At 42.4% G+C, this 120,185-nt stretch overlaps 1 protein-coding gene across 2 annotated transcripts; it reads right to left on the bottom strand.

The window, feature by feature from the left end:
• Positions 1-13,266: 13,266 nt before the first annotated feature.
• Positions 13,267-101,802, bottom strand: DRAM1 (DNA damage regulated autophagy modulator 1). 2 transcript variants are annotated; one of them, XM_030763478.2, is made up of 7 exons: positions 101,142-101,802; positions 78,667-78,734; positions 72,935-73,077; positions 68,571-68,748; positions 64,526-64,584; positions 60,495-60,587; positions 13,267-15,080 (listed from the first exon to the last, which is right to left on the bottom strand). In XM_030763478.2, the coding sequence occupies exons 1-7, from the start codon at positions 101,270-101,272 to the stop codon at positions 15,063-15,065; spliced, it is 690 nt and encodes a 229-aa protein (XP_030619338.1). In that variant the 5' UTR covers positions 101,273-101,802; the 3' UTR covers positions 13,267-15,062. The 2 variants fall into 2 exon arrangements, with proteins under 2 accessions (XP_030619338.1, XP_022455699.1); XM_022599991.3 differs by lacking the exon at positions 13,267-15,080 and adding an exon at positions 59,366-59,922 and having other exon boundaries at positions 101,142-101,796.
• Between the last annotated feature and the right edge of the window lie 18,383 nt (positions 101,803-120,185).

Below are 120,185 nucleotides of genomic sequence, written 5' to 3'. Positions count from 1 at the left end.
AGGTATAAATGGGATATGAGAAAAATAGAAGAATCTTTTCAGAGGTTTGGCTGAGAAGAGGAAAGGATAAAACAACAGCTAGGAGTCAAGTAGGGCAGAAGGGACATGGGAGGGTTTTAGCCATATGAACCTTTTATTTTTTTTTTTAGCGGTGGTAGATACCTGAATAGAAAAAGAGGAGAATTGATGGAGGAAGTATGTTCTGAACGTGGAAAAGACAGAATCTAGACCTTGGGTGGAAGAAAGACATAAACATGTAAATAGTTGAATAAAAGTAAAAGGCTACAAATATAAACAACTATGCAAGAATTCCTGTTTTTTGGAGACTGTGGGATTTGAGCTGGGTCTTAAAGTATGTGTTAGGTAGATGGAGAAGCAATGGGAGGGCATTCTACATGAAGGGACTGCCGAGGTAGTGCTTTGTAATAAAAAATAATTTAAAAAGAGCCCCTGGATCTTTTTCAAGCCATGCTTCAAATTTTTCAAACGGAAAATTTCAGCCATTGTTTCTTTTAAATATTTTGTCTGTCTCCACCTGCCTCTCCTTACCTTCTGGAACTCCAAGTACACATATGTTAGGCTGCTGGTTGTTGTCCCATAGCTCACTGATGGTCTGTTCATGTACTCCAGTCTTTTAGTCTTTGTGTTTCATTTTGGGTAGCTTCTATTGTGGTCTTCAAATTCACTGATCTTTTCTTCTTGCCATGTCTAATCTGCTGTTAATCTACGCCCCATCCAGTTCACTTTTTTTTTTTTGTAAGCTTTTTTTTTTTAAATTAATTAATTTATTTATTTTTTGGCTGTGTTGGGTCTACATTTCTGTGCGAGGGCTTTCTCTAGTTGCGGCAAGCAGGGGCCACTCTTCATCGCCGTGCGTGGACCTCTCACTATCACGGCCTCTCTTGTTGCAGAGCACAGGCTCAGTAGTTGCGGCTCACGGGCCTAGTTGCTCCGTGGCATGTAGGATCTTCCCAGACCAGGGCTTGAACCCGTGTCCCCTGCATTGACAGGCAGATTCTCAACCACTGTGCCACCAGGGAAGCCCCCAGTTCACTTTTCAACTGTAGAGGTTTTACTTGGGTCTTGTTCATACTCATGCTCATGCTTTCCTCCAACTCCTTGAACATATGGGATATGTTTATAGTAGCTGTTTTATGTCTTTGTCTACTAACTCCACTATCTATATCATTTCTAAGTGTGTTTCTATTGATTTTGTCCTCATATTGGATCTTATATTCCTGCTTCTTTGCATGTCTGGTAATTTTTTATTTAATGTCAGACATTGGAAATTTAACTTGTGGAGGGTACTGGATGTGTTTGGAATCCTTTAAATATTTTTGTACTTTGCAATAGGATGCAGTTAAATTACTTGGAAACAGTTTGATGTTTTCAAGACTTGCTCTTAAGCTTTGTTTGGTGGGTGCAGAACAGCTTTTAGGGCTAATTTGACCCTTCTATTGAGGCAATATGCTTCTGAAGTCTCCCTCAGTTTCTTATGTGTTTGGAAGCCTTCCTATTCTAGCTAGTGGAAACAAACTATTCCCAGATCTGTGTGTACTCCAAGGATTGATCCACCAGCTCCTTTCCAGTGGTTTCTTCTCCAGTCTTGGTAGTTTCCTGAAATCTATGTGCCAATTATTATTCAACTAAAGACTCAAGGAGAACCTCTGTGTATATCTGGAGCTCTCTCATTGCAGCTGTCTTCTCTCTAGTACTCTGCCCCATGAGGTCTAGCTGCCTTAGCATCCCTGAACTCTGAACTCTGTCGCTCAACCCAGGAAGATCACCAAACCTGCTGGGATCACTTCCTCTGTGCAGTGGCCTGGGAACTCCTCAGGCAGTAAGCTGAAGCATTCATCAGGCTCATCTTGGGCATTTTTGCTCCTTTTTTGCAGAGATCTCTCTGTCCTGAACTGCCTATTTTCCAGTGTCTGAAAACGAGTTTCATAGATTTTGACCAGTTTTTTAGTTGTTTAAGGAAAAAGGGTACATGTGGTCCCTGTTATTCCACCACAACCATAAGTGGAAGGTCAGTGTGTCAACTTTAGGCCCTTAAAGTTAATTATGTTAGCTCCTGGAAATTCAGCTAGCACCTAGAACAGTGCTTAGCACATAGTAGGCATTCAATAAATTTTTTTTAATGAATGAGATCCTGTTTCCTCCCAACATTGTCCTCAATGAACTTTTCCCTTTTAATTCAAACCATTTTCCTAGTATGCCAAAAACATTATTGATTCTCTCCTCCGAAATACAGACTATCCTTTTCTATATTCATCTTGGTATAGTTAACATTCATCCATATCATTTCTAAAATGTTTAGGAAAAAAATAAAAGATCCTAAGAGAGGGCCTACATAAACCATAAGTGCCTCTAGTTAACTTCATCTCCTGGTAACTCCTTGAGCAAAATTTCTAATCAGTTGTGTACCCATCAAATGGTGATCTAATCCAATGGAGTAAATTCTCCTCAGAGGAAATGCTTCATATGCCTCATCTGCCAAAATAATTTAGCCTGGCCCTGGTCTAACTCTGTAATTTATGGCCCGAAGAGTAGGAAGTGCCAAAAAATGGCTAGTGTTGGCACATTGACTCTGTTACTTCGAGGCTACCAGGCTAAGTGCTAAAAACAAATGTCTTGAGTGAAATCTTCTCCTAAACCAGGTCCTCTTTTAGAAGGAGAAAGTAAATTAAGTTCAAAGCTAATAACTGTATTAGTACGTAGTGGGCATTTGGGCTTCTTCCATCATCCCTACAGCTGGGCTTCTTTCATCTCTATTAGCACATTTGCCCTTTGAAAAGTAGCATGATATGACAAGAGTGGAACTACATATAACATTCCAGCACTAAGAGGAAAAAAATCTTATTTTCCCCCATTTTTTATAACTCAGATGTGGAATTAAATGGAAATACCTTTTTAAGTGAAAATAATTTTGGGGGGTAAAATATTCTCCCCAAATTAGAATGGAATATGGTGTTAGGTAAGAGTGCCACCTAACAAGCCACAGCTTATGTGACTTATTACTGCTGCTTTTAAAGGGAGCATTTCCCAACTTATTGCCCTTGTTCTACATCTGTTTTTCACTCTGGAATAATGAATATGGATCCTTTAAGTCCTAGAAGAAATTGGCACCACTTAAAGTAATTTTGCTGACAGTCCCAGACTCCTAGGGCTTATCACTAGCAAGATAGATTCATGCCTAGAAGAATGGTAAGTTTGAAAGGGTTTTGGATATTTCTTTTCAGATTTTGATGGAAAGAGCAATGGGTCTGTTTACTTAGGCTCACCGTTGAGTCAAAATTAAGCCACAGGGGCTTCCCTGGTGGCGCAGTGGTTAAGAATCTGCCTGCCAGTGCAGGGGACATGGGTTCGAGCCCTGGGCCAGGAAGATCCCACATGCCGTGGAGCAGCTAAGCCCGTGCACCACAACTACTGAGCCTGCGCTCTAGAGCCCGTGAGCCACAGCTACTGAGCCCTCATGCCACAGCTACTGAGCCCTCGTGCCACAACTACTGAAGCCCATGCACCTAGAGCCCATGCTCCGCAACAAGAGAAGCCACCACGATGAGAAGCCCGCGCACCGCAACAAAGAGTAGCCCCCACTCGCCACAACCAGAGAAAAGCCTGCGCACAGCAATGAAGCCCCAACGCAGCCAAAAATAAAAAATAAAATAAATAAATTAGTTAAAAAAAAATTAAGCCACAAATCTATTTCCTGATTTTTCTGGAGGATAATATGTTAATATTTGAAAAATTTCTTCTGTATGAGCTATCAAGTCAAAAAGTATTTCTCATATACACAAGCCTCATAATACGATACATTTCTAGAAGTCCATGCCTCTCTTCAAACTACTCCCTTTAGACATTAGAATCTGAATGGGAAAAAAAGTAATTTCATAGAGTTTCTTTCCTTTAAGTAAAAGAATTTAGGGCTTTCCCTGGCGGTCCAGTGGCTAGGACTCAGCGCTTTCACTGCCATGGGTCTGGGTTCAATCCCCGGTTGGGGAACTGAGATCCCGAAAGCCATGTGGTGCAGCCAAAAAAAAAAAAGAATTATTTTAAAAATTATGGAATACTCTGCCCAAACAGGGCAATAAAGCAATGAAAGTAGTAGCAAAACAAAGCTCTTTAAAAATTAATTATTAGATGGAAATATAGTTTCATTTTACAGATGAAAAGTTCTGAAACATTTTGACCACAGCTTGTGAGGTGAAGAAGGGGAAGTAACATGAGAATGAGAGGGCTGAGTTTAATTTATTTTCCCCTCATTTTGTTTGCACTAGTAATTTGAGGGAAGAGTTTTTCAATGCTGGCTGTAATTATTAGGCCAAGAGATTTTAGTTGACGTAAGGTTGCAACATTCAGTATGCAGGAAAAACAGAACAAATCAAAGTCAAAATAAGTTTCTCCTCCTGGAGCTATTAGATGAGTGGGAACAGCTTGTACACTAATTGCACAGATGAAGTCATCTTTGTTGTACCAATATTAAAGGCTTGACATAAGAATCTTTCAGTTCCATCTCGCTCTGCTGTGTAATGTTAGTGACAGGTATTTAAGAACTGCCTGTTCTGTCCAAAAGGTCCAGTGACTACTGAGTACTATCCAGAGTGTCTATGTACATAGTTAACACTGCTCCCAACTGCTTTGAAGCACAGCAGAATGTCCATGTGGCAGGCACAACTCAGGTTGTAAGTCTCCCCTTTGGATTTCATAGTCATCATTTAACTTTTGAAAAAAAATTTTTTTTCTCACACTTCAAAGACAGTGAATAAGATTTTGCTTTTTTTTTTTTTTAAGAGGCCACTTTTATTTAAAAACAAACCTACTTGCTTCCTAAATGCAAAGGGACTTACAAAACATAGTAAAATATTTTACATGATGTCTCAGAACCTCCTTAAGTTTATTTTCTTTGTATAATCAGTTCCATTTGGTGGAGATTCCTTGATGTTATTTCACATTCTGTTAAGTGCTAACACACACCAAATTTATAGAATGATAAGGGGTTGTTGGTGTGAAGCAGGAAGATTCTGCAAAATTAGGCTAAAGTTCAGTATTATGATCAAATGTTTACAATTTCCATTAACCCACAAGGAAAAAAAAAAAATTGAAAGCCCTGCAGTTGAATTCAGGAATGCCCTTTCTGAACAATTACTTGCTGTTCACCAATGTGAAAGCAAAATGATCCTTCAAGTACTCTGGTTTGAGAATTTGCAATTGTTATTTGGTGTTCTAATAGAAGAGATATTGGCTCCAAGCTTTGCAAGAGGGGGGTATTTTGCAGTAACCTCTTCTTTAGAAAGGTTGAGTCTATTTAAATATGTCAGACTACAACTTGCCATGATATGAAAGATATTAATATGACACCTTCTCTGCTCCTTATCTTTCTTGCTTTTTAATAACCTCAAGTAATAAACTCTTTCAAATTTTTTATATATATAATTTTTATAATATGCAAACTGTACAGAACACCATGGCCATTAAAACAAGCTTACAGGTGCACTAATCTCCCTGGAAACATTGAAAGGCAGATAAACAATTCTGGACAATAGACATGAATACATTAACCTGTTTGAATTTCTTCCTAGCACACATGTTGACAGCTTCCCTACAAGAGAAAGGTTCAGAAAAATCAGAGGAGATAGAAATATTTTATTTTTGCAATAGAAAATAACACTGAACTTTCTATAGTAGTTCTGTCCAATAGAATAATATAAGCTACATAAAATTATTTTAAATTTTCTAGTAGCCTCATTTCAAAAAGTATACTTTAATAATACATTTTATTTAGTCTAATAAATCTAAAAACATTATCAACATATAACCAATATAAAAAGTATTTACAAGATATTTTATGTTATTTTTCTCATACTAAGTCTTTGAAATCTGGTGTGTATTTTATACTCACAGAAAATCTGAATTTGGACCAGTCACATGTCAAATGCTTAATAGCTACACACGCCTAGTGACTACGGTGTTGGACAGAGCAAGCCTATAGCGTAGTACATATTCACTGTATTTAAAACAAGAAATAGAGTCACTTCAATGGAGATCTCTTGCAGATTTTCCTTGAACTTTTCTGAAGCTCCATTGGTCCCCCCAAGGACTTGACATATTCCTGTCCAGAATAATTATGCCTCAGGGTGCTCTGTATGCTATAAGGAACCAGGTCAACCTGAAGCTGGTGGTATTTTGTTGGGTCTCTGTGCGAGGGTTTTCTCTAGTTGCGGCAAGTGGGGGCCACTCTTCATCGCGGTGAGCGGGCCTCTCACTATCGCGGCCTCTCTTGTTGCGGAGCACAGGCCTCAGACGCGCAGGCTCAGTAATTGTGGCTCACGGGCCTAGTTGCTCCGCGGCATGTGGGATCTTCCCAGACTAGGGCTCGAACCCGTGTCCCCTGCATTGGCAGGCAGATTCTCAACCACTGCGCCACCAGGAAAGCCCCAAGTAGAAGTTTTTTTAAAGGTGTACTTGAAAGCTATTTGAAAATAAGGATGAACAGCTTTTAATATAGTCATGTCAAGAAGGGACTAAAAATAAGATGTTGACCTTTTAACTTCTTTTTGTGAGCTGAGTCCACATAAGCCCTCATTTTGTGAGTATTTGTTATTCCTTTAGTGTTTTTCAGGGCAGTTTCCCATTCATGCTTTTTACAGCAGAGCTATCAACAATTCACTCTCACATCTCAGCATGTCCCAAGTCAAACTCTTCACCATCTCTTTAAATCCATTCTTTTGGACTCTTCTAGTTCATTCTGGAAAGGACATCACTTGGAGTTATACCCAACGTGTCCTTCTCCATTGCTCCTGACAACAAATAAGTTGCCATATCCTCTTATTTACCTCTACAGTGCCTCGGACAATCATTCCCGCTCTGCTATTCTCACTGACAACATCCTAGTTCAGGCCCGTGTTGCCTCCCATATACCCTTGGAATCACCTCCAGTCCTGTTTCCCTTTAACTCCTAGATTCCAACATTTATCAAGATTCCTAAAGCCCAGCTCAAAGCATGTCACCTCCCAGCTCAAAAACCCTCAGTTCCTCCCCATTACCTAATAAAGTCCAAATTCTTTAGCCTGACATTCAAAGCCCACCCATGCTCTGACCCCAGTATAATGTTATAATGTTGTCTCCTTACTCCCCTACACGTACTACAGCCAAAATATACTAATTGTCCCCCCAATACGCCCTGCCCATCCTAGCATCTGGCCTTTGTCTGTGGTGTTTTTGTCTCTTCTTACTTCCCTGACTGCTTGCTGATTGAAATATGACCCCATCCTTCAAGTCCCAGTCAAAACCACTACCTCTTCCATGAAGTCCTTCTGGATTTTCCAGCAGGAAATAATCTTTTGGTCCTTGTGTATACTTTTTTTGTATTTTTATTCTGGTCCTTACTACAGCTTACATTGTAAACTTGTTTGTGTGTGTATGTGTGTCAATATCTTGTATATTCTCAGATTATAAAGTTCATTTCATTGATGAGCAGATATTTATTGAGTACCTACTAGGTGCTAGTGCAATACAGAAAACAGAGAGCAAGCTGGACATAGAGTATCCATTTTGAACGACCATCCTACAGCACCTAGCATGTACGTTGCACTTTGTAAGCACTCAATGAATCCTTGTCGAATACATGACTAAATTCCTAATTTTACTGAAAAATACATTTCCAGAAAGTTTTATTTTCAGACCAGAAAAGTAAGAATAGGAATTAAATTGAAAAGGCTTCAGAGAGGCTGAACTAGGAGTTCACAACATATATGTGTTTTGTCTCTTGCACAGTTTAGCCATGGAGACCCTGGCAAGCCCTCACACAGAGCCCTTTGCTCTCTGTTTACACACATCTTTAACAATAATAATCATGACAACAACCACAGCGAGCTTGAGTATTTGATTTCCAAGCTCGTTTCAGATGAGAAGCAGCAAATTAGGAGCAGGGAGTAGAAATGGCACAATCAGTCACACTGGCATCAGTGAGACTGACAGTCCAGCAGCAAGGGATGACCCAAAAAGGCTAAAAAACAAAACAACAATTAAAAAAAGAAACCCAGCAATCTGCAGCCATTTAGAATAGGGACAAACAGTTCTGCATACCTCCAAAGGGCCGTAGGGCTTCTCAGTGTTATAGCACAATAGTACTTTTAATGACAGCCTCAAGTCATCAAGCTGGATTATGTTTATAATGCACTATTTTAGAAGGCAGGGAAGATTAATATATTGGAAATGTTTCCATTCAAGATAATTAAAACTCAGCCATCTATTAAACTCACTTATCCAGAACGACTCTCTCCGACCCCCACCCGCAGGCTCTGGAGCCAGGATTTTATTGTACTTCCTCGCATTACTTGATTCATTTGCCTCAGAACATTCGTTGGCTCTTGCATCTAGTTCAATTTTCATTCAATAAGTTTTATTCCCATTCTATTTGCACATTCTGCAAGGGCCAGTGGAGGACACAAAAGATTTGAAAAGTCTAGACCCTAGGCTTGTCTTGGAGATGCTCAAGGTCTTGTTGAGGAGATAAGACCTACATCCTTGAACCAACATAAGGACACAATAGAGAAATGCAAATAAGTGTATTGTGAAACAAACTTTGCAATGAAGGGTCATTTGGGACTTGATCCTTCTTGACTAGAGCTAATCAAGATTTCTTAGATATGAGACTCTGAGCCAGAAATGGAAGATTTAGGGTAAAGAAAACAGCACAAAGAGGAATGCAGACCAGAGGCGAGAGAGAGTAAATTGTGTGCTGGCGATTGTCAAGAGCCCACCTGGCAGACTGAGGCTGAGGGCCCTGCTTGGGAATAATATGAGATAAGTTTGAAGCATTCCACCGTTTTGTACAAATCCCTGTCATCTTTCTAAAATCACGTCTTAGTCTGCTCAGGCTGCCATAACAAAATACCATAGACTGGGTGGCTTAAACAAAAAAATTTATTCTCACAGTTCTAGAGGCTGGGAAGTCCAAGATCAAGGTAGAAGCCAATTTGGATTCTGGTGAGGGCCGCTTCCTGCCTTGCAGACAGCTACGTTCGGGCTGTGTCCTTACATGGGGCAGTGAGAGAAAGCTCTCTGGTGTCTCTTCTTATAAGGACACTAATCCCATCATGAAGTGCCCACCCTCATGACCTCATCTAACTCTAATTACCTCCCCAAAGCCCCATCTCCAAATACCATCACATTGGAGGTTAGGCCTTAAACATATAAATTTGGCAAGGGTAGGGGGTTGTGGATGGGGACCCAACATTCAGTCCAAAACAGGTCATATGAATGTAAATCCCTGCATCTTTTAATTTTTTTGGGGGTGGGGGCTGCATTGGGTCTTCGTTGCTGCGTGCGGGCTTTCTCTAGTTGTGGTGAGCGTGGGCTACTCTTCATTGCAGTGCGTGGGCTTCCATTGTGGTGGCTTCTCTTGTTGCGGAGCATGGACTCTAGGCGTGCAGGCTCAGTAGTTGTGGCTCGTGGGCTCTAGAGCGCAGGCTCAGTAGTTGTGGCCCACAGGGCTTAGTTGCTCCACGGCTTGTGGGATCTTCCCAGACCAGGGATCGAACCCGTGTCCCCTGCATTGGCAGGCAGATTCTTAACCACTGCACCACCAGGGAAGTCCCCCTGCATCTTTTGAAAAGCTCAAAAAATGAAGTTTGATATACAGATTGGTATTTGTCTTCACTCATGTCATTTTACTCGAGAGTTTACATAACAGCTAGTTGCAAGCTACAAAACTGACTTGATTTGCTTTCTCTACATTCATTTTCCAAAAAAAAAAAAGAAGAAAGAAAACCAGAAATGTAAAGTTCTCCTTTGGTTAGAAGCTCTGGAAGTATTCTACTTTTAGAAGACATCATCCAGTGTATCTGAAGCTTTGGATAATGGCTAACAGATTGATGAGTAATTGCATATAAACACAAACAATGGGCTGAAACTTTCTACAGCTTGTTAACTGGTAAAGACTGGAGATTTATCAGCCTGTTAAAACGAGGTTCTGATAACTGTGCTTTTACCTTTCTCACTAGACTATAAACTCTGGGAGGATGGGGTACGTGTTTTCCCCAGCATCTAGACCATCACCTACCACAGAAATGGGACTTAGTGTTAAGTGAAAAACTAAATAAATGATTGGATGCAAGACAAATTAATTTGTTAACATTTGACTAAAGTAAACATATATTTCTCAGAATTAACTTAGCCTGAATTGGCTGAGATGCTTATGACTGGTGGATTATGCCTATTTAACAAATTAAAAGCAAACCACAAAATCAAGGATTTTAAACTAATTTTTTCCCAGACATGTTCGTTGTAAATCCAATACACGTACTCTGTTGAACTGGCTGCTTTGTGTAATTGAGAGCCAATTTCAACGTTCACATGACAATGAAAACCTCAAGCTTAAATTTATTAATACGTTGCCTTGGCAGAACACCAGGCCTCTTAATAGCAAAATATGGAGAGAAAGGATATTAGTCTCCAAAGACTTGAGTTTGATTTTGAAAATAAACTGATGTTGTTCTTTAAAGATCATTCATAAGGAGACATAACTGTGGAGATGTGGACTATAAAGAAATTTAAATGAAAAATAATTCAAAGTACAGAGAATCAGAGCTTCAGCATGGTATTTGGTTGGAAGGCCCAGGGATCAAAATATTTAACTGTTTTAGGTCCCACCTTAGCAATTCAAATCCTGAATAGTTGCTAATGCATCGATCTGATAACTCCTAATCTAGACATACTTAACAAATAATTTGCCAAACACACTAGGATATGGAACAGAAGAACTACATATTCAACCAGGTGGATCCCAGAAAAGAAGACTTCATCATTTCTAATAACCATGGTTGCCATTTATTTAGCACATACCAGGTACCTGTCTAGCACTATGTCAAGTGACGTACAGACTTATCTAATCCTTACAAAACCCCCATTGAGCAGATGAGGAAACTAAGGCTTAAAAATATGTTAAATAAATTACTCCTTAATTGATTACTCCAAATCAACAAACCTGTAAATGGCAAAGGCACGATTTTAGCCTTTGCTATTGACCACTCCGTTTTGTTCCACTGCTCCTCAAAAGATGGTCCATGAACTGGCAACATGAACATCACCTGGGAACTTGCTGGAAATCAGTCCCGAACTCCACACAGGCTTACTGAATCAGAATCACTGGCTGTGGGACCTAGGAATCTGTTTTAACCGGCTCTCCAGGAGATTCTAATGCACACTGAATTTTGAGAAGTACATCTCTATTCTACTCTATTTCTCCAAACTTTAGCAAATATTTATATTTCACTTTTCCAGTGCAGTTTCTTACAAAACCCAGAAAATTAATATCACATTCCTTTCTTTGTTTGAATTATGTGAACAATAGTCACTGGACTAGAAACCTTAATTCCTACAAATAGAATATATAAAATGAGCCCCAAGGAAAACAACCCAATGGCATTATTATCCATCTAAAATATGAACAAGGGCTACAGTGATTGGAATTCTTTCAAGACCTGACTACACATATTGGTTTAGGACTAAAACAGTAATCACTTAGCTCATTCTAAGCTTTAAGAGATAAAAGAGATTTTTAGTATAAGCTCAGAAAGAGTATCTTGCCAAGAGGGCAAGAGTAACCATCCGGTGTGCTGTGACAAAAGTGAAATACAATATATGTAAAGGGCAATCAGAATTCCAATCTATTGCTATGAATGATTGTCTTGCCAGGTAATGAAATGTATTGACATTACTGCTGAGCTGTCATTGGCATGTTATACAGACATTGAGATTTTCTAAGCAAAGTTACTGGAAGTCATTCAAATATTTATAATGGTGTAATGGGTGAAATGGAGACTTTCTCTTTCAAAAAAAATTTCGTTCCAAATTCCTTGATGAGAAAATATTTGGAATAAAGCACAATAGATTTATATACAGACTTATATGGATGAAATTGATTTTTGTTTCCCTGGGAATTTAAGAATCTTTTTAATAGTTGAGAGCTGGTGTACAGCTGCAAGAGGTTGGCTTAATACGGAGCCAATATTTATGCTTTCTTGATAGAACAAATGAGAGTTCTCGCTCTGTTTTCTATCTTACTTTTGTTGAAAGCCTGGCAACACTGGGATATAATACTTGCTTCTTCAAAATGTTTCTAAGTTGTTCACTGTTTTGTATTTAATCTTGAAGCTGCTTTATTTATAATATTATTAAACCTCAAAGAAACACATGGTGGAAGAGAATGGAGAAATTCTGTGATTTCACTGTTTTATTCTTCTTTAATAGAATTTATGTGAAACCGAAAATCATTCAAGTTTGTGTTTTTATTTTCAAGGAGTGTGTCCATGCCTTGCAACAGGATGCCTTAAACAGATGAGTAAATCACAGTACACAATAAATTTTATGGCTGGAGAAATTATTTCTGCGGAAATCTCCCTCTAACAGGTGAGTGAAGATTTATGTAGATATTTGTTATCTCTATATCTAAATAAAGCAAGCACAGTCTTGAAAAAATACAAACATATTTTTGTCCAAATGCAGATCCAGCACAATTGCAGCCAGCACCCTCTACTTCTTAATAATTTCTAGGTTTTCTCTAGCCTTACATATTTATTCTTACTGCTTACCATTTGCCTACTATATTGAGGATCTACTAAAGGCCAGTATTATGCTTGTGTTTTACCTGGATATCATATGTACAGGTGCAGTACTCTGACATATGGTAAGCACTCAAGCAAATATTATTATCTACATACAACTGCTGAAAACAAAATTTGCCTGTAGACAAAGTAATTGATGCTTCTTGGGTCCTAGGTCTCACTAGCAGAGTTTTGACATCAGGTAATACCATCTTTTAGCGTGCATAGCAGGAATCCAACTGGTCAGTGTAATGTAGTGGTTAAAATCATGGACACTGGCACCAGACAACCTTGGTTCCAGTCCATGTTCTACTGCTTATTACCTACGTGACCTTGAACCAGACGTTCAGCTTCCTATGCCCCTGTTTCTTATCTCGTAGAACTGTTGTACAGATTAACTCAGAGAGTGCTTGGAAAAGTGTTTGGTGTGGGGTAGGTGGACAATATATGGTAGCCATCATTGTTATTCTCTGGGCCCATTTCATCACCTGTAAATGGATGCAGTAAACAAGCAGACCTTATGGAATTTCTGTTATGTGGAAGTCTAGAGGTTCCATAAGGTCAAGAACCATGTATGTCTTTTCACTATTGGATCCTAGCACATAGCATAGATTCCTGGCATACAAATAAAAATTTAAGCGAATGAATAAATGAAATAAATAAATAAATAAATAAATAAATAAATATATATATATATATAAAACATTCGGCACAGTGCCTGACACATAGCAAGTATTCAATAAATGAGGGCTGTTTTAAGTATGCTTAACTATCTTGTGGACTCCCTTAATACAGTTTAGTTCAAGCCAGACCTCTGTCCATAATACTGGGAAATTTTCAGTGGGAAGTCTTCACTCCCTGGAACTAAGACCTCCAGGAAGCTCTACCCAGTGACTTTATGGAATAGCTCCTTATGCCTTGACTAGAAAGGAGTTAGTGGTAAGGGCATTGGGCCAGAAATCCAGGTCAGGTCCTGGCTTGACGATTTCATAGTTGTGTGGCCTTCACCAAGTCATTTCACCTATTTGAGTCTGTCTCCTCAATTGTAAGATAAATGGTTTGGATTGAAAGATCCTCTTCTAATTCTGGATCTCTGTAATTTCAGAAATTATATCATAACTCTTTGTTCCTGAATATGTGAACAATTTTTATGACTTATCTCTCACGTATGTAGCATGCCTATTATACACACACACGCACACACACACAAATGTGTATATATGAGTCAGCAATGCCTGCTGTGAATTTTTCATCCAATACAGGAACTTCTCTTCTGGAACAATGAATTCCTCTCTCCATTTGTATCTTTCTTGTTGATGCCTGGTTGTGAATTAGACAGATTTGGCATCCATATTAGATTAGGACTGAGAAATGTTCTAAAAGGAAGCCTTGATTAAGAAAAATTAATGACTTATTTTGTCCATTCAAGCCCAATGTAATTTTCCTCCTCCATACTTATCCAGTTTTTCTTGTTTGTGCCAATTATATGCCAGATTTTGAACCTGAGTCTCTCTCATCAGAGTCAGTGAACTTTCTACTCTACACTGTCTTTCAAACAGCTGCTTGCCTTGTCAAATCCCATCAGTCTAAACATCTCCCTGGAAGCAGATCTGTTTATTATGTTTATTTGAATTCCGCCCTTCCAAACACACACACACAGTTGTGAACATAATAGGTGCACAGTAAATGTATGTTGAGTAAATGGAAGATAAAAAGGACACACTGGGCCTTCTTCAGTTTTGTGGCCTCATTTCTCTCCTAGAATTCTTTTTTTGGATCAAAACAGGAAGTGGTAAGGTTGTCACATGAATACAAATCACTGAGTTGTGACAAGTGCCAAACTGGCTCTAAGGCATCAAGGAAGTCAAAGCTTAGTCCTCTCTGTTTCTTTCCCAGCATTCACAGGCCTGAACATCAATCACCCCATCCTATGCAGCCTCTGTAGACAGCCGCCTGGTTAGCCTGGCCCTAACCAGGCCCAGGGATCCCTGAACTTTTCATATTCTACACCAAAGAGTTTTTGCTGGGCTTATTAAAGTATATTTTGGGAGAGGTTGATTAGCTCTTTGGTTTTGTTACCACTCATATATATTTCGAAGACTGCAAAAATAAAAGATTGAACAAGCCATTATTTCTGATCATGGAGATGAGAGAGCTCATGCTTAAACGAGAATAATAAATGCAATTTTGGAATCTACTGGATACTCTTTTGAAAAGTAGGTAGTCATGATCAATCTAGGAAGGTTGCATTAAACTTAGCATTTGAATTAGGCAAGTTCAAACTGACAACTGTAGTAAGCAGTCTTCAACTTCCAGAAGCTTTACATAATAAAAGTTTATTGCTGACTCATGCAATAGTGTAACGCAAGTATTCTTGGTTAGCCAGTGATGCCCCAAATAGTATCTCAGGGATCCAGGTTCTTTCCTTTTTGTAGTGCCACCTCTTCTAGATCTTCAGGCTTCTCCATTAAACTGCAGGAGGAAAAGAGAGAGATTGGAAGAGTGGAATATTAAGCAGAAAGTTTTTGTAGACCAGGCTTAGATACATATCACTTCCTGCCCACATTTTATTGGCCAGAATTCAGTCATATGGTCACACCTAACTGCAGGGAAGGCTAGGAAAAGCAGTCTAGCTGAGTGCCCAGTAAGAAAAGGAACTGGGGTAAAGTGAACTCACAGCAGTCTTTGCCACAGCTCTACATGTGTACTTCCCATCCAACATCATGATGTTAGCAGTGTTCCATGTAAAGGGCCAATAAATGGTTGCTCTTTTTATAACTAGTACATCTGATAAAATCTAATAACCATTATCCGAGAATATATGGAGCAAAGCCAAGTGCTAATTGTGGGCTATGATAAATAAGACATGACCTTGGCCCCTAAGAATTTTGTACTGAAATAGAACTGTCAACCAACTCTTTCTTCTTTTTCTTTTCTTTTTTTTTTTTTTTGGCTCTGCTGCGTAGCTTGTGGGATCTTAATCCCTGGACCAGGAATCGAACTGGGGGCCCCAACAATGAGAATGCCGAGTCCCGCCAGGGAATCCTCTTTTTATCTATTTTTTTCTTTTTTTTCTCAAGCAACTCTAAAATGGAGAAGAGTAAAGTAAGGATAGAGGTGAAAGTCTTTTGTAGCATACATCTTATTATATGTCTGTCTACCATAACTTTAAGCCACTCAAGACAGACCCGATAACACGCCTTTGTGTTTATGGTCTTTATTCATTGCCTGGCATACAGCAGGTATTATAGAAGTGATTTTCTTTTTAATACAAATTATTTATTTATTTATTTTTGGCTGCGTTGGGTCTTCGTTGCTGCGCATGGGATTTCTCTAGTTGCAGCGAGCAGGGGCTACTCTTCATTGCGGTGCACGGGCTTCTCATTGTGGTGGCTTCTCTTGTTGCAGAGTACGGGCTCTAGGCACACAGGCTTTAGTAGTTGTGGCTCACAGGCTGAGTAGTTGTGGCTCATGGCCTCTAGAGCACGGGCTCAGTAGTTGTGGCCCACGGGCTTAGTTGCTCCGCGGCATGTGGGACCTTCCTGGACCAGGGCTCGAACCCATGTCCCCTGCATTGACAGGCGAATTCTTAACCACTACACCACCAGGGAAGTCCTAGGGCAATAGATCTTAACAGGGTTGTGTGTATGCATGGGAAGAGGGGGATCTGTCTGATTTACCTCTTATTGAGTAACAGCTACCCCCAAACTTAATGGTTTAACACAATCATTTATTTTGCTGATGATTTTGTAGGTCAGGAATCTGGGAAGGACTAGGCTAGATAGTTTTGTTCCACATGGTTTTAGCTGTAGTGGCTGGGCCTAGAGGATCCACTTTCAAGATGGTTCCTTATTTACACAGAGTGCCTCAGTGTTCTACACATGGGGTCTTATACTTTGAGCTGCTCCGTATGGCTTGGGTTTCTCCTGTCATGGTGGTCTCAGGATATCTAATCACATTTCTTACAAGTGGCAGAAGTTAAAGTTACCAGGTCAGTAAAGGGCCATGCCCAGAACTGGCAGTGTCACTTCTATTACATTTTACAGGACCTAACCACATTCAAGAGGTTGAGAAATAGATTCTACCTCTTGATGGGGAAAATGGCACAGTCACACTGGGGAAGGGCATGTCGGATGGGAAATATTGAGGATCATCTTTGGAAAATACTAACTGCTACAGGAATGTCCATCCAAGTCACCTGAGGAACTTTTTCAAATTATGGCCATTATGCTTCCAAGTTTTAAATAGGTTCCGTGGGATATTCTGATACCTATCCCCAGCTCAGACCCAGTAGTGTAGAACAGAAAGAAAAAGTGGCTCAGGACCGAAATGTAAAAAGAACAACTCTGAATAGGGAGTTCCTGCTGATAGACCAGAGATGAAATAAATGAGCTAGAGGCATGATGGGAGCCAAAGGAGGAGATGGTTTCAAGGAGGGTGTGGTCAGAAGCACCAAATGCTGTAGAGACGGTGAGAATGAGGAGAAATAGGCAGAGGCTGACAAATATGGCTTTGAAATCTCTCCAAGAGTCTCTGAACTCTGTTTCAGTTGGGATTGGAATCCAGAATCAGAAGCTTACAAACTGAGTCTGCAACCAGAATAGGTTCCATTTTGTCCCCCCAGTAGTTTGGCTATCCTCATGAAACCCTATTTGTAAGGACTGAAATAGCAGTTATCTGACAGCAGTACACAATCTGCAAATGAGAAAAATTGTGACAGACTTTACAGGTAGTTAAAGTGTGAACTTCAGGAAAATGGAGACATTTCCCTTCTGCTCCTCCCTTTTATCTTTGCAAGTAAGCTCTTTGGCAGTTAGTTTGGTGCTTTTCTTTGTTTGGGATATAAGTCAGAATCAGTGTATCAGCTAGCTCTTGCTGTATAACAAGTCATCCCAAAGTCAGTGGCTTATAATCAGGGGTCTGCAAACTACAACCTGTGGGCCAGATGCCTGTCTTTGTAAATATAGTTTTATTTAGACATGGCTGTGTCTGTTCATTTACATATTATCTGCCTTATATGTTTATCTGTTTTTTGTACTACAGTAAACAGAGGGGAGGTACCACAGAGCATATGCCTCATTAACTTATAATATTCACTATCTAGCCCTTTAAAAAAAAAAGGTTTGCTCGATTCTGCTTAAAAAATATGTATTATTGCTAATGAGTCAGCTGGGTAGTTTTTCTGGTCTCAGCTAGGCTCATTCATGATCACCTGTGAGCTCTGATGCTTAGGCTAGGTTCTGTCATATGTCCTGGTTGACTGGTTGTTGGCTAGTCTGACTTTAGCTGGAGTAACTGGGATCTTCCCCTGTGACTTTTCATTCTCTAACAGGCTAGTCTAGGCTTGTCCTTATGGTGATAATAAGATTCCAATAGAATAAGTGGAAACACGTAAGAACTCTTGAGACCAAGGCTCCAAAGTGGCACACCATCACTTCCACCACATCCTACTATTCCACTACATGTGATATTGACCAAAGCAAGTAACAAGGGCAGCCCAGATTCCAGAGGCGATGAGAGAACCTGCTAAGTTATAATTGCAAAGATGTTGATATAGGGAGGCATGAAGTATCTGGGCCATCTTTGCAACCAATCTACCGCATACAGTATAGAAAGCACACCAGGCTGGACTTGAGAGGACTAAGGTCAGATCCTGACTTGGCTGTAAACTCACTCTGTGACCTTACACAAGTCACTGAGTCTCTCTGGGCCTTAGACTCCTTAGCTCTGAATTCTACATTCATATTAAAAAATGCCATATCCTCTTCTTGTTTGCATTCAACAAATGTTTATTTTCTTGAAATATTTTTTAACGAGACTCAAAAATACTCTCTGTTTTCTAATGTGGTATTACTTGGGGCCAGCATAAGCGAAAAACATCTGCTTTTATTTCATTCCTTTGACAGGGATTCTAAATATTTGTAATTTACATGAAAAAAATTACAAAGGTCATACTGGGTTTCTTTCAAATATGAAGAAAGAGAAAAGGTTTTGCAAATGAAAGTGATAGAAGCCACCTTAGCAGGAAAATAATCTGAAGATGGTGTTTGCTCAGAATGACTCAAAATCCCCAAGTCCTTGCCTTTACCAGGAAGTCCTGATAGGTAACATAAGAGAGATTTAGGTTAATAAACTCTCTGGAAAGTGCTATAAGAAGGGTTATGATGACTGGGTTTGCTTTATGCTTGTCAATCCCTTTCCAAATGAAGCTAGTAAGAGTGGTGTAAGCCCGGATATTCCCGGATCAGCCATTGGGAAGGTCCTCAAGCAGTATCCTTCCTACCCAGCCCCCAACAGGGCTCTCCAGGCATCTGCCTTCAGCAAGGCCAAGGCTAAAACAGAGTTTACACAGCTGGACCTGGGTTTCATGTAGATCTTCATTCTTTGTAATCTGGTTCTCAGCGCTACTTTGGGATACTTCTGAAGATGGGGAGCTAATTTAGCTCCAGTCATCAAGCAGATTACTAATCAGCCCTCCCATTTCCAAACCCAGGCCCTTTTACTTCAGCCTGGTCCCTTCCTCCATCTCCCTAGCTACTACTCGCTGTCCATTCCCAGCTTCATGTCTTGTTCATATTTTCCCTTCCTCTTCTTTCTCCTTCTGTTCCTCTTATTCAGATCCTAATCAGAGGACTTCCCTGGTGGCACAGTGGTTAAGAATCCACCTGCCAATGCAGGGGACTCGGGTTCGATCCCTGGTCTGGGAAGATCCCACATGCCACGGAGCAACTAAGCCTGGGCTCCAAAACTACTGAGCCTGTGCTCTACAGCCCGCATGCCACAACTACTGAAGCCCATGTGCCACAACTACTGAGCGTGCGCTCTAGAGCCCGTGAGCTACAACTACTGAACCTGTGCTCTAGAGCCCATGCTCCACAACAAGAGAAGCCACCGCAATGAGAAGCCCGCGCACCACAACGAAGAGTAGCCCCTGCTCACCACAACTAGAAAAAGGCCGCGTGCAGCAACGAAGACGCAACGCAGCCAAAAAAAGTCCTAATCAGAGTTCAGAGCCAGGCCAAATTCTGCTTCTCCCTGGAGCTTCCCCTGCCAACTTGAGGCCTCTGTGACCTCTCCCACAAAGGCATGAGTTACCCAACAGGCAGGCTGAGTATGTGCACAGAGCAGTTGTAAGTCAGGGTTCTCACCCCCCACCTTAACACACACACACACACACACACACACACACACAGAAAACCTCAGATTCAGTGAATGTATCCAGAATTTTGAAATGGAAAATCTAGAAAAAATTTATTTTAGCATATGCAACCTTTGTGACATTTCAAGAAATAACATTTATTCTGCATTACGTGGGGAGGAGGGGCACAAAAAGGGGTACTTTTTTCAGTTTAGGGTCTTTAGAGTTCTTAATTTTGTACTGATCTCTCCTCTGAGATTAAATTGAGCTTACTGTGTTTTCCACAGACTTTGGCATTTACTCGTATGTGTATGACCTAGTGGCTGAGTATGTGGAATCTTAACTCTATCGCCCACTAGCTCTGTGACTTTGGGCAAACTATCTGTGGCAGATAGTCTCCAATCAAGGCTGTCATCAACCTCTTCCCTCCCTGCCACTCCTCCATTGAGAGGTGAAACTTGTTTCCCCTTCTCTTCAATCTTGCTGGGCCTGTAACTGCTTTGACCAACAGATCATAGCAGAAGTAACATTCTGAGACTTCTGAGGCCAGGCCTTAAGCAAACTGGAAGGTTCAATTTTTTTCCTCTTGCAGTGCTCCTTCTTGGAGTCCAGCTGCCATCCCAGGAGAGGCAATGGAGGAGCATGGATGTACTCTGGTGAGCAGTCCCAGCTCTGCTCCCAGCTGACATCCAGCACCAATTGCCAGCCCTGTGAGCAAACCATTTGGATGTTCTAGCCTAGTCGAGCCTCCAGATAAATGCATATGGACATAGGCAGACAACATCACATGGAGCAGAAGAACTGCCCAGCTGAGCCCAATCAACTCAGAATCATGAGATATAATAAAATAGTTGTTGCTTCAAGCCACTAAGTTTTGGGGTGGTTTGTTATATAGCAATAGATCATTGAAATAGTATCTAACCCAAACCTAGATTTGGTTTCTTCCCCTGTAAAATGGAGTCAATAATAGTACCTATTTCATAGGATTGGTTTAAGGATCAAACAAGATGAAATGTATGGTAAAGTGCTTAGTGATGTTATGCTATCTATTTATGTTATGTTCTAATTACTACATTATTTAATTTATTTATTCATTTATTTATTTATTATTTATTTGCTGTGCCACATGGCTTGCAGGATCTTAGTTCCCTGACCAGGGATGAGTCCTAACCACTGGAATGCCAGGGAATTCCCTGTTTTTAAACATGCAAGGAGAGGCTCTGCCACTGGTTAAAAGATTTCAAGAATCAGAGTGCAGGAGGTAGTGGGGCAGGAGAGAAAAGGAAGATATAGAAAATAAATGGTACTAATATTTATTGGTAACCTACTACGTGCCAGGCCGCACACTAGGTTTTTACATATATGATCGCACTGGCTCATCACAGAAACCTTGTTAGGCACATGTTTTTGCCTTTTATACCGTTCAGTGGAGGTTCAGAGAGGTTAAGTAATTTACCCAAGGTCCCACAGCTGGGAGTGACCAAAGAGGAGTACAACCGGGCTTCAAAGTGTACTGTCTGACGGCAAAGCCCATTCTTTTTTTTTTTTTTTTAACCCTCCTACAGATCTTGGACAGAGGGGCTTCCTGAGATCTTTCAAAATATAATTATTGTTTTCAATGAGAAATTAAACATTCAGTCAGACTCTATTCAATCCAACCAATATTCTGCTTCTGGTAGGAATATTGATGAAAATTTAAAAACAACCCCCAAAGTCCTGTACTTCCGGTAATAAATTATTACAAACCTACCATCAAGAAATCTAGATAAATCTTTCATGATACTAGTTATTTTTACCTTATGTCATATCTCTGAGAAACAACTTCCAGGCATGTAAAATTGTACTTCCTTTTATTTTTTTTCTAAAATATCACCTTTAACCCTCTAGGAAGGGCTGCCCCATTATGCCTGTATACATTAATGCTTAATTTTTTTAAACATCTTTATTGGAGTATAATTGCTTTAAAATGTTATGTTAGTTTCTGCTGTATAACAAAGTGAATCAGCTATATGTATACATATATCCCCATATGCCCTCCCTCTTGCGTCTCCCTCACACCCTCCCTATGCCACGCTGCTAGGTGGTCACAAAGCACCGAGCTGATCTCCCTGAGCTATGCAGCTGCTTCCTACTACCTATCTGTTTTACATTTCGTAGTGTATATATGTCCATGCCTCTCTCTCGCTTTGTCCCAGCTTACCCTTCCCGCTCCCCATGTCTTCTAATCCATTCTCTACATCTGCGTCTTTATTCCTGTCCTGCCCCTAAGCTCATTAGAACCATTTTTTTTTAGATTCCATATGTATGTATTAGCATACAGTATTTTTCTCTTTCTGACTTACTTCACTCTGTATGACAGCCTCTATGTCCATCCACCTCACTACAAATAACTCAATTTGGTTTATTTTTATGGCTGAGTAATATTCCATTGTGTGTATGTGCCACATCTTCTTTATCCATTCATCTGTCCATGGACACTTAGGTTGTTTCCATGTCCTGGCTATTGTAAATAGTGCTGCAATGAACATTGTGGTACATGACTCTTTTTGAATTATGGTTTTCTCAGGGTATATGCCCAGTAATGGGATTGCTGGCTTATATGGTAGTTCTATTTTTAGTTTTTTAAGGAACCTCCATACTGTTCTCCACAGTGGCTGTATCAATTTACATTCCCACCAACAGTGCAAGAGGGTTCCCTTTTCTCCACACCGTCTCCAGCATTTATTGTCTGTAGATTTTTTGATGATGGCCATTCTGACTGGTATGAGGTGATACCTCACTGTAGTTTTGATTTGCATTTCTCTAATGATTAGTGATATTGAGCATTCTTTCATGTGTTTGTTGGCAATCTGTATGTCTTCTTTGGAGAAATGTCTATTTAGGTCTTCTGCCCATTTTTGGATTGGGTTGTTTGTTTTTTTGATATTGAGCTTCATAAGCTGCTTGTATATTTTAGAGATTAATCCTTTGTCAGTTGCTTCGTGTACAAATATTTTCTCCCATTCTGAGGGCTGTCTTTTCGTCTTGTTTATGGTTTCCTTTGCTGTGCAAAAGCTTTTAAGTTTCATTAGCTCCCATTTGTTTATTTTTCTTTTTTTTCCCATTTTTCCAGGAGGTGGGTCAAAAAGGATCTTGCTGTGATTTATGTCATAGAGTGTCCTGCCTATGTTTTCCTCTAAGAGTTTTATAGTGTCTGGCCTTACGTTTAGGTCTTTAATCCATTTTGAGTTTATTTTTGTGTATGGTGTTAGGGACTGTTCTAATTTCATTCTTTTACACGTAGCTGTCCAGTTTTCCCAGCACCACTTATTGAAGAGACTGTCTTTTCTCCATTGTATATTCTTGCCTCCTTTATCAAAGATAAGGTGACCATATGTGTGTGGGTTTATCTCTGGGATTTCTATCTTGTTCCATTGATCTATATTTCTATTTTTTGCCAGTACCATACTGTCTCGATTACTGTAGCTTTGTAGTATAGCCTGAAGTGAGGGAGCCTGATTCCTCCAGCTCTGTTTTTCTTTCTCAAGATTGCTTTGGCTATTCGGGGTCTTTTGTAGTTCCATACCAATTGTGAAGTTTTTTGTTCTAGTTTTGTGAAAAATGCCATTGGTAGTTTGATAGGGATTGCATTGGATCTGTAGATTGCTTTGGATAGTAAAGTCATTTTCACAATGTTGATTCTTCCAATCCAGTAACATGGTATATCTCTCCATCTGTTGGTATCATCTTTAATTTCTTTCATCAGTGTCTTATAGTTTTCTGTACACAGGTCTTTTCTCTCCTTAGGTAGGTTTATTCCTAGGTATTTTATTCTTTTTGTTGCAGTGGTAAATGGGAGTGTTTCCTTAATTTCTCTTTCATATTTTTCATCTTTAGTGTATAGGAATGCAGGAGATTTCTGTGCATTAATTTTGTATCCTGCTACTTTACCGAATTCATTGATTAGCTCTAGTAGTTTTCTGGTAGCATCTTTAGGATTCTCTATGTATAGTATCATGTCATCTGCAGACAGTGACAGTTTTACTTCTTCTTTTCTGATTTGGATTCCTTTTATTTATTTATTTTTTGTTCTCTGGTTGCTGTGGCTAAAACTTCCAAAACTATGTTGAATAATAGTGGTGAGAGTGGGCAAACTTATTTTGTTCCTGATCTTAGAGGAAATGGTTTCAGTTTTTCACCATTGAGAATGATGTTGGCTGTGGGTTTGTCATATATGGCCTTTATTATGTTGAGGTAGGTTCCCTCTATGCCTACTTTCTGGAGAGTTTTTATCATAAATTGGTGTTGAATTTTGTTGAAAGGTTTTTCTGCATCTATTGAGATGATCATATGGTTTTTATCCTTCAATTTTGTTAATATGGTGTATCACATTGATTGATTTGCGCATATTGAAGAATCTTTGCATTCTTGGGATAAACCCTACTTGATCATGGTGTATGATCCTTTTAATGTGCTGCTGGATTCTGTTTGCTAGTATTTTGTTGAGGATTTTTGCATGTATGTTCATCAGTGATATTGGGCTGTAGTTTTCTTTTTTTGTGACATCTTTGTCTGGTTTTGGTATCAGGGTGATGGTGGCCTCATAGAATGAGTTTGGGAGTGTTGCTTCCTCTGCTATATTTTGGAAGAGTTTGAGAAGGATAAGTGTTAGCTCTTTACTAAATGTTTGATAGAATTCGCCTGTGAAACCATCAAGTGCTCGACTTTTTTTTGGTGGAAGATTTTTAATCACAGTTTCAATTTCAGTGCTTGTGATTGGTCTGTTTATATTTTCTATTTCTTCCTGGTTCAGTCTCAGAACATTGTGCTTTTCTAAGAATTTGTCCATTTCTTCCAGGTTGTCCATTTTATTGGCATAGAGTTGCTTGTAGTAATCTCTCATGATCCTTTGTATTTCTGCAGTGTCACTTGTTACTTCTTTATCGTTTCTAATTCTGTTGATTTGAGTCTTCTTTTTTTTTTTGATGAGTCTGGCTAATGGTTTATCAATTTTGTTTATCTTCTCAAAGAACCAGCTTTTAGTTTTATTGATCTTTGCTATCATTTTCTTTATCTCTTTTTCATTTATTTCTGATCTGATCTTTGTGATTTCTTTCCTTCTGCTAACTTTGGGGTTTTTTTGTTCTTCTTTCTCTAATTGCTTTAGGTGTAAGGTTAGGTTGTTTATTTGAGATGTTTCTTGTTTCTTGAGGTAGGATTGTATTGCTATAAACTTCCCTCTTAAACTGCTTTTGCTGCATCCCATAGGTTTTGGGTCATCGTGTTTTCATTGTCATTTGTTTCTAGGTATTTTTTTATTTCCTCATTGATTTCTTCGGTAATCTCTTGGTTATTGTTTAGCCTCCATGTGTTCGTATTTTTTACAGTTTTATTTCCTGTAATTGATATCTAGTCTCATAGCATTGTAGTCAGAAAACATACTTAATATGATTTCATTTTTCTTAAATTTACCAAGGCTTGGTTGGTGACCCAAGATATGATCTATGCTGGAGAATGTTCCATGAGCACTTGAGCAGAAAGTGTATTCTGTTGCTTTTGGATGGAATGTCCTATAAATATCAATTAAGTCCATCTTGCTTAATGTATCATTTAAAGCTTGTGTTTCCTTATTTATTTTCATTTTGAATGATCTGTCCATTAGTGAAAGTGGGGTGTTAAAGTCCTCTACTATGATTGTGTTACTGTCGATTTCCCCTTTTATGACTGTTAGCATTCACCTTATGTATTGAGGTGCTCCTATGTTGGGTGCATAAACATTTACAATTGTTATATCTTCTTCTCGGATTGATCCCTTGATTATTATGTAGTGTCCTTCTTTGTGTCTTGTTATAGTCTTTATTTTAAAGTCTACTTTGTCTGATATGAGAATTGCTACTCCAGCTTTCTTCTGACTTCCATATGCATGGAATATCTTTTTCCATCCCCTCACTTTCAGTCTGTATGTGTCCCTAGGTCTGAAGTGGGTCTCTTGTATACAACACATATATGGGTTTTGTTTTTGTATCCATTTAGCCAGTCTGTGTCTTTTGGTTGGAGCATTTAATCCATTTACATTTAAGGCAATTATCAATATGTATGTTCCTATTACCATTTTCTTGTTTGGGGTTTGTTTTTGTAGGTCTTTTCCTTCTCCTGTGTTTCCTGCCTAGAGAAGTTCCTTTAGTATTTATTGTAAAGCTGGTTTGGTGGGGCTAAATTCTCTTAACTTCTGCTTGTCTGTAAAGGTTTTAATTTCTCCATCGAATCTGAATGAGATCCTTGCAGGGCAGAGTAATCTTGGTTGTAGGTTTTTCCCTTTCATCACTTTAAATATGTCCTGCCACTCCCTTCTGGCTTGTAGAGTTTCTGCTGAAAGATCAGCTGTTAACCTTATAGGGCTTTCCTTGTATGTTATTTGTTGCTTTTCCCTTGCTGCTTTTAATATTTTTTCTTTGTATTTGATTTTTGATAGTTTGATTAATATGTGTCTCGGTGTGTTTCTCCTTGGATTTATCCTGTATGGGACTCTCTGTGCTTCTTGGACTTGATTGACTATTTCCTTTCCCATGTTAGGGAAGTTTTCAACTATAATCTCTTCAAATGTTTCCTCAAACCCTTTCTTTTTCTCTTCTTCTCTGGGACCCCTATAATTCGAATGTTGCTGCATTTAATGTTGTCCCAGAAGCCTCTGAGACTGTCCTCAATTCTTTTCATTCTTTTCTCTTTATTCTGCTCTGTGGTAGTTATTTCCACTATTTTATCTTCCAGGTCACTTATCCATTCTTCTTCCTCAGTTATTCTGCTATTGATTCCTTCTAGAGAATTTTTAATTTCATTTTTTGTGTTGTTCATCATTGTTTGTTTGCTCTTTATTTCTTCTAGGTCCTTGTTAAATGTTTCTTGTATTTTCCCCATTCTATTTCCAAGATATTGGATCATCTTTACTACCATTACTCTGAATTCTTTTTCAGGTAGGCTGCCTATTTCCTCTTCACTTGTTTGGTCTGGTGGGTTTTTACCTTGCTCCTTCATCTGCTGTGTTTTTCTCTGTCTTCTCATTTTTTTTAACTTACTTCGTTTGCAGTAGGCTGCAGGTTCATAGTTCCCGTTGTTTTTGGTGTCTGCCCCCAGTGGATGAGGTTGGTTCAGTGGCTTGTGTAGGCTTCCTGGTGGAGGGGACTGGTGCCTGTATTCTAGTGGGTGGGGCTGGATCTTGTCTTTCTGGTGGGCAGGTCTGCATCCGGTGGTGTGTTTTGGGGTGTCTGTGAACTTAGTATGATTTTAGGCAGCCTCTCTGCTAATGGGTGGGGTTGTGTTCCTGTCTTGTTAGTTGTTTGGCATGGGGCGTCCAGCACTGGAGCTTGCTGGCTGTTGGGTGGAGCTGGGTCTTTGCATTGAGACGGAGATCTCTGGGAGAGCTCTCGCTGATTGATACTACGTGGGGCCAGGAGGTCTCTGGTGGTCCAATGTCCTGAACTCGGCTCTCCCACCTCAGAGGCTCAGGCCTGACACCCGGCTGGAGCACCAAGACCTGTCAGCCACATGGATGTGTTACAGCGCCTTTCTCCTCCTAGGGACTCAGCCAGGATTTCAGGCAATGGGTTCTGAGTCCAAAAATTGCCTCTATTTGGGAACTTGCCAAACACGACACAGGAGAGGCTTCAGTATTTTCTTGGAGTTGGATTTGCTCTCTTGTACTTCTCCCATTGCCACAAAAAATCTTTCCCTGAGTAGCTGCTGCTCCTTTCACTGCTTAATTTTTAAATGAGAAGTTAACTTGTCTTTTCTCACAGAAACAGTTTACTTGGTTAGGTCAGCAAAATGCTGATAAGAAAACCTATATGAGGCCCCTCAGACCGGGCCTCTGAGATCCTGGCTGAAAGTTCACCACAGATCTGTGTCCAATAATAAAATCCTCCTCGAATCTGGGAGCACTCAGCTCATTCCTGCCTGTTCAGTCTTTTAAGTGCCTCCTTCCCATGCTCCTTCTTTTCCTTCCCCCAGTCTCTCACAAAATCTTGTTCCAAAATGTCAGTCAACCATCAGCTAATGGGTTGCCTCACAGTCAGAAAACCTCCTGGTCCCTGGCCCAAGTGCCCCCCATTACATCCAGTGTCCCAAGATGACCTTCCAGTCCCCATGACGTAAGGAAACATTTCAGAGCAGCTTTACAAAATGAGAAACTCATTCGTTATCTTTTTCAAGGGACCAAGAAAAGAAAATGTTATGAACAAGGAAATTGCTGGTGGGTCACTGGCCAGGACACTGGAATGTGAACATCGAACAATTAATTTAAGGATAATATAAACAGGTTTCATTATACGGAGTTTAAGAATATGATTGGAATAGTCTGTTGTTTTGAATTCTAGAATGTTCCTCTCCCTACTGCACCCCTGCCCCCACCCCGGGCCTTCTTACTATGAGTTGGCATTCTCCCTCCCCCTGGTTGTTTTCTCCATCTCCATCCACTGTTATAGCACAGATGAACTCACTCTGTGTTTGGCTTCATGTGGTTGCCTTGCCTACATTTATTCTGGTTTCCTATTGTGTCGCCGACGCACATTTTTAAGAGTTCCATTATGTGGAATGGTTTTTTTTCCTACTCTCTTCAGAAAAATTGACTTTTCAAAGGAATATTAAAAAAATTTTTTTGTTTAAAGAAATAAGGTTATTTCTAGTTCTTTGTCCTCTTTCACAATTACAGCCATGTACTCCATAAGGAATCCATTAATGTGTAAGATGCTTTGAAGCTGCTGGATGTGTGTGTGTGCGTGTGTGTGTGTGTGTGTGTGTGTGTGTCTGCGCGCACACGCATGCGTGCACTGTTCTTTTTCTTTTTCTCTCAGAATCTTGCCACTGCCAACCACTGATTTAGGAATGTTTAGGGGTACATGCCAACTCAATAATCAAAATCATTTTGGTACTGGGAACCCAACCACAGTCTCTGTAGACCACTGGAATTTATTGCTTGCTCCAGTTTATTAAGTAATAGTACCAACAACATTTTGAATAAAGAAGAGTCTGATAAGATATGATAGAATGTCAGGATAATTCATTTTGACCATAAAACAATGCTTGTTTTGAATCTGAAATACTAAAACATTAATAGCCTGATGGTCCACGGCTTCCTTCCCTTGACCTGATATAGGAATATGATTCCTAGCTCACTTTAGGAAAGAGTCTCAGGACAGACTGCTGGTTTCCTGCTATATCCATATCCCTGTTTTCATTCCACAAATACATATCTAGTACTGACTGTGGGCCAAGCACTGGCCTAGGCATTGGGACCACAGTGATGAACAGGATAAATGCAACTCCTGCCACATGGCACTTTCTGAAGGAAGATATCTTGGCTGCATAGATTACTGTCTGTTGAGACATTTGAGGCACATGCAAAACAGACTAATGGTGAAGCTTATGGTCTGTGTTCGGATCCAGGCTATACCACCCAAGCTGTTTTATTTTGAACAATTTATCTGGCCTTACTAAGCTTCAGAGTCCTAAATTGCAGTGGTACTTACCTCACAGAGTTATTTTGAGGGTTAAGTGGAAAAGTCCTTGTACAGCTTTTACGTAGTGCCTGGCTAAGAGCCATGAGTAGCGGTGGTGGTAGTATAAGTTTATTTATTTTATGTTATTTTTCTATTTTTGGCTGTGTTGGGTCTTCGCTGCTCCACGCAGGCTTTCCCTAGTTGCGGTGAGCGAGGGCTACTCTTCGTTGCAGTGCATGGGCTTCTCATTGCAGTGTCTTCTCTTGTCACGGCGCATGGGCTCTAGGCACGCAGGCTTCAGTAGTTGTGGCACGCAGGCTCAGTAGCTGCGGCACGTGGGCTCTAGAGCGCAGGCTCAGTAGTTGTGGCACACGGGCTTAGTTGCTCCACGGCATGTGGGATCTTCCCAGACCAGGGCTCAAACCTATGTCCCCTGCATTGGCAGGTGGATTCTTAACCACTGCGCCACCAGGGGTGTCCCAGTGGTGGTAGTAGTAGCCGTAAGTGGACCATATTGTCCCTCAGCAGAGAAGGTCGTGGCAAGTCCATGGGTCCAACCATCACTGGGGGGGGGGTCACAGATCCATCCCACCCTAGGAGTCTCTTAAGTTTAAGGGAGAAAAAAAAAGGCTTGCCCAATGCTCAGAACCACATCCTCTTCCTTCTCAAGCTGCAGTGCCTCCTGCTGCTCATGGAAGAAAATGCAGCTCCTTCCTCCCCAGGAGTGTGTTTGCCAGCCTGCTGTGGCAAGAACCCCTCACACTGAACCCTGCCATCTCTGACCCCAAAAGATGCAACCCCTCCCGTCACCCCTGAGGCCTGCCAGCAGTCACTGCAGCTGTGGGAGCCTGCCATTCTGTGGTGTGGGCTCTTCCCACGCACTGCCCCCCTCAGAGCCCCTTCCTGCTCCATGTTGAGTCCAGAGTAGCAGGTCCGGAACTTCTGGGGATGCTTGGGCCTCAGGGCTCATAAGAAACTCATCTTTCTGATGGATCCTTGTGGGTTTTCCCCCTTCATTTATCTCCAAAGGAGCACTGAACAGTTTCCATATGGCTGCCACGTGCCCCGATGTTTTGGTCGAGACAACGTTATTGCCATACCTCACTAGACCTCTCCCAGAATGGTCACAAGGTTCTCCTGGGCATAGTAGGGGCTGCTCTGCCCAAGCTATGACACAGAACAGAAAACTGTGCCACCTAGTTGCTCTGCACCTATGTCTCTCCAGAGGCTATGTCTTCTACCCAGCAAGAAAAAGAAGTTAATTTGTTTTTCATTCTAGGGATCTAGGTGCAAAAATAACCCACTGTAGCTAATTGGCCCACTCCCTTCCCTGTGAAGTGGGCAGGCACAGAAAATCCCCGACCCTGCCCAGCTCATCATCTACCCCTAAGGGGCCTTGCCATAGCTAGCATGTGGGAGGAGAGCAAATTTAAATGAAATCAACACGAGTTTCCTCCTAACAATAATAGTTCTATTCATTCAACGCTTACTGAGTGCCCAATTACCTACTTGGTGCCAGAGGAGAGACAACCCCAGCCTCCCTTGCGGTAGTTTGGCAAGAGGCTGGCTGAGAGGGTCTGTGTTCACTTGAGGGAAGAACAGCCTTATGCCAGGGGCTGAGCTCTGGAGGCTCTGCCTTTGAACAAGTCTGCTTCCTCAACCAGGAAATGCCCAATATTACATACTACACCAGATCTTCTCTGCCATGCTTTTCCTATAAATCCGTCGAGCAGTACAGAGTGGGCTCCTTCCCCTGAAGCCCTTTCCCGTGTGCACTCAGCTTTGGTCGATCAAGCACACTTCTCTCTGTCGGATGGTGGCAGCCCAGGGTACCAATGCATTCTCCTGCCTCTCTTCACGGAGGCTTCCCCAGGAAACCATGCTTTGCTTCTTGCTGCGTGTCACCAGTAAAATGTGTGTCTGTGCCACTTTGGCACGACAGCATGCAGGTGTGAGGAACACACAAGGAGCTCACAGCATTGTGAAAAAGAAATCAAAGGCAATAACAGATGCAAATACACTTATAGACACATAAGGCAAGAGGGGACCCTGACAGGCCGTAACTGCACCCCCGCTCCAGGCAGCAGATTAGTCTTAGTGAAAATGTGTACTTCTGCCTGATGATCAAAGTACTGGAGGGCTGCGTGTAGGGGAGGACCCTTATTTTTACTCTCCAGGGAAAAAAAGAGTGTATCTGACAAAAACTTCCCCTAGGAACAAACCCCAAAGGAGGAGATGTTTGTGGAGAATGAACTAATTTTTGTGAAGAATGGACCACACACTCTTTACTTACATTGACTCATTTAAGAAAATTAACAAAAAAATTAAGTTTTTGCTACACACACAAGGAATGCTTCAACATAAGCAAGTGAGTAGAAACATAGCTGTCAGCCCTTTGAAGTGAGATGGCAAATACTCAGGCGGGGGCCGCTGCGTTCAGGTGAGGCCTTACACACGAGTGCAGGGCTGAGGGGAAGGATGGTGGTGAAATCTAGCCTTTACTCCTCTTTCAGCCTGTGTGGGTGCAAGTACCCGAGGACGGGGTGCCATACTTTTGTTCCTCACACAGACACTATCTACCTACAAAGCCTAGAGAAAACCACTTTTCCTAATTCATCTACCTGAAAGGGCTCCTTTTTATAAAAGGTATAATTTGTATGTGCTCAACTCAAAGCCCTTCAGGACTTGATAGGTCTGAGGGCAAGTGGGGTACAGGGCACCTGACTACTAAATAGTTTGTAGCCTCCATCCCCCATTTGGAAATGGCAACTTCATAAAGCCCTTGGACTTCCTTCAGACTGATCTTCTCCCAGGGGTAACTAGGGAGCTTTAGAGAATAACTGGCCCTGTTCATTAAGGTTTGGGTTGTTTTGTTTTGTTTTTGAGATAATTGTAAATTCACATGCAGTTGTAAGAAATACAGAGAGATACAGTGTCTTCTTTACTAAAGGTTTAATTTTTTATTTTTTAAAATTTATTTATTTATCTGTTTGTTTGTTTTGGCTGCATTGGGTCTTTGTTGCTGCACGCGGGCTTTCTCTAGTTGTGGTGAGCGGGGGCTACTTTTCGTTGCAGCGCGCGGGCTTCTTATGGCGGTGGCTTATCTTGTTGAGGGGCACAGGCTCTAGGGCATGCGCGCTTCAGTAGTTGTGGCTCACGGGCTCTAGAGCACAGGCTCAGTAGTTGTGGTGCACGGGCTTAGTTGCACCACGGCATGTGGGATCTTCCCAGACCAGGGATCGAACCCGTGTCCCTTGCATTGGCAGGTGGATTCTTAACCACTGTGCCACCAGGGAAGCCCAAAGGCTTAATTTTTTAAACCAACATTTACTGAAAATTTTTTCTGTGCCTCAGGAAAATAAAGATGCCTCAGATGAGACGTCATTCCCTCAGCACCTTAGATTCTTGTGATAAAGACACACACAACAGATCTCTTTGAAAAAGTTCATCGTACAAATTGCCAAGGGGCAAGTGAGCATCTTGGACAAAAAGTCCTGTGCAGTGTCTTGGGGACTGAGTAAAAGTGGGTGATGGAAGGGCAATCTGGGCAGAAAACACAGCACGGGCAAAGACTCAGAAGTATGAAATAGCATGGTGTGTGCTGGGAGCCATTCAAGTAATTCGGCATGGATGGGAACAAAAAATTCAAGGAAGGGAGTTTAGCGGCATCCCGGGAATGAGAAGGGAATGTTGTGTGATCCTGGCCTCCCACATTCTATGCTGGGGGAATGAAAAACAGATGGGAAATATGCTCCCAAACATGGCCCAAGCATGGCTCTTGGAGAAGCAGAAGCGAATCTTGCTTCAGTTCGAGGAGCCCACTGAACCCTCACTTCCAATCCTTGGGCTGTGGCCCACTTCCTTCCATGACCTTCACCCAAGGCCAAGGGCGGAAGTCTAGCTCACATCCTTCTCTTCTGCATAAGGCCAGCAATTGGAATGAAACAGAGTCCCCCCTCTACCAATCTGGGCTGCCACGTGGGACATGGCTAAGCCCAGCTGTCCCCAGTTCCCATCTGGCATGGAGATTATCAAGAAGTACCCCCCAGGGTCCAGTGAAAGGCACAGAAGGTAGTCGATGGTGCTGCTGGCAAGCTCAGCAGAGGGTGACCAAAGTGTGGGGGCTGCAGGGCAGACCACCTGAGCTGACAATCAAATGGAAATCCCAGCCATTCTTCAAAGAGATACACAACCCCAGAGAGCTGAGATGAGGCAAATTAACTAGGAGGACTCCAGGCCCTGACGAATGGAGAAACAGCAGACCTGGAGTATTCTATCCCCAGCTGTCTGCAGAAGGTGCTAGCAGAGGGAAGAGTGACTAGGTACATAGGGAAATCATTCTTCAAAGACAGTGAAGATGCAAGGAGCAGCATGGGATCCGAGTTTTCACATGCCCACCTCCACAGCGACACAATAAGCAAACCCTTGTTACTTCCAGGCATTCTGGAGAAGACAGGGAGGGGATACTGAGATACTTAAACATGAGTTTTCTTGTGACTCAGCAGGCTGGGCTCATAAGGAAGATTATATCATTTATAGAAAGCTGAGAAAGCCACACTTTCTTTGAATAAATGAGTATATTGTGTGTAAATGATCAACCCCTCTATATGTGGCTTACGGACATCCCCGGCCAGGTTTTGGATGAAACAATTCTATTTTAATTTGGAATGATGAGGATTCAGTGCTGGTTGGTGATTTGTGAATCATGCCATACTCTGTACCAGGGCTAAAGTACTTCTTACTGAGGAAGAGATGAGCTCCCTTTTTACCTGTCCTCAGGTCCAAAGATATGACAAGCCTAGTTACATCCCCAGAAAATGGGGATATAGCCGTCATAAGAGGACTGGGGTAGCCTTTGAATCTGTGAACTAGTTTACTTCGGGACAACCTGCTTTTGTAATATTCCACCTTGTAATTGAAAGGGAGGGAGGAAGAAAGTCTGGTGTGGGAATAAGAAGACAGCAGTATCCTTTATGGGCAGGACTTAGAATTGGGTGGCTTAAGAGTCACAGGTGGCCATATTTTTAGGTATGTCTTTTAAAGTAGAACAAGGAATTTTCTTGTAAGGTTTGCTCTGTTAACAAACCCTGCACCTCAGTCTCAGCGACTTATTACAACAGTGGTTTATCTCTTCCTCATGCTATCTGGAGGCTGAGGTGGGCTGTGGCTTTCACCAGGCCCTGTAGGAAAAGCTCACTCTTCCTCTTGTGTGTCTCCCCTTTACTATCATACCACAGCCACACTCACAACACTTTTGACACCAGATGTGAGGGTCGGGGTGTTCCTGCACCACTGGTTCTACAACACCAGCTGGATGTCCCACAGTTCAACTCAATTCTGACTCTGTCTTCCTGGAAATAGTGTCAGATCCTATAGGCTAAGGGCTCAGTCCCGCAAAACAACCCCTTCCCCCCACCACTTCGGATGCCAGTCAAAAGTCCGGGTTGTCACCTGTGCTGCTGACCAATCATCCATAGATCAGGTATTCCCTCCACCCCCTCCTCGGGCTCAATTAATGTGCTAGAGCAACTCACAGAACTCAGGAAAGCAGCTCCCTTACTGTTTACCAGTTTATTCTAAAAGGATATGATAAAGGATACATATAAACATCCAGATGGAAGAGATGCATAGGGCAAGGTATGGGGAAGGGGCTCGGAGCTTCACCGCCCTCTCTGGCCACTGTCCCAGCACCTCCACGTGTTCACCAACCCAGAAGCTCTCCAAACCCTGTACTTTTAGGATTTTTATGGAGGCTTCATCACATAGGCATAATCAATGATTAACTCCATTTCCAGCTCCTCTCGCTTCTCTGGAGAGTGGAGGGGAGGGTTGAAAATCCCAAGCTTCTAATCATGGCTTGGTCTTTCTGGTGATCAGCCCCCCCACCAAGAGTCACCTCATTAGAGGTAATACATTGCTATTACCCAGGAAATTCCAAGGAATTTAGGAGCTCAGTGTCAGGAACCTGGGTCAAAGACCAAATATTAGAACAAAAGATACTCCTAGTGCTTTTATCACTAAGGGAATTACAAGGGTTTTAGGAGCTCTGAGATAGGAGCTGGGAGCAGAGAAGATATATATTTTCTATTACCTTATACCCTGGGCTTGTTCTGTCTTCTGATTTCAGGACCCAGCCTCTACATAGGACATGTCTGGGAAAGAGCAAGAGAACTGGCCAAAACTCAAGATGAGTCATAGACCTTCTGCTGCAACATGGTAAATGCCATATTTACTCACATTTCATTGGCCAAAGCATGTCACATGACCAAAACCAAATCAAATGAGGTGAGGACATAAAATCCTCCCATAGGAGGCACAGTGGATCACCTGACAATGGACAGGGAGGGGTGGGTAGTGATTGGAAAGAATAATATATTCCACCATGATAATATAAACTCATTATAGATAATTTAGAAAATGTAGAGAGGAAAGAAGAAAATCAAAATTACCTGTAATCTCACTGTTAACATTCTGATATATTTCCTTCCAGGATATATGTCTGTGTGCTTGCTTGTTTTGACAAATTTAGGATTACATAATATATACCAGCTTTATAGGCTGCTGGTTTATATAGAATTATAATATATAATGAACTCTTTCCCATATAAATAATCATTCTTTTGAAATGTCACTTTAATGCCTGCCCAATTTTCATATTAGTTTGGATAGACCAGATTTTGTAGCAATAAAAAAACCCTCAACTTTGTTGCCTGGCTTCGAATCACAAAAGTCTATTTCTTATTCAAGCCACATGTCCAATGCAGGTTGACATGGAGACTCTGCTCATCTTGATCACTCTGGAACAGAGGCAGACGGAGCAGCTACCATCTCAAATGTATCTGGCTATTGTATAGGAAGGAAAGGAGAATATAGGGTAGTATGCAATGGCTCTTAAAGCTTCTGCTCCCAAGGCTTTCACATTTTGTTAGCCAAAGCAAGTCTCACGGTGTGATATATTTTTTTTTAAATGGCCACAATATTTTGCAGATCCTCCAATCAAGAATTGAGTCTGTTTCTCCACCCCTTGACTCTGGGCTTAGCCATGTGACTTACTTTAGCTAATAGCACGTTAGCAAATGTAACATGAGCAGAGGCTTAAAATATGCTTGTGCATTAGGGCTTGATCTCTCCTAGTGCTTTTAGAACAGCCTGAGATTGACCTAGAGGATGAAAGACCATGTGGAGAGAGAGACCATGCTGTCCCAGCTATTACAGCCATCCCAGATATGTAAGCAAGGCCATTCTCAACCATCCAGCTCCAGCCAGCCCAGACCAGAACTGTTTAGCCAATCCACAGATTTCGAGTGTTGTCTTAAGCCACTAAATTTTGGGGCAGTTTGATATGCAGCAAGAGCTGGCTTATATACACATCCACATCTAGTTTCACCTGGGAGGGAGCCATGATCTTTTTTTTAAAGTCTAAATGACTACCTCAATATTAAATCATAAGGATGTGCCATCATTTATTTAACCATTTTCTTATTGTTAGAATCGCATTGCTACCTAATGTGTTACATCACATTTACTACAACTATAAACAACACTACCGTGAATATCTTTGTGTATAAATATTTATCCACGTCTCTGATTATTTAATTATAATCAATTGGTGGAAGAAGAATTACTGGGTCAAAATTTAAACCTCTTAATAATTACCAAATTATGAGACAAAAGGACTGCACCAATTTATATATCTAATGAAAGTATGTGAGTGTTCTCATTTCACTGCACCCTTACTCACCACCGAGTGTGAGCTTTTAAAAGCATCTTTACTAATCTAACGGGAAAATCTCATTTAAATTCTAGTTTCTTTGCAAATTGAGGTTGACTTTTTCTTTCAAATATTGTTAACAGTTAAAAATTCTTACATAACACTCAGAGTGTATATGACAGTATTTCCTTATTTTTCTATATTGAATTAAATCCAGCCTGAGTGCCCCACAGGACTAAATTGGCCGGAAGCTTGATACCAGATATCTTTCCCAGTTTCCTTTCCCTCTCTTAGATAAGTCCATCTGGGTTCCCACGGCCTTGAAGTAGTGTCCAGTTCTCACACTTAGACATGTCTTATTCAGGTCCATCTACCTCGAGGGCATTAGAGTCGGTGCAGGGCCCCTCCTGCTCAAATTTTTAACCACCTGTTGTTTGCCCAATATCATGTTCTGTCAGCACCACAGGAAGGCAAGATGCAGACCTCTAGTTCCCTTGATTTGGCAAAGTTATCATTTGAGAAAGCTTAAATGTGGCATGTGGGGGAGGGGAGGGGAAGGGAGGTGGCTGGGATGACCAGAGGTTACATGTACTGCAAAATGCTTTTCCCAGTGGAATGAGCAGATGTCTCAGAAGACAAGCAGTGTAACTATTCGGAGCGTGATATAAATGTCAAGAGTCTAAGAAATCACACATGGAATTATTGAACCATAAGTCATCATATTTCTTCTGTAACCAAAAAAAAATCACATTTTTACTGAGTTAGAAAAGAAATACAAAATCAGACTATGAATACTGCTTCATGAACAGACTTACTACCAAGACCCTCTGTATTCACACCTCCCAGCTCCACTGTTTTTTCATACGCTGCTCTTTGAAAAAGCTGCACTTTCTACCAAATGTCAGGGGATATAGCTTCAGTCAGTCAACTGTTCTCGTCAGTCGGGGTGGTGGGGTGGATCCCAAACCCAGTCACGTTGCTGGCCTCTAAGGAGCGCATAGTCCTGTCTTCCAATCTTCTTTTAGGTAAGGCAGCTGAGTGAAAAAGCCAAGTCCCTATAAAACCCACTAACGGACTACCCATCAGCCCCTGTGCCAGTGTTATAGGGGCCAGTGTAAGGGCCAGCTGCCCTGCATCTAAGACAAATGGAGAACTTGCAAGAAAACACACGAAGGCTGCTAATGCCAAACACGTTACAAGGCAACATTTGCCTGTGCAATCTGTGTGTTATGTCTTCTATAAAGGAATGCCAGTGAAGGAAGGAAATGAAAACCATTCCCAATATGGGCAACCTCCCCTCCCCCACACATGCTAGAGCTGAGGCAGTGGATACAAAAGTTGGCAAAGGAGCAGTGAGGGGGAAGGGACCCTGAGAAGGCAGATCAGAAAGGTCAGCTCCTGTGCTTTGAATTCGTTGCTGGAAAAGAGAGGAGTTTTTAGATGGGACCCCCACAGAGCCGTTTTACTGTTCCAAGTCTGCTTGGGGTCCTTTTGATGTAGTTACTCTACAAAATCTCACATCTCCTTTAAGATTCAACTTCAGCTAAGGGCCCTGAAGAAACAAGGCCTCTTTTGAAAGAACAGAAGAGTCCAGAAGCTTCTGGGTTCAACAGGCCACTGTCTAAACTGACAACCTGCTCTCTAGCCTGAGGGATGATAAAACTTCACAGACTGGGAGAGAATTCCACGTCAAGAATGTCTGCTTCTGAGAGCTCACTCTGATTGCCCTCATCCCCATTAACAAAAACAGATGTGTGTTCATGAGTAAAGTAAACATTCAAGGTCAATATACGTTCCTCTCCAGCAATCTAGTTTGGCACTTCAACATGAGCAAATAGGCTATGAAGCTGAGTGGAACTTTTCTATAACATTGGTGTCGAGTGACAGGATGCACATCTGTGTATTAGGTTAACTGTTACATTAAATATCTACAGAATAGACTTTTTCTGTTTCGTGGGAAATGGTCTGAGCTACGGCAAATCTACTGACATGGAATAGTTATTCTCTATGAGAGAAACAAGAGAGTATGATATGTACGAGCCTGAGTCTGAATGCTAGTTCTAGTACTTACTATCTGTGTAACCTTGGGCAAGTCATTTAACTTCGGTTACTGTCTCTAAATGGAGGTTTCAATAGTGTGTATTTCCTGCCTTGTCAGCACTAAGCATGTAAAAATGTGAGCTTATCCTAGGATTACTCCAGGACACTGGGGGGAAGTAGTATGCAAGAAGTCTCCATACCTAACCTTGTCTTCATTCATCCTTTCATCAAATATTTATTGAGTACCTACAATGTGCCAGCTAAAGATGCAGCAGTAATGATGAAAGACACACCTGAAAGTAATCGTGGAGTTTATGGTCTCCTGATTCATCTGCCACCCTCCCGAGACGTGACCCTCCAGTATCACTCAGCACCCTGAGTGTGATGTTTCTCAGATTTACTTGAACCTAAGAATCACCTGGCACTCTTGTGAAAAAAACAGATTCTAAGATCTCACCTCATCCTACTGAATATCGCAGGGAGACTCTGACTTCCTTTCCTCATTGGCAAAATAAGGAGCAGACACACCCTACCACCGTCTCATTATGTGTTCCCGGAGAAACAGCATATGGGAAATGTCTTCAGAAACCATGAAGTCACTTTCCAGCATGTGGCATCTAGGTTCTCTCTGGAGGATCAGAGAAGCCAGCCAAAGGCCACTCAGTGCCTATAGTCTGTCCTGGTGTCCTCCCAGCCCACCTCCTCCTTCTGGACTCTTTGGAGACATGAATCAGAAGCCACCGTTTTAACCTAATGAGTTAATGGGTCTCATACAGGAACCAGCCTCAAGTCCACCACCAAGGTGAACACTTGCATTGTATTCTGGGAATGCCTATTACAAGGCTTCAGAGGTCCAGTCAATGGCCATAACTGGTGGTTTTCAAGGGACATCCTTGCCTTCCCTTGGCACCTGCTAAAATGGGAGATGAACCCAAAGATTAGAGGGGTGAATTGTAGGATCTTGGTAAGTTCTCATCACCCAGCCCCTGCCCACCTCTCCAGCTCCATCTCCCACTCCTCTTCCATACGTCCACTAGCCCTTGACTGCCTCTCCCCTTCTTTCAGTAATCAAACACTCCAGTTTCAACGGGTCACAAAAACATCCAGAATAATGATGATATTTCCTAGCCCTCTTGCTATTATGATCAATGGGTTGTAAGCAGAAATGTCATATGGCCACACCCAGGAACAGTCCACAATAAACAACTGGCACGTGTTTTATCCCTGTTCTATCCTACGCCTTCCTCCATCCTGCTGCTTGGAAAGCAGAGGTAACAACTGAGGCTCTAGCATCTGTTTTAGATGTTGGGAATGAGACAACATGTTAGGAGTTCTGGGACCCTGAGCACTGTATGGCACAGAGCCTCTGCTTTAGTCCTGAACTACCAACCTCTGTGCTTTTACATAAAATGGAAGTACACCTCTATTTAATTTAAATCAGTGTTATTTTGAGTCTCTATTACATATTCCAAAGTGAGTCTTTACTGATACGGTGCTCAGGAGGATGGATTCTGGAAATACACTGCCTAAGTTCAATCACTTATTAGCTGATAGCCACGGTATATTGCTTCACTTCTTGGCCTCAACTATAAAAGGTAGATGCTAAAGACAGCATCTACCTTCTTGGATTGTTGTTAGGAATGAGCTAATAATATATGTGAAGCTTAAAACGTGTAAGGCCTGACATAGGGTAAACACCCAGAATAAAAGTGTGCCCTAAGGGAGTAAGATTGAAGGTTGTTCTCTCAAATCAGAGGTAGGCTTTTTTAGTGCAGCAGCAATACCAATATGTTAATAATAATATCTTTAAAAATTTTATGGATTACTTTGCAGGAACCTTTTCAACAGTTATGTATGAACTGTGCATTATGTATGTATGAGTTACGTATAATGACTTTCATTCCACAGAGAAGAGAATGCAAGGTTAGAGAGGTTAGGTTAACATGCCCCAAATCACATAGCTAGTAAGGGTCTGTGATAGGATTCACATGCAGGTTTTTCACTTCCAAATTCCATACATTTTCTGAAAACCTTCACTTGCTCCTAAATGCAAGTTGTTGTACTGCTATGCATCCTCTTTTCTAGATGCCTGATGCACATACATTTTTTGCAAAGGGATTCCCAGGCTAGATTTTTCTGTTCGCAAATAATCAAAAAGGGTGCCCAAATTCCCCATGTAAGAAATTTTGTTTTCTGGTCGGCGACAGCTCAAATGTGAATAGGCCGTGTATTTGATCCCATAAAATGTTAGCCCTAGACTATACTTTGAAAAAGGGGATCCGATCAGGGCTCACCTCAGGCATGGGGGTGGAAGAAAAGCCTTGATCCATCCCCATCCTGGTTGCAGTCTGGACAAAAAGCCCTGATTCTGAGTGATATTTCAGGCTCACCCTAAAAGGGGCCCAGAGTTGAGCGTCTGGGATGGGAGTGAGGCTTCATGACAGTGCATGTGTTTTGAATTGACAATTCTTTTAACAGAAGCAACTTGGAACCAGGACTGGGGGAGCTGCTGCTCACTGGAATGTTGTAGCCATTTTCCATGTTCCCTGAGGGCAGGGCAGGTGGCTCCCATTGCATCTGGGGGCGGGGGTGGGGGGGGGTGGGGGGCGGCGGGGTTAAGTTAGACACTAGGAAAAGCTTGCTTGCTATAATGATTGTGAAAGGCAGGCACAAATGTGGTTGTGGAATATAGTTATCTGTGCAAATTTGAAGCAAGTATAGGAAAAAATCTTTCACACGTAGAGGATATGGATTGAATGTCCTTGTAGCAGAAAACAGGAATTGAGAACAGAAAGTAATGGTATAGGGCTTCCCTGGTGGCTCAGTGGTTAAGAATCCGCCTGCCAATGCAGGTGACATGGGTTCGAGCCTTGGTCCGGGAAGATCCCACATGCCGCGGAGCAACTAAGCCCATGCGCCACAACTACTGAGCCTGCGCTCTAGAGCCCACGTGCCGCAGCTACTGAGCCCGCATGCTACAACTACTGAAGCCCGTGCGCCTAGAGCCCGTGCTCTGCAACAAGGGAAGCCACCACAATGAGAAGACTGCACGCCGCAACGAAAGAGTAGCCCCCGCTCGCCGCAACTAGAGAAAGCCCGCGCACAGCAACGAAGAGCCAACGCAGCCAAAAATAAATAAATAAATTTATATTAAAAAAAAGAACGGGATGGTCAAAAATAAGATGCTCCACGCAGTGTGTAGAATCAGGGAGGGATGTGGCTTTTGCTTGTGCACCTTGCCTGGAACCTCAGGGCTTGGGGTCCAGCACAAGGGAATGGGAGGAAGCTCGGGCAGTGGCCAGGCTGGCACACCTCCCTGCAGGGCCTGGGCATTCTGGTCCCCTCGTGCACACAACCAAAGGATGAAATCAGGTGAAAGCTGAAGAGTCTCCAAGCTCCGAGTTCCTCTGAGCCGGAATGTAGAGAATTTCTATCGATGGAAAGTGATTTCTCTATCCTCTGTTAGTTTCTGTGGGCTACACTCCTGAATCTTATTTACACTTTCTCTTGAGGAAAAAATTGTGTAAGCCTATGGAAAGTTTCTTTCCTAAGCGGCGGGTTCTGTGTAGGGGCAGCATGGGCACGAGGGTGTAGTTAACAATGAGGGAAGTTATAGGGAAACATGACAATATCAACTTAGAAACGGCCACTCCAATCCCTTGTGTTTGACCTGGACAGGGAGGCCTGCCTGCTTTGTCCTACTTCACAGGAAAATGACAAAGAGGGGATAAGTGAGAAAAAGTTAAAAGTTATGTACATCCCTTTTGCCTCCAAGCCTCTTACAGCCTGCCACATCGTTAAAAAGGTCTACTGTGTAAGTCTTACACCCAAAGTTTAGAGAAAAAGAAATATTAATTGAAAAAAACTTGTTATATCCTAATGAAGTTTGTTCTTTTCTTCACTTGTACAATTGTTTTTAAACTTATATAAAATGAGAGAATTGGTGAAGGAAAGAAGAATTACTTTTTCAACTCACAGACTACATTTACTCCAATAAGAAATTCCACTGTCAAATGTAGTTGCCCCAAAGTGAACACAACCAACCACAAGCAGTTGAAAAGAGTTGATTTATATGATTTTCTGTGTATAAAGGTAAAGGGCAAACGTACAGTGTTAGCTATCCTAATTCATTCCCAATTTTTTCTCCAAAGGAAAGAGAGGGAGAGAGACCCAAAAGGGAGAAGAGTTGGCTCTCAGTAGCTTTCCATTCGGCTGGAAAAGGAACAGCTCTGGTTGCTACAACTATGGTTGCTCCTTCTTGCTATTTATGGATGGGGTGGCTGTTACTGCAGTCCACTAGTGCCCCCTATTGTCCCCTTCAGGAAACTCACAGGGCAGCATGAACGGCTAAACCTGGGTAAGTCATCTTAACACCCTGGAAACTTCTGACAAAGAAATCTCAAAATTTTGAAACTATGCTTCCACATTTAATTCACTGAAAGACAGTTTATAGTCAAGTTACATTATTATTTCTGAGACTTAGAGAATGTTAGGAAGGATCTTTAGAAAGTATGTAGCCAATTGTTTTTTAACCTAAGTGTGGGTATTAGCTCTGAGAGATATTAGCAGTTATTATGTGAAACCAAAATGGGTTAGGAGACACTGGGTTAAATAAACATTAATTAAATATTAGATAAGCAGGTTCTTTCCTGCTGGTCTTCTCAGATCCTTTAATATGGATTGTGTGTCTCCCAAGGGGAAATGCAATTTCCCGATAACATTTGACAACAAGAACCACGTTATATATGAATTTCTTGTAGGGCTAATATTTCAGGGAACACTTTGCGAAAGTGCTAATTGAGTTCAAATGAATCATTCTACAGATTTGGAAATAGTCCCAGGGAGGTGCCAGTGGCTTGGTGGTAGTTAGTAGGACCGCCGTGAGGATCCGTCAGGAGGCTCCCTTCTCCCAGAGCTGCTTCTTCACCAGAGAGCCTACCTCCTTCCCAGAGTCAATTCTTAGTATTCCTATTTCCACAAAGCGTGTTTACCTGTGGAATGGGAAATGGCGTTGCCTTCAGCCAAGGATATTGGGAAAGTGAAGTAGACCCCTTTCAAGTATGCTCCAACTCTTTGGGGAGGAGAATTTGCTTCTGGTATTTTCGATTCAATTTTGCTGTCTCTTGTGAAGAACCTCATTTTTTAATAAAAAATGTATATTCAGCAAATACGATGCACACGGTTTTCTGGTACTTGGAAGACTCAAGATGATATAGCACATTGGGTAAGAGCAAAGGTTTGGAGGTCAGGTTCTGGTTCTGCCACATTCTGGCTGTGTACATTTGGACAAGTTACTTATCGTCTTTAAACTCAAGATATGGAAACAACTTAAGTGTCCATTGACAGATGAGCAGATTAAAAAATTGTGGTGTGTATGTGTGTGTGTATGTGTATATATATATATATATATATATATATATACACAATGAAATTTTACTCAGCTTTAAAAAAAAAGAAGGAGATCTTGCCATTTGAAACAACATAGATGAGCCTGGAAGACATTATGCTAACTGAAATAAGCCAGGCACAGACAAAAAAACTGCATGATCTCACTTATATGTGGAATCTAAGAAAGTTGAATATATAGAAGTAAAGAATAGAATGATGGTTACCAGGGGTGGGAAGGTGGGGGAAATGGGGTGATGTTGGTCAAAGGATACAAAGTTGCACTTATGGAGGATGAATAAGTCTGGAGATCTAATGTACAGCATGATGTGGTTAAGAATACCATAGTGATTACTGGAAATCTGCTAAGAGTAATTTCAGTGCTGTCACCAAAACAATAACTAAAAAAGTTAACTATGGGAGAAGATATGTTAATTTGCTTAATTGCAGTGTATGATTACTGCATACACTACGTATGTGTATCAAATCATCTTGTCGTGGGACTTCCCCTAGCAACCAGTGGTCAAGACTCCGCACTTCTACTGCAGGGGGCACGGGTTCGATCCCTAGTCAGGGAACTAAGATCCCACATGCCTCGTGGTGCGGCCAAAACAAAAAAAATCATCATGTCGTACACCTAAAATATATACAATTTTTATTTTAAAAACTCAATTTGTAAAATAAATAAAAGACTCAGAATCCCTATCTATAAAACCTGACTGGGCTTCCCTGGTGGCGCAGTGGTTGAGAGTCCGCCTGCCGATGCAGGGGACTCGGGTTCGTGCCCCGGTCCGGGAAGATCCCACATGCCGCGGAGCGGCTGGGCCCGTGAGCCACGGCCGCTGAGCCTGCGCGTCCGGAGCCTGTGCTCCGCAATGGGAGAGACCACAACAGTGAGAGGCCCGCGTACCACAAAAAAAAAAAAAAAAACCTGACTAATCCCTTCTCCACGGGATTGTGTTGAGGACTAAATTAGAAAACACAGTTGCCCCTTGGTATCCACGTGGGATTGGTTCCACCACCCACCCCTCCCCAACAGATACCAAAATCTGCAGATGCTCAAGTCCCTTATATAAAATAAATACTCCATACCCAGGGTTCCACATCCGTGCAGATTTCAGCCAGCCAGATTGAAATCTGTGGTTGGTTGAATCTGCGAATGTGGAACCCGGATACAGAGGGCCAACTGTACATGTAAAATGGTTAGTGCAGTGCCAGCACATGTGTTTAATGAATAGTTGCTGCTGCTGCTATTATTATTGTTTTCCTTATTATGATTATTGACATTATTATGATGCTATTCTTGTTACTCTTATTGCCCCTGCCCTCAAGGACTTAATAGCCCAGTTGGTGATAGAAGACAAGCACACTCAGAAACTTCAAATAACAATATAAGGGAATGGAACAGAGGTAGCAACTAGGTCTCACGTCACTTGCCATGGGCCTTCAGTGGCTGCCTCAAGTGCTATGTGGAGAAGAATTCTGAAGTTCTTGCCAGCCTTGGAGAGAAAGAGCACTGATATCAATTAGTGATGTTTTTCATGGGAATGAGGAGTATGAATGAAGTTATACCACACATACTTAACATTCTTAAAATGAATGATGAAATTCCAGATGTGACAGATTAGATAGAACAGTCATTTCTGGAGAAGATAAGATAGCTGGACCTTGGAGGATGAGTTTGATGTGAATAGAAGGAGATGAAGTAAGGGAGGGAGAGGTATCTGGCACCAGGGATTTTGTGAGCAAGTGTGCCAAATATAAAATCCGTATGGCCTATTTGTGTGGCAATAAGTAGACCAGTCTGTCTAAAGAAGGGTTTGATGCTAAAGATTAGCTCTACAAATATGGTAACCAGAGATGCGGAGCTGGTGACGCAACATCCAATAAGTTCTCCCACTGTTCCCACAAATTCCCTCTTATGCATTGGGCCATGTGCCTGGATTTGAAGTTCAGAAAATGTGGATGCCAGTAAGTCTCTAGCACCATCTTGTCTATCATGGAGCTGTTCAAAGGCTCTTTTCCGGGACCTCCCTGGTGGCGCAGTGGTTAAGAATCCACCTGCCAATGCAGGGGACACGGGTTTGATCCCTGATCTGGGAAGATCCCACATGCCGCGGAGCAACTAAGCCCATGTGCCACAACTACTGAGCCTGTGCTCTAGAGCCCGTGAGCCACAACTACTGAGCCTGCACGCCACAACTACTGAAGCCCGCACGCCTAGAGTCTGTGCTCCACAACAAGAGAAGCCACTGCAATGAGAAGCCCAGGTACTGCAAGGAAGAGTAGCCCCCGCTTGCCACAACTAGAGAAAGCTGCACACAGCAACGAAGACCCCTCGCAGCCAAAAAAAAAAGCTCTTTTCCATCATCCTTGCTCATGAAGACCATATCCTTTCATGTTTTCATATTTAGTCCCCAACTGCTGTTCAGAGCCCATTACTCTACGTGCACTTTAAAAAGTCCTTACAAATGTCTTCCATCACGTACAGATGGCATTGCAGCCCCAAGCATCTGATTCTCGGCAAATGCACACACAGATAAAAAGTCACTGAAAGTGAAAAATGAAGAATCAACCTACCAGAAATTGCAGCTTGCATGTATACCATGTGCCTTCCCTCTATTCAGAACTGTGCTAGCTCTGGGAGGGATATCAAAGATGGGTTTATTAAAACCACAAATAAGGATGGGAAGTTTTGAAATACCCCATTTGCAAAACTTCATAACGTGACATAATGAGATTTTATTCATCCATTCTTTTTTATGGAGTATCTACCAAGAAGCAGGCACTTCTGTATTAGTTGAGACTTGTATGGTTACAAGTGACAGAGACCTAACTCAAGCTCGTTTAAGCAAAAGAAGGGACTATAGTAAGGGATAATGTGACATCTGTGAAACCAAAAGACAGGAATGTGCCTGGGGCACAGGAACCACTGAAACAGAACTCCAAGACCATCAGGTTTCTCTTTTATTCTTCTTGTCTCTGTGCCTTCATTCACTCGCTTCCTTAGTTTCATTCTTCCTTCTAGCTAGCCATCACCTTTCTCCACGTGGTGAAAAACAGGGGGGCCAACAGCTTCCAGATGTACCAGTATATCTACATAGCTTTGGGCACTAGAAAGAAATTATCTTAACATTCTCTCTGGTTCCAAGTCGAAAAATCCCCGGGAAGGACTCATTCAAGTAGTTCAAGTCAGATAACTCCAGAGTCATGAAACAACATGGCAGCTCCTGTGGGAACCATAAGGATGGGGCGAAGAAAGAGGAAACTTATGGAAGAGAGGGGGTGAAGTGCTGGGCCAACAAAACAAGAGGTGCCTGTTACACCTTCCCTTATTTGTTTTTTCATGCCAGTTCAGCTACGCTATCAACAAACAATTCCATTCATTTAATAAGCACTTATTCATTTACTGAGTGTCTGCTATGTGCCAGGTACTATGCTGGATTCTAAGGATGAAACGATGACCACGATGCCTCTTAGAGTGCTAGGCATTCAGAGATACAAAGAAATATAAACTAGACTTGGTTTAGGACCTCTGGAAACTTACCACACAACTGAAGGCAGAAGACTGTATTTGGAGAATCATCAAGGGGCAAGCTGCGTGCTATGGATAATGAAGGTAAAGGAAGGTGAGTGGGGTCAGTGAGGCCTGGAACCTTCCAGGGAAGCATCTTGGAGAGGGTGGTACTCCTGCAGGGTCTTTAAAGGGTGAGGAAGTTTTCGTTTATGACTACATGTGTTTTTTGGTTTTTTTTTTTTAAAGAGTATATGATTTCATTTATAAATTTATTTATTTTTGGCTGTGCTGGGTCTTCGTTGCTGCGCACGGGCTTTCTCTAGTAGCGGCGAGCGGGGGCTACTCTTCATTGCAGTGCGTGGGCTTCTCATTGCGGTGGCTTCTCTTGTTGCGGAGCATGGGCTCTAGGCACGCGGGCTTCAGCAGTTGTGGCCCGTGGGCTCAGTAGTTGTGGCTCACGGGCTCTAGAGCACAGGCTCGGTAGTTGTGGCTCACGGGCTTAGTTGCTCCGCGGCATGTGGGATCTTCCCGGACCAGGGATCAAACCCATGTCCCCTGCATTGGCAGGCAGATTCTTAACCACTGCGCCACCAGGGAAGTCCCACTACATGTATTTAAAGTGCAGGATTTTCACAACATCACACTAAGTGAGGCCTCTGCTCCTGGCTGTCTGCATCTGGAATGCAGCCGGGGGCCAGTGGCCCTGTTCCCTTCTCAGAGACAGGACTACCACCCACAGCTCTTCTGATAGCCTTGCGTTTTATTGCCATGGCCTGTTGGATCAAAGCCTCTGAGTTTGATGCAAGTTCAGAATAATTTCCTTCAAGGATTAACTCATCTTTCTGGGCTTGGGGAGCTACACAAGCAACATCTGGTACAGCCTGCAGAGGCATTCTTCACCCAAGGAGTTTCAAATTTCAACATGTGAGCCGTCCTGCTGAATAACATCATCAACGGGAAACAGCACTCAGAGACCTCATCTGGTGGTAACAAGAGCTCTGTGTAATGCCCCGAATCATGTTTTGCACACGACAGTAATAAATGGTGCAAACTGTAACAGGTCCTTTATCACTTTGTTTCTTGCCAAAGGGACTGAATTCCACACTGCTGGGGTTGAAATCCCCTTGTGGGCGTCCTCTGGGGCCATTTCATAGCCCGTGATAGCACTATTAACAACCCCCATCCTGTGCATGGACCAGCCCATAGGCTCACATTTTAATGTAGTCACAGGGAATCTCATGGTCAGTTCCTTTTCTAAGATCCCATCTCTCACCTCCCTGTCTGCCCAGGCGTTCCTGGAAAATCCTTGGTTGGGCCCATTTCCTTGCCCCTTGGTAAATCCTGGCTTTATTCTTCCACACTGTGTTTTTGATATCCCTGGCTCTGCCCTCTGCATCCTATGGGTTTGTCCCACCACTCCTGGAGTTCTCTTCAAGGTCAAGATTTTACCATGTTCTTAAAGGTGAAACCCTATAATAGTTGGGTGTTATGTGTCAGGGATGTATTATTTACAGGGGCACTATTATCATCACTAGTAAGGAAATTGAGGCTCAGAGTTTGAGTAAATTGTCCAGGTACAAGATATGAACCCATGTCTGTCTCACTTCTAAGACTGTGATCTTTTTAAGGGATAAATAAAGGAATTCCAGAATATGGTCATGGGAGTCCCACATGGGAATCCGTACTTCCAAGTGGGGGAAGGAGAAGGAAAGAGAAATAAGGAAAACATGACCCAGAGCAGTGGCCCTGAATTCAAAGGAGGAGAATTTTGAGACATGGTGAATTGTGTCTAAGGCCACAGTTGGAGAATATGGAGACCATTGGCATGAAGAAAACTATTGGCAAGTGTTTTCAAGAAAAAGTTCAGTTGAGTAATGGGTCTGGAAGAGGTTAAGTAGTGGGTAGACTGCAAACAAAAAGGGCCACCACCTAGATGATGGAATAAAGTGAAAGGCTGTTCTGTATCTACTAAACTTGAAACTCGGGGTGGAGGGGGACGGGGCGGGGACCCAAGAATTGTTTTGACAAGCCCTCCAGGTGATTCTGATACACACTAACGTTTGTGGACCACTGCTATAGTACAGTTCTCAGCCTTGGCCACACAGTGGAATCACCTGGAATAATGATGCTTCTGCTCTATTCCTGAAATTCATTTAGTTGCTCCAGGCAATAGGGGTGTTTACAAAACTCTACAGGTGATTCTAATGTGCAGCTAAGACTTGAAAACCACTGCTACCTCAAATAGGAAGTGGAAGGGGTAAAAATAACTGTGATGCCAAGGGCTAGCTGTGCCAGACATTGTGCTAAGGATAAGAACATGCTTTTAAAGCTTTAATGGGCATAAGGAAAACCCAGCGAGCTCCCAGGTGCTTTACGGGCATTGCTCCAGTGAATCTTCATGACAAGACTATGAGGCAGGTATGATGGTTATTCCCATTTTACAGATGAAGACACTGAGGTTCCATGAAGTTACCTGACTTGCTGGAGCATCAAAGCTGGAACTTGAAAACCAAGTCTTTGACTCCAAAGTACTGATTCCTTTTTTTAGAATTGTGATAAAATATATATAACATAAGAATTTGCCACTTTCACCATTTTGAAGCATACGGTTTTAGTGGCATTAAGCACATTCACAGTGCTGTGTAACCACCACCACTATCCATTTCCGGAACTTTTTCATCATCTCAAAACATATACACTGTACCCATTAAACAGTAACTCCCCATTCTCCCCTCCCTCCAGCTCCTGGTCACTCCTATTCTACTGTCTGTCTGTCTGTCTGTCTCTAAGTATTCGTTCTAAATCATCATTTCCAGATGAGCTCAAAGAAGAAATGAAGGTGCTGAGGTTGATCATTTTTTTTCTTTGAAAAAGGTATCTCTGAGTTAGGTGAGGCTCCCACCTGAAACCCATGTCCCCAGATACTTAAAAACTTGTAATTCCCACCAAACAGCATAAGCTCTCTTGCCTCTGTTCCACAGCACAGGTGAATCTCTTTTCCCACCTTGCCTTCATTTAGCAAACTCTATCTCCTCCTCCAAGTCTCCCTCCAGGCATGACCATCCCTAGGGATCTGAACCAAACTCTTCAACTAGCATGGTCCCACAGACCAGGCTTGGCAAACTAACGTTAACTCGAACCACCTAAGCGTCTTACTAAAATGCAGGTTTGGATTTAGTGAGTCTGGGTTGGGGCCCTAAGATTCTGAGTTTCTATCAAGCTTCCAGGTCCCTGGAACACACTTTGAGCTGTGAGGTCAGAGAGGGCAGTGCTTCACCATAGCATGTTATTTGTTGTATTTTTTTTTTAACTCTAGTGTTTCCTTGGCTGTTTCTCCACTCCACTATAAATACCTTGAGGGCAGAAACCCATCTTATTTATGGTTATATTCCAGAGACTAGCATGGTGCCAACCCAGAGTAACTCTCAATAAATGTTGAATGAATGAATAAATAAATGAGCTCACAGGCTGGAAGGATAAAAAGGAACAGATCTGTGAAGAGCCTGGTAAGCCATACTAAGGAATTTGAAATTTATCCTGAAGTTATGGGGAGCCACTGAAGGATTTTAAGAGGCTGTTATATCAAATGTGTATGTGCAGTGTGTAAGATGTGTTGGAAAGGACCAAGAATGAAATTAAGGAAACGATAGTGAGCTACTGCACTAGTCCAAGCAAATAATTATGAAGGCAAATAATTATGAATAAATAAGGTAGTGATGGTGGGAATGGGGAGGAGGAAGAGGTTTCAAGGCCATGTAGATGGTTAACCACATATCCCCGTTTGCTTCTGACAGACCCAGTTTCCTTCTGGTTCACTTATTAATAATGTCTCTTTCATTCCCCAGAATGCCCTGGTTTGGATGATAATTATCTTTTAACCCAGTACATAGGAGATAAAGTTAATAGAACATGAGGTGGGGTTGGGGAGCAGAGTGTTTCTGCCCTGGGTGACCCAGGGAATGGTAACACCATTCACCAAACCAGGCAGTCCAGGAGGAGAAGCAACAGAAGTTTCTTTTTAAAATAAAAATAGTTATAAAGTGAGTCAGTGAAAAATATTCAGTAAATTGCAGTAAGAGGATGACAAAAATTGCAAAGGAGACACACAAATGGTTGAAGTCTGGGGAGTATTGAAGGAAGTTATCATCCTCCCTCCCTGAACCTCTGAACTGAGTTAGTCTCAGAGCCATTTATTAGGAAACCTGCCCTCATCTGCCATTCACACCAGCTGCAGATGGGAAGTCGAAATGGCCAATTAATTCCGGGTTTTTTCCCTCACTTCTCACTTTCTTTTTTTGGCTGCATTGGGTCTTCCTTGCTGCGTGTGGGCTTTCTCTAGTTGTGGCGAGCGGGGGCTACTCTTTGTTGAGGTGCATGGGCTTCTCATTGCGGTGGCTTCTCTTGTTGCAGATCACAGGCTCTAGGCACGTGGGCTTCAGTAGTTGCAGCACGCAGGCTCAGTAGTTGTGGCACACGGGCCCTAGAACACATGGCGTGGACTCAGTAGTTGCGGTGCGAGGGCTCTAGGGCACACGGCCTTCAGTAGTTGTGGCACGTGGGCTCAGTAGTTGTGGCTCGCAGGCTCTAGAGCGCAGGCTCAGTAATTGTGGCGCAAGGGCTTAGTTGCTGCGCGGCATGTGGGATCTTCCCGGACCAGGGCTCGAATCCGTGTCACCTGCATTGGCAGGTGGATCCTTAACCACTGCACCACCAGGGAGGCCCCACTTCTCATTTTCTTCTCTTCAAGTCACTGCTGCATCTGCTCCCAACAGCCAAGGACTTTTGAGTATCTTCAGCATCAACTGGATCACAGCTGACCGTGGTCTTTCAGGCAGTCAAAACAACGACAGAGCACACCAAGGCCTAGTTAACTGAGTCTTCTCAAAAGAACACATCCCCCGGTTTGAGCCAAAGGTCAGGGAACACCAAAATGTTCTACCTCATTTATAAGCCCCGTGACCCAAGATCCTCACTAATGTCTATTCATACTTGCCAGCACCTTGGCTCTTCCCTCCCCTACAACATGTCAGCAACTGGGTAATTATTTAATAAACCTCAGAGCATACCTTTGCTTCTCTCAGCCAGAGAGACCAGGGATTTTCCTGGTTTCAGTTTCAAGGTGGTTCTGACTTCAGAGTTCCAAGTGTGGTCAAGCGGAAGAATAAATTCACCCGCTAGAGCCTTTTGAGGGAACTTTCAAACAAAACTCTGGCTTTTCAAGTATTAAGAGGAAATGACAGACTGAACTAAGCTCAGTATTCATTTTAATACGCGTGTTAAAGGTTATGTTAGCAGCTGTCAAATTGCTGGCCGGCTCTAACTACATCACTCTTCACCCTAAATCAGATATCTTGGGTGGCACCCGGAACTTCCTTCTCTGGGCTGACCCTAAACAACAGGATTGTTCAAGAAGGTGAATTTTGTCTTCCAGGCATTCCTATCACTTGTGCTAACATTAGCCTGATGAGCAAGAGAGCTGGAACCTGGGACCCCGAGCCCGGAGACCCTTCTGCTTCCGCTGGAGGCTCAGAGAACTCTACATCCTCCAACCACATCGCCTGCTGGAGGTCGGACGCCAAGCCCATCCGTCTGACAAGTGTGAGCACCGAGGACTTCTGTTACTCAGCCTGGGGGAAGCCTAAGTGGCCTCTGCACCCCACCATGATTGCCTCCTTGGCAAGTAGAGAGAAGTTGTTTCTAACCCCAGGTCCATCTTACTGCACCAATCAGAAGCAAAAGATACTAAGTTCAGAGTCCTAAGAAACCACACCTCACAGCCACCAGGGCCTTAATCATACTCAAAGGCCCCCAGCCCCCAGCCTCACTGCCCCATGGCATCCTTAGCCATTTCGGTGCTCCCCTTCAAGGGTCACGCGTGGCTGTGGGAGAGCTAATCTCAAAATCCCACCAAAGATTGGTGTGGCACAGGAGCCCTCTCTCTATCATGTTCCCACCACCTACTGCCTGCCCCCTTCTCACAGCATCTTCGTTGTGGTTGGATGCTCAGTCAGTATTAACAGGAACTGAGTCATAATGCAAGCAAGTAAAGAAATGTTCTTGGTGGTTAAACAAAAGTCCCTGAATAGCTGGTACTGAGAAAACTTCATGCTGTCTCTCCACAGGTAGTCCCAACTTTGTCTTTTTCAAAATGACAAAAGGATTTTGTGGACAGTGAAACTATTCTGTATGATACTACAATAGCAGCTACATGCCATTCTACATTTGTCAAAACTCATGGAATGTGCACCACACCAAGAGTGAACCCTAATGGATACTACAGACTATGGTGTAATGATGTATCAAGGTAGGTCCATCAATTAAAGCCTATTATTTCTAAGTAAGTTAAGTTTCTCAAAGCTGGAGAATCAATCTCTCTCTCTCTCTCTCTCTCTCTCTCTCTCTCACCCCTGCATCGCTGGTGTTCCCCACTCACTGGGTCATTCCACACTGACCACCAAGCTACAAGGTCAGGGAGGACTAAAAGGCTTGTGGCTTCTCCCTGGTTCTGTAATGGTTCAGTTTGCCAGAAAGAGGAAAGGGAATATTGTGGTCGATGATTGATGTCTATAAAAGCAAAATGTTCTCAGAAGATAAGGAAGTATAAGTGAAGTGGCAGCCCTTCAAAGAGATCCCAAAAGAGAAAGTGGATAGAAAAGGGATGAGATTAGAAGAGGCAGAGACAAAAGTGCAAGATCACAATGAAAAACCCAAGTGAGATGGAGACACTCTTGACCATGAAAAGGAGAGTGGGCATCAGTTGGGAGGAGGTAAAAGACAGTGGCATTCTGCTGTCCGCAGAGAGGGGAGCAAACAGCCTCACCCTCCCTGCCCTAGGGGCTTAAATAAAAGGGAGAGTGAAGAGGGCTTTGTAGAACAGTGACACCATCAGCTGGCTTCTGTCCCACACCATGTACTGCAGAATCCACATGATGAATGAATGAGTTGCCAAGAAAAGGTGAACTTACAATCAGCATCCCCAGTTTAGATGGAAGGGTGAAATAGCTGGAAGGATTTTCCAACAAAAAACACTCATGTGATAAGATTCCAAAGGCAAGAAGATAGTATTTGTCATATCACAGATTGCAGTTCCCGTTGGTCCCAGCGTTCCCACTTACGGGAATTTCTCCCACAGATTTCCTTGCACCCGTGTGAAATGCTGTATGTACTAGGTCACTCACTTATAATTGCAAAGCTTGGAAACCACATGATTGGTCATCAAACAGGGGACTTGTTAAATAAAGGATGGCACATAGAATACTGTACAAGTGTAAAACAGAACAAAAAAACCCAAAGAAGCTCTCTATGTGTTGATAAGGAAACATCTCTGAGATACATTGCTTAGTCAAAAAAGGCAGGCTCAAAACTGTTTGCAAGATATGCTACATTTGGGATAGAAATTAAAAGGGAAACGTTCTTAAATGTGTGTTTCTGCTTGTATTTTCATTAAAAGGGGCTATCTGCCAGAAGAGCGGTGAATTAAGTGTGGGTAGAGGAAAGTACAAAGGCTTTTCACAGAGTACCTTTTTGTATCGTTTTGGTTTTTGAATCACATCCATATATTACTGATTCGAGATTTTAAAAAAAGAAAACGTGGTTCAGAGGGTAAGAGCTGTGAGTGCGAATGGTTGAACCGCCTGCCATCTAGAGATTATTTTCCACCCCAGCACAGCGAGTCCAGATAACAGCAGTTTGCTGTATCTGCATATTAGGAGAACTCTTGGGTATTTGTATTAAGTCAGGGCTCTTATAGGAATAAGCATGGGAAATCCAGCTCAAGTTTACCGAAGTTAAAAAGAGATTCACGTAACTGGAGAGTCCAGAGGTAGAGCCGGCTCTGGGGATGGAGGGCTTTGCTCGTCACTGAGGGACTACCTAGGCTGCAGGCTCACTAGGTGTCATCTATCTCATGGCACCCTGACCCAAACCACAGTGCAGATGGCTGGTAGCCCCTTCAGCATTTTGCAAGCATTGATTTTGGAGGTCACCCCCCCCACCCCAGTGTGAGTTTGGCATACCGCTGCCCTTCATTTTAGAAGATGAATCTGCTGGGGGTGACCCAGGAGCGTCAGAAGCTTCTCCTCCAGGGCTTGAGGCTGTGGTTGCTCTCTTGTGCAACAGACAAGATGCAGATGCATGACATTCTGGCCTTGAGAATGCAGGGTATTCAGAGCCAGACCAAGAGTATGTGTGTGGGGAGACGGCTGGGCCTCCAGGCTTGCCAGAATCAAGGAATGGGAGAGAATGGAGACCACTTATCTTCCTCCCACTCCCCCTTCCTCATTCCAGGCCCAAATACCAGACCAGTGTGTCTCCAAGTGAGTAAAAACTGGGAACATGGGACTATGCCACATGTAAGGGATGTTAGGAAACCCAAACACAGCACAACACTGATGTACTTAATTTGGTTTATGAAATATAATTTCTGTGGAATCCTCTGTTAATGTTTGGGGAGAAAAAAAAAAAAAAAAGATGCACTGGATTAGAAAACAAGAGTCCCAGACAGGAATCTGTTGCCATCCGGTGGTAGAACCACTTACAGGTCACTGAACCTCTTTTGCTTTGCCTTAGTTTCCTCATTTGAAGCATGTGACAATTAACTGCCTGACCAATCTCACAGAGGTTAAATAAGAACACGAGAAGCTTGGAGAAGTATAAACATAACTTTGAAGTTAACTGAAGGTACATTATTACCTACCTGGCTTACATTTACTTATCTTTTTTTTTACCTGAAAAGATTGGCAGCAGGTAAAATTTGGTTTGCTCTGAATCAAGTTGGGTTGGCTTTTCTGACCTGTGGGGTCAGGGAAGACTTTAATTTCATAGTGGAATCTGCAGCTTTTTGTCTGTGCAAGATCCATTTATCATCCCTTTCTTCTGAGAAACAACTTTCCCGCACCATCAGCCCAGTAGTTTGGGTGGTGTGGACCCCTCAATGCTCCAGAGGTGGACATGTGATGCTGGTCTGACCAATCAGAGCATCATCACGCCTCCCTGGGCATGTGACCCAAGGCAGCCAATCAGAGACAGTGAGTTTCAATTGGAGAGCTTTGGTTGGAACTTTTAGGAAGCCCTCTCATTCCACTGGACAGTTTGTAGCCTGGGTCTTCTAGAAGCCATCTCACTCCCACCAGGGGAAAGCCTGCCTGAGAATGATGCCAACAGAGAGAAAAGCAGAGCTGGGAGAAGGAGAGAACAGATGGAGTCCTGGTGGCACTTGTGGATCCAGCCATCCCTATAGCCAGCTCTACCCCCGGACTTCTCATTACTTGAAGCAATAGATGCCCCTTTTTCCTTCAACAAATTTGAGTTGGATTTCTGGTGCAAACTTCTGATACTACTATTCAAGAATCTCTACAGAGATGAGCCATCCTGCCCACATGCAAATCTACATGAATTAAGAACACATAAGGTGGGCTTCCCTGGTGGCGCAGTGGTTGAGAGTCTGCTTGCCGATGCAGGGGACATGGGTTCGTGCCCGGGTACGCGAAGATCCCACATGCCGCGGAGCGGCTGGGCCCGTGAGCCATGGCCGCTGAGCCTGCGCGTCCAGAGCCTGTGCTCCACAACGGGAGAGGCCACAACAGTGAGAGGCCCGCGTACCGCACACACACACAAAAAAAGAACACATAAGGTTTAAACTCTACCTTTATAGAGTCCAAGTGGAGCTAGAATCCTTTCCCGGATAAATATACTTCATAGTAGCACCCAGTCGACATATTGTAATTTAACAAAGACACAAACTACTAAAATAAAGAAATATTTCATTTTATTTTACTCCTTTAGCCATGAGGTCCAAGGAAATGCAAGTTCATGGAAATTAGAAGTAATACCAGAATATGGATAAGATCAGCTTTAGAGATTTCATGGAATCAGCAGAACGTGATTGTCTGGAGTGATTTTTGGCCTTCTCAGTTTGCCAAGCCAGGTGTACCATTTTGTCTAGCCCATTTAACAGTTTCTGTGGTAACTGTCCAGGATGAAGAGAGTCATCATAGAATGGAGAAGCCCAAACAACTGAAACGTTTCCAGCACACAGAGCAGAACAGTCAATATTACAAGGTGACACAGACTATTTCAGCACTTAATTAGTAAACCAGAGTAAATCTCATTATGCAGCACTACAAATATCCCTAGCCATGCCTTCATTTGCTCATTCCTTCATTCATGCATTCAGTGAGTATTTATTTATTAAGCACCTACTGTGTACCAGGAGGCAGCCTGGTAAATGCTGGAGTTACAAAGACAAAGATTAAGGCGCAGACTCTGCCCTCAAGGAGCTCCCAATCTAAATCTTGCAGAGAGATATAGAAATGAATGACAATGCATCCAGAAGGGCTGATAACAAAAGTCTGTTCCAAGGGAGACCCAGCTCTGGATTCATTCTACTGCAGGTTCCACGGTAAAGGTCAGTGGCATTCCTCCCCCTCTGCAGAACATAGCTTTAACCAGGATTTCAGTTCCAGTGTTACACAGAGAGCCACAGCATTATAACAAGTTACCACTAACCCAGCAGCAGGTCTGAGGCTCTCACCACTGAACCTTTAGGGGAAATAGAGTGTGACCTTGCGGAAGTGGCTGACCACCCCTGAGTCTCACTCCTTCCTCCACAGCTATCCAGGCGGGCTGCTCTGCCCTTGGCATATGCCCTCAAGGTCTGGACCCACTTGGCCAGACATGGGATTATGGTCTGGAGGGTCCCTGAAGAAGAGTTCCTTCTCTTCAACTTCTAAACCTAAGCCTTCCTATTTCAAGACCCACTTCTTCCTCTGGAATGACCTGCTTTTCATTTGTCATTTTTGATTTGGGTGAAAAGTGGCACCATGTGCAGGTCTTGCTGAGCAAAGGACCTGCTTCACATTTTGTAAAGTGTGCAAACATCCAGCCATAGGCATTAAGAAGAGGAGCAAACAAACTCCATCACACACCCTGCTTCCCTTTCTCCTCTCTCAGACCTGCGCTCCCATCATCACGTTGACCGGCGTAAAATGAATGCAAGGTGTTAGTTGCAGCTTCTGAGTCAGACTGTATGTCAAGTTATGCCAGTAACAATAAAGGGTCGTTTTATAAGTGGAATCTGCAATGCTGTTTGCAGACTGGCTTTTGCAGAGGTTTAGTATTAAGCAAAAGTCTCCTTCCCATAATCCTGCCTTACTTGGATATTCCCTGAGACACACTCCCCTCTCCCCGCTCATCTGGTAAAGACAACAGTCCGGAATCCAGTGAGTTTTTCCTGTTGGTTGTTCACCTGCATTTCACTCTGTTGTTAGAAGGCTTTTGATTTCTAAGCTGCCTTGCTAAATCAATCCTACCTGGAGTTACATCACTACGGACTGCCAGTTAGCAGCAAGGGTAGAAGCTTGGTCTCTGTGAGCAGGGAGGCCTGTGGGGGGGACAGAATTTCAAAACCGTGGTCTTCCGTGGTCACTGAGTTAATGTGCATAGTGGTATTAAGGCCTTTCAACAGAAGCATTTTGCTTGGTTCATCTAAAAATCATAGCCTCTTAGTGTTAGTTTATTAACGAAATCTTAATGATCATTATAAATTGAATTTTATAGATGCTCTTGAGATATAAAATTATACAGTGTATTCTCTAAAAATGAAATTTTAAAATGAATATTCCCTGATTTTACTTTTTAATGAATTCCTCCTTTAGTGTATTTCCATAAATCTCTTACACACAAAGAAACAAAACAGAATCTGTACAAAAAATAAGAGGTCTCCATTTTCTGGAACACCTTATCTTTTCTGTAATGAATTTGTTAATATAAAAAAGTGTCTACTTAGAAAATTATAAAAACATTGCTACAATGTCATAAATGCTCTACATTCTCTAGGAAAATATACCTTTGGAAATAGTACAACTATTGGGAATTCTTAAAGAAATTCAAGTCCTGGATGTGCTGCAGATGAATTCCACGCAGGGCAGCGTTAAAACCCTGTCTATCCTCTGTACCACTTCTAGAAATTGTCTGCCACTTTCCTTGAGTGAGATTGAATTCTCCTTTCTTCAAACATCACCATTGATTTCTGTGGATATCCTTAGGGTGACACTCTATTTTTAAAAAAATAAAAAAGGTTTAAAAGAAGGTAAACAATTCCAGTGCCAGCTCTGAAACTCCCAACAGCTTCGCACCCCCTCAGAGATGATCTCACTACGGTTTGTACTGAGCTCGAGTTGGGTCCTCAAGAGTTTTCTTGGCCTTCTCTCTAACCTTTTAGCTAGTAATTCACTTGTTTCAAAATGTAAGATTTTCCCTGTTGCCAAATCTGACAAGGTCCCATCTTCTCTCTGCCTTGAGAACATTTTTCAACAACACACTTTTATTTTTAAGAAAAGACATATTTCCTGTTATTTGGAACTTGTGAGACCTCTTTGAAAAAAAAATAACCAGGATCTATGACTATAAGCATCAAATGGCAGAGGACAGATGAACGTTTCCTTGTTTAGGAGAGCTATTCAAGATGATTTCCTTTGGGAATACACTAAATTGCACAATACTTACATATTTTTTCAAACACATAAGGGTAAAAAGATAGTGCTCTTATGTTAAATGCAAGAAATGTTCTATGGATTTCTACTAATCCGCATCATAACTTATAACATTTGTATTGATAAATACCTACCTGGAAATCGTAGATGAATGTTAGAAAGTAGAAAATAAAACCAAAGGCCACTGTCCATTCACAGATCGCACTCACTACGTGATATACATAATCCTAAGAGCAACAACAAAAAAAAGAAACAGAATTTAGCCTAAATGCATTCACTTTAGTGGACATACTGAAATAATAATGAGCAGGTCAGGCCAAAGGAAAAAGCTGTCCAGTGAGCATAAATCAACCCCCGGAGGAAACACGGTAAGCAAGGCCATGTGGATGCACATCAGGGCAACTGCCCGATAAGAATGTGAATACAATGACCCCAAAAGTTCTCTCTGGTTCTCACACACTCTGGCTTTAAGACTTGTCTGTGGAACCTCAACAGGCAGAAGAAGGATCACAAAACGGCTGAGAGTGGAAAGCAAATTTGGACTCAACAGAAGAAAGAACTTTCCATACAAGGCACGACTTGCTCTCCCACAGCTGGGAATCCCAAAGTTGAAAGGCAGGCTTGAAAAGCACCTACCCAGTGTCCATGTGGTTATTCCAGACTTCAAATATGCATCTAAAGGAAACTGGCTATCACCCCTGGGTTTTGTGTTTCTCTGTTACTATAGAAAACGTCAGTTCAGAAAATAGGTCTGCTTGATGTTATAAGGTAAGCACAGCTACAAAGCAAATGCTAATTATGAGACTATTTTCTTGGGGGCAGGAATGAGAGAATGGAGGACAAGAAAGAGAATGGCTTTAATTCGGGGTTCCAAAGTCAGCTGCCTCTGGAGGCCATGAAACTAATAAAAAGAAATGAAACTGACGGTTGCAAAAAGAGGGACAATGGGGAGCCCACGCCCCATCAGCTCAATTCCATTCTCGCCAGGTAGGAAAGTATGATCCCAGTGTTCCTTTGAGATTAAGAAAAGAGAGAGAGAGAGACTTCCCTGTTGGTCCAGTGGTTAAGACTCTGTGCTTCCAATGCAGGGGGCTCGGGTTTGATCCCTAGTCAGGGAACTAAGATCCCACATGCCATGCGGCGGGGCCAAAAAAAGACCCACGGAGTGTGTGTGTGTGTGTGTGTGTGTGTGTGTATGTGTGAGATAGCTCCCCTGATTTTTAAATACTGGAAACCATTTTTAAAAAGCATTTTTAAACACCATCTAAATAAAAAATGCTTGTCTAAATTCTGACTTTAGCCCACATGTCCAGTTAGCCTGTGGACTGTCATCAGTTCGAGCCCTCTGCTTTCAAATCATAACCTATATTTTCTTCCTACTTCACTGTCTGCTCTGCCGTAGGTTACAAGTGTGAACAAACAAGTGTGCTAGATTACAGGTCAGTTCTTTTCTTTGATCCACCACAAAGATCTAATTGAGGCACATCAAACTCTTAGACACCACCGCTCACCCTCCCCACGGAGGATCACATCCTCCCACTGTTCTCATCCAGGCCACTCCGGGGAGAATCTGACCGGCCTACGTTACAGGGTCGAGAATGGGGGCCGCTTCCTTTTCAAAGGTGACAGCACTAGGGGATCCACCCCATCTCCTATCATCTCTAGACAATGAAGATGGCTTAATCAAATAGAAGCAGAATTTGGGGGTGGGAGAGGATTTCTGTAGCATGATATTAATAACAGTGCACTGAAGGAGGGGTCCAGACTCTTCCACTACACATATATGAACGCAGGCAAAGCTCTAATCTCCTTGCTACGTAAAATGGGACAAGGACATCATAATTCTTACCCTCCCTGCCACGTTAAGTCAATGCACAGGAATGTGCTCTGAAACCTCTGAAGCACTCCACAGTTTGGGGCAGGACCTAAATGATTATTCTGTTCCGTGAACTTATGTAAAGAGTTTTCTTTGCATTCGTGGATATTGGGGAACAGAAGGGGAGTGAATAGAAAACCAGGTACTTTTCACATTTTTAAGATAGAAAATTAAATGAAAAAAGGTTTTTCAACTGGGGAATATGCTTTGATGAATCCTTCCCAGCTGCTGATTTGTTTGATTTGTGGTGGAAGGCCTCCCCCCAGTGGTTAAGAAGTAAAATACACCTAGGGCTACTCTTCTGTGAGCTCTCCTTATCAGGAAGCACTTTTTTTCTAACTTCTGCCTGGCTCGTCCTCACTGTCTTCAGTCTCTCACTTGCTTCTTGCAGGCTTCCATCACCTGCCAGAATCCCCTCTGGTGGAAAATGCTTCCTCTGACCCTGCCATTACCCCGACCAGGGATCGAACCCATGCTCCCTGCAGTGGAAGCACGGAGTCAACCAATGGACCACCAGGGAAGCCCCTGAAACTGCTTTTTTTTTTTTTTTTAAACAAAGGGATTGGGCTTGTTTTTTTTTTTTTGGCTGCATTGGGTCTTCGTTGCTACATGCGGGCTTTCTCTAGTTGCGGCGAGCGGGGGCAGCTCTTCATTGCGGGGTGCAGGATTCTCATTGTGGTGGCTTCTCTTGTTGCAGAGCACGAGCTCTAGCCGCGCGGGCTTCAGTAGTTGTAGCAAGCTGGGCTCAGTAGTTGTGGCTCACGGGCTGTAGAGCACAGGCTCAGTAGTTGTGGCTCACGGGCTTAGTTGCTCTGCGGCATGTGGGATCTTCCTGGACCGGGGCTCGAACCCGTGTTCCCTGCATTGGCAGGCAGATCCTTAACCACTGCGCCACTCAGGGAAGCCCCTGAAACTGCTCTTTGAAAAACATCAGTAACTCCACCTGCCCCTTGGGAAAAACTACCGCTCCTCACTAACTCCCTTCTCTCTGTAGGTAACTAACGACATGAGATGATCTTAATTCGAAACATCTGATTCCTTGTGTTCTGATGTTTGGTCTGGAAACTACCCGTCACTCTACCCTATGCTCTGATGGCTCTTGATCCTACCCCAGGTCTAGTCCCCCATGTCTAACTGGACATTTCTCCTCGGCATTTCACTATAGCTTCAGATTCAACGATTCTGAAACCAAACCCATCCATTTCTCCCCATGAAATCATTTATTCCTGTTAAGGACCCAATCTTTTCTTCTTCTTTTTTAAAAATATTTATTCATTTATTTGGCTGCGCTGGGTCTTAGTTGCAGCACGCAGGATCTTTTAGTTGTGGCACATGGAATCTTTAGTTGCGGCATGCAAACTCTTAGTTGCAGCATGTGGGATCTAGTTCCGTGACCAGGGATCAAATCTGGGCCCCCTGCATTAGGAGCGCTGAGTCTTAGCCACTGGACCACCAGGGAAGTCCCAAGGGACCCAATCTTATCTGTTCATGAGAACAGGTTCTTTGGTTCACCCAAGACAAAAACTTGGAAGTCATCTTCACTTCATCACGTCCTTTCATTCTTATGCTATTTCTTCCAGTCTAGGGGAATCTTGATTTAAAATCTAAACTAGTGGAACTGCCTTGTCTCTGCCATTCTAACTCCGGTCTCTCTCCTCTTCAATACATCCCAGGTGTCTCTTCTAATTTTCTTCCAATAATATTCTTTTTTTTTTTTGCGGTACGCGGGCCTCTCACTGTTGTGGCCTCTCCCGTTGCGGAGCACAGGCTCCGGACGCGCAGGTTCAGCGGCCATGGCTCACGGGCCCAGCCGCTCCGCGGCATGTGGGATGATGCCGAATCCCACACGAACCCGTGTCCCCTGCATCGGCAGGCGGACTCTCAACCACTGCGCCACCTGGGAAGCCCTCCAATAATATTCTTTTCATTTACTTTCCTGTTCAAAAGCCTTTGGCCGATCACCTACATCAAGCATGAGCCTCTCTGCCCACCTCTTAAAGCCTTGCACAAACTATTCCCCCACAACCTTATCCCCGACCGCATTTATTTCTCACCCTATGCTGATACAAACCATCTTCTACTCTGTTTTCATCACCTCTGCTTAACATGTGGTGCTTCCTCTGACCTCCATACACCTTCATTCGCATTGTTTCCCTACCCTTAAATCTCACCTCTTTTACTAAGCCTCGATGGTTGAAGGGTTTAAAATTTCAAATTTTAAAAAATAATTTTGAAAATAATTCAAGGGACCAGGTTTGACAATCATATTGAAAACAGCTTATAGTTTACCTTTTCTTTTGGATTCCACTCCAGCTTGGTTACAGAAATTAATGAAGCACAGGCAATCACTAAAAAACGAAATTGTTAAGGAAACTACAGGAGAAAATAGGTCCTTTATTAGAAGAATAAAGAATAGGTTATTCTTCTAATAATATAACCATTACACAATGTTCACATGTTAGTGCCAACATTTCTGCTATCAAACAAGTTATATCAGCTTCTTATCATCTCAAACCTTAAGTTCGATCATGGCAGCAGTTAAAATACAACACGGAAGTAGTCATTCCCTAGCAATACTTTGTCAGTTATGTATAGAAGACTTTTAATCTGTGGATACATTTTGCTTGACCCTGTTTTTTAAGTTTGGTCAAAATGACACAGCAGTCTAATATGGGTACTTTTGCAGTAGTTTTCCCCTAAAATACTATTGTCCCTAAATAATAATATTGATTAAAATTCTTTTTCCTAAAATACTATGTTCAAGGCAACAGCTTCAAGGAAAAAATTAACATTTCAAAGCATCACAAAGTACCAAGGCTCATATACAAAAACAAGCTACAGAAATTTAATGTATTATCTTTATAAAAATTTAAAAAAACAGATTTTTCCATTGAGTAACTGGGTGTAAGCAGAGCCCTTCCTCCCTGGCCCAAAGGGTTTACAAATCAGAAAGATACATCCTACATCTGACCTTGGGGAAGAAGGACAAATCCTGAGAGGCCAGCCTAATAAGGCCAGGGACTGAGGTTACTGCCCAACGTGGACAAGACTGTCTGCACAAAGGTGGTGACAACCATTTTGATTGAACATAGAAGGCCAAAGAGAAAGCTAGAGAGAAATGGGATGCTCTTTAAAAGTTTTTGCAAAATGTTAATTCCAAGTGTTGCATCAATCAATGCCAAGTTTAGCGCCTCCTCTGAATTTGGAGTCAGCACCCTCTCTCCCTGCCCTCCGCCACCTCCCATATTTTGCAATGCTTAACACCTCTCAGTTTCTCAAAGTAAAAGAAGTAGAGAATGGGACTTCCCTGGCAGTCCAGTGGTTAAGACTCCACGCTTCCAGAGCAGGGGGCGCGGGTTCAATCCCTGGTCAGGGAACTAAGATCCCGCATGCCGCTGGCCAAAAAATAAAAAGAAGTAGAGAACATTAAAGGTTCTCTAATCATGTCATGACCGTATGTCTGTTTCTAATAGTTTTAAAAGCCTCTTAATTCTTTCACTTAATTCTTTATCTCATCTTTAGTACCATCAGGTCCCATGCTGGGGAGGAGTGGGTGGGGGGGAGAGGCGGACAAAACTCTGGCAAAAAAGACCTGGTCTCAGCTCCCAGAAACATTACAGCCTTGTCGGACCCAGGGAATGTGCCGCGTTAGAGAGAAAAGAACAGGGTGCAGTCATGACTCGGAGGGAAGATTATTAATTTGGAGCGAAATGGGGTTTGAGGTGTCAGGGAAGCTACACTGAGTTGAGTTTAATCTAAGCTGTGAGGTTTGAGGAGCTCTCTAGGACAGCATCATCCCACAGAAATTCAGGCATATGTGTAACAATATTTTCTACTATAGTCACCACATTGACAGAAACGAAAAAGAGCCTAATGAAATTAATATTAACATATCTTATTTAACCCAATATATCAAACATGTTGTCATTTCAACATGTAATAATATAAACAATTATTAATGAGATATTTTACATTTTTTTTCTCATTAAGTCTTTGAAATCCAGTGTTTTACACTTACGGCCCTTCTCTACACAGACTACCCACGTTTCAATGCTCAACAGCCTCGTGTGGCCAGTGGCTACTGTGCTGGACAGACAGTTCAGTTCTAGAAAGACAAAGTGGAGAAGGTTATCCAGGCAAGAAGAAGAGCATGGGCAAAAGCAGAGAACAGGAAACAGCCACAGTCAGGGAAGAAAGTGTAAAACGGAGGTTGGAGAAATAGGCAGCCTCAGACTGCGTCTCACACAAAGGAACCGGCCTTTGCATTGTTAGTGATTTTGTGAAGCCTTTTGAAAGCTGCAGAAGCTGAATGCAAGATAGATAGTTTAGTAGGAAGGGCTCAGAAGCATGATTCCAGTTCTCAGTTTCTTCAGGAGTCAAATAAGGTTTCACGGAACTAATACAGGAAAGAGAAACAAGGACATTTTCAAGATACTTTAAAATCTTTCTAAGGAAATATAAATCCATGCTAATGTTTAAGACAAAAGACTTTTTCCTATGGATGAATTTGTTCAAGTTAATTAGATAAAAACATATAACCTGTTTCTGTTCAGGGATCCTACCCGTCAGCATGGCTCATACGAACTTCCTAGAAATGGGAACTATTAGTATGTGAAACTCTGGCTTGAAAAAGTAATTCTGCTAAACCTCTCTCATTTTAGTACCTAGAGATCTGTCTCCAAAGTTGGAAGCAAGGAAAGTTTTCCTATACCAAAAAACTTTGTTTTTGACTTTACAAGTGGTTCTATAAATCTTACAACTAAAACAAGCTAAAAGGTTTGAGGAGATCCGTCTCAAGAGAAAGCATGAATGTCTTCAATCCATAAATAGGACAAGGAAACAGAGAAGGAACTATCTTAGGAACCAGGGTGTATAGTTTGTTGTTAAATTTCTCAATACTAGAATTTGGTTCCTCTGTGCTTAGAAATTTTGTAATTAAAATTTTTCTTCCCTAAATGACAAAAACAAAACCCAAAACCATCCTTAGACTTCACATTTTGTATAGCTCCAATTTTTTTTTTAAGAAAATTTTTTAATTAATTAATTTATTTTTGGTTGCATTGGGTCTTCTTTGCTGCGCCCAGGCTTTGTCTAGTTGCAGCGAGCGGGAGCTACTCTTTATTGCAGTGTGCGGGCTTCTCATTGCGGTGGCTTCTCTTGTGGTGGAGCACGGGCTCTAGGCACGTGGGCTTCAGTAGTTGTGGCACACAGGCTCAGTAGTTGTGGCTCATGGGCTCTAGAGCACAGGCTCAGTAGTTGTGGTGCATGGGCTTAGTTGCTCTGCAGCATGTGGGATCTTCCCGGACCAGGGCTCGAACCCGTGTCCCCTGCATTGGCAGGTGGATCCTTCACCACTGCGCCACCAGGAAGTCCCTATAGCTCCAATTTTAAAAGAAAAATGCAAGGCTTAATACTTAGAAGCACATGATGACAAAATATCTTTTTACTCAAGCTTGCCCACTTTGTACCACAACCCAACTTGGATGAACAAGACCACCACTAATAAAATAGTTCCATTTTCCTACAGTCTGAAAATAATCACCAATTTTTAATGACTCTTTAGCATTTGCTATGACTGCAGATGGTATTTTGAAAGATGGGGAATTTTCCACCCTTGAAAGACCACAGCTTTTTTTTTCTTTGTTAAATACCTCTTGGGGGAAAAAAAAGGAAAAGAAAGAATGAAAAAGGAAAAAAAAAAGGAAGGAAGGGTTGTTTTTCATTTCTTCTAAATCAGAATATACAGGTATGATAAATTTATATTTTCTTTTCACATTGTTGAATTAGAAAAAATAAAATTTCATTTTGAAAATGAAATCAGTGATAAAAAGAAAAGGCTAAATGTATTTAAATGACTTAGAAATAAATAGTATAGAGCTTTTTAAAACCTCTTAATATGGACGAATAAATCAAACCATCTAACCACCTATGTGTGGGGAGAAGGGAAAGTCGGGCTTCTTGGGAATCCACAGGGCTATTACTTTAAGTACAGTATCAATATTTGAGGTCTTTAGCCAAGCACTACAGAGAAAAATAAATATTTTCACATGGCTCATGAAACCGACCCTGTGGAAGGAAAGTAAATAGAGACTGAAGTGTTCTGACATTGTTTTTCATTTTCCTTTCACACCATTCTTTTCCCCAAAGATTCTTTTGATTTAACCAGACAACGCTGAGATATTTTCCTTATGATTTACCTGTTTCTCCCAATCGTTCTTCTGAAGCCTGTTGACACTTGGCTGTTAACCTTTGCTTTCTCCATTTTTTTTGGAGGGAAGTGGGGCGGCGAGGGTGTCAAGCTTGCAAGGACACTGACAAATGTAAGAAAGGATACTGGGGATGATGGCTGCAGAGGAAACGGCAGAGATGGCCATCCGTATGCGGCATGTGGAAAGGCTGTTCCACTGGGGACACGATTTGTAAGAGATGATGGATTGCAGGAGCGTGTACACAACACCGCAGACAAACGCCAAAAGGGCACCGCCATCGTGTACCACGGGGACAGTTAACTCCTAGAGAGAAAGTCACACATGTGCTGTTACTCAGCGTGAGTCTGTGCACATCAAGAGCCGAACACTCACTCACTTGCTTTGGGCTCCTCAAAGCCACCAGGCATCACAGATGCACACACCCCATCTTTGGAAAATACAGCTGCTTGCAGAAGATGACCAAGAGAAAAGCCTTCCCGGCACTGGAGTAAATGCCAGGAACTTGCTTGTTCCATAGTAAACGTTTGGCTTGCTGCGAGTTGGGCAGATGGGCCTGGTTCAGTAATAATATCTCAATAAAACTGGGGGGGAAAACCCATATTAAACCAAAAAAATTATAAAAGAATTAAGAAAAACAAATCCTTTTCACCCCTTGAATGTTAGGCACATTTGAGCAAGGGAAAATAAACAAAAGGCAAAGCATCTAATGCTAATGAGCTGGGGTTGTTTTAGGAATAACCTGATAGTCCTGGTACTTTCCACTCTCCATTTTCTTTCTATGCTAATAAGTAAATCAAATCCTGAATTTACATACTTTGTTTCCACCCCCCACTAGCACTGTCAGGAAACTTGCTTCCTCAACCCTGGCCAATTCAATACATCAGATCTTAATCTGCAAGCTTCATGACACCCACATTAGCCCTGATGAAAGCAGATCAAAAGGCCCTTGAATTAGCAGGAGGTGTACCTCCAGTGTGCCCTTTTCACTGTGGAATACATATTTGCTCATCAAAGATGTCTTTTAGAAGGGAAACGACTCAGATCAGACATGAATTTTGGATAGAGGTTAAGATGAAAACCTGGTAGCTCTTTTTGAAACTCTTGCTAATTTAAAAGATAATAGGGCTTCCCTGGTGGCGCAGTGGTTGAGAGTCCGCCTGCTGATGCAGGGGACACGGGTTCGTGCCCCGGTCCGGGAAGATCCCACATGCCGCGGAGCGGCTGGGCCCGTGAGCCATGGCCGCTGAGCCTGCGCGTCCGGAGCCTGTGCTCCGCAACGGGAGAGGCCACAGCAGTGAGAGGCCCGTGTACCACAAAAAAAAAAAAAAAAAAAAAAAAGATAATAAAAGTAGAGAAAACTAGACTATTGAGAGGATTCAACCTCAGGAAACTTGACTTTTCCAAAAAGGAGACTTCTTGAGGGACAGGAAAGCATTGACGGAGACTGCTTGGTGAGGAGACACCAAAAAGTAGCCATCTTATCCACCAGTGCAGGAAAGAGTGCTAGCTGTGAACACCTGGTAAGTGCAGTTTACTCCGCCTCAAGAAAAAGCACCAGCCAATGCTGTCTCCCGCCCTCACATCTCTAATTCTTCTTGAGGCAACCGCTCACATAGGTTTGCTTACGGCACGCCGAAAGTGAATTGCAGGGTATCAAAAAAGGAAGTTGTAAAGATACATTTACGGGAACAATGACAAGGCAAACACTTTGCTCTCAGGAAAGTTAGAAATTCTATTTCTGGTCTTTGTGAAGATGTAATCACTTCACAGAAACCTTAAAAGGAACCAAAAGTGTAATTATCTAACCACCTAAGCCTTCTTCCTGAAGTCTGCCCTTTACGGTTTAAACACTGATGGCCGTTATCACTTGTGATGTTGAGTTATTCCGAGAATAATGTGATGGGATATCATACAGTGCATACTATCCCGCCCACAGGACAAGTCATACCCACACTCCACTAGACAACTTATATCCTTCCAAGTTGCCACCTTCCCTTTGGAAATAATGACGCTAGAACTGTGAATTTTTTCCCTAATTTTATGAAAAAAAGTTTATCATTCTTTTTTTTTAAGTTTATTTTATTTTTGGCTGCACTGGGTCTTCGTTGCTGCGCACAGGTTTTTGTCTAGTTGCGGCGAGCGGGGGGCTACTCCTCGTTGCGGTGTGTGGGCTTCTCATTGTGGTGGCTTCTCTTTGTTGTGGAGTGTGGGCTCTAGGCATGTGGGCTTCAGTAGCGGCGGCACGCGGGCTCAGTAGTTGTGGTGCATGGGCTTAGTTGCTCCGCAACACGTGGGATCTTTGTGGACCAGGGCTAGAACCTGTGTCCCCTGCATTGGCAGGCGGATTCTTTAACCACTGCGCCACCTGGGAAGCCCTAGAACTGTGAATTGTGTACATGCTTTTTTCTCACAGAGATTTTCTCATTCTGGCCTAGAGGTTAACTCTTCCCCACAGGTTCTGGGCAGACTGCTTCAATCAAAGGTGACTTTTCATGACTCACAGGATTTGGGGAGAGTATTAACCTCTCTGGGTCTCCATTTCTCCATTGATAAATGAGGAAAATAATACTACCTATCTTCTAAGGTCATTATTAGAATTATACAAGTTAAAGCATGAAATGTTTTCATAAATGTCTGTCACCTAGAAAACTTCAATAAGAATTCCCAGGTGGTCCAGTGGTTAGGACTCCATGCTCTCACTGCCGGGGCCAGGGTTCAATCCCTGGTCGGGGAACTAAGATCCCACAAGCCGTGCAGCCCGGCCAAATAAGAAAAAGAAAGAAGAAAAAAAGAAAACTTCAATAAATGTTGTTATGGAACCCAAAACGCACACAATCATAAAACGTAAGGAAATGTCATCAAGAGTCTCTACCATGTGACAAATGTCATAGGCAACTAGTGATGTTTATTTCCTAACACAGAGACAATAGAGTAGGAAAGTTAAACGAAGCCGGAAGCAAACTGAGTTCACAAGACACCCTCCTGGAAGCCCTATAGGCTTGCTTCAGGGAGGCTACAAATTTGGCTCTCAGCTTTCACCAGTGTTAACAAGGAAACACTGTTAGCTGTGGATTTGTAACATCCCAAAACGAAAACTTGTTGGCCGCCAGACCTGGAAGAATATCCCTCTCCTAGGTTGTCCTGAAGGTTCTGTGTCATACAAGGAAGGATGCCTCACCCCTCACAACACAGCACTGAGTTTCCCAGAGCACTTTATTATACTGTGCCCCCCACCCATGACAGATGGCTTCCTGCATGTGCAGGGCAGAAAAGGTGATTCTCTGAGGCCCACGTGATGCAGGTGAGGCAGAGGGCCCTCTGACAATGGTCTGACTCATGCAGGAGCAGACACTAGAGAACAGGTGGACAGCAGACAGTACAGGTGGTGTCCTGAGGTTATCAGCCTCCCAGCTACACACCAGGAGGCAGTGCCCCTCTGCTGCAGCTTCAGTGTGCAGATGTGGACTTGAACAGCCAGCTAGCACTGAAGGCTGACATGTTTTTATAAAGTAAGCATCACAGAAGATCAACCCACTTCTGGTGGGAGAAAAGTTAAAGGAGTACCCCCAGGCAGAACCAAAAGTCCTCCAGGAGTAACCTCCTTTCTACGGTCACAAAGGGACAATGGTGATGACAGAGCAGGCCCTCCAGGGTGTTGGCCTATAGTGATGAACTGATGACCATGAAGACGGCTAAGTACAGACTGCTGGGCACTGTACATTATCTCATCGAATCCCAGCAATAACCCTGTAAGGCGAGTGCTCATAATTAGTACTCCTTTGAAATACAACACATACTTGTAAAATATAAAATATTGCCTCCATAGACAAATACCATGCCTTCCTGAAAGAGACTTCGGAATGAAAGGAATCCAAAAATTAGAATAAAACATGTAGGATATTTTCCAACACTTGACACAGTAAGAATATGTCAAGCGGACTCTGCAGTAAGTGTTGCATAAGTTAATTTGCTCAGTAAGGCCATATTTTGGCCCTGCAACTGATTAGCTGAGTAACCCTGACCAAATTATTTCACCTCCATGTCCCTAGATCCTCATCTGTGAAAGGAAGAGATCAGATGCCTCTCTTTGAATTGAACACCAGAGGCCCAAACAGTAGAATCAGTAAACATACACACGCTCATACACAGAAACGTTTTCACGATGTTAATGAAATCATTACAATGACTGAAGTAGCTCTCCCAGCACATTAAACCACATCAACAAGAACACAGAGCAACCCAGAGCCCACAGCATGGTCTGAAGCACGCTCTCTCTCACACACGCACCCCATCTCTCCCAAGTACTAGGCTGGGCTGACTTGCAAATGACGAGGATTTGTTTCTAAGAAGCAAACTATCCCAGTATTCATACGCTCATCAACTATTTGAGAGCTGTGCTGGCACAAGGGTGCCTCTGGTGCTCTTGCTTCTCTCCTCCAGACACATATACTCCATCACCCCCAATAACCAGAAAAACTTCAGGTCATACCTGGAAATTGGCTACAATGCCCAACCCGATGCATCCCACCAATCCTAGAACTAACGACACCAAGTTAAAAACAGGAGTGCTGAAATCGCTGGTTTGGTTTTGCTTCTCTACTATTTTATATCTTGTGTACATCGTGGCTGCACCTGAAAAAGAAAGGGACTCTGATGAATTTTTATTTTTTGACTTTTTAGAAGGAAAAACACATGAACAGTTTTTATGGCTTTTAAAATAATTTGTATTTTCAGTCTCCTGGTTGCAATAGTCTCCCCACTCGTTCACACCTGCCCTTCCTCACCCCATCTTACTCTCCCCCGCCATGTGACGCATACACACACACGCATACACACACACACACACACACACACTGTCTTGGCTGTTATCCTTTTCACATAAATGCTATTGTGCACGTATTTTTCTGGGACTTTCTTTTTTATTTATTTAAAAATGTTCCATGGTTGGGACTTCCCTGGTGGCACAGTGGTTAAGAATCTGCCTGCCAATGCAGGGGACGCGGGTTTGAGCCCTGGTCTGGGAAGATCCCACATGCCGCGGAGCAACTAAGCCCGTGCGCCACAACTACTGAGCCTGAGCTCTAGAGCACACGAGCCACAACTACTGAGCCCACGTGCCGCAACTACTGAAGCCCGTGTGCCTAGAGCCCATGCTCCACAACAAGAGAAGCCACTGCAATGAGAAGCCTGTGCACTGCAACAAAGAGTAGCCCCCGCTCGCCGCAACTAGAGAAAGCCTGCGCACAGCAACGAAGACCCAACGCAGCCATAAATAATTAAATTTAAAATGAATAACTAAATAAATTTTTAAAATAAAAATGTTCCGTGGAGATCTTGCCAATGTCAGTACACATAGGTCTCCCTCATCATGGTATACAGTGAGATGCCATATTTATTTCAACATTCTCCTAATGATAGATTTCTACATTATATGTTTTTCCTATTACAAACAATGCTCAGTGAACATCCTTATATAGAAGGCTTTGGCGCACTTTCAGTGTTTCTGAAAGATGAATTCCTAGAAGTAGTATTACTGGGTCAAAAAACGATGCTCAATTAAAATGCCAAAAAGTAGCTCCAAACTGCTCCAAGACTGAGGCAATTTATACTCCCACAGCAGAGTTTGAAAGCAATTCTGTATGCCCTGTCCTTTTAATTGTTGCCAATCTAACAAATGAAAAATGGCAACCTGTTTGTTTAATTTGCATTTCTCTGATAGTCAGTGAGATTGAGCAACTTTCAGTATGTTACTACTCATTTGCATTTCTCTTCTGAAAATTGTATGTTTATCATTTTTTAAATTTTTCTCTTGAGTTTGTTCGTTTTTAATTTGTAGTTGCTCTTTATACATTATGTACATTAGTCTATTGTCTGCTATAAATATTACAAATGTTCTGCTGGTCTGTTGTTTGTCTTTAACTTCGTGAATCTTTCCTCACTTAGAAGTTTCCATTTTCATCTACCCAAATCTGTCAGTTCTTCTATTTAGCTTCGGGGTTTTGTGTGTGTAAGTTTAGATAAGCTTTTCCATCCTAAGGTTTTAAAAATATTTTCCTATACTTAAATCCAAATCCTCTTTTTTTTTTTTTTTAAGATTTAATTTTATTTATTTTTGGCTGTGTTGGGTCTTCACTCTTGCGCGCGGGCTTTCTCTAGTTGCAGCGAGCGGGGCTACTCTTCTTTGCAGTCGGGCTTCTCCTTGCGGTGGCTTCTCTTGTTGCAGAGCACGGGCTCTAGGCGTGCGGGCTTCAGTAGGTGTGGAGCGTGGGCTCAGTAGTTGTGGCGCATGGGCTTAGTTGTTCCATGGCATGTGGGATCTTCCCGGACCAGGGCTCGAACCCATGTCCCCTGCACTGGCAGGCGGATTCTTATCCACTGCACCACCATAAGAAGAAGTCCCTCCTCTTATGGTTTTGTTCTTCATGTTTACTTCTTTAATTGCCATTGGCTTTTGTGAATAGTGTGAGAGCAAATTTAACTCAGCAAATTTAGCTTATAGAAAAAGTCACATAGATATGCAGAGATATGTTTAAAAGATATTCACTTTAGCATTGTATATTACAAAATGAAAAATAGCCTAAACGTTTAACAATAGGGGACTGAACTATAAATTATTATGTGTCCATGAGATGGATATCATGCATGTGTTGGGATAAAGTAGATTTCTGTGTGTTCAATAGTGTTATGATGGCCATAATATTTTTTGCTGAATTTTTAAAACCAGTCTAAAGGCTAATCATTTATCATAGAGCATTTTAAACAGAGATATTCATGTCAGAGTCTCCCTTGCCTAGAAGCAAAAAGCTACATTTATCACTTGCTAGTGATAAAATAATCTGTCTTCTAAATGTGGACTCTGGGCAAGGATGGTGTAAGAGGGCACTGGGATTGACTGATTTCTACTTCCTCTTGCTCACCTCCAAAACCTTGGGAGGAGAAGACAACAAATGAGTGATGGGGTGAAACTCCCTCTACCAAGGAGGATGAACAAATTCTGAAGATGTCAAGTCACTAGGTAGGGTTTCCAGCACCTCTGCCCCTTCCGCCCTGCATCAGTAGAGAGGGCCAGAAAGTGCTGGTTATATGATGGGTCCCTGGCAAACACCTGATTGTTCTGCAGGGTTAAGGGTTTATGGAAAGAGCCCTACCTCTTCCATCCATATACCCTCATCACCCATAGGACTGAGGTTTTTAGTCTTTACATTAATTGGCTCATGAGAGAGGGTTGTAGCCTCTCAACTGCATCTCAGGTGCATTTGAGGAACTGAAAAATCGTAGCTGAGTTGGAAACAAACTATTCCATGCTTCACCTTTCCCTTCCTCTAACAGGTGAGGTAACACCTTTGTCATTGGTTCAGAAGCTTTTGTGAGTATCCAAGTCCCTTAGAGTGCTGGTTCACAGCACATATGCTTGGGCCCCACTTCCAGAAGTTCTGATCCAGTAGATCTGCAGTGTGGCCCTGGAACAGGCCTTGGAACCAGCACCCAAGAGGATTTTCTTGTAAGTTACCTTCAGAACACACTCTGAGAAACACTAGCTTCTAAACTTTAGGTGTCTTTGGCTTAACGCAAATGCATTGGATATAAATCACAATTTTAGAAATTACATTTAAAATCCATTTCAAATTCCTGTGGCAAATTACCAGATAAAGTGAATAGTTCTATAATGAGGCCAAAAATAACTTTGGATGTCTAGTCACTTGAGTTTCTTAAAGTAGAGCAAAACTGTAGTTGCAAAGGTTATACTTTTTAAAAAATCACGTATACCAAGCATAAACCCTAATGTAAACTATTGACTTTGGGTGATAATGATGTGGCAATGTAGGTTCATCAGCTGTAACTAATATATTACTCTGGTGGGGGGATGTTGATAATGGAGAAGGCTGTGGGGGTTGCGGGGGAGCAGGGCATATATGGGAAATCTCTACCTTTTCCTCCAGTTTTCTGTGAATCTGAAAATGTTCTAAAAAATAATGTTTGTTAAAAAATAACAATAAAAGAGGGAAGAAGAACTACAATCATGCAGCCTGTGGAACCAAAACCACATTCACAGAAAGAGACAAGATGAAGAGGCAGAGGGCTATGTACCAGATGAAGGAACAAGGTAAAACCCCAGAAAAACAACTGAATGAAGTGGAGATAGGAAACCTTCCAGAAAAAGAATCCAGAAAAATGATAGTGAAGATGATCCAGGACCTCGGAAAAAGAATGGAGGCAAGGATCGAGAAGATGCCAGAAATGTTTAACAAAGACCTAGAAGAATTAAAGAACAAACAAACAGAGATGAACAATACAATAACTGAAATGAAAAATACACTAGAAGGAAGCAAGCAGAATAACTGAGGCAGAAGAACAGATAAGTGACCTGGAAGGCAGAAGGGTGGAATTCACTGCCGTGGAACAGAATAAAGAAAAAAGAATGAAAAGAAATGAAGACAGCCTAAGGGACCTCTGGGAAAACATTAAATGCAACAACATTCACACTATAGGGGTCCCAGAAGGAGAAGAGAGAGAGAAAGGACCCGAGAAAATATTTGAAGAGATTATAGATGAAAACTTCCCTAACATGGGAGAGGAAATAGCCACCCAAGTCCAGGAAACACAGAGTCCCAGGCAGGATAAACCCAAGGAGAAACACGTCGAGTAATCAAACTGAATAATTAAATTAAATTAAATTAAATTAATTAATTTGATCAAATTAAAGACAAAGAAAAATTATTGAAAGCAACAAGGGAAAAACGGCAAATAACATACAAGGGAACTCCCATAAGGTTAACAGCTGATTTCTCAGCAGAAACTCTACAAGCCAGAAGGGAGTGGCATGATATATTTAAAGTGATGAAAGGGAAAAACCTACAACCAAGATTACTCTACCCAGCAAGGATCTCATTCAGATTTGATGGAGAAATCAAAAGCTTTACAGACAAGCAAAAGCTAAGAGAATTCAGCACCAACCAAACCAGCTCTACAACAAATGCTAAAGGAACTTCTCTAAGTGGGAAACACGAGAGAAGAAAAGGACCTACAAAAACAAACCCATAACAATTAAGAAAATTGTAATAGGAACATACATATCAATAATTACCTTAAACGTGACTGGAATAAATGCTCCAACCAAAAGACACAGGCTTGCTGAATGGATACGAAAACAAGACCTTGCTGTCTACAAGAGACCCACTTCAGACCTAGGGACACATACAGACTGAAAGTGAGGGGATGGAAAAAGATATTCCATGCAAATGGAAATCAAAAGGAAGCTGGAGCAGCAATACTCATATCAGATAAAACAGACTTTAAAATAAAGAATGTTACAAGAGACAAGAAAGGACACTACCTTGGATGATCAAGGGATCAATCCAAGAAGAAGACATAACAATTATAAATATATATGCACCCAACACATAGGAGCACCTCAATACATAAGGCAACTGCTAACAGCTATAAAAGAGGAAATCGACAGTAACACAATAATAGTGGGGGACTTTAACACCTCACTTACACCAATGGACAGATCATCCAGACAGAAAATTAATAAGGAAACACAAGCTTTAAATGACAAAATAGACCAGATAGATTTAAATGATATTTATGGGACATTCTATCCAAAAACAGCAGATTACACTTTCTTCTCAAGTGCACAAGGAACATTCTCCAGGATAGATCACATCTTGGGTCACAAATCAAGCCTCCGTAAATTTAAGAAAATTGAAATCATATCAAGCATCTTTTCCGACCACAACGCTATGAGATTAGAAATCAACTACAAGGAAAAAATGTAAAAAACACAAACACATGGAGGCTAAACAATACATTACTAAATAACCAAGAGATCACTGAAGAAATCAAAGAGGAAATCAAAAAATACCTAGAGACAAATTACAATGAAAACACAATGATCCAAAACCTATGGGATGCAGCAAAAGCAGTTCTAAGAGGGAAGTTTATAGCAATACAAGCCTACCTCAAGAAACAAGAAAAATCTCAAATAAACAATCTAAACTTACACCTAAAGGAGCTAGAGAAAGAAGAACAAACAAAACCCAAAGTTAGTAGAAGGAAAGAAATCATAAAGATCAGAGCAAAAATAAATGAAATAGAAATAAAGAAAACAATAACAAAGATCAAAGACCAATAAATAAAAATGATACATAAACTGTAACATTTTACTTCACGTGAGATTGGTAATTTTTAATTTATTTATAATAATTATTGTGTACTTACTAAGGAATGCAGAGAAGTTTATCATAAATCCAAAAATACCACTCTCTGGAGGTGTTGTTCCTGTATCACTGAGAAAGAGAAGACATGTCCAAATTAGTAAAAAGGAATTCAGTTCAGGCATGTAATTGGCAGGTATTATATTGTGTCCCTTCTGGGTGTTCGGCCACTTTGAATTCCAAAGATTTGACCTGATTTTGTTCTAAAGTATTTTCAAGTTGGGCTCTGAAAAATTAAAAACTATTTTTTCTTTTTTTCCCCAGTTTTACTGATATATAATTAACAAACAGCACTGTATAAGTTTAAGGTGTATAGCATAATGATCTGACTTAGAGACATCATGAAATGATCACCACAGTAAGTTTCGTGAACATCCATCATCTCATATAGATATAAATTTTTTTGAGAACTTTTTTTGTTATGCTGAGAACTCTTAGGATTTACTTTCTTAACAACGTTCATATATAACATACAGCAGTGTTAATTATAGTGCCCATGTTGTACATTACCTCCCTAGTACTTATTTATATTCTAACTGGAAGTTTGTGCTATTTGACCACCATCATCCAATCCCCCTCTTCCTCACCCCTGGCCTCTGAGAACCACAAGTCTGGTCTCTTTTCCTATGAGTTTGTTTGTATGTTTGTTTGTTTTGAAGTATAATTGACAACACTGTGTGAGGAAATATTTAAAGTGAATGGTGGTGGTGTTTTTCAGATGATCCCACCTGAAAAATCTGAAGTGTGTGTTCATTCTTGATGAGGAATTGAGTGAGACTATTTTTTTGGGGGAAAAAAAAAAAACCTGGTCTAAAATCACGTTTGAAAAGTCTACTATTTGAATATTAAATATATATAAACACATCATTTTAATTTTTAACAATATGATTTATGCATAAGAATTTACACTGCTGAAAATATGATAGAAGGCTGAGCAATAAATATTATTGGTGCCTGTCAGTACTTTATGGAAATAGGGTATCAAGGGTATTACTCATGGTGATAAATTACTTTAACAAAAAAATAGCTTCTATGAGACATATTTCAGATGCAGTCTATCGATTAATTAATTCAATGAGCTGGAATGTAGCATTTGACATGTGCTAGTTTCTATTCATTAATGCCAAGGTTTACATTTTTATACTCTCAAGCTGCTTGCATAAAGCACAGTTTCAAACTGATGGCAAAGGCACTCCCAACATGAAACAACTCGTACTTGTCTTGAGTGTTTCCACGTTTTAAAACAGCTCTGAAATTTAAGTACTGAAAAGTGGATCAAGTTGAAAAGATGCACTTCAAAGTGTTTGAAAAATTCCACAGGAAGCCTGTGTGTGCAGGAAGCAGGAGTCTTTAAGCTTTGTGAACACTTAATATTTGAAGAGTATGAAGAGGTTAATGTTCCCCCTTCCCACAAATTCCTCTAGTCCCAATTACTTCAATCTCAAGTGTCACTTGTACCTGTAAGAATCTGAAGGGTTTAGAATTTAACATTACCATTTTTCCTACAAATAATCTTCTTTCTCACTAAAGGGATGTTGAGGTGAAGGCTGCCCGACGTTTGGGATGCCCTTCTGAGCACAACATCGTCCTGAATGGGCGAGGAGGGGATGGGAACCAGTGATGGAAACAGCTGGTGGAAACAGCTCATGAGTGCCCTTGGGCAGCACTTTTTTTTTTTTTTGCAGTACTCAGACCTCTCACTGTTGTGGCCTCTCCCGTTGCGGAGCACAGGCTCTGGACGCGCAGGCTCATCGGCCATGGCTCACGGGCCCAGCCGCTCCGCGGCATGTGGGATCTTCCCGGACCGGGGCACGAACCCGTGTCCCCTGCATCAGCAGGCGCCATCAGCAGCAACCACTGCGCCACCAGGGAGGCCCTGGGCAGCACTTTCACCAGAAAATTCTCACAGGGAAAGGAAGCCTTCTATTCTTGACCTCAGGGTATAAAAAAGCAGCTACCCGATGACTCATGCAAGAGTACTTGTTGGCACAGGTCTGTGAGGAATCTGCCACATGCCAGGAAGATTGTTGGTTGTGGAGAAGTGACGAGGATATTGAGGAGGGTAGGTAGGTGGGGGAACAAAGGTGCTCTTAACAGGAGATGAGAAGATGCCCATACTTGGGAATGATCTGTCCAGGGAGAGCAAACCAGGACATATTTCAAGGGCCCATGTATGCAATCCACATGACATCGAACATCGATTCGAAAGCTCAGAATTTCAGAGTGATCTTTTATTCTTGCTTATCTTTACATTTAAAACCATACAGGCAGAATCTGGGAATTCCCTGGCAGTCCAGTGGTTAGGACTCCATGCTTTCACTGCCATGAGCCTGGATTAGATCCCTGGTCAGGGAACAAAACAAAGATCCCACAAGCCACACAGCGAGGTCAAAAACAAAAACAAACACACAAAAAAACCCATACAGGCAGAATCAAAAGTGCTTTGCAAACAGCCTTTCCATATGCATTTGTTGAATGAATGACTATCAGTACTGGCAGTAGACACTACTTTTTGAACACTTACCATGCACCAGCCACTGCTAGGTGCTCACCATACATCATTTCATTTCATCCTCTCAACCCTGAGGTGGGCCTATTACCAACCCCACTTTATTAAGGAGGAAACTGGGTATTGGAGAGGTTATATAACTTGTTCCAGGTCCCAGTGCTATCATATGGAGGGAATCTACATTCCATCTATGTGTCTGACTCTGCTTTCCTGCCTCCTCTGTGCTCTAACAGCAGGCAAGGAACAAAGCAATTAGAAGAATGACTGGGGGAGGAGAGCAAGCACAGATGTGCTGGTAAATGCTTAACAAACAGCTCTAGAGGGAACCTGATTTGTAACACAGGCCAATTTCCATGCTATAAATATTCCCAATATGTCAAAATTCAAGCTACCAAAATGCTGGTCACTGAACAAGGAGTTGGGAAAAAATGCACACAGTTGGCTCATCATGCCTTAGTTCTATACCAGGAAGGTGTAAAGTAGGTTAAGACCTCATAGCTTCTCAGATGCCATAATTTAATAATAAAACACCTTTGAAAAATGGTTCTGAAGAACCTAGGGGCAGGACAGGAATAAAGACGCAGACATAGAGAATGGACTTGAGGACATGGGGAGGTGGAAGTGTAAGCTGGGACGAAGTGAGAGAGTGGCATGGACATGTATACACTACCAAACGTAAAACCGATAGCTAGTGGGAAGCAGCCGCATAGCACAGGGAGATCAGCTCGGTGCTTTTGGACCACCTAGAGGGGTGGGATAGGGAAGGTGGGAGGGAGACGCAAGAGGGAGGAGATAGGGGGATATATGTATACGTATAGCTGATTCACTTTGTTATAAAGCAGAAACTAACACACCATTGTAAAGCAATTATACTCCAATGAAGATGTTAAAAGAAAAAAAAGAATAAACTGGAAACTAATACTACATTGTAAATCAACTATATTTCAATAAATTTTTTTTTTAAATTAAAAAAAATAATAAGAAAACACCTTTGGGCTTCCCTGGTGGCACAGTGGTTAAGAATCCGCCTGCTAATGCAGGGGACATGGGTTTGAGCCCTGGTCCGGGAAGATCCCACATGCCGCGGAGCAACTGGGCCCGTGCGCCACAACTACTGAGCCTGCGCTTTAGAGCCCGCGAGCCACAGCTACTGAAGCCCGCATGCCTAGAGCCTGTGCTCCACAACAAGAGAGGCCACCTCAATGAGAAGCCCAACCACCGCAAGGAAGAGTAGCCCCCACTCACCGCAATTAGAGAAAGCCCGCGCGCAACAACAAAGAGCCAACGCAGCCAAAAATAAATAAATTAAATAAATAAATTAAAAAAAAAAAAAACAAAAAAAACCACCTTTGACAATTATTCACCACCATGGTCTGATTTTCTTTCAGGATTACTCAGTCTATAACACCCACCATCAATGCATGAGTACCAATGGGCCTACATTCCTACGCTTGGCACTACAACATAGGAAACATCAATACTACAAACATAGGGGAAAATATGAATGCACTGTATTCATAACCAGTTGTTTGATTAAATGAAATCATCTTTTAAAAAGTTTTTATTTGGCTGCAAAAATAACCATAAACTTTATCCACTCATCAACAAAATATTTATGGGACACCTACCATGTGTTAGTACGATCTGAGTCACAAATTTCCCTATTTATCAGGTAAGAGTGGTCAGTGTGTGATTTATTTCCATTAAGTGACAAAGTGGTACCTAAACTACATTTGGTGATTTTTTAAATTTTATTTATTTATTTATTTGGCTGTGCCGGGTCTCAGTTGCAGCATGCAGGATCCAATTCCCTCACTGGTGATCGAACCCAGGCCCCCTGCATTGGGAGCATGGAGTCTTTACCACTGGACACCAGGGAAGTCCCCCATTTGGTGAAATTTTGCTTAAGAATATTTCAAGAGGGGGGCTTCCCTGGTGGCGCAGTGGTTAAGAATCCACCTGCCGATGCAGGGGACACAGGTTCAAGCCCTGGTCCAGGAAGATCCCACATGCCACAGAGCAACGAAGCCCATGCGTCCAACTACTGAGCCTGCGCTCTAGAGCCCTGCGAGCCACAACTACGGAAGCCCGCGTGCCTAGAGCCCATGCTCTGCAACAAGAGAAGCCACTGCAATGAGAAGCCCGCGCACCACAACGATGAGTAGCCCCCGCTCACCACAACTAGAGAAAGCCTGCATGCAGCAAAGAAGACCCAACACAGCCAAAAATAAATAAATAAAATTAATTAATTAAAAAAAATTCAAGATATAAACAACAAAGTCCTACCGTATAGCATAGGGAACTATATTCAATATCCTGTGATAAACCATACTGGAAAAGAATATGAAAAAGAATGTATATGTGTATATATATATATATATATAACTGAATCACTTTGCTGTACAGTTGAAATTAACACAACATTGTAAATCAACTATACGTCAATAAAATTTTGTATAAAATTTAAAAAGAAAAAGAGTATTTCAAGAAAATTTCCAGGGAATTCCCTGGTGGTCCGGTGGTTAGGACTTTGTGCTTTCACTGCTGAGGGCATGGGTTCAGTCCCTGGTCAGGGAACTATGATCCTGCAAGCCATGCAGCTTGCAGCGGCCAAAAAAAAAAAAGAAAAAAGAAAGAAAACTTTCCAAGCAGAAAATGAAACTGTGGCCACTTCTAAGAACTTTTAAGGATAGTAGTGGTTGCCTGCTATCGTTAATACAAACAGAAGGCTCCCTCTTTCATCTCAGCCACTGACATGCCATGCTGACTAAGGAAGACCCAGAAACTTAGGGGCTGCGTGCCATGCAGTCATGCCATGGCTGCATCATCAAACGTCGGAAGCACCCAGAGGCCTGGGTAACGCGGATGGCATCCATCACCACAGGATCAGCTTTGACAAATATCACCGAGGTTACTTTGTGAAAGTTGGAATGAGGCATCACCACTTAAAAGAGGAATCGGAGCTTCTGCCCCACTGTCAACCATGATAAACTGTGGACCTTGATCAGTGAGCAGACACGAGGGAAATGTTACCAAAAACAAGACTGGAGGTGCTCTGATCATTGATGTGGTGTGATCAGGCAGTTCTGGAGAAGAGAAAGTTCCCAAAGCAGCCTGTCATTGTAAGCAGATAGGGTAGGGGGGCCCTGGAGGAAAAGAACCAGATATAGCTTTTTGACATTAGAGAAGCCATTTAGCCCTAAACAATTTTGTGATCTAAGCCTGGCTGCAATGCTTGCCCTTGAACAGGTCTCAGCAATAATGATCTTAAGGGAACAAAGGAACAAACAACTGTTACCAGGCAAGGTGAGTAACAATAGCAAAGATAATAAGTCAATTGTAAAGACTCCCAGTTCTGTTTCAATGGTAAAGATTAGCCTGAAGCACTTTCTGGAACTGTTTCACAGAATTTAAACCCCTCTGGAGGGCTCATCCACCAGATCCACTGGAACCTAAGGGATGAGAATGTTGACCTTTTCTGATCCTCCTGACATCAACTGACTAAAGCTTGGACATTGTCGACCTTTGCCCCAATTCTATGCTGAATTCTCCTCTGTTCAAGCCCCTTCATGAGGATGCAGGTAACCTAACTTAAAGCTTCCCCAGTGTTGCTGCTTGGGGAGACTCTGCTTTGGGAAAGATCCCTGGTGTTCTCCTTACTTGCTGCAAGTAATAAATCCCTCCTTCTTCCATTGTTTGGCTTGGCTGTGTCTTCTGGCTTGACACCTACCAAGAGGTGAACCCACTTTTTGGGGTAACATTGTCATGAAGGTTAAATTCTTCAGCAGAAGAGGTGAGGAGAATATTAAGGGTGTGTGTGCGTGTGCGTGTGTGTGTGTGTGTGTGTGTGTGTGTGTTGGGGGATGGCGTGGGGGAGTGGCTCTGTCCTGGTAGCTTGAAGTCACATGGAGGGAGATTTTTAAATGTTAACAAGTGCTTTTCTTTAAAAATAATATATGTATATATTTTTTCATATATATATATATATATGTGTGTGTATATATATATATATATATATATATATATATATATATATATGAAAGCCTCTCTTACCTTAAAATGTTCTTTTCAGTCTTTCTTTTGGTCTCCAAGCTATTATTTTACATCATAAGTAAATACTGTATCACACCTTCCACCTGACACTGGAATCCAGATGAACATAATACCAAGGGGGTGCCAAGAGAACCTGTTGGTAGCCTCTTTTTCTTTTACATTTTTTATGCTCACAGTAAATGATCATATTGTGCAAAGGCAGAGGTAGTAGGATTTGGTTGGCACAGCTGTACTTGGGCACCTGATTCAGGAAAATGGAGAATGAATGCCATGCCAAAGCAGTTGCCTCCCAATTTGGCAGAAGTAGTCCCCTTACCCAACTCCCACGACATCATTCTGTATCACATGGCTTAAAGACCTGGCCCAGATCCATCCACGTCCTCACATGCCTCCTAGTAAATGAGGCACTTCCTGGAAACTGTACAGGGGGATAGGAACTAATTGTTCACTTGCATGTGGCTTAGAAGCTGTTGAGGCTGTTATGTGTATACAATTGTGCCTAGGAAATCAATTTACAACTATATTTACTGTGTTTAGATTTCTACGAGTTTTGTTCATCACGGAAAATTCCAAGCTGTTTATCTAACACCTTTCTCCGAACTAATTTATGATGTTAAGCCACTTCATAATCCCTTGGTGCTCAAAGGGATAAAAACAATACAAATAAGACGTGCATAGGTTCAAGATGGCGGAGTAGAAGGACGTGTGCTCACTCCCTCTTGCGAGAGCACCGGAATCACAGCTAACTGCTGAGCAATCATCAACAGGAAGACACTGGAACTCACCAAAAAAGATACCCCACGTCCAAAAACAAAGGAGAAACTGCAATAAGACAGTAGGAGGGGAGCAATCACAATAAAATCAAATCCCATAACTGCTGGGTGGGTGACTCACAGACTGGAGAACAATTTTACCACAGAAGTCCCAATGGAGTGAAGGTTCTGAGCCCCACGTCAGGCTTCCCAACCTGGGGGTCTAGCAACGGGAGGAGGAATTCCGAGAGAATCAGACTTTGAAGGCCAGCGGAATTTGATTGCAGGACTTCGACAGGACTGGGGGAAACAGAGTCTCCACTCTTGGAGGGCACACACAAAGTAGTGTGTGCATCGGCACCCAGGGGAAGGAGCAGTGACCCCATAGGAGACTGAACCAGACCTACCTGCTAGTGTTGGAGGGTATCCTGCAGAGGTGGGGGATGGCTGTGTCTCACCGTGAGGACAAGGACACTGGCAGCAGAAGTTCTGGGAAGTACTCCTAGGTGAGAGCCCTCCCAGAATCCACCATTAGCTCCACCAAGAGCTGGGTAGGCTCCAGTGCTGGTTTGTCTCAGGCCAAACCAACAGGGAGGGAGCCCAGCCCCATCCATCAGCAGACAAGCATACTAAACTTTTACTGAGCTCTGCCCACCAGAGCAACACCCAGCTCTACCCATCACCAATCCCTCCCATCAGGAAGCTTGCACAAGCCTCTTACATAGCCTCATCCACCAGAGGGCAGACAGCAGAAGCAAGAAGAACTACAATCCTGCAGCCTGTGGAAGGAAAACCACATTCACAGAAAAACAGACAGGATAAAAAGTCAGAGGGCTATGTACCAGATGAAGGAACAAGATAAAACCCCAGAAAAACAACTGAATGAAGTGGAGATAGGCAACCTTCCAGAAAAAGAATTCAGAAAAATGATACTGAAGATGATAAGGACCTCGGTAAAAGAATGGAGGCAAGATTGAGAGGAAGCAAGAAATGTTTAATAAAGACCTAGAAGAATTAAAGAACAAACAGAGATGAACAATACAATAACTGAAATGAAAAATACACTAGAAGGAGTCAATAGCAGAATAACTGAGGCAAAAGAACGGATAAGTGACCTGGAAAACAGAATGGTGGAATTCACTACTAAGGAACAGAATAAAGAAAAAAGAATAAAAAGGAATGAAGACAGCCTAAGAGACCTCTGGGACAACATTAAACACAACAACATTCGAATTATAGGGGTCCCAGGAGAAGAGAGAGAGAAAGGACCTGAGAAAATATTTGAAGAGATTATAGTCAAAAACTTCCCTAACATGGGAAAGGAAATAGCCACCCAAGTCCAGGAAGCACAGAGAGTCCCAGGCAGGATACCCAAGGAGAAACACACCAAGACACATAGTAATCAAATTGCCAACAATTAAAGACAAAGAAAAATTATTGGAAGCAACGAGGGAAAAACGGCAAATAACATACAAGGAAACTCCCATAAGGTTAACAGCTGATTTCTCAGCAGAAACTCTACAAGCCAGAAGGGAGTGGCACAGTATATTTAAAGTGATGAAAGGGAAAAACCTACAACCAAGATTAATCTACCCAGCAAGGATCTCATTCAGATTCGATGGAGAAATCAAAAGCTTTACAGACAAGCAAAAGCTAAGAGAATTCAGCACCAACCAAACCAGCTCTACAACAGTTAAAGGAACTTCTCTAAGTGGGAAACACAAGAGAAGTAAAGGACCTACAAAAACAAACCCATAACAGTTAAGACAACGGTAATAGGAACATACATATCAATAATTACCTTAAACCTGACTGGAATAAATGCTCTAACCATAAGACACAGGCTTGCTGAATGGATACGAAAACAAGACCCATATATATGCTGTCTACAAGAGACCCACTTCAGACCTAGGGACACATACAGACTGAAAGTGAGGGGATGGAAAAAGTTATTCCATGCAAATGGAAATCAGAAGGAAGCTGGAGTAGCAATACTCATATCAGATAAAACAGACTTTAAAATAAAGAATGTTACAAGAGACAAGGAAGGACACTACCTTGGATGATCAAGGGATCAATCCAAGAAGAAGACATAACAATTATAAATATATATGCACCCAACACGTAGGAGCACCTCAATACATAAGGCAACTGATAACAGCTATAAAAGAGGAAATTGACAGTAGCACAATAATAGTGGGGGAATTTAACACCTCACTTACACCAGTGGACAGATCATCCAGACAGAAAATTAATAAGGAAACACAAGCTTTAAATGACAAAATAGACCATATAGATTTAATTGATATTTATAGGACATTCTATCCAAAAACAGCAGATTACACTTTCTTCTCAAGTGCACAAGAAACATTCTCCAGGATAGATCACATCTTGGGTCACAAATCAAGCTTCGGTAAATTTAAGAATATTGAAATCATATCAAGCATCTTTTCCGACCACAATGCTATGAGATTAGAAATCAACTACATGGGAAAAAATGTAAAAAACACAAACACATGGAGGCTAAACAATACGTTACTAAATAACCAAGAGGTCACTGAAGAAATCAAAGAGGAAATGAAAAAATACCTAGAGACAAATGACAACGAAAACACGGCAATCCAAAACCTATGGGATGCAGCAAAAGCAGTTCTAAGAGGGAAGTTTATAGCAATACAAGCCTACCTCAAGAAACAAGAAAAATCTCAAATTTTGAAATCTCAAAATCAAAATATCTCAAAACTTACACCTAAAGGAACTAGAGAAAGAAGAACAAACAAAACCCAAAGTTAGCAGAAGGAAAGAGATCATAAAGATCTGAGCAGAAATAAATGAAATAGAAACAAAGAAAGCAATAGCAAACATCAATAAAACTAAAAGCTGGTTCTTTGAGAAGTTAAACAAAACTGATAAACTATTAGCCAGACTCATCAGAAAAAGAGGGAGAGGACTCAAATCAATAAAACCAGAGGGCTTCCCTGGTGGTGCAGTGGTTGAGAGTCCGCCTGTCAATGCAAGGGACACGGGTTCGTGCCCCGGTCCAGGAAGGTCCCACATGCCGCGGAGCAGCTGGGCCCGTGAGCCATGGCCGCTGAGCCTGCAAATCCAGAGCCTGTGCTCTGCAGTGGGAGAGGCCACAACAGTGAGGCCCACGTACCGCAAAAAAACAAACAAACAAACAAAAAACAAAAAAACTAGAAATGAAAAAGGAGAAGTTACAACGGACACCGCAAAAATACAAAGCATCCTAGGAGACTACTACAAGCAACTCTATGCCAATAAAATGGACAACCTGGAAGAAATGGACAAATTCTTAGAAAGGTATAAACTTCCAAGACTGAACCAGGAAGAAATAGAAAATATGAAAAGATGAATCACAAGTAATGAAATTGAAACTGTGATTAAAAGTCTTCCAACAAACAAAAGTCCAGGACCAGATGGCTTCACGGGTGAATTCTATGAAACATTTAGAGAAGAGCTAACACCCAACCTTCTCAAACTCTTCCAAAAAATTGCAGAGGAAGGAACACTTCCAAACTCATTCTATGAGGCCACCATCACCCTGATACCAACACCAGACAAAGATACTACAAGAAAAGAAAATTACAGACCAATATCACTGATGAATATAGATGCAAAAATCCTCAACAAAATACTAGCAAACAGAATCCAACAACACATTAAAAGGATCATACACCATGATCAAGTGGGATTTATCCCAGAAATGCAAGGATTCTTCAATATATGCAAATAAATCAATGTGATACACCATATTAACAAATTGAAGAATAAAAACCATATGATCATCTCAATAGATGCAGAAAAAGCTTTTGACAAAATTCAACACCCATTTATGATAAAAGCTCTCCAGAAAGTGGGCACAGAGGGAACCTACCTCAACATAATAAAGGCCATATATGACAAACCCACAGCAAACATCATTCTCAATGGTGAAAAACTGAAAGCATTTCCTCTAAGATCAGGAACGAGACAAGGATGTCCACTCTCACCACTATTATTCAACATAGTTTTGAAGTCCTAGCCACGGCAATCAGAGAAGAAAAAGAAATAAAAGGAATCCAAACTGGAAAAGAGGACGTAAAACTGTCACTGTTTGCAGATGACATGATACTACACATAGAGAATCCTAAAGATGCCACCAGAAAACTACTAGAGCTAATCAATGAATTTGATAAAGTTACAGGATGAAAAATTAATGCACAGAAATCTCTTGCATTCCTATACATTAACAACGAAAGATCAGAAAGAAAAATTAAGGAAACAATCCCATTCACCATTGCAACAAAAAGAATAAAATACCTAGGAATAAACCTACCTAAGGAGGTAAAAGACCTGTACCCAGAAAACTATGAGACACTGATGAAAGAAATCAAAGATGACACAAACAGATGGAGAGATATACCATGTTCTTCGATTGGAAGAATCAATATTGTGAAAATGACTATACTACCCAAAGCAATCTACAGATTCAGTGCAATCCCTATCAAATTACCAATGGCATTTTTTACAGAACTAGAACAAAAAATCTTAAAATTTGTATGGAGTCACAAAAGACCCCAAATAGCCAAAGCACTTTTTTATTTTTAACTTTCTTTTTTTTAAAAATAAAGTTATTTATTTATTGGCTGCGCTGGGTCTTCGTTGCTGTGCGCGGGCTTTCTCTAGTTGCAGTGAGTGGGGACTACTCTTTGTTGCGGTGTGCGGGCTTCTCTTGTTCTGGAGCACAGGCTCTAGGCACGTGGGCTGCAATAGTTGTGGGGCGCAGCCTCAGTAGTTGTGGCTCATGGGCTCTAGAGCACAGGCTCGGTAGTTGTGGCACACAGGCTTATTGCTCCATGGCATGTGGGATCTTCCCGGACCAGGGCTTGAACCCGTGTCCCCTACACTGGCAGGCGAATTCTTAACCACTGCATCACCAGGGAAGTCTCACCAAAGCAGTCTTGAAGGAAAAAAATGGAGCTGGAGGAATCAGACTCCCTGACTTCAGACTATACTACAAAGCTACAGTAATCAAGAAAATATGGTACTGGCACAAAAACAGAAATATAGATCAATGGAACAGGATAGAAAGCCCAGAGATAAATCCACGCACCTATGGTCAACTAATCTATGACAAAGGAGTCAAAAATATACAATGGAGAAAAGACAGCCTCTTCAATAAGTGGTGCCTGGAAAACTGGACAGCTACATGTAAAAGAGTGAATTTAGAACACTCCCTAACATCATACACAAAAATAAACTCAAAATGGATTAGAGACCTAAATGTAAGACCAGACACTATAACTTTTAGAGGAAAGCATAGGAAGAACACTCTTTGACATAAATCGCAACAAGATCTTTTTTGCTCCACCTCCTAGAGTAATGGAAATAAAAACAAAAATAAACAAATGGGACCTAATGAAACTTAAAAGCTTTTGCAAAGCAAAGGAAACTACAAACAAGACAAAAAGACAACCCTCAGAATGGGAAAAAAATATTTGCTAACGAATCAACTGACAAAGAATTAATCTCCAAAATATATAAACTGCTCATGCAGCTCAGTATTAAAGAAACAAACAACCCAATGCAAAAATGGGCAGAAGACCTAAACAGACACCTCTCCAAAGAAGACATACAGATGGCCAAGAAGCACATGAAAAGCTGCTCAACATCACTAAGTATTAGAGAAATGCAAATCAAAACTACAATGAGGCATCATCTCACACCAGTTAGAATGGGCATCATCAGAAAATCTACAAACGACAAATGCTGGAGAGGGTGTGGAGAAAAGGGAACCCTCTTGCACTGTTGGTGGGAATGTAAATTGATATGGCCACTATGGAGAAGAGTATGGAGGTTCCTTAAAAAACGAAAAATAGAATTACCATATGACCCAGCAATCCCACTCCTGGGCATATACCGAGAGAAAACCATAATTCAAAAATTCACATGCACCCCAATGTTCATTGCAGCACTATTTACAATATCCAGGTCATGGAAGCAACCTAAATGCCCATTGACAGACGAATGGATAAAGAAGATGTGGCACATATATACAATGGAATATTACTCAGCCATAAAAAGGAACGAAAGTGGGTCATTTGTAGAGATGTGGATGGACCTAGAGTCTGTCATACAGAGTGAAGTAAGTCAGAAAGAGAAAAACAAAAATCGTATATTAACGCATATATGTGGAACCTAGAAAAATGGTACAGATGTACTGGTTTGCAGGGCAGAAATAGAGACACAGATGCAGAAAACAAACGTATGGACACCAAGGGGGGAAAGCGGTGGTGATGGTGGTGGTGGTGTGATGAATTGGGAGATTGGGATTGATATGTACATACTGATGTGTATAAAATGGATAACTAATAAGAACCTGCTGTATAAAAAAGATTAATTAAATAAAATTCAAAAATTAAAAAAAAGCACGCATGATAATATAAGCTTGGTCGAATACTGTTCTTTAAATCATTGGATACACGTGATTCCATTACTCTAAAGCCTGGGGTCATGGTTTACTGTGGGGACTGAGATGCTGGCAGTATGCAAAATTATCTGTGTGCCCAAACAGTTTTATTAGACTGTCCTAAAATCCTAGGCCCATTGCTTGGAAGATTAGTCAGGACCTAGAACCAAAAAACACTTAATGCACCCGTATAAGGAGACCATTACTTCCTTTGTCTTCATATTTAAATATATTATTTAAAAAAAATAAGTATGATAATAAAAAGTCATTCCAGGGAATTCCCTGGTTGTCCAATGGTTAGGACTCGGTGCCTTCACTGCCGTGGCCAGGGTTCAATTCCTGGCTGGGGAACTAAGATCCCACAAGCCACATGGCCAAAAAAAAAAAAAAAAAGTCATTCCATTTTATTACTTTAAATTATTAGGGCTAACTTTTTGGCAGCTTCACTCAGTGATTATTCTAGAGTGGGAGGTACCCTATAGCTATATCAACTATTTTTTTTTTGAGGTGTGGTTGATCTACAATATTATATTCAACTAGTTTTAAATTTAAAAAGAATATCCTAATCATAAATGCAAACAACTTGCTCTTTTCTCACTCTATTCACATGCAATTGCCCTCTATCAACCCAAGTTCCCTCTTTGTTCACTCATACAACATTTTTAAAATACTGTTAAACAACATTGTAAAACAGCTATACTCCAATAAAAATTAATTTAAAAAATTTAAAAAAGGAAGTTTAGTGAGAAACAAGCTGGTGTGCCATCGCTAGGTCAAACTACTTCCATGTAGTTTTAACATTTTAAGAAAATTTAACTAAAGATTTTTGTAATCAAATTTGATTGTTTAGAGGAAATTAATTTCTTAAGTACCTATATTAATTTATTAATCAGAAAATCAAATTATTGTTATCTTGAAACAGCTATTAGTTTCATGAATAGAATAACAAGATTAAGTTGTCCTTAAAGACTTGTGAAAAAAAGTTTCAATGTTCGTATTCAATGTTCGTTTACACTAAATTTTAAATTCAGTGTAAAAAAATTTTTTTTAAATACTGTTAAGCATCTCCTATGTGTTGGGAACTGTGTCGGGTGATGAGGATACAAAGATGAAAAGGTAATTCACTACCTTCGAGAACCTTAGTATCTAATAAAAAAATTCAAAGATTCATTGATTCAACGTTTAGTTACTGATTGCCTTCTATGTAACAGGCAGTTTTGTAGCAGGGTGAATGCAGTGGTAAGTAAAACAGAAAAAGCCCCTTCTTTGTGGAATTACATTCTGTGGGGGGCAATAAAAATCGTCTAGGAGTGGGACTTCCCTGGTGGCACAGTGGTTAAGAATCCGCCTGCCAGTGCAGGGGACACGGGTTCTGAACCCTGGTCTAGGAAGATCCCACCTGCCGCGGAGTAACTAAGCCCGTGTGCCACAACTACTGAAGTCCGCACGCCTACAGCCGGTGCTCTGCAACAAGAGAAGCCACCACAATGAGAAGCCCTCGTACAGCAACAAAGACCCAATGCAGTCAAAAACAAATAAATTTAAAAAAAAATTTTTTTAATCGTCTAAGAGTGATGAATGCTGTGAGGAAGAGGCAAGCTGGATAAGAGGATAGAGAGAGACAGATGAGCCACCCACTCGAGACAGGGTAATCTGGGGAGGGTCCTTGAACAGAGATCTGAATGAATATTTGGGCAGGAAAATTACAAGCAGAGGGAAGAGCCAAGTCAGAGGCCAGAAGGTGGCAATATATTAGAGCAACTGCAAGGAAGGAGGCGTGGCTGGAGGGGAGTAAGCAAGGACCTGTGTGCACATGGGCGAGGGGGTCATGGAGAGCCCCGTGGGTCATGGTAAGGACTCTGAATGTTACTCTAAACATGATGGGAAGACGCTGAGGGCTGAGAGCAGAGAAGTGATATGAAGTTGATTGACGTTTTTAAAGGATGTTGCAAAAAGACTATGGATGGGCAGGCATGGACCAGGGAGACTTAGGAAGTGATTTCAGTAGTTTATCAAGAGAGGACAGTGGCTTGGACCAGAATGGTAATGAAGAGGGAGGCATAAGCGGTCAGATTCTGAAATTTTTTCTGAGGGGAGTCTCTAAAAAAAATAATCCTTGCTTGGACTATAGCTGCTAATATTACAAAAGGAAAAAAAACATTTCCTCAGCACTTACACTTGCCTTCATCTTATTTGGTCTTCAGAATATTATAAGGAAAGTACTTATCATCATCTTAAAGATGAAGAAACTGAGTCTTAGAATTGCCCAAGGTCACAGAGATAGTAAATGGGGAAGCCAAGCCATGTATCTAGAGCTGTCTAATTTCAATGGACACAGTTCAGAACTGTCCTCTGCTGTGCTATATTCTTTCCTTTTATGATAAAATATCATTTCCATGTGAGTTTACAGAACTGTTTATCTTACAAGCGGGTTCACACCAGTGATCCCTCCTGCAGCCATTACCTTAGTAAGTTGTCCTTGGCATGCTATGACTCTACAATGCATGTTCTTGATGGACTGAAATGCAATTACTGTCAGGGAAAGAGGACTGTTCAGTGGACCACTCTTTTTTAAGTTGAAATTGAGCACTTAGGTTTAAAAATCGTCATCAAGACTTCTGAGCGATACTCTACTGCCTTTTAAAAAGTAGGACTAGCAGAAGAAAAACATTCACAAGTTTAAGTCAGTGAGAAAAATAAGTATTTTATGTAATTAAATGACAATGAAAACTTTAAATGGAGGAGAACTTATATATATTTACAGTTGACTCAGAAGCCAAACAATACTACAAGCTGCAAAAGTTTAGGATCTTCAATGTTCTTACTGTGTTTTTCATAGAATTAACTAATTTGGGCAATGTTTTTTGATAAAAATATTAAGCTGTAAATTATCCTTTCTACGCTATAAATTATCATTTCAAGGATGACACTTTTCTAGCTCAAAGTTTTAAATGGCATGCCTGCCTTTTCATCTTATGATACTGTGGCTTAGATACTGTGAGGTAATAATCACTGCACTATAAAGACTGAAATGTCATTAACATCATGTGAGAATATGTGACTCTGTACCCAGAGACCTCATTATCCTATTATTTATTATCCTGAATCCCATTGTTGCAGCTGAACAGGGAAGCAAAAGTCACCCCTGCCTGAAATTCAGTGTAGTTAGTAATCAAAAGAGTTGGTTTAAGCAGGAAGCCATCAAAAATTATATGGATTTGGGGGGCAAGGGATAAATTAGGAGTTTGGGATGAACAGATACACACTAATATATATAAAATAGATAAATAACAAGGACCTACTGTATAGCACAAGGAACTATATTTAATATCTTATAATAATAATGGAAAAGAATCTGAAAAATAGAGATATAGGCGTATGTATAACTGAATCACTTTCACACAACATTGTAAATCAACTACACTTCAACTAAAAAAAAATAATAAAAAAATTATATGGATATGTACACACTACAAATGTACAAACATTCATTTGCCTACGTGTTGATGTGGGCCAAGGCTGTTACATAAGTACGAGTCCACCGTATGTCCTCCTGGCATAAAAACCACATCTACTCTGTATCATCTCATTTCCAGTTTTGGTGTCTTTAAAGTGGATAGAGGGCTTCCCTGGTGGCGCAGTGGTTAAGAATCTGCCTGCCAATGCAGGGGACACAGGTTCGAGCCCTGGTCTGGGAAGATCCCACATGCAGCGGAACAACTAAGCCCGTGGGCCACAACTGCTGAGCCTGTGCTCTAGAGCATGCAAGCCACAACTACTGAGCCTGTGCTCTAGAGCCCACAAGCCACAACTACTGAGTCCACATGCTGCAACTACTGAAGCCCACACGCCTAGAGCCCATGCTCCACAACAAGAGAAGCCACTGCAATGAGAAGCCTGCACACCGCAACAAAGAGTAGTCTCTGCTCGCCACAACTAGAGAAAGCCTGTGCACAGCAACGAAGACCCAATGCAGCCAAAAATAAATAACTAAAAAAAAAAAAAAAAAAAGAATATGAGCGTGGCCCTGTAAAAATCTAAACTAATGCTTTGAGGTTGATTTTTATTTGTCCTTGGTTTTCACATCCTTGTATTAATGGTTTCATAATACAGAAACATCACACTATGTTATTCCAACTTGCTAAATTTGGTGGCTGTTTGAATCCCCATGCTTCTAATTTAATTTTCTGATAGGAAACATCCATTTGCCTAAAAAATAAATTCATATAAAAAGTTAATGCCAAGTTTAAAGATGTTACCTTTGGGAGAAACTAGGTAAAAAAATACATGGGATCTTTCTGTATTATTTTTTTATAACTGCATGTAAATCTATAATTATCTTAAAATTAAAAGATTAATTTTTTTAAAGTGTGGCAGGAGAAGTCTTATTTCCACCCTTTTTTTCCATCAGCTAGGGTCTTGCTGACCATGGCCACCTCCCTCCATCATACACAGATAAACCATTTTTATTAGTTTCTTCATGCAAGCAAATACAGATACACATTATTCCCCTCCCCAATGGTAGTATATTTTGTTTGCATCTTGCTTTTTTCCATGTAACAATGTAATGAAATTCTAAAGAGAGTATTCTATGTAAAAAGAGCTTTCATTTGAGATATTCTTGGGTAAATCATTTATTAAGCCAGTCCTCTACTGATGGACATTTGTATTGTTTCCAACCTTTTGTTATTAAAAGCCGTGCTATGAATATACTTTAGATATTGTATTTGTGTCATTTTGATAAATAATGCCCAAGTCCCTCCATAGAGATTGAATCACTTTACATTCCCACCAGCAGTGTACGGGAGCCTGTTGCCCCAAAGTCTCACCAATAGAATGTGCTATCAAACATTTGGGTTTCTGCCAATCCAGTAGATGAAAAGTGAGGTTTTTTGTTTTGTTTTGTTTTGTTTTCAGCCGGGCTGCGCAGCTTATGGGATTTTGGTTCCCCAACCAGGGATCGAACCCAGGCCCTCGGCAGTGAGCGCCTGGAGTCCTAACCACTGGACCACCAGGGAATTCCCAAAAGTGAGTTTTAATTTGAATTTTTATTCCATTCATGAGATTGAGCATATTTTCATGTGTCTAAGAGCTATAGGCCCACTTGTCCAAAATACTGAGGAATAACAATGTTATCAGAAAATATCTGATAAGAAAGCTGAATTTGATTGTCCTACTGCAAAGGGGTTCTTCCACAGTTCTGGATCTTATTTAAAATGCAAAGGCTAGTGGTGATCATTTTTTAGTGTACAAAGATACCGAATCACTATGTTGTATACCAGGAACTAACAAAGTGTTGTAGGTCAATTATACTTCCAGAACAAACAGAAAAAGATCAGATTTGTGGTTACCAGAGGTGGGGGTGGGGAGAGGGGACGTTACATGAAGGTATCCAAAAGGTACCAACTTCCAGCTGCAAGACAAGGAAGTGCTAGGGATGTCACGTACAACACGAGTAACATAATGGACACTGCCGTATGTTAAGACAGTGATTCTTAAGAGTTCTCATCACAAGGAAAAAATAGGTTCTTTTGCATTTATTTAGTTATTTTATTTTATTATTATTATTTTTTTTTGCTGTACGCGGGCCTCTCGCTGTTGTGGCCTCTCCCGTTGCGGAGCACAGGCTCCGGACGCGCAGGCTCAGCGGCCATGGCTCACAGGCCCAGCCGCTCCGCGGCATGTGGGATCTTCCCGGACCGGGGCACGAACCCATGTCCCCTGCATCGGCAGGCGGACCCTCAACCACTGCGCCGCCAGGGAAGCCCTACATTTATTTTGTATCTATATGAGATGATGGGTAGTCACTAAACTTATAGTGATGATCATTTCATGACGTGTGTAAGTCAATTCGTGATGCTGTACACCTTTAACGTATACAGTGCTGTATGTCAATTATAGCTCAATAAAACTGGAAGATAAATAAATAAACAAAATTGTAAAATGCAATGGCTCTTACTTAAAGTGTTCAGCGTTGTTAAAAAACATCAGAACATCAGATTGGCTGAACAATGCCTTCGCGTTAAAGGGTGCTCACCCTAAATATGTCCAGATCACTGACCAACCACCAGTGACTTTACTGAGCCTTCCCTAAAGGGCTCTGCCCTGCCCTGGAGGGAAGAATAACAATACTCACAGTTGAGCACCCAAGACATATTAATTCAACAAATATCGAGAGCCTTCGTGGATGTTACATTCCAGCAAAGGAGGACAGATGATCAGCGTACTAAATAAGTAAATCATACAGTTTGTCAGAAGGTAATAGGTGCTATGGAGAACAAGACTGGATGGGGGTGTCAGGGTGCAGTGTTAAATAGGGCCATCAGAGCAGGCCTCACAGAGATAATTGAACAAAGAAGGAGGTAAGGAAGAACATTCTGGCAGAGTAATAGCCAGTGCAGAGGCCAGGAGGAAGAGGTGTGCCTGACATGCTCAAGACCCAGGAAGGAGGCCAAGGAGTCTGGAGGGAAGTTGGCGGGGGGTGGGGGGGGGGCGGGTAAGGAAGAAGAGGAGGCATCAGAGCACAGATGAGTTAGAGAAGTATGGTCTGGGCCAAATGGATAAATCTGGAGTTAATCCCATCACGTCCAGAAACTTTCCCTTCTAATCTTGCCCTTGCCCTGGCCTCAATGACTTAGTTTTCTAGGAGGCGGCAGAGGCAATCCAGTGCTCCAGCCACCCATGTAGGCAGACAGAGCAGACAACCTAAAGGCCCCAGGCACACTTAGGCAAGCAATCATGTGTTTGTAGGCTGAAGGCTCCCGGCAGCAAGGGAACAATCTCGTGCCTTTTTCTCCTGTTATTCCACTTTTTCCTGAAAGTTTCCTTTCCTTGCTAATTTAAAAACCTCTTCCTTGGAATGTCTGTGATTTGAGCATCTTACAAGTAGTTGGTCCTGTCAGCTCATTTCCCCATTTCTGAATGTCTAGTAGCTCACCTGGAGGTGGTATTAATCACAACTACATCAGACACCTCTACAAAGACTCAAACCCTGCCTCTGATCGCCTAGCCAATGTGTACCAAATACTACCTGCCCCTGACCTTCAAACTGGCAACAAACACAGCTGCTATTTACTCAATAAAAAGCATTACCGGGAGTGAACTCTTGCTTTTAACATCAGTCTAAGAGGATCTATCCCACTTCAGATACAAGAGGAGCAAGACAATGGCACTTGGGACAGAGACGAGCCATGAGAAACCAAGCCGAGGTTTCTGCAGGGGCACCACGCCTGATGGGAAAGTTTCCTCGATGCATGGGACGCCTCATCTTGCGTGGGCAAAACCACCGCCATTACTACAGATTTGGTTCTGTGCACTATTCTGCATATCGCTTGCTTCCTTGCATCTTTAAACTGTAGTCCCCTCTCGCTTCACTTCGTTTCCCCTTTCTCGCCTACAGAAAAGATTATAGAGCATTGCTCACCAGGCAGAATGGCTGCAAAAAGAAGAGGCCCTACAACCTCTATAATCTCTACAATCCCTACAATAATTAAGCAGTAACCTTGGGTGTCACCAACTTTATAATGCCCTCACCAATCAATACAGACCCAGAGCGGTCACACCACTTGGATAAAGATGGATTCTTCAAATGTTTAAGGAACGCCATTACCACAGTCAAGGCGCAGAGCTGGGAGCCACACGAAGAGGATCCAGAAGCATGTCCTGGGCACTGATAAAGTGACTCTCAAGAAGGGGTAGAGGCCAGACGTCCCTGGTGGCGCAGTGGTTAAGAATCCCCCTGCCAATTCAGGAGACACGGGTTCGAGCCCTGGTTCGGGAAGATCCCACATGCCATAGAGCAACTAAGCCTGTGCGCCACAACTACCGAGACTGCGCTCTAGATCTTGCGAGCCACAACTACTGAGCCCGCACACCACAACAAAGAAGAGCCTCCACTCGCCACGACTAGAGAAAGCCCATGCGCAGCCACGAAGACCCAATGCAGCCATAAATAAATAAATTTATTTTAAAAAAATTAAAGAAAGGTAGAGGCCAAAACTCATGAAAGACGAAATGGTATAATGACAACACAAGAGATGTCACCAACTGTTGACAATTTGAAGGCCCAGTACCCAGAGGGATCTTGGGCAGCTCCATCCAAGAGAGCTTAAAGCATCTTCCAAACACCACTACCAAAGGTAGCATGGTGTTCCTTCTAGCATGGGAATGAATCTGGGTGTGAGTTCTGCTTCCACCATTTCTTAGCTGTGACATCAGTGTCACACTGATGAATTTCAACATAGGTTAAACTTAGTTTCCTTGCAAGAAAAATGAGCCAGACAGCCACTTCACGAGGACGTTGGGAAGCAGGAGTGAAATACGTGAGCTGTTCTAGCGTACACCTGGATCTGCCTCTTACACATTCAATGAGTGGCATCCAACAGGATCCATCCTTGTTTCAATAACGCCAAAGCGTCTTTCAGAGATTCTGTCCCATACCCAGTCTCAAAGTTCTCCTGTGCATCCTCGATGGCTCCTGACGCCACTCGGCTCAGTGTTCGGGGTAAAATAAGAACTGCTCGGCTCCTACCCTCTGCCTCCCTGTACCTCCCAGGAGCGCCCCCTCCTGGTCGTCAGTGCTCCATCTTTCTGCAAGACGCCCCAGCTGGGTCTGGACCCCTTCCCTCCGCATCAGCAATGCTCCCCCGCGGTGCCTCTGCCCCGTCCCGCGTCCTGCCTCCCACCCGGCTCCTCACCTGATGTAGGGGAGGAAGGGGTTGACGTGCCCGGAGAGCACGGCGACCACGTAGGAGATGATGAAGGCGGCGGACGACCAGGTCACCAGGAGGAAGGGGATGAGGGCCATTCCCCTCAGGAAGCACAGCATCGCGCCGCCACCAGGAGGGCGCTGCGCTCTGCGGGCCCGGAACGGGGGGCTGCTCTGCGCTGCTGGGAGGCTGGGGCCGCGCACGTGCCGACCCGCGGCGCGGCGGCCACGGCGCGAACAGCCACGGGCGGCCGGGCGGGAGGCTCCGCGACGGCTGGGCAGGCCCGGCCCCGGAGGTAGGGGAAGCGCGGAGAGAGGCGGCGGGCTGCGAGGCGGCGGCGCGGGGGTGGGTGGGGCGCGGGCGGCCCGGGCTTGTTGCGAAACGAGTGAAGTCACAAAGCGGCGGCCCCGCCGACTTGCAGGCGCGCGGCGACCTCCCCGCGAACGCGACGCCGGGGCTGCGGGACAGCGGGGCGGGGGCCGGAGGCGGGGGACCGGCTCCTTTCGCTTTTGGTTCGGCCTCCGGGCGGGGGCAGCGGCGGGAATGCCCGCCCAGACGGTCCCAGCCCGCCACGCCGCCCTTGCCCTTGCGCAACTCCGGGGAAACGGATCAACGCCTCCCGGCCCCTCTTTCCCTCGGGGTTTCCGGGGTGCCGGGCCTCGAACCCCGACGGCTTCCTCTCCGTGGTCCCGCCGCCCGCGCGTGGTGACATCCACCCCATCCCGCCGCACTGCGACGGCTGCTGCTGCCCCGGCTGCCGGGGTCCCGGCAGAAGTGTTCGGTGACGTTCGCCAGGACACGGGGCACGGATGCGGCACCCACGTGGATGGTGTCCACCTGAAAACCGAGGGAGTGTATAGGCGGGTGTGACCTCTGGCCGAGCCTGGACGGCCCCGGTGCTGCCCACAGTGCTGCTTCCCCCCTGCCCCGCCCCAATCCCCCCTCCACCCCGCACAGCGGACTCTTCTTTCCTAGAAGTTAGGTTTCTGTTTCTCTCACGGATCAGGGTTAGCCCAGGCTTGGAGCCATGACCTAAGGTGAGTAATGGGGACTTGATACATTTCAAACCCTGTGAAAGGGATTCGTGTTCTGAAGGCGCTGGCCGGCACAGTGATTTTGAGATACAGTTTAGGGATTCTGAGCCCAAGGTATGTGAGGTCACTGGTCATTGGTAACCAAACGTGGGTTTGTTTTAGCCACCTTAACATTTCTTGAGTGTCCCGTCCTCCTGCTGGAGGACAGGACACAAAGATTAAATAGTTACATGGGGTCTAGGAGACTGACATGTCAAAATAAAATACATTGTATGGAATATTAAATAAATAGGTTAAAAAAAAATAGAGCTGAGAGGCTGGGGCCAGTGCTCGCATGAAGAGCCAGGTACGTGTTCCTGACAGATAGTAGAGGTTTTTAAAGTAAATCATTGCTCTTCAGGCAAAGAAAGGTGAGACTACCATTCCAGTCCAAGGAAACAGCAGGAGAAAACGCACAGACAGTGAATTGCCTGTTTTTCTGGACCTAGAGAAGTACCCTAGGGGACTTCCATGGCAGTCCAGTGGTTAGGACTCCAGGCTTCCACTGCACGGGGCATGGGTTTCATCCCTGGCCCGGGAGGATCCCACATGGCCGGTGGCCGAACCGAATAAATAAACCATTAAAAAAAAAAAAAAAAACACGCTAGTGTAAGGCAGGGAATGGAGAGGTGGGCAAAGAGGCCACATCACCTGAGCCCTGCTAAGAATCTTATTTGTTTGAACGTATGGACACCAAGGGGGGAAAGTGGCGGGTGTGTGGTGGTGGTGGTGGGATGAACTGGGAGACTGGGATTAACATATGTACACTAATATGTATAAAATGGATAACTAATAAGAACCTGCTGTATAAAAAGATAAATAAAATAAAAATTTTTTAAAAAGACTAAAAATGTACAAAAAAAAAGAACCTTATTTGTTTGGTTTTGGTTTTGGTAGTGAGGAAACAGGAACATGGACAGACTTGTATTTCAGGAAATCACTGAGCCTGTGGGGAAGTGACCACCATATCCAATAACGCAGAAGCTTTTAATTAAGCTTTTAAAAAAAAATCACAAAAGTTGCCATCCTTAGTTATCCACTGTAGGTCTCTACTTAGGTTTCTGCATTCTGAAAACCCACCAACTTCCCTGGTCTTGCTTGCTTTTCCCTGTCCCCTCCTGCTTCCCCTTTCCTACTCTACAACTGATCTGATTTTAAAAACCCTCCCTGAGGCAGAGGAATTATGACATCAAATGGAATTCACCTGATCATTTTATCTTTCTGTTGCTTATGTAAGTCCCTTAATCCAACTGGCTAATCACTTTTAACACATACAGGAGTTGTCTGACTATAAAGACAGAAAGAATAAAATAAGTATGGATACGTGTATATATATATTTAATATAGGTATATAAGTGTAACTAACTGCATACACATACATATGGTGTCCAGCAGCCCTAAGGAGCACAGCGCTGCTTTCCTTTCAAAAAGCTTCTGATACCGTAGATCTTTTTTTTTTTTTTTTTTAAGCAAGGGATACTTTATTTTATTTATTTTATTTTTGTCTGCGTTGGGTCTTTGTTGCTGCAGGCAGGTTTTTCTCTAGTTGTGGCCAGCAGGGGCTACTCTTTATTGCTGTGCGCAGGCTTCTCATTGCGGTGGCTTCTCTTGTTGTGGAGCACAGGCTCTAGGCACGCGGGCTTCAGTACTTGTGGCACACGGGCTCAGTACTTATGGCTCGTGGGCTCTAGAGAGCAGGTTCAGTAGTTGTGGTGCACGGGCTTAGTTGCTCCACGGCATGTGGGATCTTCCCGGACCAGGGCTCGAACCCGTGTCCCCTGCATTGGCAGGGGGATTCTTAACCACTGTGCCACAAGGGAAGCCCCTTTGTTTTTTCTTTTAAATATTTATTTGGCTGCGCCGAGTCTTAGTCTTTAGTGATGGCATGCAAACTCTTAGTTGTGGCACGTGGGATCTAGTTCCCTGACCAGGGATTGAGCCCAGGCTTATTGGGAGCCAGGAACCTTAGCCACTGAACCACCAGGGAAGTCCCAATACTGTAGATCTTATGACACCCACTGCTTGGAACAGTAAAGTTTATATGGTAAGAAATGCAAAAATCCTGAAAAACAACCTTACTGGTGAAGGAAACCATATTATGTCACCCCCAGATATGCCTCTTTGACATACTGTTTTGAGCCGAAGGCAATTAGGAGCAGCGAAAACAGGAAAAGCTCTCTCTACCCTCCTCCTTTCTGCCTAAAGACAAAATATAAATTGCCTTTGCTGGAGAAGGTTCTAGACTGTTAGCCCAGAGATGACACCAAACAAACCTCACTGTTAGTTTCCCCCAATATATTACATTCCCACAGTTTCCCGCCCTTGGAAGCCTTAAAACGCTTTCCTTTGTCCCGTCATTTCTATACAAATTTATTTTTTCTTTGTTAAAATGCTATATACACCCAAGTTCTAGCCACCCCTTTGAGTTACTCATCCCTGAGTTTCTCCCGTGCATTTGAGATATACATATTATTAAACTTCTGTTCATTTTTCTGTTTTTTGTTGACAGAGACCCAAGCTGAGGACCCAGAAGTGTAGAAGAAAAGAAATTTTTTTTCTTTCTCTATACTGGGTAACTTTAAGATGTATAATATAATAAATATTGTGCATCTCCCTTTAAAATGATTCTGACTTTCTGTCAAAGGAAGTCACACTGTCTCAAAGTAAGGGTCTCAGTGGACTGTCCTTTTGAGGATGAAGTCATTCTTCCTTGATGATCATCATTTATTGAAAGGTAGTGATGGGCTTCCCTGGTGGCGCAGTGGTTGAGAGTCCGCCTGCCGATGCAGGAGATGCGGGTTCGTGCCCCGGTCCGGGAGGGTCCCACATGCCGCAGAGCGGCTGGGCCCGTGAGCCATGGCCGCTGAGGCTGCGCATCCGGAGTCTGTGCTCTGCAACGGAAGGGACCACAACAGTGAGAGGCCCGCGTACCGCAAAAAAAAAAAAAAAAGAAAGAAAGAAAGAAAGGTAGTGTTGTTCTGATCTAAATAATCCTCACACCAAAGCTCAGGTATCATCCCCTTCTCATGGATGAGGAGACTGAAGCTCAAGGTCATGCAGCTAATGAACAGAGGTGCAGAATTTGAATCCAGGTCTATCTGACTCAAAAGCCTGTAACCCTAACCATTGTGAGGAATGTCTCACTCTTCTAATTCCTCAAACTCCAGAATTACAGAAGGAAACTCCTTAAAATATATAGTTATCTAGGGCTTCCCGGGTGGCACAGTGGTTAAGAATCCGCCTGCCAATGCCGGGGACATGGGTTCAAGCCCTGGTCCAGGAAGATCCCACATGCCGTGGAGCAACTAAGCCAGTGTGCCACAACTACTGAGCCTGCGCTCTAGAGCCCATGAGCCACAACTACTGAGCCCACGTGCCACAACTACTGAAGCCCGCGCACCTAGAGCCTGCACTCTACAACAAGAGAAGCCACCGCAATGAGAAGCCCATGCACCGCAACGAAGAGTAGCCCCCGCCCACCGCAACTAGACTGTGCACAGCAATGAAGACCCAACACAGCCAAAAATAAATAAATAAATAAAAACAAATTAAATAATATATATATAGTTATTATTAAATTTTTGTATATGTATATTTATGCATGGATATATTATGCATTTTGAAAAACTTACCCAATATATAATAACAATGGAGAAGCATCCATAATTCCCTGACAATAAGTCAACTTTCTAACTTTCTCAATTTTCTAATTTCTGTTTGGCTTTTTCTCATAGGAATATTCAAAATCAAATTGTAGTTGCAAATTTGTAGCTTGATTTTTTTTTTTTTTTTTTTTTTTTGCGGTACTCGGGCCTCTCACTGTTGTGGCCTCTCCCATTGCGGAGCACAGGCTCCGGACACGCAGACTCAGCGGCCGTGGCTCACGGGCCCAGCCGCTCCACGGCATGTGGGATCCTCCCGGACCAGGGCACGAGCCCGTGTCCCCTGCATCGGCAGGCAGACTCCCAACCACTGCGCCACCAGGGAAGCCCATAGCTTGATTATTTTTATGTATCAAATATCTATTCCATGTTGTTACAATCTTCGAGTTACCACTTTTACTCTGTATTCATCCATTGAATTAATGAACTATAATTTGTTTCACTGCCCCCAGTTTTAAACTCTTATGCTCATCCAGATAGTTCTCTATTTTAAATAACATTCTACAAACACTTCAATTTTTTCTGTTTTTCTTTTTCCTGTCCTTTTCACACATAGGATTGCTCTGCCAAAGGACAATACAAATATTTTAAAATCCCTGTTAACATTCTAAATTATATAAAAGTACTGTACCAATTTCATTGCTTCGATAACCTCACTGTTGCAGTTTCATCATATATCACCTCCATTTCTGTATTCTTAGTGTTATCTACTACAGTAGCTATAAAACACTGCTTGTGGTATTAACTTATACTTGCTTTCAGAGCTGTAGCTCCTTTATTTCATTGTTGTGATAGATCACAAGTTACCCAGTGCAGCACCCATTTTCCCTTCCTCCTTAGTAATAAATTCCCAATTTAGAGTGGACACATTCTGCCCCATACAAAAGGATCAGATTTCTCACCTTCCCTTGCAGCTAGGGGCAGCCATGTGATGGTTCAGACCCACAGCATGTAATAAGAATCCTTGGGCTTCCCTGGTGGCGAAGTGAGCTGGGCTCACTCCTTCTTTTTGGAGATCTTGGCCCGATAACTCCACATCCTTTGGTTAAATCTGATGCTTTTAAGATGTTTTTCTATTTCCCCAGATTTTTCAGTTGCCTGAATTTCCTAGTCCAACGTTGTTAGAAGCAGAAGCTGGGGCACTGCATTAGGCCCATTTCTTTTATGAGGATAAGTTGTCATGTTTTTGCAAAAGCAACTTTTTAAAATTCACAGTTCAGGAGCTTGGTCACTTGTCATTACTCAGCTCTTTAATTACCAGATAAGAGTACAAAAATTAGCACTGCTAATTCCATTTCCTTTACCATTCTTTACTTATTCTATGTATTTTGATTCACAGGCAATAAAAACCTCAATTATTTCTCCCTTCTAAAAGCTGCAGTATCCCGTCTCCGTGAATGTGGACTGAACTTAGTGACTTCTGAGGACTAGAGTATGGAAAGAGAAAAAAGGTATCTTTACAGAGGAGAAATCTGGCAGACAACACCTTAACCAGATCATCAAAGTTAACATCACCCGTAATAAACTGCTACTGTATATATTGATATAATAGGATATCATAATATGATGTGATGAGAAAGTACTTCACCTCTGTAGTATTTTCTCCAAAGCCATACCCCCCAGTCTAATTGTGAGAAAACAAGACAAACCCAAATTGAAGGTCATTCTATAAAATACCTGATTGGTACTTTCAAAAGTTTCAAGGTCATGAAAGACTGAGAAACTCTCACAGACTAGAGGGACAAAGGTAACATGATATCTAAACGAAGTAGGGTGTCCCAGATTGGATCCTGGAACAGAAAAGGGACCTTAATGGAAAAACTAGTGAAACCTAAATTAAGCCTATAGCTTAGTTAATGGTAATATGCCAATGTTAATTTCTTAGTTTTGACAAATGTTCCATGGTTACATGGTACATGTTAATATTAGCGGAAACTGGGTCGAGGTTATATGGGGATTCTCTGCTCTACCTTTGCAACTTTTCTATAAATCTAAAATTGGTCCAAAATATTTATTAAAGTTGCAGTAATACATTTACCAAAACTCAATAAGATCTCATATTTAAAATCGCATACTTCATTAGTCTCCTTTTGACAACCATATTACTTTTCTCAGTTATATTGTAGAAGCAGAGAACATACAGTATGCCTAGATGTTCCCCTAGAATGAAAGATTCCTGCTTCTTTTCCATTGTCTAGTTCTCGCTGGGAAGTGGTTCCTCAGGCAAGGACTTCCCTTCCTCCTGGCCGCATCAGGACTAGCTCTTGCCAATGGAGGTGGTGAGCCATTTCCCAGTATGGGCAGTGGGTATGCCTTCTTCACTTTCTTCTCCCATCAGCTGGCAGTATGCCAGCGCCCACGATGACCTTGGAAGCCACTTGTTATGGATAGAGACTATCCACCTGGTTCCCTGAACAACTTGGTGAAGCAAAGAACTGCACCCAAACCCCAATCCCCAGCCATTGAGAAACACTGGTTTGGGTCTTTACAGAAATGAAATACTAAAGCCTTTGAGATTTCCGGGTTTATCTGCTACAGCAGCTCACGTTTCTCAACATATACATACACTTAACTTGCCTCTCCCACCTTGTTTAACTCATCTGAACGGGGTTGACTTCACATGGTAACTCTAGATTCCCAGAGAAGGTCAGGCTGAGGTTAATAAACATTGCTATGAACAGCAAACACAGGAGAGCTAAAGTGAATAAAGATGATTGTAATTCAGTACATTTATTTATTTTAATGTGTGGGGTTTTTTCTTTTTTATAAATTTATTTTATTTTATTTTTGGCTGCGTTGGGTCTTCGTTGCTGCACACGGGCTTTCTCTAGTTGCAGCGAGCCAGTGCTACTCTTCGTTGCGGTGCGTGGGCTTCTCATTGCAGTGGCTTCTCTTGTTGTGGAGCACGGGCTCTAGGCACGCGGGCTTCAGTAGTTGTGGCACGTGGGCTCAGTAGTTGTGGCTCGCGGGCTCTACAGCACAGGCTCGGTAGTTGTGGTGCAGGGGCTTAGCTGCTCCACAGCATGTGGGATCTTCCCGGACCAGGGCTCGAACCTGTGTCCCCTGCGTTGGCAGGCGGATTCTTAACCACTGCGCCACCAGGGAAGTCCCGTAATTCAGTACATTTAAAATCAAATCAAAATAGTATATTTTTCAATGAATGGCAGGGCCTCAGGAATCATCCCACCAAAGAGGATGTCACCATGCTTCTCCTTCCAAGAGTCTCTGGAACAGTCAAGGAAATTTATGTGAACGAATGTGTGTAACCATTGCTCTGAAAAAAAAAAAGGGCTCACGTACTAAAGTGTACCATCTCTTTAAAAAGCACCATCTGGGACTTCCCTGGTGGTCCAATGGGTAAGACTCTGCGCTCCCAGTGCAGGGGGCCGGGGTTTGATCCCTGGTCAGGGAACTAGATCCCACATGCATGCCATAACTCAGAGTTCACATGCCGCAGCTAAGAAATCCGTATGCTGCAACGAAGATCCTGCGTGCTGCAACTACGACCCAGTGCAGCCAAAATAAATAAATAAAATTTAAAAAGCACCGTGTATAATTTCTACTCTCCCTTTTACGATTCAGAAGAAACTTAAAATATGCTCGTAGGGGTAGGGGTTAAGTAGAATCTCTTTTCTATATTCCTGCTCTGGCAAAGGGGCATTGTCATAATAGGGATGTCACAACTCCGGGTGTCAGTCACCTTTTGAGTGACCCAACCCGTGTGTGTGTGTGTGTGTGTGTGTGTGTGTGTGTGTGTGTGTGTGTGTGTTTATTACAGGGCAGGGATCCCTGAGCTGTGAATGGATCCTGGGCCCTGTTCCCAGGTATGGAGAGAAGTCACGTCTGTACACAAAGGCAGGAAACGTTACACAGTGAGCCAGATTTTTCTGGTGCCTAAGCTATAATCACTTGTACATAATTAACCTTTAAAGATATACTGTTTGTTTTCTTTAAATTGTTCATCTGGCACCCTTTCTTCAGGGTATTCTCCTAGAATACCTAGAAAGGGGATTCTTTCTACTTCACTCACTGATCTATTCCGAGAGCTTGGAGCAGTGCTTTGACATAGGTGCTTAATAAATACTTGGTGAATGTATTCACCTCAGCAATGACCTTCTTCAGGAAGTCTTCCCTCTGTGCCATTCCCCTGTATCAGGAGGCATCCTGGGCTACTTCCGTTACATACTTCACAATGTAACTTTTCAGTCTACCCACTAGACTCAAAACTTTGTGAACAGGAACTAAACCTCCTACATTTGTATCTCCAGTGCCAAGCACTATGTTTTGTGCTGGTCTCAGCCTATCAGTAACCAATGTGGTTGGACCGGCCCTTGTGGTTATTATGATTGCAAGATGCCCTTCAGCAATAACCATCAGGAAACTTTGAAAAGATAAAGTGTTACTACTTATAAGACCTGGAAATCATATAGCACACCTGTGAGGTCTAAGGGAAAAGAGAGAGAGAAAGAGCATGCATGGGACTGGGTTCTCCTTTTACTGGGGTGGAATAGATTACTGCAATTTAATAAATATTTTGGAGTAATTTTAGATTTATAGAAAAGTTGCAAAGATAGCACAGAGCAGGAATATAAATTGAAGGAAGAGAAAAAGATGAATAGTCCAAACGGTCAGTTATTAAAATCAATCAAGATCTCAAAAACAAAGGAGCTTGGCTCTTTATTTAGTCTGTGGCTGGTAGTATGTTTATTTGAGATGGCCATCTTTGGATGCCTTGGTGATCAAAGCTTAAGTCAGGGGACTTCCCTGGAGGTCCAGTGGTTAAGACTCTGCACTTCCACTGCAGGGGGCGAGGGTTCAATCCCTGGCTGGGGAACTAAGATCCCGCATGCTTCATGGCATGGCCAAAAAAAAAAAAGCCTGAGTCAGGCTGTTGCATTACAAAAAAGAAAAAAAAACTGTCGGGGCTTACACTACACACTAGCACAAAATAAATGTTTATTGAAAAAATATGTACCAATGAATGCTTAATACTGATTTAATACTATTGCCTAGAGAATCTGGTCTTTATACAATCGTACATACCATCAGCACATTAGCATCTCCTAAGAGGCACTGTTAACCCCATATCACTGAGTACAGAAATCAGAAAGGCTCAGCAAAGGTTTAGAAATTCTGGCTACTCAAAGGGAGAGAAACCAGAGCACTTTGTGGGAGTGATACCTGTTCATTACAAGTTACTACAGGTTTGGGCAACGGTACCAGAAACTTCCTCAGTTTCATCATATTTTCTGGCAGATGTTTTTAGGCTCCCAGGGTTAAGGAAGAAAGAACATATTTGAGAAACTTGGGGATTTCCATGATGACAATGAGAGTGAGAATTTCTTGAAAATTTTAAGAGGTCAGTTTTTTTTTCCTTCCCCTTATGAATAGTTTCAAAATTAACTTGCAAATATAGCAACTCACATGATCTCACTTTCTCAGTTTAGCTGATCTTAAATCTCTACATATATAGGGTTTTCTTAGGAGGTGCAGTTCATGCTTTAGTTGTCGTTATCTATGGAAAACTGAGGTATATGCTCATGTTTACCGTGATCTCGTGAATTTATTTCTGTAGATAAAGATATTACAGGGAAGGGGGAAGAGGTTTCGTCAGCTGTTCTGATGTAAATTGAACAAGATTTGAAATTGGCTAGGAAAATGACAGAAATACCAGGTCAGCAGACAATTGTTTGCCTCCCACCCATCTGAAAAAAGAAGTAATTTTTTTTTTAGCCATACCACATGGCTTGCAGGATCTTAGCTCCCTGACCTGGGATTGAACCCTGGACCCACCGCAGTGAAAAGCACCGAGTCCTAACAACTGGACGGCCAGGGAATTCCCAAGAAGTAATTTTTTTGAAGGAGGCGTTCCTTTCATAATTCTTTTACTTACTTACTAAATTAATTAGTAATTAATGTTTTATTGAAGAACCAATCACCCAGGATTTGTAGTTAATTCATTCAACAAACATTGAAGATGTACAAGTTGTCAGATGTTGTGCTTTGTGTTTAAGGATACATAAAGCAAACAGTGCCTGAAATTAATGACTCAGTGTTCAAATGAACTTGGTTTGCTTGGGGGATGAAAAGTGGTCCTGGGTGACTGGAACACATGAAGATAAGGCTGGGAGATCCTGGGATGACATTGTGAAGGGATTTACATCCATATGATAGAGAGATTGGGTATAACCTGGAAGAAACCTTCAAGAAAAAGGTGAAAGTTCTGTGAGTAGGGCGGTGTCATTATCAGATTTATTCTCTGCAGGTGAAAGCTCCTCCAGGCGTTGGGTGCATGGACTAGAGATAGCAGTGGGGATTAAGGACAGGTGGGTCCTTTTAAGAAATGCTAATGACCTAATCTAAGGCATTGGATTGTGGATGGAGAAAAAATGTGGTGGCCAATTGAATGAGTGCAATAAGAGAGAAGAGTTGAAGATGAAATGCAGTTGGTTTCCTGCTTGAGAGGCTCACTGCCTATATTAATCATGAACTGAGCCCGGGAACAGAAGTATGATTATGAGTTTGGTTTTAGATATAACAACAGTTTAATGACTAGTTTAAGATGCTTCTAGGAAACCTAGGTGAAGACAACTGACAGGTAGATGGAAACTGACTTAGGTGGCATCAGTGGACCAGGGTAGGGGGGTACGTTATTAAAATAGGTGAGACCACCAAGGGAGTAAGTGCTGCCCTGACATCAAGCACAAGAAGGAAAAAGATTGGTTTGGGCAGATAAGCAGTCAGTGAACATCGTTACAAGAAAAATGTCAGTAGCATGGTACAAACAGAAGTTAGGTTGCACTGGACTGAGGACTGAAGGCACTAGGTTTAGACTTCCGATTCTAAGAGGACAGGTAGAGAAGTACATGATTACAAAATGGGAAGATGCTCACACTGATGGGTTTGTTGCGGGAAGGAGGACCCCTTCCAGGGCCCGAGAGCAGGCTCTTGTCTAATGCTCGGAAATGAATTGTCCGAGGAGACACATGTGCTGACAAAGCAAGAGACTTTACTGGAAAGGGACGCCCAGGTGGAGAACCGCAGGGTAAGGGAACCCAGGAGGAGACTGCTCTGCCATGTGGCTCGAAGTCTTGGGTTTTATGGTGATGGGGTTAGTTTCTGGGTTGTCTCTGGCCAATCATTCTGACTCAGGGTCCTTACTGGTGGTGCTCGCATCGCTCAGCCAAGATGGATTCCAGCGAGAAGGATTCTGAGAGGTTGGTGGGACATATGGACTGTTTCTCCTTTTGACCTTTACTGAATTCTTCCAGCTGGTAGTGGCCTGTTAGTTCTGTGTTCCTTACCAGGACCTCCTGTGGTAAAACAACTCATGCAAATGGTCACCTGGCCAGGGTGGGCGGTTTCCGGCCAGTGGTTGCCCTAACAGGTTAGAACAGAGTCCAATCTGAGGGAGAATCTGAAGACTGATTAGAAGAGGAAGTAAGTGATGAAACAAGGTCATGGAGGAGCAGGAGGAGGGAATGAACAGGAGCAAAAGTGTGTTTCATTTCCAGGAACTTTTTGAGTTTCTCAATCTCAGTCATGTAATTTCAGTGCCTATGCTTAGATTGGGCATAATGACACCACACACCTCATCTCAGATGGGATTGGGTCTCATCCAAAACTCAGACTGGGACTTGAACCCAAGGGCTGGGACTCCAGCCTGCTGTCTTTTTTTTTTAATTTTTAAAAAATATTTATTTATTTGGTTGCACCAGGTCTTAGTTGCAGCAGGCGGGCTCCTTAGTTGTGGCATGAGAACTCTTAGTTGCGAACTCTAGTTCCCTGGTCAGGGATCAAACCCAGGCCCCCTGCATTGGGAGCGAGGAATCCTAACCACTGGGCCACCAGGGAAGTCCCTTGAACCCATTGTCTCAATTGAAATCCTCACACATGGTCTCGGGACTTAATGAAGCTCAGGTTCTTTATGTCTCCTCACAGAAGGAACTCAGGGAGAGGCAAAGTGATAGGAAAGAAGTAGATTTATTGAGAGAGATACTCCATAGACAGAGTAGGGGCCATCTCAGAAGGTGAGAGGCCCTGAAATATGGGGGTGGTTAGTTTTTATGGGCTGGGTAATTTTATAGGCTAATGGGTGTGAGGTTTATTCCAACTATTTTGGGGAAGGGGTGGGGATTTCCAGGAATTGGGCCACCGCCCACTTTTTTTTTTTTTTTTTTTTTTTTTGCGGTACTTGGGCCTCTCACTGCTGTGGCCTCTCCCGTTGCGGAGCACAGGCTCCAGACACGCAGGCTCAGTGGCCATGGCTCACGGGCGCAGCCGCTCCGCGGCATGTGGGATCCTCCCGGACCGGGGCACGAACCCGCGTCCCCTGCATCGGCAGGCGGACTCCCTACCACTGCGCCACCAGGGAAGCCCTACCGCCCACTTTTTGGCCTTTTATGGTCGGGACTGTCGTGGTGCCCATGGGTGTGTCATTTAGCATATGCTAATGCATTACAATCATGAGGCTCAAGGTCTACTGGAAGTTGAAGCTTCCACCATCTTGGGCCTTATTGGTTCTAAGCAGTTTTGTTGTGTCCTCAACAGCTATGTCATTCTTTTAAATGTTGTGCCTTCGTGCCTCCCCTATCTCAGTATCATTCAGGGGTGCTTTCTGTTGGCCAGCGCAAGTTCACATGCCCGATGCACAGTGAGGCCAAACAAACTGAAACTTTGGAGTTTGGAGCAGAGAAAGGTTTATTGCAGGGCCCTGCATGGAGACAGGTGGCTCATGTTCAAAAACCTCAAACTCCTGGATGGTTTTCATGGAGAAGTTTTTATAGGTAATATTTGAGGTTAGGGCTGCAAAGTGAGTTATTTTTGATTGGTTGATGGTGAGGTAACAGAGCGGTGCTCCAGGGATCATGTGCTCACCTGAAGTTACCATCCTCCACCTGGGTGGGGGTTTTAGTTCTGCAGAAGAGTTCAAAGATATTGTGACGTGTATCCCTTCAGGAGGAAACAAGACCCTGCCCCAAGGCTGCACTATTGTTTCACGACTGCTCCTCCTTTGTTTCTGCAATCCCTTACTTCCTGATTAGCAACTGTTGTTTGAATCTGCCCTTTGGTACTCAGGGAAGGTCTAGGAGGCTGAGACCTTTTTTCCTAAGAACAAGAAACAGGGGACAAGGACTTCCCTGGTGGCGCAGTGGTTAAGAATCTGCCTGCCAGGGCTTCCCTGGTGGCGCAGTGGTTGAGAGTCCGCCTGCCGATGCAGGGGACATGGGTTCGTGCCCCGGTCCGGGAAGATCCCACATGCCGTGGAGTGGCTGGGCTCGTGAGCCATGGCCGCTGAGCCTGCGCGTCCGGAGCCTGTGCTCCGCAACGGGAGAGGCCAAGACAGTGAGACGCCCGCGTATCGCAAAAAAAAAAAAAAAAAAAAAGAATCTGCCTGCCAATGCAGGGGACACGGGTTTGAGCCCTGGTCCGGAAGATCCCATATGCCGTGGAGCAACTAAGCCCATGAGCCACAACTACTGAGCCGGTGCACCCTAGAGCCCATGCTCCACAACAGGAGAAGCCACCAGAAGGAGAAGCCCGCGCACCGTAACAAAGAGTAGCCCCCACTCTCAGCAACTAGAGAAAGCTCGCGAGACCCGGCGCAGCCAAAAATAAATAATAAATAAATAAATAAAAGAAACAGGGGACATGAAAAGGATTTGTACACTGCTCGGTTTCATCACCATTTCCAAATCAAACATTACAATTGTTCTTACTCTATAGGGTTAAATTAGTTAATATATTTAAAATACTTAGAACAGTGTCAGGGATATAGTTAGACACACAAGAAATACTAGACTTTATTATATTATTATAATAATTATTATTTTGTTATAATATTGTCATACTACTACTAATTATTATTACTATCTTTGTTATTATCATTACTGTAAGCAGATAGGTTAGGGGGTCCCTAGAGAAAGAGAACCGGGAATGGCTTTCTTGATGTTAGAGAAGCCATTTTGGCCTAAGCATTTTTTTTTGGCCGTGCCACGTGGCGTGCAGGATCTCAGTTCCTCAATCAGGGATGGAATCTGTGCCTCCTGCAGTGGAAGCACAGAGCCTTAATCACTGGACCACCAGGGAAGTCCTGGCCTAAGCCATTTTGTGATTTAACCCTGGCCACAATGCTTGCATGATCAGGTCTCAGTAATCAATTATCTTAGGGAACAAAGGAACGGAGGAACCGGTAAAAGGCAGTCAAACAATAGTGCGGCGATAAAGCAGAGTCCTAGTTCCTCCTCAAGGGGTATACGCAATAATATATCTTTGAGTTCTGCAGGAACTAAGGCCCCCACTCAGGTGGAGGAGGGAATGGTGATGTTCACCTTCTGAATTCAATCAACTAAAGCTCGGACTCTGTCAACCTTTGCCCCAGTTCTATGCTAAACTCTCCTCTGCTCAAGCCGCCTCATGAATATGCAGGTACCCTAGCTTAAAGCTTCCCCAATATTGCTGTTCGGGGGGACTCTGCTTCGGGAAAGATCCCTGCTATTCTCCTTACTTGCTGCAAGTAATAAATCCTTCCTTCTCCTGATCTTTGGCTTGGTTGTGTCTATTGTCTTGATACCTACCAAGAGGTGAACCCAGTTTTGGGGTAACATTATTACTGTGGAAAGAGTTTCAAAGTCTCCTTTAAAGTAAGCTCCATGATTCAGGAATGGCGTTTCTTTCCCTTGTAAATATAACCCTAAGGCCTAGCAAAGTACCTGGCACATAGTAAACCCTTGATAAAAAATATTGACTTGTTGAATCTATATGTGAGGGGAACCACTGACCGAAACCACCCACCCTGGCCAGGCCCAATAGTAACAACTTTCATGAGTTATCTTACAAAAGGAGGTCCTGGTAAGGAACGCAGAAAGAACAAGCTACCACCAACCTGAAGAATTTGGGAAAAGTCAAAAGGAGAGAAGAGACACCAGTCCATACGTCCTACCAACCTCCCAGAATCCTTCTCACTAGAATCCATCTTGGCTGAGTGATGCGTGCGCCACCAGGATGGACCCTGAGTCGGAATGATTGGCCAGAGACAACCCAGAAACTAACCCCATTACCATAAAACCCGAGACTGCGAGCCACGTGGCAGAGCATTTCTCCTGGATTTCCTTACCATCTGGGTGCCTCTTCCCAATAAAGTCTCTTGCTTTGTCAGCACGTGTGTCTCCCCAAACAATTCATTTCTGAGTACTAGACAAGAGCCCACTCTTGGGCCCTGGAAGGGGTCCCCCTTCTTGCAACATATATATAGAGCAAGTTGTGGATCAATATATATGAGATGATATTTTAAATGCAATTTAATGGTGAAGTGTTTAGAGATGATATGCACTGATCTCTGCAACTTATTCTGAAATCCGAAAAACTGGACTGATGAATGGGAATTGGCATAGCTGTTTGAATAGATATGTGAAAAAGCAAATAAGGCAATGTGCTGATAGTAGAATCTAGGTAGTAGATGAGAAGGTGCAGGGTGGGTATTGTACTTTCAATAAAAAATGCTTCAACTTTTTTAAAAAATAATTAAATCTGCAAAAACAATTGTCTGGAAGAATATGCATCCTGTTGTTAACAGTGGTTACCCCTTGGGATTGGCAACAGGGCCTTAGAGGGAAGGAGTCATTAACTTTTTACCTTATATGCTTTTATTGTTTTTATTTTTATGAGTGTGAATTGTTTTGGAACAATAAAATCTAAAGGTCAATTTGTGGGAATTCCCTGGCGGTCCAGTGGTTAGGACTCTGTGCTCTCACTGCCAAGGACCCGGGTTTGATCCCTGGTCAGGGAACTAAGATCCCACAAGCTGTGTGGCATGGCCAAAAAATAAAAATAAAATAAAATAAAATAAAGGTCAATATGCAAAAGAAAAGGCAAGAGGAAACATTCACAGAGAAAAGAAATAGGATGAGAGCTATAGGAGATTTTGTCTTCTTTGACCTACTAAGTGTAATACTTTCATAATAAGAAAACTAAACTAAGATTTAGTTAAAAACAAAAAGATATTAAAATTCATAGAAATAATGCACAAAAGTAAATATTTGCTAAGCAGACATTTTTGATTCTTACCCACATTTATTAGAAATTATTTGCACGGAAAGTAATTCATTGGTAAATTTCACCAAAAAGAGAATACTTTGACTAACAGGTTCTGTTCTTATTACACTCTTGTTACTATGATCTTTGAAGCCTCAAGGATGTGCTTGCTGGAATTGGACCTTCTTTGGAAATTATCATTGTGGGTCCTGCCACTTAGAGGTGAAATTGAAATCAAGCAAGACCCTGAAGACCCTTCCCAGGTACAGGTCTCTCCGTGTCTCTAGCTTCTTGTCTGTAGAAAAAGCTTTAGACTTCTAGGCCTTCCCTGAGTTCCAAAGGGCAGACTCAGTTAATGATTGAGAAAATGAAGGAAAAAAGGAAAAGCAGTCAAGCAAGAAAAGTACTAATAACTTGAACAATAGAGTCACAGGACTCCTAGTTCCTCCTGGAAGGATATAGATAACAATCGGATGCATATCCTTGAGTTGTTTTATAGAAACCAGGACCCCTGCTGGATAGAAACTGCTAATCAGACTTGTTGGAACCAGAAGGTTGAGGATTGAGATTTCTGAAATAATCACCTTGTTACCTCACCACCAACCAATCAGATGAATGTCCACAAGCTGATCACACACCCTGCAACCCTCACCCCTAATGTTGCCTTTAAAAACCCATGCCATCAGGGAGTTCAGGTCTTTTTAGCATTAGCTGCCTGTTCTTCTTGCTTGGTGCCCTGCAAATAAACGCTGTAATTTCCTTCACTACAACCCAGTGTCAGTAGATTGGCTTTGCTGCATGTTGAGTGAGTGAAACTGAGTTCTATTAGGTAACAAAATGTGTTGAGTATTTGTTGTCAAAATCTGTAATTTGGACAAGGGATTTAAGCAAGTTTTAGGCCTATGTCTGAATCATTCATTTATTCATTTTACAAACATTTTCTGAGTCCCTACCCTAACAGAAACCTGGTGGGCATGAAGAAGATTTGAAGAAGTATGAGGAGTAGACCCTGCCCTAAAAAAGGCTTACAGTCTTGTTCAAAATACAAGTATGCACTTGAGAATTTCAATAAAAGCATGATGCAGTGTTGCATACCATAAAACCATGGCATCTCACATTTATGGAGGATCTTTTTTTATTTTTTAAATAAAAAAATTTTTTATACAGCAGGTTCTTATATAGAGGATCTTAACCATTATTTGGTTCAACCTCATGAGATGGTTAATGTCAAATAAGAGATAGAGAATTTACAAGCAGAAGAGATCACTGACTGAGGGTCAGAGTGATTTCTGAGGTTCCAGCCTAAGAGTCTGTGAGAGTAATGGTACCATTGATAGAGGCACAGAAGGTAAAACAGGGAGGTGATTTAGGCACCAAGATGATGAGATCTGTTTTAGACACTGAATTTGAAGGAATAGGACGTTATATTGACTAGTCTCCATTTGCTCCCAGATTCATTCCCATACCCTTTGCTGACCCCATAAATGGCTTTTCCCAGCCTCTTGTAGCTTCTGCGTGGCTGGCTTCATCCCTTCTGATAATGCCTGCATTTCTAATCCACGACTGCAACTCCTGTTGGGCAGCTCCTTTTCCACAGCTCCAGCTCTCACCAGATTCTGATAACACCATTTCCTTGAAGATATTGTTAAATATACCATTTCCTTTTAGACATTTCCTTAGAGATATTATAATTTTGCCATGGAATGAAACGGAGAAGGAGAAGAGCAGAGGGCAGAGGTCTAGTCCATGTAGTCTGGACCACCTAGAGAGGACAGGAGGACACAACCCAAAAAAGGAATTTATCAAAGATACTTAAGGGGAATTCCCTGGTGGTCCAGTTAGGACTCTGTGCTTCCACTGCAGGGGGCCCGGGTTTGATCCCTGGTCAGGGAACTAGGATCCCACAAGCCTCAGGGGCTGCCAAAATAAAAATTAAAAACGATACTTGAGAAGAATCAGGGAAGTATTCTGTTCTGAATACCAAAGTAAGACAACATTTCAAGAAGGGGGTTGTTTGGGACTTCCCTGGTGGTCCAGTGGTTAGGACTCAGTGCTTTCACTGCTGAGGGCCCGGGTTCAATCCCTGGTCAGGGAACTGAGATACCCCATGCTGCATGGCACGGCCAAAGAAGGGGGTTACTGAAAATATTACCAAACAGTGTAGGATTCATTATTTCAGTGGTGTTTTATTATTTCAGAGGGCAGTTTTGTTTTTTTTTTAGCACTTGGTTTAGAGTTGAGGGTAGTTGTTTCATCAGAGAGGG

Source organism: Delphinapterus leucas, chromosome 11, assembly GCF_059928025.1.
Source record: "Delphinapterus leucas isolate spDelLeu-1000000601 "Yukka" chromosome 11, BTC_Dleu_Yukka2, whole genome shotgun sequence".
Classification (NCBI taxonomy): Eukaryota; Metazoa; Chordata; class Mammalia; order Artiodactyla; family Monodontidae; genus Delphinapterus; species Delphinapterus leucas.
The sequence above is the reverse complement of the archived record's forward strand: the minus strand, read 5'-3'. Positions and strand labels throughout refer to the sequence as shown.

Coding starts and splice junctions, on each gene's coding strand:
- DRAM1 (XM_022599991.3), bottom strand. CDS start 101,272: ATGCTGTGCTTCCTGAGGGGAATGGCCCTCATCCCCTTCCTCCTGGTG. Junction 73,078..78,666: donor AAACTTCTCTGCATTCCTTA/GTAAGTACACAA, acceptor TTTCTTTTTCAG/GTGCAGCCACGATGTACACA. Junction 60,588..64,525: donor AGTGGAATCCAAAAGAAAAG/GTAAACTATAAG, acceptor TGTTGCTCTTAG/GATTATGTATATCACGTAGT.